Raw genomic sequence first — 144179 nt, forward strand, 5'->3', positions numbered from 1 at the left:
CCCTCCCCTTGTATTACAGCCCGGTGGAGCATACGTTTCAGTCCATCACAGTGTTTATATCCCCTCCCCTTGTATTACAGCCCGGTGGAGCATACGTTTCAGTCCATCACAGTGTTTATATCCCCTCCCCTTGTATTACAGCCCGGTGGAGCATACGTTTCAGTCCATCACAGTGTTTATATCCCCTCCCCTTGTATTACAGCCCGGTGGAGCATACGTTTCAGTCCATCACAGTGTTTATATCCCCTCCCCTTGTATTACAGCCCGGTGGAGCATACGTTTCAGTCCATCACAGTGTTTATATCCCCTCCCCTTGTATTACAGCCCGGTGGAGCATACGTTTCAGTCCATCACAGTGTTTATATCCCCTCCCCTTGTATTACAGCCCGGTGGAGCATACGTTTCAGTCCATCACAGTGTTTATATCCCCTCCCCTTGTATTACAGCCCGGTGGAGCATACGTTTCAGTCCATCACAGTGTTTATATCCCCTCCCCTTGTATTACAGCCCGGTGGAGCATACGTTTCAGTCCATCACAGTGTTTATATCCCCTCCCCTTGTATTACAGCCCGGTGGAGCATACGTTTCAGTCCATCACAGTGTTTATATCCCCTCCCCTTGTATTACAGCCCGGTGGAGCAAACGTTTCAGTCCATCACAGTGTTTATAACCCCTCCCCTTGTATTACAGCCCGGTGGAGCATACGTTTCAGTCCATCACAGTGTTTATATCCCCTCCCCTTGTATTACAGCCCGGTGGAGCATACGTTTCAGTCCATCACAGTGTTTATATCCCCTCCCCTTGTATTACAGCCCGGTGGAGCATACGTTTCAGTCCATCACAGTGTTTATAACCCCTCCCCTTGTATTACAGCCCGGTGGAGCATACGTTTCAGTCCATCACAGTGTTTATATCCCCTCCCCTTGTATTACAGCCCGGTGGAGCATACGTTTCAGTCCATCACAGTGTTTATATCCCCTCCCCTTGTATTACAGCCCGGTGGAGCATACGTTTCAGTCCATCACAGTGTTTATAACCCCTCCCCTTGTATTACAGCCCGGTGGAGCATACGTTTCAGTCCATCACAGTGTTTATATCCCCTCCCCTTGTATTACAGCCCGGTGGAGCATACGTTTCAGTCCATCACAGTGTTTATTTCCCCTCCCCTTGTATTACAGCCCGGTGGAGCATACGTTTCAGTCCATCACAGTGTTTATATCCCCTCCCCTTGTATTACAGCCCGGTGGAGCATACGTTTCAGTCCATCACAGTGTTTATATCCCCTCCCCTTGTATTACAGCCCGGTGGAGCATACGTTTCAGTCCATCACAGTGTTTATATCCCCTCCCCTTGTATTACAGCCCGGTGGAGCATACGTTTCAGTCCATCACAGTGTTTATAACCCCTCCCCTTGTATTACAGCCCGGTGGAGCATACGTTTCAGTCCATCACAGTGTTTATATCCCCTCCCCTTGTATTACAGCCCGGTGGAGCATACGTTTCAGTCCATCACAGTGTTTATATCCCCTCCCCTTGTATTACAGCCCGGTGGAGCATACGTTTCAGCCCATCACAGTGTTTATATCCCCTCCCCTTGTATTACAGCCCGGTGGAGCATACGTTTCAGTCCATCACAGTGTTTATATCCCCTCCCCTTGTATTACAGCCCGGTGGAGCATACGTTTCAGTCCATCACAGTGTTTATAACCCCTCCCCTTGTATTACAGCCCGGTGGAGCATACGTTTCAGTCCATCACAGTGTTTATATCCCCTCCCCTTGTATTACAGCCCGGTGGAGCATACGTTTCAGTCCATCACAGTGTTTATATCCCCTCCCCTTGTATTACAGCCCGGTGGAGCATACGTTTCAGTCCATCACAGTGTATATATCCCCTCCCCTTGTATTACAGCCCGGTGGAGCATACGTTTCAGTCCATCACAGTGTTTATATCCCCTCCCCTTGTATTACAGCCCGGTGGAGCATACGTTTCAGTCCATCACAGTGTTTATATCCCCTCCCCTTGTATTACAGCCCGGTGGAGCATACGTTTCAGTCCATCACAGATGGAGTGTGTGTCCTAGTCGCGTGTGCGTGAGACTGCGTGCGTGGTTCTACAAGTGTGTTTTTAATCTCCTCCGTGCCAGTGGGCTCGGTGAGGCGTGTCCTTTGGCCCACATCCAGAACCCATTCCTTAATCCCGTTGGACAGGCTTTAGTCGCTGGGCCAATTAACATGTCCATCTGGGGGGTCACGCTGGACCACAGAGACATACTGGTCTTGGGAGGAGAGGAGTAGAAGAACAGAGTACTATGATACTTCTGTAGGCTACATTGTGAAAGAGAAGAGATTGAGAATAGGCTATATTTAACACCAGACGGTGTAGAGCCTGACATAAGGTGACAGGGGCCAGGACCCAAACCAGAGCGTTCATTTGATGGAGCCCAGGGCCCAAACATAAACCACAGAGGGTTAATCTGATGGAGCCCAGAGCCCAAACATAAACCACAGAGGGTTAATCTGATGTAGCCCAGGGCCCAAACATAAACCAGAGGGTTAGTCTGATGGAGTCCAGGGCCCAAACATAAACCACAGAGGGTTAATCTGATGGAGTCCAGGGCCCAAACATAAACCACAGGGTTAATCTGATGCAGCACAGGGTTCAGGGACCCAGACATAAACCAGAGCGTTAATCTGATGGAGCCCAGGGCCCAAACATAAACCACAGAGGGTTAATCTGATGTAGCCCAGGGCCCAAACATAAACCACAGAGGGTTAATCTGATGGAGTCCAGGGCCCAAACATAAACCACAGAGGGTTAATCTGATGGAGCCCAGGGCCCAAACATAAACCACAGAGGGTTAATCTGATGGAGTCCAGGGCCCAAACATAAACCACAGAGGGTTAATCTGATGTAGCCCAGGGCCCAAACATAAACCACAGAGGGTTAATCTGATGTAGCCCAGGGCCCAAACATAAACCACAGAGGGTTAATCTGATGGAGCCCAGGGCCCAAACATAAACCACAGAGGGTTAATCTGATGCAGCACAGGGTTCAGGGACCCAGACATAAACCAGAGCGTTAATCTGATGGAGCCCAGGGCCCAAAAATAAACCAGAGGGTTAATCTGATGTAGCCCAGGGCCCAAACATAAACCACAGAGGGTTAATCTGATGGAGTCCAGGGCCCAAACATAAACCACAGAGGGTTAATCTGATGGAGCCCAGGGCCCAAACATAAACCACAGAGGGTTAATCTGATGGAGTCCAGGGCCCAAACATAAACCACAGAGGGTTAATCTGATGTAGCCCAGGGCCCAAACATAAACCACAGAGGGTTAATCTGATGTAGCCCAGGGCCCAAACATAAACCACAGAGGGTTAATCTGATGGAGCCCAGGGCCCAAACATAAACCACAGAGGGTTAATCTGATGGAGCCCAGAGCCCAAACATAAACCACAGAGGGTTAATCTGATGGAGCCCAGAGCCCAAACATAAACCACAGAGGGTTAATCTGATGGTGCCCAGAGCCCAAACATAAACCACAGAGGGTTAATCTGATGGAGCCCAGAGCCCAAACATAAACCACAGAGGGTTAATCTGATGGAGCCCAGAGCCCAAACATAAACCACAGAGGGTTAATCTGATGGTGCCCAGAGCCCAAACATAAACCACAGAGGGTTAATCTGATGGAGCCCAGGGCCCAAACATAAACCACAGATGGTTAATCTGATGGAGCCCAGAGCCCAAACATAAACCACAGAGGGTTAATCTGATGGAGCCCAGGGCCCAAACATAAACCACAGAGGGTTAATCTGATGGAGCCCAGGGCCCAAACATAAACCACAGAGGGTTAATCTGATGGAGCGATATCTTCAAAGTGAAGTTGCCCCTAGACCAGGGTTCCCCAACTGCCGGCATCATTTGGCCCCCCAAATTTCCGGACAAAAAACCCTGAAAAAACATTTTGGGGAATTTTCATTGTTGGACATAAAAGACTAAAAATACCAGGAAATCAGCTCCAAGTGATTTTAATTTTGGAAATCTGCTCCCAGGTATCCAATCCAAAAGGCACCCTATTCCCTATATAGTGCACTACTTTTGACCAGGGCCCTACGGGGCACTATATAGGGAATAGGGTACCTTTTGGGATGCACTCCTCCCCATTCCACCCTCTGCTGGCTGGGCTAATTGATTACACACTTCCATAGAACTGCCAGGTGGCAGCTGATCTGCAAGAGCATGTCTATTGGAAATACAGGCTGCCTACTGTAATCATACCCTATCACCTGTGTTGTGTGGAGTCTTGTCGTGTTGAGTCTTGTTGTGTGGAGTCTTGTCGTGTTGAGTCGTGTTGTGTGGAGTCATGTCGTGTTGAGTCTTGTTGTGTTGAGTCTTGTCGTGTTGAGTCGTGTTGTGTGGAGTCATGTCGTGTCGAGTTGTGTGGAGTCATGTCGTGTGGAGTTGTGTGGAGTCTTGCTGTGTTGTGTGGAGTCTTGCTGTGTTGTGTGCAGTCTTGCTGTGTTGTGTGGAGTCTTGTCGTGTTGTGTGGAGTCGTGTCGTGTTGTGTGGAGTCATGTCGTGTCGAGATGTGTGGAGTCATGTCGTGTGGAGTTGTGTGGAGTCTTGCTGTGTTGTGTGGAGTCTTGCTGTGTTGTGTGGAGTCTTGCTGTGTTGTGTGGAGTCGTGTCGTGTTGTGTGGAGTCATGTCGTGCCGAGTTGTGTGGAGTCATGTCGTGTCGAGTTGTGTGGAGTCATGTCGTGTGGAGTTGTGTGGAGTCTTGCTGTGTTGTGTGGAGTCTTGTCTTGTCGTGTTGTGTGGAGTCATGTCGTGTGGAGTTGTGTGGAGTCTTGCTGTGTTGTGTGGAGTCTTTCAGTGTTGTGTGGAGTCTTTCTGTGTTGTGTGGAGTCTTTCTGTGTTGTGTGGAGTCTTTCTGTGTTGTGTGGAGTCATGTTGTGTCTTGTTGTGTGGAGTCATGTCTTGTGTTGTGTGGAGTCTTGTCTTGTCGTGTTGTGTGGAGTCATGTCGTGTCGTGTTGTGTGGAGTCATGTCTTGTCGTGTTGTGTCTTTCTGTGTTGTGTGGAGTCTTTCTGTGTTGTGTGGAGTCTTTCTGTGTTGTGTGGAGTCTTTCTGTGTTGTGTGGAGTCATGTCTTGTCGTGTTGTGTGGAGTCTTGCTGTGTTGTGTGGAGTCTTGCTGTGTTGTGTGGAGTCTTGCTGTGTTGTGTGGAGTCTTGCTGTGTTGTGTGGAGTCTTGCTGTGTTGTGTGGAGTCTTGCTGTGTTGTGTGGAGTCTTGCTGTGTTGTGTGGAGTCATGTTCACAGTATGTGTGTTCATTTAGGCTATAGCATGTTGACATAAAGGAATGGATCGAACCAAAACGACAGCTTCTCTACTCCCTTGTGTGTGTGTGTGTGTGTGTGTGTGTGTGTGTGTGTGTGTGTGTGTGTGTGTATGTGTGTGTGTGTGAGAACAGCACAGTTCCACAGGCCAGACTAACCTAGTTATTGGTGTTAGCCCACAAGGTGAGCGGAGGCAGCTCTTGCTCTCAGACGGTAAATAATAAGCACATTGGCCTACAAAGGCCCGTTACTATCAGCCAGACATTAAGTGGAATATTCCCACCTCCTTTTCATTGGACGTTTCAATGTTGCTATGGTAGTCATAAAGCAACAGCTATAACCTGGGGGAAGGGAAACGCACTTCCACACTGACACCATGCAGAAGCTGTTGGTTCCAGAGAACTGCACCAGTACAGACCTGACTGCCTACACAAACCCTCCACAAACCCTCCACTGAGACCTGAGTGGCACAAATTCATTAAACACTAAATTCATCAATTAATACAGTTTTGTTCTTTGGAATCTTCTTCATATTTATATTATTTACACTTTTCAAAAGCAAAAAAAACCCAGTAAATTGTAAAACTCCTAAGAACACGCGCTGAGGCAGAAGTCCTGTACAGCCTCCACCAACACAAATGTAATCCACAGGGGTAGTTGTCTGGAGGATGCCATTGGGACTGAGGTTTACCTTCAGGTCTTCAGGTTACCTAGACCTCTCCTCTTACCAGCTCAGTCTCCCTTCTCTTTCTCCAAACGATGTCCTCATGCTGGGGAGACTGGTGGGTGCTGCTGTAGCTAGTAGAGGTAGGAGCAGAGTTGAGTCTGAGTCTCGTGGTTAGTCCGGCAAGCATTGGCGACTTGGGCGTGACTGAAACAATAGAGAACGGTCGGTCAGGTGACATAAGAGTTCCGGGGTACGTCACAGCGTCACTCTCACTATGTTCCCAGGGACGGTCCAGGGCTTAGCCCTAGACGGATTAGCCTAACAGGGGTTCCAAACCGTTCCCGCGGAGATGCCCCAACGCCCACGGACACTTTCCATGAGGCAACTCTAACTGTCCAGGGACCAAGCGGTGCTGTTTTCAGCATTGTTGTTGGTTGGTATCAACATGTAATCAATCACCTGCCCAGGGCTAAAAGGAAGTGGTGGCGGCCCTGGAGAAGTTAAAGAACTCATTTGGTTTCAGACTGTTTCACACGGTGTCCAACAATGGGAGGAACAACGTGTTTCACAAGAGCAGACAACAGATGAAGAGAGGGTAACTGTAATGAAGGCACAGTCAGTGCAAATCCCATTTAGTTTTTGCTGGGCTTTTTAAATAGGTTTACTGTGGTAAATACATTACCATCTGATCAGTCTCCCGGCAACAGAGCCACTTCGGCCACTTTCACCTTAAGCTTTTTCTAGAAAACGTGATAACAGCTTATGTCAGACAACCAAAGGCCAGATAAACGATGAAGCAACGGTGGAACTTCTTGATGGGTTTTTTTCCACTGTGAGGAAATCACAGCTTCAAATGGGGCGACGCCCATAGATTTCTACTCAGTGATTCAAGAGCAACAAAGCTTGACTTAATTTAATAAAACAGCTAAGTAATTAAATGAGGGTCAATCGAGAGAGTAGTGGGCACGAACGCCAGTCCCCACTGGTCTCTGAGCTGAGCTTCCTGAGCCAGGTGCAAATGAAGCTTTAGATTGCCGAGGATAATTTGCGGATCATTTATTTTCTTATCAGTCGGTTTAAGAGCAACAAGACACTCCTTCTACATTCACTGCAGGGAAATTCCAAGGTAACAGAATTATGCTGAAAGTGATTTGTCACTTTAAAATGTATGCAAAACAACTGACTTCAAAGTCTAACAAACCATAGAACACTACTCTATAGATCATGACAAACTTTGTTTTTACATTTACTGTAAGAACTGTGCAGACGGTAAAATCCCCCTCTTCTGTTAACACACTTTGCATCTGCACAGTTTGCTGTAAATGTGTGTTTAGAATGTTCTGTGGGAAGTCCTTGTGCATATGGTTTGTTCAACTTTGAAATCAATGGTTTTTGTTTGGTATACATTTTAAAGTCACAGTGTAATTCCATTAGCATGGAATAGCCCTGCAGCAAACTCATTCTCTCTCTGATTCCTAAAGCTGAGACTTGGCTGGGTTTCCAATTAGAGGGGGGCTTTTAAGAACCTGCCGAAGTCAGAGAAGAAGTGAAATCCTACAAAGGAGAATCATATCAGCCCGCTGGGCCTTTGTGTTCACTCCATTCACAAAGCCTGGCGCAGAAAAAACGGATTTGCTTCACTAGCGTAGCAGTCAAAGCAGTGAAACCATAGTTACAGAAAACATAAGTAGCCTAGTTGTCCCGCCCAGTGACAAATCCTTTATAGTGAGGTAAACCCACAATTATCTCTCCCAGGCTTTTAGGGTTGGTCTGATGTTGCTGCTGCAGCAGTGCTGTCAGTCAAACATCTAGCTAACCTATAGAATATATTATCTTCGTACTCCTCATTCCTTTTTCCTGTACTGCATTGCTCCAGTGATTAAAACTGTATACAGTCCATGTTGGCAGAGTTCACTGGGGCACACCTCTGAGGCCACGTCCGGTGTGTAGGCCCTAAAGCAGGGATATATTTAGTACTGTAATCCTGTCTGTGCAACACGGAGGCCAGACGTAATAACGGTTTAGGGTGGACGAGGGAACCCTGCCTTGGAGCGGTATTTCAGGCAGGTGAGAATCCCAGCTATGCAGGGGAGTCAAACTCCTGGGTCACTGCGCTGCATTGACGCCCTGCCCCATAGGCCTCGTCATGATCCCATCCTTCTGGAGCTCTGGGGAAGACCGTCCTGAAATGTCTTCTTCATCCAAGACAATGGCCTTCAAAATGTGCTTCAACTAGATTCACTTCTACCTGTATATAAACAAACACAGTCTACAATCCGTTTCAGTGGGTTTCTTCCTTGGTCTTGGTAGGATCTGAGCTAATGGGATGGAAATTTTTATGAGAGGGGAGTGGGTTTTTATGAGAGGGGAGCGGGTTTTTATGAGAGGGGAGTGGGTTTTTATGAGAGGGGAGTGGGTTTTTATGAGAGGGGAGTGGGTTTTTATGAGAGGGGAGCGGGTTTTTATGAGAGGGGAGTGGGTTTTTATGAGAGGGGAGTGGGTTTTTATGAGAGGGGAGCGGGTTTTTATGAGATAGGAGCGGGTTTTTATGAGATAGGAGCGGGTTATGAACGTCACAGCTAATCCGGGGGATTTATGCAACAAATCAGCTCATTTCAAAGACGTGTAAAATGCATGAGAAACCAGTTCAACACTGTAAAACACTACGGCTCAGCCCGCCCTAACACACAGACTATGAATGACACTATCCAATCAATCTAGTGAGGCGTAGCATTTAGCAGTGTTGGAACACAAAGACTTACAGCACAATTCACACATATCTTGGGATAAAGGAAACTTGCTAACAACACATTTTGACTGTAAAGGGAGAAAACTAGAATTGCTTTAGTCATTAGTGTCATGACGTTGGCCTCTTTGAGTACAGGGAGGACAGTTGACCCCCTCCCCCCTTTGCACCATCCCCCAACCTACCTTCCCCCACCCTACCTTCCCCCACCCAGGCCCTGTGTGAAAGGGTTGTAAAAACTCTAAGAGAAGAATCTCTGGCCACATGGCCCATAGAGAGACACAGGAAATTCTTCCAACTCACAGAATTGGGGAACCGAGTGACATTTGTGTTCTGGAGAAGGTATGGAAGATTGGTGAAGAATCCAGCTACGAACTGGTCCGCTTGGTACAATTTTGTGATACTCAGAAGAGACAATATAGCCATATTACCATAAAACTGTTTATATAATAGCCTCAGCGATGAGACTTGCATCCACATGGTTGTATAAAATGTATTAATAAGGATAAAGCTATTTGTAATACATTGAGATGCTATGTACTGATGTTAATGTGATAGAATTGTATTTCTGTACCAAGCTTAACTCAGTCATCGGCACACCCCCCAGGGACAGAGACAGGACCAGGCGTCATGTGACATGTTCACTATAAAACTATACCCTGAGCTACTTTCTTCAGACCAGGCCTCCACTCCATGGCGAGTGGGCCAGTAGGTTTGACCATCCAATTCCTATACTGAAAGTGAACTACATCACGTGGTTAACTTTTAGACTATCGAGACCGACAGAATAAGAACAAGTCTTTGATATTAATTAATAGTCTGCAGCTAGAAATTATATCATTGAACGCGAAGACCGACGAAACATCCATTCTATGACGACATTAATGAATGTCGCTCTGAAAGATCCATTCTAACCGAGAGAGAGAGAGAGAGAGAGAGAGAGAGAGAGAGAGAGAGAGAGAGAGAGGAAGAGAACGCGGACAAAACTCTCCAACAGAACAGAACTCTCCAACAAGGATCCCGAGGACACCCTGAGCGTAAATATATATTGATTGAAATTGTTCCTGAATGAGTGAGCGTTCATGTGCAAAGGATTAGCATATCAATTGTTAATATTAATCAACTCTGTGTGCCACAGCTGACCTTTTATGATCCACTGTTCAACAGGCTGACCTGCCTGTTTAGCCCACAAGGGCACATTCCTCTACCAATTCTTTGTGACGATAATTACTGTTTGTATGTTTTCTGTTAATTACTTAGTGTAGTAAATAAATGATTTTAAGACAATTGATGTATGGATGATTTTAGTAAAGACTGGGTTCGTGCAGATACAACAATTTACGACGTTTGGAATGAGACTGGACGCGAGGTAAAATACACCATTTAAACCAGAAGATAATCGGCCTATACTATAATATTATAATATAGGAAAGTTATATTAGGAAAATTATAACTTTGTAATCTGAATATTTTCCTTGGTGCCCCGATCTCCTAGTTAATTACAATTAAACGATTAATCAGTTTAATCGCGTGATAATAATTACAGGGAGTTAATTGATAAACATGTCTTCAGTTTAATGGTACCCCAAAGACACGACATTAGTCTCTCTTAATGTCAACATCAGCATCAGCTGTCAAGGCGAAGAAGAGGGAAAGAACAGACTGATAGTCTCTGTGTTCTCACATGCTTTATAAGCCTCTAGCTAATAGGCAACTGTGCTAGCTGTCATTGACGTGTAGTGAAGGTAGTTAGAAAGGGAAGGGAAAGGGGGATACCTAGTCAGCTGTACAACTGAAGGCCTTCAACTGAAATGTGTCTTCCGCATTTAACCCAGAAGGTGTAGTATTTCATTCAGCATCTCTAATGGTCTATGGCGTAACGTGAGAAAGGATGACATGCTGAGAGTGTGTTATTACTTTATGAATCATCAGGCGCTAGACGTCATGAGGCCTCCCCACTAGGCCTCTCCGCTAGGCCCCTACACGGGCCTCGACACAGGACTCTCCACTAGTCCTCGACACAGGACTCTCCACTAGGCCTCGACACAGGACTCTCCACTAGGCCTCGACACAGGACTCTCCACTAGGCCTCGACACAGGACTCTCCACTAGGCCTCTCCGCTAGGCCCCTACATGGGCCTCGACACAGGACTCTCCACTAGGCCTCGACACAGGACTCTCCACTAGGCCTCGACACAGGACTCTCCACTAGGCCTCGACACAGGACTCTCCACTAGGCCTCGACACAGGACTCTCCACTAGGCCCCTGCACAGGCCTCTCCACTAGGCCTCGACACAGGACTCTCCACTAGGCCCCGACACAGGACTCTCCACTAGGCCCCGACACAGGACTCTCCACTAGGCCCCGACACAGGACTCTCCACTAGGCCCCGACACAGGACTCTCCACTAGGCCCCGACACAGGACTCTCCACTAGGCCCCGACACAGGACTCTCCACTAGGCCCCGACACAGGACTCTCCACTAGGCCCCGACACAGGACTCTCCACTAGGCCCCGACACAGGACTCTCCACTAGGCCCCGACACAGGACTCTCCACTGGGTTTCACACAGCAGGGTACAGTAACCAAGAGCCGCTCCATGTTCCCAAGTATAGTTAAAGGAACCATCTGTGGTGGCAGCACTGTCCCCCCGGGGAACAGTCACTTGGGTGCACAATCGTAATGAGGTTTTCCTTCATATCTCAGAATGTGCTCTGGAGGAGTGACCAGGTCGAGCCCTGAGGATGACTAGCTGGGCCAATGATCTCCAAGGGCCAGGCGTAGCCCTTGTCTATAGTGAATCCTCAACCTGTGTGTGTGTGTGTGTGTGTGTGTGTGTGTGTGTGTGCGTGCATACCTACACTTAATTAAACTTCTGTACTTTGGGTTTGTTTGAACTCCAGGTGCAAATTGCAATTCGTTCAGGTAAGAAAGCAGATGGGTTGAACGATTTTTCAAAGCCAGTCACACAATATTACGATATTCCTACTAAAGTAAGACTTGTACATTCCATCAGTGATGATTTGAATTGAAGTCCATTTTGACTTCAGTGCAACATCAGCCTCCAGCAGTGACAAGGCTACTGGTGGCTGTGGCTATTGAAAGCCCTTCAGATCCCAGGCACAGGAGAAAGCCTGAGACAACCATTACACTGAACCAGCTATTTGTCTACATTGCACTCAGTCACCCAAATCACAGGCCAGACTCGACCCAGTCCATCCATTACACTCTGCAGTGGTGTCGTTTCCATGGCCATCAGCCTCCAGGGTGTGTGACTCAGCATTAGAGCTCTGTTACCAAGGCTGGGCTTCAACCCTGGCAGGAAGCAATATCAACACAGTGTACAGACACTGAGCGTGGACGTTTTAAATGGCCTCTGCATTTAGGCCTAGTGTCTTAATATTACAATGAACAGAAGGTCATTACAAGCAACGTGGATTCATGTGGACAGACTAGAAGAGACATTACTTCATATGGAATTATTGGAAAAGTTAAACATTGGTACTGTATCCCCTCTAATTTTTGTTAAAACTGCATTGTTGGTTAAGGGCTTGTAAGTAAGTATTTCACTTTAAGGTCTACACCTGTTATATTCGGCGCATGTGACAAATACAATTGTATTTGATTATGTCTTTAGCAGGATGCTGTACTGTATGTCATATCAGTGGGTGCCTGTCACATAGGAAATAGCCCAATGACTGCTAGCAAGGATGTTTTTTAAACCAAAATGATTTGTCTATTCACTCATTTCTATGGCCTTTTGAATCCAGCGAACTCCAGAAAGCCATGTGATTTGACAGTCGTAAAGGTGCAATATGCAGAAGAAACAACTCTGCCATTTCATGGTTCTTAAAATGTGAATAGTTCGCCTAATTTCAGCAGCTTTAAAGGGATACTTTGGAATTGTGGCAATGCCTTTATCTATTTCACCAGAGTAAGATGAACTTGTGGATACCATTTTTATGTCTCTGCGTCCATAATGAAGGAAGTTAGAGGTAGTCGAGAGCCAATGCTAACTTGCGTTAGCGTAATGACAAAGTCTATCAGACACGTTAGACTTCCAGTCATTGCGTTAGCACTAGTTAGCAACTGCCTTCAAACTGCACGCAGAAACATAAAAACGGTATCCAACAAAATCCTGAAGTATCCCTTTCAAGAGATAAGTCATGACTGGTTGCAAGCAGGCAATCTCCTCCACCAGTAATGTGAAGGACATCCATCTGACTCAGAAAGCATTAGGCAGCTTTTCCAGTCATCCTCAGAAAGAAAAACACATTGTTTATCATTGGCTGAGAGCGGTCCTCGGTTATAAGTCAATGATACAAGCAGTGAGGTTACGCCCAGGGCATCCATCCATCACCGTGGAGACCAGTGAGGAGATCAGTAACAGTGACTCAGTGACTGGGGAGAGGAGACCTCCCTCTGTGTGTGGTGTGGCCAGCAGTCTCACACAGTGAGAGTAAACACAAGGCCACCTGAGCTACCAACCTCCAAGGTGGTGTCTGACTGCCTGTTCCCAACCTGTATAGATTCTCCCCCCTTGAGGAAGACAACATCCGTCCTCTGTCTCACTTCACAGCCCAGGCTGGTGTAGATATCTCAGCCATAAAGCCTTTTGGCATTCCAATAGGTGATAGCAGCACCACGGTAAACAATGTGAACATTGCTCCCTGACAAGGCCAGCTACTGTTTAGGTCATAGTGCACTTCATCTCCAAAACCCAGAACTAAAATCTGGCGTAATTGTGTCAGATACCATTTATGTTACGTATTGTGTCCAGGAGAGATTATAGCGCACTAGGCAAACAAGGTTGAATTACTATAGAAACATCTCTAAAACATATTCTGACCAAGATACTTCTCAATAGCAATTAGCCTACAGTAGCCTAGTTGAACTAACCTTTACCTTGTCAACTAATACGACTCTGTAGAAATACATAGTAGAAAACAGACTGATATCATTCACATGTAATCAAACAGACTCTGTTCAATGTTAAAAAGAAATGTTATTAATGTGTAATTGCACCGTTACCAGATCATTGGATTTTAAAGCCTGTGTAAACTGTCTGTCCTTCTGGTTTGTTCTCTGATTTGATTCCATTCGACTACACTGTTGTGTGGCGCTATGTGTTGGTGTTAAGGATTTATTTCATTAACATGGCTAACACCCTCATTTTGTCTGAGCATGAATAATCTTGCTCCCGAATGTAATTGTGATGTCTGGAGGCCTGCCTTCTACTGCTATAAATAAACCAAGAAAAAAAGCTATGCATTCAAATGACCGAGAGCATTAAATGACCCAGCACACAATGGCATTAGTCTCATGGTAGGAAATCTCTCTGAGCAACAACACAGCTTCACACCACAACCAGTAAACCTGATCATGTGCAGTATACTGAAACGAGAGTGGGAATAAAGCACAGCAAGCTCCACAGCATGTCAGCATCCTATCTTAAAAGGGATATAAAAAGGCCTACGTTCAAATGGATCAACACACGCCACAGATATCCCAGAGTTGAGCAACAGTACACTGGCCACGAGCTGCAGGCCTAGTTTGAGGGGCGAATGGAAACTATATTTGGCAGGCAAATGACCTGCAAGGCCCTGGAGGCCTGAGCCTGTGACCGAGGGTGTAGTCTACACCTCATCACTCACATGACGAATGTTTCCTCTCTGGGTGAGATGATGATTACCATGCATTGACATGCAAATCTGTCAAGAATGGAAATATGTGGTCCCCAATTTAGGCTAGGCTAGGCTACCAGTCCACTCAGCCTGAATCCTTAGGGAGTCCCAGTCTAGGCTAGGCTACCAGTCCACTCAGCCTGAATCCTTAGGGAGTCCCAGTCTAGGATACCAGTCCACTTAGGCTGAATCCTTAGGGAGTCCCAGTCTAGACTAGGCTACCAGTCCACTTAGCCTGAATCCTTAGGGAGTCCCAGTCTAGACTAGGCTACCAGTCCACTCAGCCTGAATCCTTAGGGAGTCCCAGTCTAGGATACCAGTCCACTTAGGCTGAATCCTTAGGGAGTCCCAGTCTAGACTAGGCTACCAGTCCACTTAGCCTGAATCCTTAGGGAGTCCCAGTCTAGGCTAGGATACCAGTCCACTTAGGCTGAATCCTTAGGGAGTCCCAGTCTAGGCTACCAGTCCACTCAGCCTGAATCCTTAGGGAGTCCCAGTCTAGGCTACCAGTCCACTCAGCCTGAATCCTTAGGGAGTCCCAGTCTAGGCTAGGCTACCAGTCCACTTAGGCTGAATCCTTAGGGAGTCCCAGTCTAGGCTACCAGTCCACTCAGCCTGAATCCTTAGGGAGTCCCAGTCTAGGCTAGGCTACCAGTCCACTTAGCCTGAATCCTTAGGGAGTCCCAGTCTAGACTACCAGTCCACTTAGCCTGAATCCTTAGGGAGTCCCAGTCTAGACTAGGCTACCAGTCCACTTAGCCTGAATCCTTAGGGAGTCCCAGTCTAGACTAGGCTACCAGTCCACTTAGCCTGAATCCTTAGGGAGTCCCAGTCTAGGCTACCAGTCCACTTAGCCTGAATCCTTAGGAGTAGTCTAGTATTAGCCTCAAATTTTTAGGAGGTGATAGTACTTTGATAGAGCGCTTTATAATAGTACAGTTGAACCTCAATATATCCTCTAACAAAGGTATATTTCTTATTGGTTGATTTTCAAGGAAGGGCTAGATCATCTTTGACAACTAGACTAATGGGAAATCATTTCAACCGCTTTTCTGAACCAGTGTTAGACTTGGGCCGGAGCACTGACACCTCCATTTTTCTACTGCTGGAGTTCCTGTTCCTCTTATAGAATATTCACTCAAAAGTATCGTGGAGCTCCTGCACCTAAATATAAACAGTATTGGCAACCAAAATAAATACCGGCACCTATTTCAGTCCAAGTCAACCATTGAGTATAACCCTGGTTTTAGTAGGCCAACTATACTGTAGCTTCAATTGTCTACACAATTTGTCTGGTGATGTATGTCTATATGCCTTATTTCAGTGTCCCGTTATGAAAAGAGGGTGCAGAGCATGTTATTGTAGAGCTGTGTCTCATGGTGGGGTGTCATGTTACTGAGCCCTTCACTCATATCAAGTGAGAGTTGTAACCTAATATCTGATCAAGCCTGGGCCTGCTGACATAACCCCACCGCCTCAGTGTGAAGTGAAGTCAGCTCAGGGTTGATGTTTTGGACGGCTTTCACAGCACAACATTGGCTAACAAACAAGAACCAAGCTCTGTGACTTGTATTTCAATACCTGATCATGTTTTAACTGAAGACGCAAAATATAATTGCAGACATATTGTAAAATGTTTCCGTGTTTGTTTCCCATTCAGGGTGTACATTTGCATCTAAATGGAGATGCATTCAGTTGTACAACTGACAAGGTATCCCCCTTTCCTTTAATGGAGAGCAATTCTATAATTTCCCTCCCAATGCTTCAGTCACTTCATTCAAAAGATAAAAAAAGTTACAAAATATTTAGCTGTTAAGACAAAGTGAAGAGTATCAACTTATATTTTACTGTTATATTTTAGTCTGACAATTCATCACAGTTGCAATGTAGGCCTTGTCACACAACTAGGCTCTACCTACTGTAGTCATGCTGATCATGCACGGCTGCCTTCTGACTGCTCTGTCATCTAGCTAATACACATGTATGATGCCTTGACAGAGCCACCTAGCCTGCGATTGAAATACTCGGAGAGCATCATCGATTCCGTTGCCATTTACATGTAACGTTATCAGATGAAAAACAAGCGAGCTGGTTGGATCCTGTTCATTGCCCTACCATCTCTTACATAACCCCCACCAGGCTAGCTAAATAATGAAGTCAGTTAGCATACTAGCTAGCTAGCCAGGATCATTCCTAGTTAGTAACATTGACGTTGATAAGCATGCAGTTAACAACTCCATAGCCAACATTGATGTCAACGACTATATCTAACTTGCTAACTAACTATCTGGCTGGTGTGGGTTAGCACCCAAGCGGAACAGAGCGGAACCATTCAATTTTGTCGCATTCAGAATTGTCACCCTCCGATCCGTGTCTCTTTTCACACTCGCATAATGAACATCCATAGAAAGGTAACGTTAGCTCTCCAGTCCTTACCTTGTTTGGTTCAAATGGCTTATCTGGTACCATCCACTGTTAGTTTGACTGTTGCAACTTGCTTATGATGTAATTCTTTTTTTTCGTTCGCCAGCTAGGAAGAGGTGCAGAAATAGCTAACGTTAGCTTACACACTCCATCATTCCACACTCGATAAGGAGTCCGGACAGCTGCCTGCTATCACAGGTTTGCAACATATGCATATGGTTTTCTAGAAAACTGCTTAATTAGTTGATGGAACGGATCGGTTTCTAAAACTGATTTTTGACATGTATTTTAAAGTCTATATAAAAGCTCTGAAATCCTGTTCGTAGCCTTCCTTCTTGTGAGTGCGAATGTTCACTCAGTGATTAACTGAGACGCCTGTAATCCGGTGATTATCGTTCGACTACTTTTGCTTGATGCTCCGGCAGTCTGCACAACTAGCAATGTCATGTTTTAAAGGAGAAATAAATTGTCCATAAACAAATAACGAATATGTTGTGGGCCACATATAATAGTAGAAATAAGCTAGCTACATTTGAAGCGTGTATGTTGCTGTCTATGAAGCCGTAGAATAATGTATTTGTGTCACCAGTGAATATGAGATGGGTAGAGTCCGACATCTAGTGTCAGAAAGATGTAGCACTAGCCTGGGTACCAGTCTCTTCAGTTTACGTTCCACTCCTTGCCACTAGATTCGATAACCTTCACCGCTATCATCCAATCACAATGTTAATGCAAACTTGACTGATGGGAAAACGTTCTAATTTAATTCATGCATTTGATTGGAAACATTCTAACATTGGGCATTCTGACGTAATACATTTAATTGTAAACATAAACATTGGGCGCAGAACGCTGGATTCCCGTTTATTGATATTTTTACCAGCAGCCAACGGATCACGTCACACCAGAGAAGCTCTCGCCATTCAAACGTGCTACTTCTAGGACACGCATTGGGCTATAGGGTACTGGTTTAAGAGCTATAAGAGGAATACAGTAGGATTGGAGAGAGAGAGGCCAGTGGAGATGTCAGCGGAGATGCATGAATTGCACAAGAAAGGAACATTGAAGACAGAGATGTGTAAATTAGAAGTTAATTCATAGGCTGGGCAGCCTGGGCTATTAATCCACCATTCGAATGCTAGCCTATATACATTACCTCGATTACCCCGCACATTGACTCTGTACCGGTACCCCCGTATGTAGCCTCGTTATTGTTATGTCATTTTAATGTGTTACTTTTGATGTGATTTTTAAAAAACTTTATTTAATAAATATTTTCTGAACTCTATTTCTTGAACGGCATTGTTGGTTAAGGCCTTGTAAGAAAGCATTTCACGGTAAGGTCTACACTTGTTGTATTCCGCGCATGTGACAAATAACATTTTATTTGATTTGATACTAAGCCTACTACAGTGAATTAAGGCGAACAAACAAGAGACAAGCAAGAGACAAAAACTATATTTTGTCTGACGCATGTTTTGTGCCAACAAATTGAAGTTGAACATCGCCACATACGACAATTTAATTAAATGTGCAATAAAAAAAAGTATAGTGCCTAGGCCTGTTTAATGAAACCCTGGCTGCTGACGTAGATCCCCATTCCCTACTGAGGTCATTTTTGGAAATGGCACTTTCACATAAGTAAACACATATCAAGTGCAAGTGCGCTGCCCAGCAGCTCACATCAGCAGAATGGGGGGATAATTCTTTACGAGGGACGTCTAACGTGGATCGCTAAAATAATGATTATCATCACCTTTCCTCAATTGAAATATTAGACCTATGGGGACACCTATTCATTTGGCAGCCAAGCACGAGTGATCATTGTAGCCTTTTATAGTCTAGACATGATGTTGGAATATCTTCACGCCTAGAATAAAAACCCCAAGGCTTCCGTCAGACTCAATTGAATGAAAAAAATAAAGAATTATAGGGGACAGTTTAGAAAAAATCCTCTGGATAAGGCACATGCTTGGATAATAATTATAGAACCAACGTCTCTAGTAATAGTATAGCTGTCTCTACTTGTCAATTCATTTGAAATACATTATTTTAACATTATGCTATAATGTAGCCTAGGCCTACTTTCTGATGGACTACAGCCAACATTTGAAGGTGAGCATACGTTTTGAATACGTTTTTAGGAAAGGAGAAATGTGATTTGTGTGTCTTGGTGTCTTTGATTGATGGGTCCTTTTAGTGTGTGTGTGAGAGAGAGATGGAGAGATTTCACTAATTCTCTCTATGCTCATTTAGAAAATAGTAGCCTGTCTGGACTCCATCTCTCAATAAGAGAGGAGTGACAAATAATACAACTGAAATTAACATAACAAATGGTAAAACAATTATTAGGTCATGATGATCAGCATATGTGCGAGGAATGATGACAGGTGCCAGTTTTGCGCTTCATTCCTCTAATTAATAGGATGCAACTGAAGCAAACCTAGCTGATTGAATCTTGTAGGCTAATATTTTCCGTATCATTATTTCTCTCTCATTACAGAGTCCAGTCTAGCCACTTTGAACAACATGATATTGCATTGACACTGCCTTCTCACAAGGGAATTACCTCAGCAGGTCGTAATGGTATTGTTTGTTGTTGTTATTCTTAAAATTAGAATTCTATATTGCTCCAAATTTGCGCACACATGTTTCATATTGTTGTCATGGAAACTATTAATGTTGTTTCCAACTATCAATCAACAACTAACTACTCCGTAAATCCGGCTGCATATTGAACGTTGAGATTGTCGAAAGACCAGTCAAGCAGTGGCAAGGAGTGGAATAGCTAGACTGGCATCAGGCTAATGTGGCACGGCCCCTTTGAAAAATACAAATATTTCGTACACATTGCACCACTGAGGTGTATATTGCACAGAAACGTTATGGAAGCAAACACACCATTGCATAGATTTACGTAGGGTTAATTTTGGTATGGATTGTTTGGGGGGTAGGGATTTATTTTTTTATTTTTTTACATCTTGGAAGTAGCCTAACTAACTAACGGTTATACAGTACATTAACTGCTTTTCCAAACCTATTTTAAAATATGTATAGCCATAACAGTGTTAGTGATGATGTTAATACTACTCAAGATGACGGTAAAATACATCAATATTTATTGAGTAAATAGGAATGTTTAAAAAAAATGTGACGCAATTTCTCTTGCGGATCATACAGCTGCAACAAGGTGGGGAATATTAGCGTTCAAGGTCATCCATGCACGCGCATATCTAAATCATAACGTTGTTTTGTGTCAGGCATAGAATTTGTTATAATAACAGTAGGCTATAACAATTACACATCAAATGGCTTTACATGTGGGTACCGACCTCCTTTCATGACTTAACCTAGAGGTATTGATATGCATGACCCGATACAGAATTATCCCAAAACGATGATGTGACACAATGACGTAATGCAACATCAATGTACCACCAGAAAATCGCAGGACGGTTTGTGAGCCTCGAGCATCGCTCTGACCGAACATCCCATCCTCCTGTTTGTTTCTACAGAGCATTGTGTCCCATAATGCTTGGCGAGATTGACCACCAAGATGGCTGACGTTATGGATGAATATGAGAAAGAAGCTGGCTGTGTTCCTATTCTCCATCCAGAGGTAAGCTGCTTGGCCCTGCATCTTTGCACGGGGTAATAACGAGGGTGGATCTTGTACATGTCGGAATCTACTAAACAGTATAAATGCGCCGTGTTTTGGGAGAACCACAATGCCACCCTCATCGGGAGGGCAGCCACCACCAAATACATGTCAGCTTTTCCCCTGCTGCGTAATAGCATGTTAGCTAGCCAGCTAATTGTTCTGAAGGTGTTTCTGAACCTAGTAAATCAGACGACATTCTTGGGTTGTTTATTGTGCCCAACAGATAAGCTACCTTGAAAATAACAGAATTACCGAACAAGAGATCGTAGGTAGTTATGCTGAACTGGTTTATTGTCGTCAAAAAAGCAGGGCTTTGCTGCAGCCCGAAAAATGACTTGTGCTGAAATGTCATGTTGCTTGGTCGGTGATGGCAACGTTAGCATGCAAACAGATGGGCGCGGGCCTAGCAATGTAGCTAGCGAGGCTAGCCATGTCAGTGACAATATTTGTCAAGCAACGTCAGTTGCATTAAACTTCTCTGTCCTTAGCCAACATTCAGCCTATTTACATTTAGCCATATAATGGTATTAATGGTTTAGTTGCTAGCTAGGTTAGCAAGTTAAGGCTAACAAACTAGCTAGCTAAAGATTGTTCTAGCTAGTAGCTAGTCAGCCCTAGAGCTAGATATGTTTAGCCCATAGCACAGGAATAAACACTTGAATATCATGTTGTGAATGTGATACAATAATTACATTCATGTTGTAGCTTTATTCCAAATAAATTCAGATCTGCCGATAATATTTAGTCCTTATCTGTGTGCAGATCGGCTTTGGGGCCGAAATGCATCCATTGTGACTGCTGAGAATAATACAGTGAACTAGCATCTAACGTTACTCTTTGTGTGCTGGCCGTTGGATTACTGTTGGGCTAATTTATACAGCACCCAAGATTTATGCACAGAACTTAGTAAGAGTTGAGCATGTCATATTTGGCATTTTAGTCTATATAGTCTATTAAATGTGGTCTGGCAAATTGCCTTTTGGCTCAGTCTTCAAAATTAGCTGCCTTATTTATTTGTTGTCGAAATGCATTTTACTATTTGGAGTGCAAGGATAGAACATGGAATTCAAAATTGAACTTGTTTCAGGCCACTGTCACTTGATTAACAAACATTAGATGTGTTTTTTAAGAATGGGCCAGTACAGAGGACCTGTCACTGTAAATTATTCATGGTTTACTAACTCACTTGTGTTGGCCAACCTGTTACGCCACATGGTGTAGAAGACTTATTTCCCCCTCTAGTCTTGGTGCAAAAAGTACTACGTTTTCAGTCTGGGGCTTGCAGCAAGCCACAGAAACTGCCATTTATTTGAAAAAGCCAATATTTGAAAGACAACCAATGGACATTAAATAGTGTCGTCTTGCCTTTCGTAAATCATTTGGCAAACCCACACACACTAAAACACACTGACTGAAAATTCTCTTTTTAAAGAAAATACAATTTTCCTGATATTAGACTCACACCAAGTTGCTGCCAATTGGTGTTAAGTTTGGCAGATGCTTTCTCTTTTTGTTACTCTTGTGGTTAATGCGTTTTTGATATGTCAAGCCTCATTCCTCACCATTTATTGGTTATGCAGGCTCTTTTGACATGTCACAATTACTGATTTCTAAACGTAGTGTGGCACTGCATGGCTTAGATTTAGCCTGTGGTCCGGCATAGGGCCGTTGGGCCTGAGGGGAGAAGGAGGGTAACCGAAACAATGTCTCCGTGCATTAAAATCCCATCAGACGCTCAACCGCTGTTACGGCCAACTCTGCTGCAGAATTAAACAACAGCATGTCAGTTAGGAGAGGGTGAGATCTGAAACCATAAGGCACGTTTAACCTGCGGAGGGTTGGGTGTTGCTGTAGTGGTAGACTACCTAAACTCAGGATTATGTAGTGTTCTGCTCATTGGCTATTATCTATGTGATTCTAGTATGTAGCCTAATAATACATATTAATATATTGCTTTTAGTAGACACTTTTTGTTTATCCCAGCGGGAATCAAACCCCCGATCCTAGGTGTTGCAAGCGCCATGCTCTACCAACTGAGCCACAAAGGACTTGTGATCTTTCTGAGGCTTCATGGGACTCGTACTGCTCTTCTATGTGGACTAATTACTTTCTTTCAGTAAGACTGCAGCTAGGCTCATCACAAATCCAAGCCTTCTGTTGAAGATGGACAACCTCATGTTGACATCTTGACTTCATGATGATGGTGGGACATTGACTGCTTGGAAAACTGCCATATGTCCCATGTTCCCTTGGTACAAAGCTTGTCTCATCATTAACTTATCTCTTGTATGACTCGTCTATCTATCGATGCAGTATTCCACTCTTGATCATGTGTGATTGGAATGAGCAGTGTTAGGCCTATGGCAGGCTGTCTGTGACCGAGCCTGTTCCAGAGCCCTCAGGCCGTAACTGTCTCTTGTCACAGTAGAGGAAGCATTACGCCTCGATGACACCGACAGCGTCATTGCATAATGTCACAGCAGAAGTACATTTATTTCCAATGGAATTCTGCATTTGCGTTGCAGAGGCAGTAGTAGTGCGTACTGTGTGGTGCGTACGCTGGATTTATCCAACCTATACGTCAAACTGTATGTGTAGAGACGGCTTGACAGAAATGGTAGCAGAAGGTGAATGTTGAACTTTTGTTGCACACATATCCATATGATGCAGTGTACCATAAATACACAGCCACCTGCAATCACACGGGTTAATCCCTGGATAGAGGTTACACTTTCTCGGATTGTGAAGAATAGTGTTTGGCTATGCCTGTTGCCTCGACCTTGTTGCTGCTGTTAAAGAGCCTTCAGGCTTAGTGCCCTGGTCTGAATTCCAGCAGGTTGACTAAATGCTTTTTCAGATTCCTCCAAAGCTTAGCTGTCGTGGCTTTTGAGTCACAGAGCTTTGTGGAAAAGCCATCTCCACTAATGCAGCATAGCCTAGGCCTAAATGTTTTGCATCTCTGATGTAGGCTGTACATTTATGGCCTGTCTCCCTGATTTCTTTATTTGAATGAGCCTTTACTGTTCTCTGGTTGATCTCTAAAAGAGAGAAGTGTGAAATTCAAGTGCCACATGACACCACCACCATCCACCTGCTCAGTTTTGTGGTGAACATCTGGTGTACTCTAGGGAGCCCCAGAGAGATCCACATCAATAAGCTACCCTTGGATACGACTGTTTGATACGAACGTTCACTTATTCTCTCTGTCTAGGCCTGTGTTTTCCCCTCTGAATCTCATTAAACATGTCTTCTCATGAATTTTAGCCTCTTTTGCAATCTTTCCTATTGTTGATTTTGTTTGTCTGACTGTCAGCCACAGATATAGTCTGCGTCCCAAAGGGCTCCCTACTTTGGACCAGAGCCTTACGGGCCCTGGTCAAAGGTAGTGCACTAGGCTATATAGGGAGCCTTTTGGGATGCTACCTTAGCCTAACACCTAGGCTCCTGACCCAGTTTAAAATGCAAATTATTTTTTTTGAATAGAACAACTACAGAATCTTGCTCCATTGCTGGATTCATAACGTCAATGGAGGCAATAGACGGCACAGAGCATGTAGAATAACAGAGATAATGAAGAAAACGGAGTCTGTTTCTCTTTGGGATCCTTAAAGTTGCTTCTTTAACATAGAAGTTCTCCAGTCCAGGTAGCATCCTCTCTCACTCAGCCATTGTCCTCTCATTAAATGAAACTGTGTGACTATTGAAGTAGTCCTACAAAATAAATGACCTTTATTTCAGATTGTTTAGATTGGGCCCGTCCACTGTGGTTGGTTAAGCCTTATCCTCTCTGTGCTTCCGGACCTCATCTGGTGGCAACCCCTAGCTACTGAATGGCTGTAGTAGCAGCTTCAATAGATAATGAGCGGGTCACGTGTGCTCTACGATGGGCAAGGAAGCATGTCCTCTGCCCTGAACAAGCTTCAGTCAATGGGTCAGATGCAACAAATGGTGGGATGTATTGAAAGTGTTGGCGATGAAGACTGGATCCAGAGATTGTATTTACAAACTACTGGCTACAGATGATGGAAAATACCCTAGTTGACTAAATGATTTGAGCTAACTTGTAAAGATAGGAATACAGGCACATCGTCACAGACCTATACTTTACTGTCAGATTTTAGGCTAGGAGAAAAAAGCTAAATTACATAAGTATCATTCAAACTGAAGAGGAGCACATTAGCTCATTATGGGGATACTGCAGCTAGTACAATGCCACGCCATTCCATAGTCTACATTTAGGGTTTTTTGTAGCTTATTTTTAGATCTGGGTGCATGACACCGTCCCCTGGGATGAGCCTGCCATATGTCCTGACTGAGAACTTCCTAGATCACTGCTTCCTCAAACAGACAAGATTCAAATGGTGAGTCGACTGGATGGTGTAAAAACACCTAGATAACGTTCTCTCCACTTCTGCCGCGCGTTGCCTCGTCCAGTGGATTAACAACTAGCAGGCATCCAATTATAGGGCTGAAAATTGCACATGCTGCAATGATCTGTTCCACTGTGGCCTGTAGTTACAATGACCATCAGTTTGATGGTAATGAAGGTAGGCATTAACCCAGTGGTGTGTTCACTAGGAACCAACCGGAAGCAAACAGACCGAAACTGGGAGGGACTGCCTGAACGTGTCCAAAAAGAAATGAGTTTTTTGTGTTCCGTTGGGTTTGCTACTGCAGTAATGTGAACCCAGGGTGACCCTGTTATCCTTTGACCTCCAGGTTAAACAGATTCTCTAGGGTTCAAGGACAGGGTGCCTACATTCTGAGCAGCCTAGAGTTTGGAAATGTTCCTCCTGCTCAAGACACAGGATAGTGTATCCTGTTCCTCACTGCTAAAGACCTGTGAAAACATTCCCTGGCAGCATATATGAATATAGATGAGCTAAGGGGCCTTGAATGCTGAAATTGACGAGACACACACACACACTGGTTAAGGGTGTTTTATTCAGGTATGAAGTGCATGTTAATTATGTCACACTAATGCAGGGTTTCTCTAAGTCTGTCCTCAGGACCCCAAGGGGTGAACTTTTAGTTTTTAGCACAACACAGGTGGTTTAAGTCATTAAATAATCATCAAGCTTTGATCATTGAGTCAGCTGTGTAGTGTTAGGGCAAAACCAAAACATGCACCCCTTGGGGTCTGGAGGATCATCGCCAAGTTTAGGAGCCGTATGTTCCTTTCCTCGTAACAAAAAAAAACTGGCAGATTAATGTCATGGCCTGTTCTCGTATGTTACCCCCTGGCAGAGTAATGTCATGGTCTGTTCTCGTATGTTACCCCCTGGCAGACTAATGCCATGGCCTGTTCTCGTATGTTACCCCCTGGCAGAGTAATGTCATGGTCTGTTCTCGTATGTTACCCCCTGGCAGAGTAATGCCATGGCCTGTTCTCGTATGTTACCCCCTGGCAGAGTAATGCCATAACCTGTTCTCGTATGTTACCCCCTGGCAGAGTAATGCCGTGGCCTGTGCTCATATGTTAATACCAGCAATCTGAACACATTGTTTACGTTCAATGACATCTCTTTTCTGTTTAGTCAATGTTTACCTCGTTAGGGCACACCGTAGAAAAACGTTTTTCCATAGAAAATAGTTTTGCAGTGAAAAGCAGTGTTTTCAAATCTAATTATTAGGTTCTAATTGTTCAGAGAAATTACTCACAGACACTAGAGAAGCTTAACCAAGTTTAATTCTTCCCAAATGGTCGTTACAGCTGTAATTCAGACAAAAACAAACATTTCACGCAAGCACTGATATTTAACTCTTTCTCCTAGGCTGAGTCTCCTCCACAACCAAACAGCCAATGCATCTATCTCTGTTGCTAGACAGAACCTTAGTGATATCTGTTCTTCATCACTACATCTGACCTGACCTCTACCCCAAAGTGCTCACTCCTCCCCAACTCAAGGCTGTCATGGTGATTGGTACAAGACTGTGTCTCTTCTCCTCCCAGAGGATCCCTGATGGCGAACAATAACATATCCTGACATCATGTAAACGTTATACATCACCCTCTCTCCCTCAGTGACATATCCTGACATAATGTAAACGTTATACATCACCCTCTCTCCCTCAGTGACATATCCTGACATAATGTAAACGTTATACATTACCCTCTCTCCCTCAGTGACATATCCTGACATAATGTAAACGTTATACATTACCCTCTCTCCCTCAGTGACATATCCTGACATAATGTAAACGTTATACATTACCCTCTCTCCCTCAGTGACATATCCTGACATAATGTAAACGTTATACATTACCCTCTCTCCCTCAGTGACATTGTTAGTTTCTAAGCTCTCTCCCCTTATCAATGCCTGCCACATGTAATCGCATCCCTGCACTCAACACATTCCAAGCTTAGTTGCACACACTATATACCTTCCTCCTATAACCCTTAACTTCTGGTGTAGACCCTCAGCACTCCATCAGTGACATGATGTAACATTTCATATTCTCAGAACCCAACAAAATCAACGTTTATTTGTCACGTGTGCCGAATACAACAGATGTTGCCCTTACATTGAAATGCTTGCTTACAAGCCCTAACCAACAGTGACATTTTTTAAAGTAAAAAATAGGTATTAGGTAAACAATAGATGATAAGTAAAATAAATGTTATAAAAACATAAAATGACAGTGAAAATAACAGTAGCAAGGCTATATACAGGTGGTACCGGTACAGAGTCAATGTGCGGGGGCACCGGTTAGTCGGGCTAATTGAGGTAATATATACATGCAGGTATAGTTAAAGTGACTATGCATAGATGATAAATGGAGAGTAGCAGCAGCATAAAAGAGGGGTTGGTAGGGCGGGGGTTGGTGAGTGGTGGGACACAATGCAAATAGTCCGGGTAGCCATTTGATTACCTGTTCAGGAGTCTTATGGCTTGGGGGTAAAAGCTGTTGAGAAGCCTTTTGGACAAATTCAGCTAGGTCTGTCTGCGTTTCATCCTGTTTGCTTCCATTTGGTTGCTAGTGAATACACCCCTGGCCTACTGACTGTCCACCTTGTGTTTCTCTCACTGCCATGTAGGGAGAGCTGGTTCAGCACTTCACACTACTCCAGTGTAACTCCAGTGACATGCTGCAGGGCTGATTGAGCATGGGTGGCTTCAGGCACCCTTCGTGCCTCTCACTGCTCACGCCTGGCTGTCTGAGGCCCTTAGTCAAGCCCCCGTGTCCCTTAGCTAACACCCATGGCTGGAGGCTGACATGCTGATCTGATCATATCATTGGCTACTGGTCTAAAATAGCCCTAACATTTTTGCTCTGTCTTTAGGGGTTTGTTGTATTGCCAAACCATCCTCCACCTCGTCAGATAATGTAGTTACTGCTAGATTGGAGAGACAGGCCGTTATGGCATCACCAGCAAAATAACGTCTCTGTTCCTGGAAGAAGTTGCTTGGACCTGTTTCTCAGCATTTTTTCAAATCATCAGATCATGTTACTTACCGCTCTCAACGACATAACAGTGCATGAAATGGCCCCAATCCGAACCTTGCCGAAAGCAAATTGGTGGTTCAAAAAATTCCTCTCCTGAGTGGGATGCTGGCGTACTCACCAGAATTCCACTCTCTGTGGCTGTAGCTATTCTGATGAAGACTTACTATAAGCTAGTGTTTCCCATACCTAGCTCTGTTCTCCCTCAGGCCAGCGTTTGGCTTCCATTGTTTTCAATTGACAAGCTTGATACCTTATGGTCATGTGTAGCTCCGTTGGTAGAGTGTGGCTCTTGCAACGCCAGGGTCGTGCGTTCGATACCCACTGGGGCCGCCCATAAGAAAATGAAGGCTATGCACGCACTACTGTAAGTTGCTTTGGTCAGATAACAACAACAACAACAACAACAACAACAACAATAATAATAATATGCCATTTATATCAGAGGTAGAGTTGCACAGTTTGGAGAATATTCAGAGGTGGAAACTATCCATGGGAATTAACAGGAATGTATGGGAGTTAAAGGAAATATATGCAAATTAATATTAATACCATTTTAAATGTAATGTTTTTTTGTATTGAATATATTTACCATATCATATGGAGACAAACATAAACATTTTACCTTATCATAAGTAGACATAATTACAAATGTTTAAATCCTTACAATAGAAATAATTTTAAAAAACAATTTAGTTACGAATTGAACTTTAATTAAATGTTGACTCTTCACATGGGATGATTTCACTGAACAACAAAAGAAAAAGGAATATCGAATGATGCCCAATGATCCATCACATCTCCCAAAAACGTTTTCAACATACATCTGTAAAATGATAGTGTAGAAACTAAAGCTTTGGTTGTCTTCCTCTCAGGCTTCCATGTCTTCTCCCTGGACCTCCTTAATGTCCATCTCTTGAACATCAGACTCTGAGGCCTCATCTTCACTGTCACTTTCCAACCTTGTTGAGGATGGCTCGTTGTCAGGCTCAAAAAGACTCAAATTTGCCCGGATTTTTCAACTCTGGTACTGGTCAGCCGGTTGAGTGCTTTGGTGTGTGTGTGATTCCCAAACAAGGACCAGTTGCGCTCTGAGGCGGCTGATGTTGGTGGGATTTGGAGGATGATGGAGGCAACAGGGGAAAGAGTCTCAGATCCACCAAGTGTCTTCCACCAGGTGGCTGATGAGATATGTTGGCACGACTGCCATATAGCATCTCCATCCCAAAGCCCTTGCTTGGAAGTGTACTTCGCCAGACTGCCAAGAACCTTGCCCTCATCCAGGCCAAGGTGGCGAGACATGGTAGTGATGACACCATAGGCCTTGTTGATCTCTGCACAACATTCAGAAATATCTTCCAATACACATTGCCTGTGAGCATCAGAGGTGAACCAGTTGCATACACAGCTCGAGTAAGACATTCATCAGCATTTCTCTGACTACAGTCCTCCATTGAGTAAAAAACTACTTCTGACTCCGGAGGACCATGAGCTGTTGCTGTTGATAAGGTGTCTGATTCATCATTTTCACCTCGAATAGAAGTGGAGGGACTTCTGTCAGAGGTTGCTTGTTGTGAGCGCTGAGGGAACTTTATGCACTCGGCCAGATGATTCTGCATCTTTGTTGCATTCCTCACATATGACTGGCACAGTATTTGCAAATGTACACCATTTTTCCTTCTACATTAGCTGCAGTGAAATGTCTCTACACATCAGATAGTGCCCGTGGCATTTTCCTGTAAAGATTAGAAAAAACTTGTAATAAAAAAATTCCATGTACAGATTAATAATTAAGCAGTTAGATTAAACAACTCCTTTCTAAGATAAATGTTTTAAAATGAAACATGTATGGAAACAGGTGCATTAACACTCCTCAGTTAGCAGGCTACTGGAGGTCTATATGAATCATCATTAACCCAGTATCCTTATAGCCTACTGGAGCTCTATATGATTAACCCAGTATCCTTATAGTCTGCTGTAGGTCTATATGATTCATCATCAACCCAGTATCCTTATAGCCTACTGGAGGTCTATATGATTCATCATTAACCCAGTATCCTTATAGTCTACTGGAGGTCTATATGATTTATAATTAACCCAGTATCCTTATAGTCTACTGGAGGTCTATATGATTCATCATTAACCCAGTATCCTTATAGTCTACTGGAGGTCTATATGATTTATAATTAACCCAGTATCCTTATAGCCTACTGGAGGTCTATATGATTCATCATTAACCCAGTATCCTTATAGTCTACTGGAGGTCTATATCATTAACCCAGTATCCTTATAGTCTACTGGAGGTCTATATGATTAACCCAGTATCCTTATAGCCTACTGGAGGTCTCTATGATTAATAATTAACTTCTTATGGGCACCCATCCCACCTGGCCAACATCCGGTGAAATTGCAGAGCGCGAAATTCAAACTACAGAATTATAAATATTTAACTTTCATAAAATCACAAGTGTAATACATCAAAATAAAGCTTAACTTCTTGTTAATCCAGCCGCTGTGTCAGATTTCAAAAAGGCTTTACGGCGAAAGCACACCATGCGATTATCTACGGACAGTGCCCCGCATACAAAAGCATGAAAAACATATTTCAACCAGGCAGGTGCGACACGAAAGTCAGAAATAGCGATATAATAAATGCCTTACCTTTGATCTTCTTCTGTTGGTACTCCAAAAGGTCCCAGTTACATCACAAATGGTCCTTTTGTTCGATAATGTCCTTCTTTATATCCATAAAAACTCAGTTTAGCTGGCGCGCTTCAGTCAATAATCCACCCAGTTTCCCTCCATCAAAATGCATACAAAATGAATCTCAAATGTTACTAATAAACTTTTCCAAACAAGTCAAACAACGTTTATAATCAAACCTTACGTATTATGGTACCTAAGTAAAAGATACAATTTAAGACGGAGAATCGTTATTGTCTTTACCGGAGAAAAATACCAAAGAACGCGCTCTCTTCCACACGCTTGGAAACAGTACAGCCAAAATGGGAGCCACCTTGAAAAACTACAATTTCTGGCTCATTTTTCCAAAAACCAGCCTGAAACTCTTTCTAACGACTGTTGACATCTAGTGGAAGCCCTAGGAACTGCAATCTGGGAGGATTTCGCCTTATAATAAAAGTGACAGCCATTGAAAACAGTGGTAGGCTGAATTTTTTTATTTTGGGGGGGTGTTTGTCCTCAGGGTTTCGCCTGCCATATCAGTTCTGTTATACTCACAGACATAATTTTAACCGTTTTAGAAACTTTAGAGTGTTTTCTATCCAAATCTACCAATTATATGCATATCCTAGCTTCTGGGCCAAAGTAACAGGCAGTTTACTTTGGGCACGCTTTTCATCCGGATGTGAAAATATTGCCTCCTACCCAAGAGATGTTAACCAAGTATTTTGTACGTTAGTATTGAAGGAATATGTAGGTCCTATGGCTGTTAGATATGGAATGGCTGTCGGGCTGTAAAATTATACCTCACATTCTGTAGGAAGTGAGCCTTGGACAAGTGAGCCTTGGACAAGTGAGCCTTGGACAAGTGAGCCTTGGACAAGTGAGCCTTGGACAATCCATAGTGGCCAATAGGGCAGGAGCCCATATCCTGAGTCTGTAGCGTGGGGCAGCTTGACGTACAAGCACACCCCCTGGACAGGATGCTAGTCTGTCACAGGGCCTTTCATAGGAAAATAGATTTAGTAGGAATCTAGACTATATATAGGCCTGTTATGGTTGTTTTACAGTCTGTACTGTACACGTGAACCAAGTTTTATAATTTTCTGAAAACCCAAACTGCATTCTCCTGGACCAATAGTGTTGTTCAGTAAAGGTTATAGAGACTGAGTGAGAACTGGGGTGTGATGTGTATTTACCAGTCACCAAGGCAGCAGTACAGCAGTCCTCCCGGGGTGAGGTTAAATGACGTTGCCATGGCGTTGCCGTGGAGGCTAATAGAATGTGAAGGGCCTATGTGGGCGGCCCCGGCTCACTGTTGCCCACCATCAGAACACGACACAGCCTCCTCCAACTCTCTCTGTCGCTCATTCAATTGCTCTCGTGAGACGACGCTGTGCCGTCTGGGTAGGCCCACTGGGTCCAGGCAAGGAATGGATTAATGAAACTCATGGCTGTTTTTTTTTCTCTCCCAACAGGAACTCAAGCCCCAGAGTCACTATAACCATGGCTACAGTGAGAATGTGGGGCGCAAGAGCCACGTGGATGACTACAGTACCTGGGACATCGTCAAAGCCACGCAGTGAGTACCCACGCACCACCAGGCTCACGTGTGTGCGCGCAAAGCTTGGCCAGTGTGGTTAAAGGTATACAAGCAATGTGGGCTGGTATACAAGCAATGTAACTGGTTTTAAAAACACTTCCTGTTGCGGTATAGTTATCTTGTGTAGCAGAGGAAACATTATTTGCAGGCTCCACGTTGTGCTCCAGCACATAGGCCTAACTGCTTTTTTTCTCTTTCCTTTATTGAACTCAGCAAGTCAGTTAAGAACAAATTCTTATTTCCAATGACGGCTTAGGAACAGTGGGTTAACTGCCTTGTTCAGGGGCAGAACAACAGATTTGATCTTACAACCTTTTGGTTACTAGGCCAACGCTCTAACCACTAGGCTACCTGCCGCCCCATGCTGCAGTACTTTTTCAAAGTACTGCAGCATCCAAGCAGCTCCCCAGACATGTGGCTAAGAGAAGCTGGCATTTCATCAATCTACACACAATACCCCATAATAAAGCAAAAACAGCTTTTTAGAAATGTTTGCACATTTATAAAAAACAGAACTTATTTATTCAGACCCTTTGCCATGAGTCTCGAAATTGAGCTCAGGTGAATCCTGTTTCCATTGATCATCCTTGATGTTTCTACAACTTGATTGGAGTCCACCTTTGGTAAATTCAATTGATTGGACATAATTTGGAAAGGCACACACCTATCTATATAAGGTCCCACAGATGACAGTGCATATCAGAGCAAAAACCAAGCCATGAGGTCGAAGGAATTGTCCGTAGATCTCCGAGACAGGATTATGTCGAGGTACAGATCTGGAAAAGGGTACCAAAAATGATCTGCAGAATTGAAGGTCCCCAAGAACACAATGGTCTCCATCATTCTTAAATGGAAGAAGTTTGGAACCACCAAGACTCTTCCTAGAGCTGGCTGCCTGCCTAACGGAGCAATCGGGGAGAAGGGTTTTGGTCAGGGAGGTGTCCAAGAACCTCATGGTCACTCTGACAGAGCTCCAGAGTTTCTCTGTGGAGATGGGAGAACCTGTAGACTAGTGTCTATCGATCCCTGCTCCAGGTCATATCACTGCTCCCGACTAGTGGCTAACGATCCCTGCTACGGGGGGAATCTGTACCCCTAGGTACAGATCTAGGATCAGTTACCCCTCCCCCAGTCCTAACCTTAACCATTAGTGGGGAAAATGCAAAACTGACTCAAGATCAGTGTCTAGGAGCAACTTCACACTACACCGCTATCGATACCCCCTCTTGTTCGTTTGCATATAGGGTAACAGCTAGCGTCCCTAGTATGGACGCTAGCAGGAAACCACTAACATAATATTTATTACTACTAGCCTCCCTGGACTTGTTTCCTTGTTCTGGCATCGTCAGGACCAGATATGCATCAGCTAGTCTGCACTACCTGTGATTTCCCTTCTCCCATGAATGTGTTCACATGGTATTATGAAACGTTCCTTCCCCTATGATCCAGACCAATGGTGTATGACCATAGTGCCTTCAAAGTATTCACACCGCTTGACTTTTTACACGTTACAGCCTGAATTTAAAATGGATTAAATTGAGTTTTGTCACACACAATACCCCATAATGTCAAAGTGTAATTTTGTTATCAGACATTTTACAACTTAATAAAAAATGAAAATCTGAATTGTCTTGAACCAATTTGTTATGGCAAGCCTAAATAAGTTCAGGAGTCAACATGTGCTCAACAAGTTCCATAATAAGTTGCATGGACTCACTCTGGGGACAATAATAGTGTTTAACCTACTTTTTAAATGACTACCTCCTCACTGTACCCCACACACAATTATCTATAAGGTCCCTCAGTCGAGCAGTGAATATCAAAAATCGATTCAAACACAAAGACCAGGGAGGTTTTACAATACTTGGCAAAGAAGGGCACCTAAAACGCAGACATTGAATATCCCTTTGAGCATGGTGAAGTTATTACACTTTGGATGGGGTATCTACACCCAGTCACCTCAAAGGTACAGGCGTCCTTCCTAACTCAGTTGCCGGAGAAGAAAACCGCTCAGGGATTTCACCATGACACCGTACCCAAACCGGCCATCGTGCGCCAATTGATTTTGTCCCCCCACACCAAACGCGATCACGGCACGCAGGTTAAAATATCAAAACAAACTCTGAACCAATTATATTCATTCTGGAACAGGTCGAAAAGCATTAAACATGTATGGCAATTTAGCTAGCTAGCTTGCATTTGCTAGCTAATTTGTCCTATTTAGCTAGCATGCTGTTGCTAGCTAGTTTGTCCTGGGATATAAACGTTGACTTGTTATTTTACCTAAAATGCACAAGGTCCTCTACTCAGACAATTAATCCACACATAAAAGGGTAAACCGAATCGTTTCTAGTCATCTCTCCTCCTTCCAGGCTTTAAATGGCGATTGGCATCTAAACTTTCATAGTATTACCACGATGACCGACGAACTCAGTTGTCTTTCAATTGCCCACGTGGGTATAACCAATGAGGAGATGGCACGTGGGTATTTGCTTCTATAAACCAATGAGGAGATGAGGCAGGACTTGCACCGCGATCAGCGAAACAAATAGAACTGACTTCTATTTTAGCGCTTGGCAACGCAGATGCTCATTTGCGCGCGTGAGCAGTGTGGGTGCAATAATTGAATAACATGTATGTTTAAATTTATTTTGCAACACGAGCGGTGTAGTCAGCATGTGAGGCCAATGGTGACTTTAAAACAGTTAGAGTTTAATGGCTGTGATAAGAGAACTGAGGATGGATCAACATTGTAGTTACTCCATAATACTAACCTAATTGACAGAGTAAAAAGAAGGAAGCCTGTAGAGAATAAAAATATTCCAAAACATGCGTCCTGTTTTGCCACAAGGCACTAAAGTAATACTGCAACAAAGGAATTAACTTTTTGGCCTGAAATATAAAGTGTTGTGTTTGGGGCAAATCCAATACAACACATTACTGAGTACAACTCTCCATATTTTCAAGCATAGCGGAGGCTGCATTATGTTATGGGTATGCTTGTAATCGTTAAGGACTGGGGATTTTTTTCAGAATAAAAAATAAACGGAATGGAGCTAAGCACAGGAAAAATCCTGGAGGAAAACCTGGCCTGCTTTCACACCAGACACTGAGAGATGAATTCACCTTTCAGCAGGACAATAACCTAGAACATAAGGAACATAAGGCCAAATCTACACTGGAGTTGCTTACCAAGAAGACCGTGGATGTTCCTGAGTGGCCGAGTTACAGTTTTGACTTAAATTTACTTGAAAATCTATGGCAAGACCTGAAGATCGTTGTCTCGCAATGATCAACAACCAATTTGGCAGAGCTTGAAGATTTAATTTTTTAAAGATTAATGGGTAATTGTTGCAAAATGTAGGTGTGGAAAGCTCTTAGAGACTTACCCAGAAGACTCACCGCTGTAATTGCTGTCAAATGTGATTCTAACATGTAGTCAAGGAATATGAATACTTTCTGAAGGCACTGTATAAATATGTTGTCATGAATGTGAATATAGTGCAAGGTGCAGACATAGGTCTAGGTTTCCCTCTGGAGTAGAATAGTCTGACAAAGGCCTTGTGTTTCTTTTATTGAAGAAGAACCTAAATCCAGATGCTTCATCCTCCTGATATGAGTGTTCATTTATGTGCTCTGTTAAGGACAGAAAAGGCTGTTATGGCAAGGGATACTGTTGTGGGTGGGTGTAGGGTGTGTGTTCACCCTATTCTAACCTTGTCTACCTACATTCTCCAGGTATGGGATCTTTGAGCGCTGCAGAGAGCTGGTGGAGGCAGGCTATGACGTTCAGCAGCCGGACAAAGAGAACGTCACACTCCTGCACTGGGCCGCCATCAACAATAGAATAGACTTGGTCAAGTGAGTGACACACACAGACCTCACATACACACACCTCACTCACATACACACACCTCACTCACATACGCCACACACTCACACCAAATAACCCAATGCCCTTGACCTCCTCTCGCTATTCAGCTGTCTCACTGTCTTACATGTGATTTGTGAGTTGCAGTAAACCTACATGTACACGTGAAATGCTACTCCCAACACCCTCCTGTGGAATGTTTCTTATCAGAGGGATTTCCCAGTCAGACTGGATCTCATGCAAGCATCCTGCCCTAGAACCCTAAACTCACATACTCACACAGGACGTAGTCCTGGAACCCTAAACTCACATACTCACACAGGACGTAGTCCCGGAACCCTAAACTCACATACTCACACAGGACGTAGTCCCGGAACCCTAAACTCACATACTCACACAGGACGTAGTCCCGGAACCCTAAACTCACATACTCACACAGGACGTAGTCCCGGAACCCTAAACTCACATGCTCACACAGGACGTAGTGCCGGAACCCTAAACTCACATGCTCACACAGGACGTAGTCCCGGAACCCTAAACTCACATGCTCACACACAACGTAGTCCCGGAACCCTAAACTCTCACATGCTCACACAGGACGTAGTCCCGGAACCCTAAACTCTCACAGGACGTAGTCCCGGAACCCTAAACTCTCATAGGACGTAGTCCTGGAACCCTAAACTCACATGCTTACACCAACAGCGTCATTGTGTTTGGTACACCCAAAAGTACATACATTTTCAATAGAACGCTGCGTTTGCCTTGCAGCATTGCATTGCGGAGGCAGTTACAGTGTGTTCTGTGTGGTGCTTACGTTGTATTTATCACGGTACGCATCACATTATATGTGTAGAGACTGCGTGACAGAAACGGTAGCAGAAGGTGAATGTTGAACTTTGGTTGCACACATATCCAGATGATGCTGTGTACCATTTTGCGCCATGATGCTGTCGGTGTGATGGAGACTCATACTCACACAGGACAAAGGCTGGCATTGGTCCTATACATTAGTGCAAACATTTTGTATCAGAAAACAAGTTTCTTATTGGATTAGTTCAGTTAGTCCCTCCCTGTTAGCTTCTGTTTGGACCCTAGTGAAGAGAACCCAGCCATCCTACTGTGCTGTCTTTACCATTGTGGTGCAGAAGGATGTTCTGCTGCAGACTGATGTCCTGCAGTACACACACTGTACAGTACAGAAACACTGCCAGAACCTTGGTCCCTCTGGTTTGAGATTCTATTCTTATACATTCTAATACAACATAGCAGGAAGGGAGAGGACAAGTTCCTGGATGTCTACTAAGGTCTGAGCCATCGGTTCCATTGGAAGGGCAGACACCCTCTTAATACATCATATTCCTGGACATCCGGAGGCAATAAAACTGAATTAGTTCATCTGTTTTATCTCACTGCATTAACAATCTAATCTTTTCACCACCTGTAGTTGAGTGAGTGCTAAATGTATTTCTGACTCTGTCGCTGTGTGTAGGTACTACATATCAAAGGGGGCGATGGTGGACCAGTTGGGAGGTGACCTCAACTCCACACCACTGCATTGGGCCACAAGGTAAGAGTGACAACTATATAGATGAGGCATTAACAGACTCTGGTTCAGTCTGCTTTCCAGGACCAAGCTTGTCCAGCAGTCCCAAAATATTAGGTCCTGTTGGATATGTTTATCTGTGGACATGACCATCTAGAGAGAGAGGTGAAAGGTTATATACTGTATGAAGTGGAGGTATTGTTTCCAGTGGACTCTCCTTTCCTCTGTGTGGGTGTCACAGGGCGTGTTTCTGCTAAAGTCCTTTTCCCCCGAGTCACACGAAACCTTCAGGGTTGTATGAAAACCCAGTACTGCCTGTCCTCCTCACCCCTGTCAGAGAGCTCTCTACTGCATTATTCATATGATCAGCAGGGGGCCGCCTTTCCTAGCCGGGGGCCCCATACCTAGCCAGGCCTCACGGCTTTGTCAGCAGCCCTCCCCTCCCTGCTAGTAACCTTTCACAGTAGATAGGAGTGTAGCCCATCTGTCTCATCACTGACACTTTCTATATGCGGTTTATGTGTAGTATTATGAATATAAGGACTTAATTACAATGTTGAGGATTGTGTTTGGTTAAGTATCTAGTGCATCAATATTCTTATTAAACCATCTCTCAATTGGATGTGGTGTCTACGTTTCATTTATATTATGTCATTTAACAGACACTCTTATCCAGAGCGACTTACAGGCGCATTTAGGGTTAAGTGCCTTGCTCAAGGGCACATCGACAGACTTCACCTAGTCATCTCGGGGATTCAAACCATTTCCTATCTACAAAACCCCCAGAGACTTTACATTTAGTTATTATTGGTGCAATCTGTCATGTCCGTTCCTGCTGTTAATAATGGGGTGTTATTAAGGGGGTTGGCTAGTTTCTTCTGTGCTGCAGATGAATGTTACAGATTGATCCTTTAAACAAAACAAAACCCAGAAACATGTCTAAATGCTAATATCACGTAATACCAGTTAGTTCTTGTGCTCATCAACATAATCATGTTGTGTGTGTCCACAGACAGGGCCACCTCACCATGGTGGTGCAGCTGCTGAAATATGGGTCCGACCCCTCGCTCATCGACGGAGAGGGCTGCAGCTGTGTCCACCTGGCTGCCCAGTTCGGACACACCTCCATCGTGGCCTACCTCATCGCCAAGGGACAGGTACGTCCCAATTGCAAATTAGCCGCTAACCCCTACTTCCTGTGTATTTGTGTAGATCTGAGAGGCTTGATAGGTGTAAGCAATATTGTGAAAATTCTGCTTAGCCTATTAGGGGCATTGTGGAGTTATTACCATATTTCTTAAACCTATGAAATCCTCGCTGATCTCCACAAGTGGTTAGGGGTTATGCAGAATGCGTCCATTAGATTTACTGTGACGTCACCCCTGTGTTAAATTTATTCTGATCGCAGCAGAACTGAACGTTTTTTATTTTAAAGCTTCTCTCGCTTATTCAAATCACAGGAGTTGTTGTTGTCGGCCACCAGGGGGCGATGTTTCATTAGTTTTCCACCACCAGGGGGGCGTTGTTTCATTAGTTTTCCACCACCAGGGGGGCGTTGTTTCATTAGTTTTCCACCACCAGGGGGCGTTTTTTCATTAGTTTTCCACCGCCTGCATTCCGCATTGGGAGCCCTGCAAGGTTTTTCCTGGATCTGTTCAGTAGCTCAAACATCTTCAAAGAAGCACAGTGTCGGTTTTCTCTGTCTTTATTGGGGGTTTGTGACCATGTGCTCTTTCTCCCTCTCCTATAGGATGTGGACATGATGGATCAGAATGGAATGACTCCCTTGATGTGGGCAGCGTACAGGACACACAGGTGTGTGTGTGTGTGTGTGTGTGTGTGTGTGTGTGTGTGTGTGTGTGTGTGTGTGTGTGTGTGTGTGTGTGTGCCATGCGTTCACCCATATCCTACTTACGTCCTAGCCTTGCCGCATCTAGCAGTAATACTGAAATCCATGCCCATTTAGAAATGGAATGCCAATCTAGATACGCAACATTTAGAAATGCAATGCCCATCTAGATACGCAACATTTAGAAATGCAATGCCCATCTAGATACGCAACATTTAGAAATGCAATGCCCATCTAGATACGCAACATTTAGAAATGCAATGCCCATCTAGATACGCAACATTTAGAAATGCAATGCCCATCTAGATACGCAACATTTAGAAATGCAATGCCCATCTAGATACGCAACATTTAGAAATGCAATGCCCATCTAGATACGCAACATTTAGAAATGCAATGCCCATCTAGATACGCAACATTTAGAAATGCAATGCCCATCTAGATATACGCAACATTTAGAAATGCAATGCCCATCTAGATATACGCAACATTTAGAAATGCAATGCCCATCTAGATATACGCAACATTTAGAAATGCAATGCCCATCTAGATATACGCAACATTTAGAAATGCAATGCCCATCTAGATATACGCAACATTTAGAAATGCAATGCCCATCTAGATATACGCAACATTTAGAAATGCAATGCCCATCTAGATATACGCAACATTTAGAAATGCAATGCCCATCTAGATATACGCAACATTTAGAAATGCAATGCCCATCTAGATACGCAACATTTAGAAATGCAATGCCCATCTAGATACGCAACATTTAGAAATGCAATGCCCATCTAGATACGCAACATTTAGAAATGCAATGCCCATCTAGATACGCAACATTTAGAAATGCAATGCCCATCTATATACGCAACATTTAGAAATGCAATGCCCATCTAGATACGCAACATTTAGAAATGCAATGCCCATCTAGATACGCAACATTTAGAAATGCAATGCCCATCTAGATATACGCAACATTTAGAAATGCAATGCCCATCTAGATATACGCAACATTTAGAAATGCAATGCCCATCTAGATATACGCAACATTTAGAAATGCAATGCCCATCTAGATATACGCAACATTTAGAAATGCAATGCCCATCTAGATATACGCAACATTTAGAAATGCAATGCCCATCTAGATATACGCAACATTTAGAAATGCAATGCCCATCTAGATATACGCAACATTTAGAAATGCAATGCCCATCTAGATATACGCAACATTTAGAAATGCAATGCCCATCTAGATATACGCAACATTTAGAAATGCAATGCCCATCTAGATATACGCAACATTTAGAAATGCAATGCCCATCTAGATACGCAACATTTAGAAATGCAATGCCCATCTAGATACGCAACATTTAGAAATGCAATGCCCATCTAGATACGCAACATTTAGAAATGCAATGCCCATCTAGATACGCAACATTTAGAAATGCAATGCCCATCTAGATACGCAACATTTAGAAATGCAATGCCCATCTAGATACGCAACATTTAGAAATGCAATGCCCATCTAGATACGCAACATTTAGAAATGCAATGCCCATCTAGATATACGCAACATTTAGAAATGCAATGCCCATCTAGATATACGCAACATTTAGAAATGCAATGCCCATCTAGATATACGCAACATTTAGAAATGCAATGCCCATCTAGATATACGCAACATTTAGAAATGCAATGCCCATCTAGATATACGCAACATTTAGAAATGCAATGCCCATCTAGATATACGCAACATTTAGAAATGCAATGCCCATCTAGATATACGCAACATTTAGAAATGCAATGCCCATCTAGATATACGCAACATTTAGAAATGCAATGCCCATCTAGATATACGCAACATTTAGAAATGCAATGCCCATCTAGATATACGCAACATTTAGAAATGCAATGCCCATCTAGATATACGCAACATTTAGAAATGCAATGCCCATCTAGATATACGCAACATTTAGAAATGCAATGCCCATCTAGATACGCAACATTTAGAAATGCAATGCCCATCTAGATACGCAACATTTAGAAATGCAATGCCCATCTAGATACGCAACATTTAGAAATGCAATGCCCATCTAGATACGCAACATTTAGAAATGCAATGCCCATCTAGATACGCAACATTTAGAAATGCAATGCCCATCTAGATACGCAACATTTAGAAATGCAATGCCCATCTAGATACGCAACATTTAGAAATGCAATGCCCATCTAGATACGCAACATTTAGAAATGCAATGCCCATCTAGATATACGCAACATTTAGAAATGCAATGCCCATCTAGATATACGCAACATTTAGAAATGCAATGCCCATCTAGATATACGCAACATTTAGAAATGCAATGCCCATCTAGATATACGCAACATTTAGAAATGCAATGCCCATCTAGATATACGCAACATTTAGAAATGCAATGCCCATCTAGATATACGCAACATTTAGAAATGCAATGCCCATCTAGATATACGCAACATTTAGAAATGCAATGCCCATCTAGTCTAGATATACGCAACATTTAGAAATGCAATGCCCATCTAGATACGCAACATTTAGAAATGCAATGCCCATCTAGATACGCAACATTTAGAAATGCAATGCCCATCTAGATACGCAACATTTAGAAATGCAATGCCCATCTAGATACGCAACATTTAGAAATGCAATGCCCATCTAGATACGCAACATTTAGAAATGCAATGCCCATCTAGATACGCAACATTTAGAAATGCAATGCCCATCTAGATACGCAACATTTAGAAATGCAATGCCCATCTAGATTCGCAACATTTAGAAATGCAATGCCCATCTAGATACGCAACATTTAGAAATGCAATGCCCATCTAGATACGCAACATTTAGAAATGCAATGCCCATCTAGATACGCAACATTTAGAAATGCAATGCCCATCTAGATACGCAACATTTAGAAATGCAATGCCCATCTAGATACGCAACATTTAGAAATGCAATGCCCATCTAGATACGCAACATTTAGAAATGCAATGCCCATCTAGATACGCAACATTTAGAAATGCAATGCCCATCTAGATATACGCAACATTTAGAAATGCAATGCCCATCTAGATATACGCAACATTTAGAAATGCAATGCCCATCTAGATATACGCAACATTTAGAAATGCAATGCCCATCTAGATACGCAACATTTAGAAATGCAATGCCCATCTAGATACGCAACATTTAGAAATGCAATGCCCATCTAGATACGCAACATTTAGAAATGCAATGCCCATCTAGATACGCAACATTTAGAAATGCAATGCCCATCTAGATACGCAACATTTAGAAATGCAATGCCCATCTAGATACGCAACATTTAGAAATGCAATGCCCATCTAGATACGCAACATTTAGAAATGCAATGCCCATCTAGATACGCAACATTTAGAAATGCAATGCCCATCTAGATACGCAACATTTAGAAATGCAATGCCCATCTAGATACGCAACATTTAGAAATGCAATGCCCATCTAGATATACGCAACATTTAGAAATGCAATGCCCATCTAGATATACGCAACATTTAGAAATGCAATGCCCATCTAGATATACGCAACATTTAGAAATGCAATGCCCATCTAGATATACGCAACATTTAGAAATGCAATGCCCATCTAGATACGCAACATTTAGAAATGCAATGCCCATCTAGATATACGCAACATTTAGAAATGGAATGCCCATCTAGATGCTCAACATTTAGAAATGCAATGCCCATCTAGATATACGCAACATTTAGAAATGCAATGCCCATCTAGATATACGCAACATTTAGAAATGCAATGCCCATCTAGATGCTCAACATTTAGAAATGGATAAAAGACATAAGAGACTGAAACTAAAAGCACAAAGAAGAATATTACTTAAATAGCCACTAAACTTCAACTGTGTCGTTAATCAGAGCACATTAAACTATGACCTGGTGACTCTCATAAATAGACCATAAAGGCTTTGCACATGAACTTTGAACTTTGTCCCGTCCTGGAGTGTGGACCCCACCCGGCTACTGCTGACCTTCAACGTGTCCGTCAACCTGGGTGACAAGTACCACAAAAACACGGCTCTGCACTGGGCCGTGCTGGCCGGCAACACCACAGTCATCACCCTGCTGCTGGACTCCAACTCCAATGTGGATGCACAGAACATCAAGGTGAGGGGGCTGTGCAGCTGATCTTGGGACTGCTTTCTTGTGCCAGCATCTCCCCCGCTAATGGTTAAGGTTAGGATTTAGGGAGGAGAAGCTGATCCTAGATCTGTACCTACTAGGAAATATCCCTCTCGAGCCAGGCTATGTTACGGAAGGCCCAAATGTCTCCTACTAACCTCTGACCTGTAGCGCATGCTTGTATCTGGTTTCCTTTTAATAGCTGTCCTGTATCTGGTTAGCTTTTTTAATAGCTGTCCTGTATCTGGTTACCCTTTTAATGGCTGTCCTGTATCTGGTTAGCCTTTTAATAGCTGTCCTGTAACTGGTTACCCTTTTAATAGCTGTCCTGTATCTGGTTACCCTTTTAATAGCTGTCCTGTATCTGGTTACCCTTTTAATAGCTGTCCTGTATCTGGTTACCCTTTTAATAGCTGTCCTGTATCTGGTTACCCTTTTAATAGCTGTCCTGTATCTGGTTAGCCTTTTAATAGCTGTCCTGTATCTGGTTACCCTTTTTAATAGCTGTCCTGTATCTGGTTACCCTTTTAATAGCTGTCCTGTATCTGGTTAGCCTTTTTAATAGCTGTCCTGTATCTGGTTACCCTTTTAATAGCTGTCCTGTATCTGGTTAGCCTTTTTAATAGCTGTCCTGTATCTGGTTAGCCTTTTAATAGCTGTCCTGTATCTGGTTACCCTTTTAATAGCTGTCCTGTATCTGGTTAGCCTTTTAATAGCTGTCCTGTATCTGGTTAGCCTTTTAATAGCTGTCCTGTATCTGGTTAGCCTTTTAATAGCTGTCCTGTATCTGGTTAGCCTTTTAATAGCTGTCCTGTATCTGGGTAGCCTTTTAACAGCTGTCCTGTATCTGGGTAGCCTTTTAACAGCTGTCCTGTATCTGGGTAGCCTTTTAACAGCTGTCCTGTATCTGGGTAGCCTTTTAACAGCTGTCCTGTATCTGGGTAGCCTTTTAATAGCTGTCCTGTATCTGGTTAGCTTTTTAACAGCTGTTAGGTAGCTGTCCTGTATCTGGGTAGCCTTTTTAACAGCTGTCCTGTATCTGGGTAGCCTTTTTAACAGCTGTCCTGTATCTGGGTAGCCTTTTTAACAGCTGTCCTGTATCTGGGTAGATGTTTTAATCGCTGTCCTGACAGCTACCTAGCTGTCTGTGAATCAGGCTCTCTCTGTGTTGGATTGTTACCGTGGTGATTAGCTGGTTGTTACCGTGGTGATCCTCTGGCTGTATTCCTCTGTATTCCTCCAGGGTGAGACGCCGCTGGACCTGGCCAAGCAGAGGAAAAACGTCTGGATGGTCAACCATTTACAGGAGGCTCGGCAGGCCAAGGGTTACGACAGTCCTGGCTACCTGAAGAAGCTGAAGATGGACAAGGTAGAGACCAGGGAGGAGTCTGAGTGGACATACACAAGCATGCAGGCTCACGCACACACTCAGACACACACATACACTTATTCGCGTAAACATGCAAGGCTATGTGTAACGCCAGCATTGTCCCTCTGTGTCTAAAAAGACTTCCGCCACCTGTCTTTCTGGCCAGCAATCCCAGACCCTAAGAAGAGCACCTTCAGGCCTAGTTGCTGCCCTCTTGTTGACGTGAGACAGACAGACCAAAGCTAACACTCTATTCAGACCTTCCCTGGCCTCTCTGTCTTGAAGTAATTGCCCATCCAAGGTTGGGATTTCTTGGAGTCTGAGGAATCCAGCTGTTTGTCTGCACGGACAGACCTGAGGATTGTGTCAAGGCCCTAATCAGGGTGGAAGGTGAATTTGCCCCTAGACGTTGATCTTGGGTCAGATCAGTTTTTTCTCCACTAATAGTTAAGGTTGGGTTTGGGGGAATGGAAGCTGATCCTAGATCTGTACTTCACCTCAGAGCCCTAATCAGTCTCTCCAAGTCAAGTGATCCAACCACCCCTGCTCGTTGGGACAGGAAATGCACCAATTAGTTACGCTTGGATCTTGTCTTTTTCAAAGTTTTGCTTCTTGACTTTGCATTTCTGTTGTCTTTCAAATTCATACGCTGTCGCACTGGATGATGTAGGTTGTCAAGGTCCATCTTTAGATAGCACTCCATAGGGAGGTCCCATTAGCTACTGTCACGCTGTGACACTAGTCACCCAGTCACGCTGTGACACTAGTCACCCAGTCACGCCGTGACGCTAGTCAGCCAGCCACGCTATGACGCTAGTCAGCCAGTCACGCTATGACGCTAGTCACCAAGCCACGCTATGACGCTAGTCACCAAGCCACGCTGTGACGCTAGTCACCCAGTCACGCTGTGACGCTAGTCACCCAGTCACGCTGTGACGCTAGTCACCCAGTCACGCTGTGACGCTAGTCACCCAGTCACGCTGTGACGCTAGTCACCCAGTCACGCTGTGACACTAGTCACCCAGTCACGCTGTGACGCTAGTCACCCAGTCACGCCGTGACGCTAGTCACCCAGCCACGCTGTGACACTAGTCACCCAGTCACGCTATGACGCTAGTCACCAAGCCACGCTATGAATCTAGTCACCCAGTCACGCCGTGACGCTAGTCACCAAGCCACGCTGTGACGCTAGTCAGCCAGCCACGCTATGACGCTAGTCAGCAAGTCACGCTATGACGCTAGTCACCAAGCCACGCTATGACGCTAGTCACCAAGCCACGCTGTGACGCTAGTCACCCAGTCACGCCGTGACGCTAGTCACCCAGTCACGCCGTGACGCTAGTCACCCAGTCACGCCGTGACGCTAGTCACACAGTCACGCCGTGACGCTAGTCACCCAGTCACGCCGTGACGCTAGTCACCCAGCCACGCCGTGACGCTAGTCAGCCAGCCACGCCGTGACGCTAGTCAGCCAGCCACGCCGTGACGCTAGTCAGCCAGCCACGCCGTGACGCTAGTCAGCCAGCCACGCCGTGACGCTAGTCAGCCAGCCACGCCGTGACGCTAGTCAGCCAGCCACGCCGTGACGCTAGTCAGCCAGCCACGCCGTGACGCTAGTCAGCCAGCCACGCCGTGACGCTAGTCAGCCAGCCACGCCGTGACGCTAGTCAGCCAGCCACGCCGTGACGCTAGTCAGCCAGCCACGCTACGTGTGGCGCTAGTCAGCCAGCCACGCTACGTGTGGCGCTAGTCAGCCAGCCACGCTACGTGTGGCGCTAGTCAGCCAGCCACGCTACGTGTGGCGCTAGTCACCCAGCCACGCTACGTGTGGCGCTAGTCACCCAGCCACGCTACGTGTGGCGCTAGTCAGCCAGCCACGCTACGTGTGGCGCTAGTCAGCCAGCCACGCTACGTGTGGCGCTAGTCAGCCAGCCACGCTACGTGTGGCGCTAGTCACCCAGCCACGCTACGTGTGGCGCTAGTCAGCCAGCCACGCTACGTGTGGCGCTAGTCAGCCAGCCACGCTACGTGTGGCGCTAGTCACCCAGCCACGCTACGTGTGGCGCTAGTCACCCAGCCACGCTACGTGGGGCGCTAGTCACCCAGCCACGCTACGTGGGGCGCTAGTCACCCAGCCACGCTACGTGTGGCGCTAGTCACCCAGCCACGCTACGTGGGGCGCTAGTCACCCAGCCACGCTACGTGTGACGCTAGTCAGCCAGCCACGCCGTGACGCTAGTCAGCCAGCCACGCCGTGACGCTAGTCAGCCAGCCACGCTACGTGTGGCGCTAGTCAGCCAGCCACGCTACGTGTGGCGCTAGTCACCCAGCCACGCTACGTGTGGCGCTAGTCACCCAGCCACGCTACGTGTGGCGCTAGTCACCCAGCCACGCTACGTGGGGCGCTAGTCACCCAGCCACGCTACGTGGGGCGCTAGTCACCCAGCCACGCTACGTGTGGCGCTAGTCACCCAGCCACGCTACGTGGGGCGCTAGTCACCCAGCCACGCTACGTGTGACGCTAGTCAGCCAGCCACGCCGTGACGCTAGTCAGCCAGCCACGCCGTGACGCTAGTCAGCCAGCCACGCTACGTGTGGCGCTAGTCAGCCAGCCACGCTACGTGTGGCGCTAGTCACCCAGCCACGCTACGTGTGGCGCTAGTCACCCAGCCACGCTACGTGTGGCGCTAGTCACCCAGCCACGCTACGTGGGGCGCTAGTCACCAAGCCACGCTACGTGTGGCGCTAGTCACCAAGCCACGCTACGTGTGGCGCTAGTCACCAAGCCACGCTACGTGTGGCGCTAGTCAGCCAGCCACGCCGTGACGCTAGTCAGCCAGCCACGCCGTGACGCTAGTCAGCCAGCCACGCCGTGACGCTAGTCAGCCAGCCACGCCGTGACGCTAGTCAGCCAGCCACGCCGTGACGCTAGTCAGCCAGCCACGCCGTGGCGCTAGTCAGCCAGCCACGCTACGTGTGGCGCTAGTCACCCAGCCACGCTACGTGTGGCGCTAGTCACCCAGCCACGCTATGTATTACCTGTTGTATTCGGCACATGTGACAAATAAAATGTGATTTGATTTGACACTATCATTTATGTAATAAGGTTGTGTGACCTTATAGACTGTGTAGTCTACAGAGTATCCCTGCCTTCCTGTTTAACCTCTCCTCCTTATCCTCTTCCTCTCCTCCTTCCCTCCCTCTATCTCTGGTTCTCTCCCAGGAGTTCAGACAGAAGATCATGTTGGGGACCCCCTTCTTGGTGATCTGGCTGGTGGGCTTCATCGCTGACCTGGACATCGACTCCTGGCTCCTCAAGGGCCTCATGTACTGTGGCGTGTGGGTCACTGTGCAGTTCCTCTCCAAGTACGTCACACACACACCTTTGACAGTATCTGTTGCTGTCAATGTAGCCCTGTTGAGCTGTCAGCCGGTTAGAGCTGGGTTTATTTCTCTCTAAACCTGAGACATGTCAGCAGGTTAGAGCTGGGTTTATTTCTCTCTAAACCTGAGACATCCCAGCCGGTTAGAGCTGGGTTTATTTCTCTATAAACCTGAGACATCCCAGCAGGTTAGGGCTGGGTTTATTTCTCTATAAACCTGAGACACGTCAGCAGGTTAGGGCTGGGTTTATTTCTCTATAAACCTGAGACATCCCAGCAGGTTAGGGCTGGGTTTATTTCTCTCTAAACCTGAGACATCACAGCAGGCTAGGGCTGGGTTTATTTATCTCTAAACCTGAGACATCCCAGCAGGTTAGGGCTGGGTTTATTTCTCTATAAACCTGAGACACGTCAGCAGGTTAGGGCTGGGTTTATTTCTCTATAAACCTGAGACATCCCAGCAGGTTAGGGCTGGGTTTATTTCTCTATAAACCTGAGACATCCCAGCAGGTTAGGGCTGGGTTTATTTCTCTCTAAACCTGAGACATCCCAGCAGGTTAGGGCTGGGTTTATTTCTCTCTAAACCTGAGACACGTCAGCAGGTTAGGGCTGGGTTTATTTCTCTATAAACCTGAGACATCCCAGCAGGTTAGGGCTGGGTTTATTTATCTCTAAACCTGAGACATCCCAGCAGGTTAGAGCTGGGTTTATTTCTCTATAAACCTGAGACATCCCAGCAGGTTAGAGCTGGGTTTATTTCTCTATAAACCTGAGACATCCCAGCAGGTTAGAGCTGGGTTTATTTCTCTATAAACCTGAGACACGTCAGCAGGTTAGGGCTGGGTTTATTTCTCTATAAACCTGAGACATCCCAGCCGGTTAGAGCTGGGTTTATTTCTCTATAAACCTGAGACATCCCAGCAGGTTAGGGCTGGGTTTATTTCTCTATAAACCTGAGACATCCCAGCAGGTTAGGGCTGGGTTTATTTCTCTATAAACCTGAGACATCCCAGCAGGTTAGGGCTGGGTTTATTTCTCTCTAAACCTGAGACATCACAGCAGGTTAGAGCTGGGTTTATTTCTCTATAAACCTGAGACATCCCAGCAGGTTAGGGCTGGGTTTATTTCTCTATAAACCTGAGACATCCCAGCAGGTTAGGGCTGGGTTTATTTATCTCTAAACCTGAGACATCACAGCAGGGTAGGGCTGGGTTTATCTCTCTATGTGGTTGACTTTGATATGTAGTTCTAAGTGTTTTGTGGACTGTGAGATTTGAGTTTTTTTACCGCTGAGTTCTAACAGTGATTGCCCCTCCCTCTTTCTTTCTCCCCTCCCTCCCTCCCTCCTTTCTTCTCCCTCCTCAGGTCTTTCTTTGACCACTCCATGCACAGCGCCCTGCCCCTGGGAATCTACCTGGCAACCAAGTTTTGGATGTACGTGACCTGGTTCTACTGGTTCTGGATTGATATCCTTTACAATAAGAGTCTCCTGGTTACCTCTGCCTTTTCTCCTTCCAACCATGATACATCAGTAAGCTGCTGTGCTGTACAAGGGCCTTTCGTCCACAGCGCCACCTGGCAAGACAGCTGTGTGTGTGTCAATATTCACCTCCTAACAATCAATTCTTTCATCAAGGAGGGAGGTGACTTCTGGGAATTGATGGGTCTTGACTGAGAGCAAAAGTGTATGAATATCTCCCCTGCGGCTATTGGTCCATTAGATTGTCAGTCAAACTGCAGCCTATTCCAAACAGACAGATGGGCTTTCCCTTCTTCCATCTGGAACCCCTCTCGTCATGATTACCCACAGTGCACTGGAGTGTGAGTCCAGCATTGGCCTGCTCTCAGTCTACAGTGCAGAGAGCATCATAACACCCTCAAGGGCTCTTTACTATTGTGTAAACATTTGGGCCACAAGACAATGCAAATGTTTCAGTTGGCGACAGACTCATTATTTCTATATGCTACCCACCATTGCATTTGCGTCACAGTTTACATCAGAGGCACTTGTGATGCAACCAAAGTTTGTTGATAATGACAAGAGGCCGGACAATTTCTGTAGTAACTAATATAATGGCCCCCCTGGATCCTTTTCAGAGGCTTGTGAAGTAACATTGCGGTCTAATTTCTCAGACAAGACACGAGCTCCTCTAGAACTATTCCCATATAGTTCACTTTCCCTGAAAACCGCACTGGACGGACGGACGGACGGTGAGAGGCGAGGGAAACTATTGTCCTAGGTGCTCTGGGTTGCTGTAGTTTCAAGCATCCTGTATAAAGCCAGGCAAATAGTCCCGTGTCCAGATAAGAGGCTGAATCACTGAACTCGGTGTGCTTTCAGCTCTGTGTGGAGACAGTCTTTAATGAATACTGTGTGTTAAGATGTGCTAAACACTGTGTTGAGTGTGCAACACAGCTGACTGGGTCAGACCCGATGAAGCGACTCGTGGGCTCAATGTGTTTCTGTAGCTCCAAGATGGCTCCTCCAGTTGCTTTTTGGTAATGGAAAATTTCCTTACCGGGTCTGAAACTGCTAAATGCCCAATTGAAAGTCAGGAGGGTTTGTCTCTTATCTGCCTCATTTGACTGCTGATGGGAGAGGAGTGTTTCTTCAATCCAATCCATTTCATCTGCATGATGTTGCTTGTTTCCTTGTATCTGCTGCTCTGCTCCCCGTCTACCGTAGCTTGGATCTGCTGCTCTGCTCCCCGTCTACCGTAGCTTGGATCTGCTGCTCTGCTCCCCGTCTACCGTAGCTTGGATCTGCTGCTCTGCTCCCCGTCTACCGTAGCTTGGATCTGCTGCTCTGCTCCCCGTCTACCGTAGCTTGGATCTGCTGCTCTGCTCCCCGTCTACCGTAGCTTGGATCTGCTGCTCTGCTCCCCGTCTACCGTAGCTTGGATCTGCTGCTCTGCTTCCCATCTACCTCTGTCAATCGGTTGTAACCGCTCCTGCTTTTTGAACAGGGGCTGTCTTGTTACTAGTTTCCCTCTGGTTAGAATTTTTTGTCCTTCATGGGAACATTGACCTGTGAGTTCCCATAAAAGCCACCACTATGAGAGTAAGTGAAGTTCACACCTATACACAGGTCCTCTCTTGTGTGATGCTGCTTTGAGATTTAATAGTCAGGCAGGTTTTTCCAGTCTCACCTCTTGCTTAACAGCCCATCTCCCATTGAGATGTCCTCTTCAATGCCTCTTATCTCTTTGTTGTAGGGCTGTTCTATCCAAAGAATATCTACGTCCACATAGTCACTGTTAACAGTAGCCTGTACCTCATCGTGTAGTGAAAACTGGCAGTTCAGAACAGTAGACGGCTACAGCAAGGGATGACTGGATTCCTAAACGGAGTAGGGTGAAGTTGACGCTAGACGCTGATCTTGGGTCAGTTTAGCATTTTCCCCACTAATGGTTAAGGTTGGGGGAGGGGGAGCTGATCCTACCTAGTTGATCATCTGTACCTAGGGGAAACTACACCCTGGAGCGTTCACAAACTCCAGCAGTCCCTCCTCACTCCATTCCAACTGTGCCTCTTTGGGAAGTGGATGTTATGTAACTGAGGGTGTAACCTTGCCTGAGACCTGAAGACTCGCGTTAGCTCCCCGAGTTAATGCCTTGGCTGTAGCTCAGCGGGCTAACACAGTCTTGGCTCGCGCAGTAGACCGAGACCAACTGGGTATGGACCACATGTAGTCTAAATGATTGTTGTGATCTGGTTTGAATCTGATACAGCCGCGGTTGTACGGTAGTTTGTGTGGTGGTTGTACGTGGTGGTTGTACGGTGGTGGTTGTACGGTGGTGGTTGTACGGTGGTGGTTGTACGGTGGTGGTTGTACGGAGGTGGTTGTACGGTGGTGGTTGTACGGTGGTTTTTGTGGTTGTACGGTGGTGGTTGTACGGTGGTTGTGCGGTGATTTTTGTGTTGGTTGTACGGTGGTGGTTGTACGGTGGTGGTTGTACGGTGGTGGTTTTTGCGGTGGTTGTGCGGTGGTTGTGCGGTGGTTGTGCGGTGGTGGTTGTACGGTGGTTGTGCGGTGGTGGTTGTGCGGTGGTTCTGCCGCGGTGGTTTTTCTGTGGTGGTTGTGCCGCGGTGGTTGTGAGGCAGCCATGTGATGTCTCTGCCATTGTAATCAGTGGAGGCGGCTTGGCCTTTGTCTGGGCTTTGTGTCTGCATTGACTTCCAGGTGTGGGCTTGGTATCTCTGTCTCTGCCTGGTTTTCAAAGTCTGCTACTGCAGACTGGTTATCCTTTAAAGCCTGCAGTTGAAATCAGATCAAGTGTCATTGGCGGAGCCCCAAGCGGTTGCCTTTTCATCCCCAGCAAGCATTTTATTCTACATGGGACTCAAAGGAGAAAAGCTTTTCTCCTTAAAGTAGTTACAAGTACTGGGTCACCTCCACAGTTTTATTGTTACTGAAATGGTAGGAGACTGGGGGAGGAGGAGAGAGTAGAAGTCTCTATTAGTAGGAGACTAGAAGTCTCTATTAGTAGGAGACTGGAAGTCTCTATTAGTAGGAGACTGGAAGTCTCTATTAGTAGGAGACTGGAAGTCTCTATTAGTAGGAGACTGGAAGTCTCTATTAGTAGGAGACTGGAAGTCTCTATTAGTAGGAGACTGGAAGTCTCCTATTAGTAGGAGACTGGAAGTCTCCTATTAGTAGGAGACTGGAAGTCTCCTATTAGTAGGAGACTGGAAGTCTCCTATTAGTAGGAGACTGGAAGTCTCCTATTAGTAGGAGACTGGAAGTCTCCTATTAGTAGGAGACTGGAAGTCTCCTGTTAGTAGGAGACTGGAAGTCTCCTGTTAGTAGGAGACTGGAAGTCTCCTGTTAGTAGGAGACTGGAGGAAGTCTCCTGTTAGTAGGAGACTGGAGGAAGTCTCCTGTTAGTAGGAGACTGGAGGAAGTCTCCTGTTAGTAGGAGACTGGAGGAAGTCTCCTGTTAGTAGGAGACTGGAGGAAGTCTCCTGTTAGTAGGAGACTGGAGGAAGTCTCCTGTTAGTAGGAGACTGGAGGAAGTCTCCTGTTAGTAGGAGACTGGAGGAAGTCTCCTGTTAGTAGGAGACTGGAGGAAGTCTCCTGTTAGTAGGAGACTGGAGGAAGTCTCCTGTTAGTAGGAGACTGGAGGAAGTCTCCTGTTAGTAGGAGACTGGAGGAAGTCTCCTGTTAGTAGGAGACTGGAGGAAGTCTCCTGTTAGTAGGAGACTGGAGGAAGTCTCCTGTTAGTAGGAGACTGGAGGAAGTCTCCTGTTAGTAGGAGACTGGGGGAGGGGGAGAGAGTAGAAGTCAAGCATGAATCTAGTCATTGTTGTCTCTAGTGGCCTGACAAGATGGATTCCTCCACTGAGCTGGTCCTGTAATGTGCTCTTTTAGGAGGACGTTCAGTCTTCAGCCAGACCATGATGACTTGGAGTCAGAGGAGAGGCGGTGAGGAAAAACAGACATTTCGGTGACTACCCCACCCTGCACCACACTGTATAGAGGTGTAGGGGGAAGTTGCCCCGAGATGCTGATTTCGAGTCAGTTTGGAATTTTCCCTATTAATGGTTAAGGTTAGGATTGTGGGAGGGACAGCTGATCCTAGATCTGTACCTAGGAGAAATTTCACCCCGGAGCTGTATGGACACTGTCAACACCATTAGTCTCCTTAAATCAGCATGCTTCATAAATGCTTGGCCCTTTTGTTTGACCCATCTTGTGTAATACCCCTTCTCCTAAGCCATTCCAAAGACTAATAGCTGCTACGGGGAGGGCCTACACAGCAAGGCCTCAAGGGAAACATTGAAGCGTCGTCCATATGAGAATCTCCATCGATCACTGTAAGAATTACCGGCTCTGTGCCAACAGTATCACGGCCCATTGATTTAGTGAGACGATAAGGACTTCCATGCATGGATCCCAAGTGTCACCCTGGTCCCTTTGTCGTGCACTACTTTATATGGAAATTCACTATGTTCCTCTACACTATATGGGGAATAATAGGGTTCCATTTGGGATGCAGCCCCACGTAGTTAATTTGGAGTGTTTATCTTATGAAGTAGCTAGATAGACCTACAGAGGAAGAGGTAATTAAAGCGCCCAGACTTCTTTTGGTGATAATTATACAGATTTATGACCTCATTCAGCCTTTAGAGACTGAAAGCGCTGTAGAGTATGACTGAGAACCAAATGGCACCCTATTTCCTATGTAGGGCTCTGGGGGGGCCATATGGCTCCGAGTTTCCTTCCTGGAATCTAGTTGTTTGTCATGCCGTGATTTCACTCCACTCCCACTATAATTGAGGAAATCCTTCTTTACGTTACCAGCCCACAGATGTCCTTGTGACCCACTAACTCCCGTCGACCCCCCCCCCCCCCACACACACACACACACACACACACACACCCTTATCACTAGATGGCCATGCAGACTTGAAACAGCTCTTGTGGACACAATAATTAATGACGTCAAGCCAACTCCATAATCTAAAGTTTATTTAGTCAGTCAATCAGATATGTTTCTCTCATGTATGGAATCAACATTCTAACTCCACACTGTGGGAGTTGTGTTAATGTGTGGTTAAAATGCACAAAGAAATGCCAGTATACCTTGGGTGTAGGCATTTCCTAAATACAGGAATACATTCTATGCAATTACAATTCTGAAGCTGGTATTCCTAAGTAGGTTTTTTTTTTTTTTCATTTGTAGCTCCTAATTAATTGACTACAGGCCCTGTGAAAACTAAACTTGGGTTCTAGATACAAGAGATTGTATGGATCAACATTGGCATTTTCTGGCATTTTAGGGTTAAGCCTAACCACTCCCTTTGGTTAGACTCACTCCGTTGCTTCTGTTGTATTTCCTGTGCAAATGATGACGAGTGTGTGAGAGACTCGGGACTCTGGTTGGGTGAGAGTATGAGTCAAGCTTCCACTGAGCTGCTTTCCTCATAGGCTGGAGTGGGCGGAGGGCGAGTCTTTTGCGTCCCTAATGGCACCCTATTACCTTTATAGTGCACTACTTTAGACCAGGGCCCATAGGACTCCTATAGGACTCTGGTTGAAGTAGTGCACTACATAGAGAATAGGATGCCATTTGTGACACGCCCTCTGTCTGGATGATGTCACTATGGCTAGTCAGAGCCGGCACAGCCGTCTAGGTCCAATGCAGCTGTTTTTAACTTTGAATCAAATCATTTCTGTGTAACAATTAAGTACCTTTCTGTGATTGTTTTTCCCAAAAAATTTTAAAAAGAATAGAGTCATAACAAATAGTAATTTCTCAAGCAAGAATTTTGTTAGGACTGTCTGGGAGCAATCTGAGTAGGGAAAACTGAATACTAGCTGTTATTGGCAGAGAGGTGTGGAACTCTTTTTCTTATTGGTCTATTGCCCAAGTTACCACCTTTTGATGTTACCAGGCAGGCCAAAACGCCATCCCACCAAAGCAGGCTGAAGTTTCAGGCGGTCTTTTCAAACAGCCCTTACACTATAAGGGCATTATCATAATTTTCACAGTATTATTCAACCTCAGAGTGTGGAAGTATATAAAAAGCATTTTCTGTCTGACCTTGTCCAGACTCCTGACAGGATGTGAAACCAATATATCATTGTGTTATTTGGGTGAACTATCCCTTTTAAGAGCTGTAGTCACCTTTCAGCCAATCAGCTGTCCTCCTTAACTCCTCTGTACATCTCCCGTTTGCCACCGTCCACCTGCCTTTCCTCCTGAACAGTGTCTGTCTGTTCTACAACTTCGGCAAGTCCTGGAAATCAGACCCCGGGATCATCAAAGCCTCAGAGGAGCAGAAGAAAAAGGTAAACGCTGGCACTACCCATGACGCTGGCACTACCCATGATGCTGGCACTACCCATGACGCTGGCACTACCCATCATGCCGATACAACTACCCAACACACCACCATTTTGTTTTGAAATGGCAAGTAGAGTAGGGTGAGGTGTTGCCCGTAGACACTGATCTTGGGTCAGTTTAACCTTTTTCCAACTGATGGTTAATGTGAGGGTTGGGGAAGCTGATCCTAGATCTGTACCTAAGGGAAACTTCACCCCCGGAGCATGGAAAGTGCATGAATTTGATTAGAGAGCTAGGCACATTGCACAATTTTTCTTTACGAATCAAAAGTAGTACACTATATAGGGAATAGGATGCAATTTGTGACAATGTTCAGCTAGAGGCATCCACTCTCTCTCCCCACAGCTCTGGGAGTTGTGTCTCATTAGCACACACTAATGGAGTATAGTAGGGTCTCCAGCTCTTTTCTGACCCCAGCTCAATCCTCATTGTGTGGGATTGATGAGAGGGCTAAAAATAGCCCCCATCGTTAGTGCCCCAGAGAGCTAACCATGACATGGTCCACTGGTCTGGGCATTGCCCCCATCGTTAGTGCTCTGTAGTGTTAACCAGAGCCTGGTCCACTGGTCTGGGCATTGACCCCATCGTTAGTGCTCTGTAGTGTTAACCAGAGCCTGGTCCACTGGACTGGGCATTGACCCCATCGTTAGTGCTCTGTAGTGTTAACCAGAGCCTGGTCCACTGGTCTGGGCATTGCCCCCATCGTTAGTGCTCTGTAGTGTTAACCAGAGCCTGGTCCACTGGACTGGGCATTGACCCCATCGTTAGTGCTCTGTAGTGTTAACCAGAGCCTGGTCCACTGGTCTGGGCATTGCCCCCATCGTTAGTGCTCTGTAGTGTTAACCAGAGCCTGGTCCACTGGGCTGGGCATTGACCCCATCGTTAGTGCTCTGTAGTGTTAACCAGAGCCTGGTCCACTGGGCTGGGCATTGACCCCATCATTAGTGCTCTGTAGTGTTAACCAGAGCCTGGTCCACTGGTCTGGGCATTGACCCCATCGTTAGTGCTCTGTAGTGTTAACCAGAGCCTGGTCCACTGGGCTGGGCATTGACCCCATCGTTAGTGCTCTGTAGTGTTAACCAGAGCCTGGTCCACTGGGCTGGGCATTGACCCCATCGTTAGTGCTCTGTAGTGTTAACCAGCGCCTGGTCCACTGGTCTGGGCATTGACCCCATCGTTAGTGCTCTGTAGTGTTAACCAGAGCCTGGTCCACTGGGCTGGGCATTGACCCCATCGTTAGTGCTCTGTAGTGTTAACCAGAGCCTGGTCCACTGGTCTGGGCTGGGCTGCCGCCTCAGAAGCCTGCTGGTTCATTCGTAGTTCATACAGCCAGCTCTCCTTCCTTGCTCTCAAGAGGGTAGCTAGCTAGTCGTGTTCCCTCTGCAGTCTTCTCATTCCCTCTGCATCCATGGCTCAGCAAGGTTCCTTCTGCTCCCATGACCCCACTCTATCAGATACACATTTCAAAGTTAAACGTTTTTTTGCCAATTTCAATTTCGCTCACAGATAGCATTCGCCTGGTTCCAGATCCGTTTGTTCTCTTGCCAATTCCATTGCTGTCCTTGTTTGGCATGACAATGAATGACAGGGAGTTATAGCACAACAGAGACTGGCACTCGGGCTAAGATGCTCTTGTTCTTTAACTGGCCCTTGCGCTGCAGCTGCCATACAAATAGAATTTGATTTGATATATTGCAAATCCAATTCTTTCTTTCCACGTCTCTCTCACCTCTCTCTCTCACGTCTCATCTCTCTCACCTCTCTCTCTCACGTCTCTCACCTCTCTCTCTCACGTCTCTCACCTCTCTCTCTCACGTCTCTCACCTCTCTCTCTCACGTCTCTCACCTCTCTCTCTCTCGTCTCTCACCTCTCTCACCTCTCTCTCTCACGTCTCTCACCTCTCTCTCTCACGTCTCTCACCTCTCTCTCTCTCGTCTCTCATCTCTCTCATCTCTCTCACCTCTCTCTCTCACGTCTCTCACCTCTCTCTCTCACGTCTCTCACCTCTCTCTCACGTCTCTCACCTCTCTCTCTCACGTCTCTCACGTTTCTCTCACGTCTCTCACCTCTCTCCCTCACCTCTCTCTCTCACCTCTCTCTCTCTCACGTCTCTCTCACGTCTCTCTCTCACGTCTCCAGACTATTGTTGAACTGGCGGAGACGGGCAGCCTGGATCTCAGCATATTCTGCAGTACTTGTTTGGTAAAGAAATTACTTAATTTTATTATGTCCTGAAGTGTTTTGCATGATTTGGGTTTAACTTTGTCATTCTGTCAAGCCTCAATACATTTGTATTCGTCCACACAGATACGGAAGCCCATCCGGTCCAAACACTGTGCCGTGTGCAACCGCTGTATCGCCAAGTTCGACCACCACTGCCCTTGGGTGGGCAACTGTGTCGGTATGTGTAACACCAGCGGCAGTATTTAGCTTAGCAACAACCCATTGCCCAGCAACCGGAGTTAGTGCAGCTGATTGTCATTTATGTCCACAGAATTCCAGCCTAAGAAGCAGCACATGGTTCTGTAAGAAAAATAAACAAGCTGACACCCATATGAATTCATTAGCTGTTCTGGCAGAGTATAGAAAGGCTGGAGGTGTGTGTGTGTGTGTGTGTGTGTGTGTGTGTGTGCACGCGCACGCTGCCCAGCTCTGTTAGCCGTGAAGCAGCAGCTGCCTGTTTTTCCCTCGACTGTTTGAACTTCCAGACAGATGGGCTCATGAACAGCTGACACGTGTCCAGACATGTCTGCCTGTAAACTTTGAGATGGAAGGAAGGGGGGGTAGGAGGAAAGGAAGGGGGTCCTAAAGCATCCATGCTGTCCCCTAAGAGCCAGACAGGATGGAGCTTGCTTTTTAGACAGGCAGCGACGTAGACGCGCTACAAGTTACTCCCTAGAGGTCCTCAGTGTGTTGGCCAGGTCCCCCCCCCCCTTCACATCCTTTAGTCCAAACAGTGACTGGCAGCAGCCCCACACACCTGCTCATGTATCTGAGTATGACCCAACGAGCCGACTGACAGATCTGACAACTACTTGGCCTCCTTCAATCCTACTGTACTCTTTCTGTCTTTCTCCTTCTCTCTCTCTACGTCTCTCATTTGTCTTGACCTGGAGAGGAGCCAGGAGGACAGTTGAGGAGCCAGGAGGACAGTTGGGGAGCCAGGAGGACAGTTGAGGAGCCAGTAGGACAGTTGGGGAGCAAGGAGGACAGTTGGGGAGCCAGGAGGACAGTTGGGGGGAGCCAGGAGGACAGTTGGGGGGAGCCAGGAGGACAGTTGGGGGGGAGCCAGGAGGACAGTTGGGGGGGAGCCAGGAGGACAGTTGGGGGGGAGCCAGGAGGACAGTTGGGGGGGAGCCGGGAGGACAGTTGGGGGGGAGCCAGGAGGACAGTTGGGGGGGAGCCAGGAGGACAGTTGGGGGGGAGCCAGGAGGACAGTTGGGGGGGAGCCAGGAGGACAGTTGGGGGGGAGCCAGGAGGACAGTTGGGGGGGAGCCAGGAGGACAGGACAGTTGGGGGGGAGCCAGGAGGACAGGACAGTTGGGGGGGAGCCAGGAGGACGGTTGGGGGGGGAGCCAGGAGGACGGTTGGGGGGGGGAGCCAGGAGGACGGTTGGGGGGAGCCAGGAGGGATGAGGACAGGGAGGGAGGGAGGGATGGAGGAGGGGAGGGAGGGAGGGATGGAGGAGGACAGGGAGGGAGGGAGGGATGGATGAGGACAGGGAGGGAGGGATGAGGACAGGGAGGGAGGGATGAGGACAGGGAGGGAGGGAGGGAGGGAGGGATGAGGACAGTGAGGGAGGGAGGGAGGGATGAGGACAGTAATTAAGGGAGGGAGGGAGGGAGGGATGAGGACAGTGAGGGAGGGAGGGATGGAGGAGGGGAGGGAGGGAGGGATGGAGGAGGACAGGGAGGGAGGGAGGGAGGGATGGAGGAGGGGAGGGATGGAGGAGGACAGGGAGGGAGGGAGGGATGGATGAGGACAGGGAGGGAGGGATGAGGACAGGGAGGGAGGGAGGGAGGGATGAGGACAGTGAGGGAGGGAGGGAGGGAGGGAGGGATGAGGACAGTAATTAAGGGAGGGAGGGAGGGAGGGAGGGATGAGGACAGTGAGGGAGGGAGGGATGAGGACAGTAATTAAGGGAGGGAGGGAGGGAGGGAGGGAGGGAGGGAGGGAGGGAGGGAGGGAGGGAGGGAGGGAGGGATGGATGGATGAGGACAGTGAGGGAGGGATGAGGACAGTGAGGGAGGGATGAGGACAGTGAGGGAGGGAGGGAGGGAGGGAAGGAGGGATGAGAATAATGAGGGACCAGACAGATGAGGCTTAACTCCCCCTCTCACTTCTCTGTGTGCTGTCAACAGGAAGTGGGAATCACCGCTACTTCATGGGTTACCTGTTCTTCCTGCTCTGCATGATCAGCTGGATGATCTACGGCTGTATCTGCTGTGAGTGGAACACCCCACCCCACCACACCTCATTCTATTACCCCACCCCACCACACCTCGTTCTATTACCCCAACCCACCACACCTCGTTCTATTAAATAAATTTGATTTGATTTGATATTACACCACCCCACCACACCTCGTTCTATTACACCACCCCACCACACCTCGTTCTATTACACCACCCCACCACACCTCGTTCTATTACACCACCCCACCACACCTCGTTCTATTACACCACCCCACCCACACCTCGTTCTATTACACCACGCCACCACACCTCGTTCTATTACCACCACCCCACCACACCTCGTTCTATTACACCACCCCACCACACCTCGTTCTATTACACCACCCCACCACACCTCGTTCTATTACACCACCCCACCACGCCTCGTTCTATTACACCACCCCACCACGCCACTCGTTCTAGTTACACCACCCCACCACACCTCGTTCTATTACACCACCCCACCACACCTCGTTCTATTACACCACCCCCACCACACCTCGTTCTATTACACCACCCCACCACACCTCGTTCTATTACACCACCCCACCACGCCACTCGTTCTATTACACCACCCCACCACGCCACTCGTTCTAGTTACACCACCCCACCACGCCACTCGTTCGAGTTACACCACCCCACCACGCCACTCGTTCGAGTTACACCACCCCACCACGCCTCTCGTTCTAGTTACACCACCCCACCACGCCTCTCGTTCTAGTTACACCACCCCACCACGCCTCTCGTTCTAGTTACACCACCCCACCACGCCTCTCGTTCTAGTTACACCACCCCACCACGCCTCTCGTTCTAGTTACACCACCCCCACCACGCCACTCGTTCTAGTTACACCACCCCACCACGCCACTCGTTCTAGTTACACCACCCCACCACGCCACTCGTTCTAGTTACACCACCTCACCACAGCTCTCGTTCTAGTTACACCACCCCACCACGCCTCTCGTTCTAGTTACACCACCCCACCACAGCTCTCGTTCTAGTTACACCACCCCACCACACCTCGTTCTAGTTACACCACCCCACCACGCCACTCGTTCTAGTTACACCACCTCACCACGCCACTCGTTCTAGTTACACCACCTCACCACGCCACTCGTTCTAGTTACACCACCTCACCACGCCACTCGTTCTAGTTACACCACCTCACCACGCCACTCGTTCTAGTTACACCACCCCACCACGCCACTCGTTCTAGTTACACCACCTCACCACAGCTCGCGTTCTAGTTACACCACCCCACCACGCCTCTCGTTCTAGTTACACCACCCCACCACGCCTCTCGTTCTAGTTACACCACCCCACCACGCCTCTCGTTCTAGTTACACCACCCCACCACGCCACTCGTTCTAGTTACACCACCCCACCACGCCACTCGTTCTAGTTACACCACCTCACCACAGCTCTCGTTCTAGTTACACCACCCCACCACGCCACTCGTTCTAGTTACACCACCCCACCACGCCACTCGTTCTAGTTACACCACCTCACCACAGCTCGCGTTCTAGTTACACCACCCCACCACGCCTCTCGTTCTAGTTACACCACCCCACCACGCCTCTCGTTCTAGTTACACCACCCCACCACGCCTCTCGTTCTAGTTACACCACCCCACCACGCCACTCGTTCTAGTTACACCACCCCACCACGCCACTCGTTCTAGTTACACCACCTCACCACAGCTCTCGTTCTAGTTACACCACCCCACCACGCGTTCTAGTTACACCACCTCACCACAGCTCTCGTTCTAGTTACACCACCCCACCACGCCACTCGTTCTAGTTACACCACCTCACCACAGCTCTCGTTCTATTACACCACCCCACCACACCTCGTTCTATTACACCACCCCACCACGCCTCGTTCTATTACACCACCCCACCACGCCACTCGTTCTAGTTACACCACCCCACCACACCTCGTTCTATTACACCACCCCACCACACCTCGTTCTATTACACCACCCCACCACACCTCGTTCTATTACACCACCCCACCACACCTCGTTCTATTACACCACCCCACCACGCCACTCGTTCTATTACACCACCCCACCACGCCACTCGTTCTAGTTACACCACCCCACCACGCCACTCGTTCGAGTTACACCACCCCACCACGCCACTCGTTCGAGTTACACCACCCCACCACGCCTCTCGTTTCTAGTTACACCACCCCACCACGCCTCTCGTTCTAGTTACACCACCCCACCACGCCTCTCGTTCTAGTTACACCACCCCACCACGCCTCTCGTTCTAGTTACACCACCCCACCACGCCTCTCGTTCTAGTTACACCACCCCACCACGCCACTCGTTCTAGTTACACCACCCCACCACGCCACTCGTTCTAGTTACACCACCCCACCACGCCACTCGTTCTAGTTACACCACCTCACCACAGCTCTCGTTCTAGTTACACCACCCCACCACGCCTCTCGTTCTAGTTACACCACCCCACCACAGCTCTCGTTCTAGTTACACCACCCCACCACACCTCGTTCTAGTTACACCACCCCACCACGCCACTCGTTCTAGTTACACCACCTCACCACGCCACTCGTTCTAGTTACACCACCTCACCACGCCACTCGTTCTAGTTACACCACCTCACCACGCCACTCGTTCTAGTTACACCACCTCACCACGCCACTCGTTCTAGTTACACCACCCCACCACGCCACTCGTTCTAGTTACACCACCTCACCACAGCTCGCGTTCTAGTTACACCACCCCACCACGCCTCTCGTTCTAGTTACACCACCCCACCACGCCTCTCGTTCTAGTTACACCACCCCACCACGCCTCTCGTTCTAGTTACACCACCCCACCACGCCACTCGTTCTAGTTACACCACCCCACCACGCCACTCGTTCTAGTTACACCACCTCACCACAGCTCTCGTTCTAGTTACACCACCCCACCACGCCACTCGTTCTAGTTACACCACCCCACCACGCCACTCGTTCTAGTTACACCACCTCACCACAGCTCGCGTTCTAGTTACACCACCCCACCACGCCTCTCGTTCTAGTTACACCACCCCACCACGCCTCTCGTTCTAGTTACACCACCCCACCACGCCTCTCGTTCTAGTTACACCACCCCACCACGCCACTCGTTCTAGTTACACCACCCCACCACGCCACTCGTTCTAGTTACACCACCTCACCACAGCTCTCGTTCTAGTTACACCACCCCACCACGCGTTCTAGTTACACCACCTCACCACAGCTCTCGTTCTAGTTACACCACCCCACCACGCCACTCGTTCTAGTTACACCACCTCACCACAGCTCTCGTTCTAGTTACACCACCCCACCACGCCACTCGTTCTAGTTACACCACCTCACCACACCTCGTTCTAGTTACACCACCCCACCACGCCACTCGTTCTAGTTACACCACCCCACCACGCCTCTCGTTCTAGTTACACCACCCCACCACGCCACTCGTTCTAGTTACACCACCCCACCACGCCACTCGTTCTAGTTACACCACCTCACCACGCCACTCGTTCTAGTTACACCACCTCACCACGCCACTCGTTCTAGTTACACCACCTCACCACGCCACTCGTTCTAGTTACACCACCCCACCACGCCTCTCGTTCTAGTTACACCACCCCACCACGCCACTCGTTCTAGTTACACCACCTCACCACGCCACTCGTTCTAGTTACACCACCCCACCACGCCACTCGTTCTAGTTACACCACCTCACCACAGCTCTCGTTCTAGTTACACCACCCCACCACGCCACTCGTTCTAGTTACACCACCCCACCACGCCACTCGTTCTAGTTACACCACCCCACCACGCCACTCGTTCTAGTTACACCACCCCACCACGCCACTCGTTCTAGTTACACCACCCCACCACGCCACTCGTTCTAGTTACACCACCTCACCACAGCTCTCGTTCTAGTTACACCACCCCACTCGTTCTAGTTACACCACCCCACCACGCCTCTCGTTCTAGTTACACCACCCCACCACGCCTCTCGTTCTAGTTACACCACCCCACCACGCCACTCGTTCTAGTTACACCACCCCACCACGCCACTCGTTCTAGTTACACCACCTCACCACAGCTCTCGTTCTAGTTACACCACCCCACCACGCCTCTCGTTCTAGTTACACCACCACACCTCGTTCTAGTTACACCACCCCACCACGCCACCCGTTCTAGTTACACCACCCCACCACGCCACTCGTTCTAGTTACACCACCCCACCACGCCACTCGTTCTAGTTACACCACCCCACCACGCCACTCGTTCTAGTTACACCACCCCACCACGCCACTCGTTCTAGTTACACCACCTCACCACGCCACTCGTTCTAGTTACACCACCTCACCACAGCTCTCGTTCTAGTTACACCACCCCACCACGCCACTCGTTCTAGTTACACCACCTCACCACACCTCGTTCTAGTTACACCACCCCACCTTATTCTAGTTACACACCATGATTTCTTTATGCAATTCTACAGCTGTAAACAACCTAGCTTTATACAGGATGTTTGGCTGCACCCCTGCCCAGTCATGTGAAATCCATAGATTAGGGCCTAATGAAATTATTTCAATTGACTGATTCCTTTCTATGAACTATAACTCAGTAAAATCTTTGAAATTGTTAGATGTTATTTTGCTATCTCTCTATTGGTTATGGTGCACCACATTTTGGTTACTACTTTAATTTGTCCATGAATCCAATTATTAGTGCTGTTATTTCATTTCTATAAACTTGTAACACAACCCTTTCAATCATAGGTTGTCTATGTAATCACTCATACACTTAGCAATCATAGACTGCAGGATCAGGTTTAGCTAGATGGTTTAATCGTCAGCCCTACTCGATCACCCTAGGGTTGTTCCCTAACCTCTCTGCCCCTCTACCCAGACTGGAGGATCCACTGCGCCACCAACTACACCAAGGATGGTTTCTGGCTGTACCTGACGCAGATCGCCTCCTGCTCTCCCTGGATGTTCTGGATGTTCCTCAACAGTGTGTTCCACTTCATGTGGGTGGCTGTGCTGATCATGTGCCAGCTCTACCAGGTTAGAGACCATTGGTTGGTTGGTTGTATGTTTAACCTGCATTTAGCCAGGTGAGATAAGTAAAGTAAGCCTGGTCCCAGCTAGAACCACCCATAGGACAGGAGCCTATATCCTGTTTAGAATCATTTTTGTCCATGGGATGCATTTACATCCTTGACCCTCATCTTGACCCTTCGTTGTGATGCCATAGATGGGTCCATTTTTATTTAATTTATTTTGTACAACTATTTGTGACATTGTGTTCTACGTGTGTCCGCCCCTCTTCCAGATTGCTGGTCTGGGAATCACCACAAACGAGAGGATGAACGCCAGGAGATACAAGCACTTTAAAGTAACGGCCACTTCCATCGAGAGCCCCTTCAAGTGAGTACCAGCCCTCCCTTCAGGAGCCTCTGCCAATCTGTGTCCTCCTACCCAGAAATACTGACCTGATCCTGGGTCAGTACGGGACAATGTTGCCTTTTAATGTTGGTTTTTTTCCCTCACTATTGACTGTTCCAGTTATGGTTATAATGGGTACATTCTGGTGCTTACTTAAAGGGATGGTTCATCCAATCTACGGGCCCATTTCCCAGGCACAGATGAAGCCTAGTCCAGGACTAAAAAGCATTCTCAATGGAGATCTGTTGAAAGTGCTTTATAGTCCAGCACTAGGCCTAATCTGGGAAACGGGCCCTATATGTTTGGGTGAAATGAATGTTACCTTGAGTTGTCTATGCAGGCCAGTACTGACATAATCCACGATAATCCGTTGTTTACTTTTGCTACAGGCGGTAGCTAGCATGATTTAGCATCGTCCCCCGAATTCCCGTTTGTTAATATTCCCCTGATATTAGCAAAGCTGCACTACCTACCAAAAATTCACCTGATACACATGGTGTTGTACTTGTATCAATGGATCCCTAACACATGTAGAAGTAGTTATTAGGTCAAGATGTCAACATTTTAATTTCTCTCCCTCTCCGCAGTCACGGGTGTGTACGGAACCTCATAGACTTCTTTGAGATTCGCTGCTGTGGCCTGATCCGGCCCAAGGCGATAGACTGGACCACACAGTACACAATCGAGTACGACCAGACGTCCGGGTCGGGCTACCAGCTGGTGTAGAGGAGAGGTGGAGCGACGGTGTCTAGAGGGGGAGGGGGTTCCCCAGGGTTCAATATCGGAGCCAGGCTGTTCTCTGGAGCACTCCCCTCAGACCTCCTTCCTCACCGATTCAGACTGAGAAAACCAGCCAGGAACTAGCATGCTGTTATGGGACACCACCATAAGACCAACACCTACTACTAGTCTATATGAAACCACCTCCATTACTGTACCCACCACGACCTCCGAGCCCCTCCTGGGGGGGCCTTCTCCTCTGCTGGTCCCCTCGTCTCTCCTGCCCATGGACGGTGCACCGCTGCCAGACGCGGCAGGGAGAGAGGCAGAGGGAGGATGAGGAGGAGAAAAGAGAATATAAAAAAAAAAAAAAATAAGGAATATTTGTTTGCTGTACTAGAGTCATTAAGCTGTGGTGAAGGCAGTACGGTTGACGGCAGTATACTTTTTTTCCCTTTTTGGTTTATTTTCCCATTTTATTTTTTAGATACATTTTTCACATCGACCATCTCATTGCCCTGCAGATTTTTATTTAGAATTTCAGTTTTTTAACGCTATTGTTCCTTTTAGAGCTGTGGTGGCTAGGGAGACTGAGGAAGGAAGGCCTTTTAAGGAAGAAGTTGGTTCTTAAGCAGGATTTGATAAGGGATGGTTACTATTGCATGGTCATGTACTGGTTCAAGTCTTTGTGCAAGTTACCCTAAGGATTGCTTAGAATTGCCAAAGTTGTTAAACTTGTCAGTATGTCATAAAATGGCATTTGCAATCATTGGGGGGGTCTATTCCCAGTGGTCTCTTTCACAAGGTATTGAAGATGCAGATAGGAGCAACATCCTACTTATAATGTGATGCAAGCATATTTATTTTAACTCTATTTATAGATCAAATTATGTTATAGTACCATCTTACTTTAAATTCGTTTTTATATCAAGAAAACATTAGCTACAAATCGTATATGGATGTCTGACATGGTGCCCTGAGACCTTCACTAGAAAAGTAGGCACACACACACACACACACACTAATATAAGAGTAGTGTTAATGAGAGATCAACTAGAGTCAGGGGAAGATGAGGCCATTCCATCCCAGACTGAATGGATGGTTCTGGGAGTTTACAACAAAGGTTCATTCCATGTGTGTATTTTTTTTGTTGTTTGGGGGGGGGGGGGTCCTTTTGTTTGTTTGTCTGCCTATGACAATGCACTGATCACCTTTTTTGTTTCCGGTCTCGTTGTTACTGAAGAAATACAGGCGTACTCCCGCCGCTTCCGACAAACACTTCAATGTTTTCCTGATTTGAAGGAGCTCGGGCCCAATGAGAAAAAGGTATATATAGCCCGAGACCTGCCCCTTCCTCTGGGTTCTCATCTGTTATTGGTCATTACATTTCCCGCTAGTTGTCTCTACGCAGCACAAGGACGGACTGAAATGTAAAATATGTCCATCTGTACATAAACCATGTAGTTTTCTTGGTGAGTGATTTTATTTTGTCAGTTGAAGCTGCTCCTTTTAAAACGTTGATTTCATCCAACCAGATGGAAGAGAGAACTCCCCGATCATAATCCAATTGTATGACTGTAGCTTTTAGTGATGTCCGACACTGCTGTCTAAAGGCATTTTAACCCTGCAAACTACACTGCATGTGTGATGCTTGGACATTGGGATGTCGCCATACTGTTGCCTCACCCCCCCTCGCCATCCAAGCTGCCCAGTGATAGCCATGTGTCTGTATATAGTGAATGTTCAGTATTTACAAGTACTTTCTTCGGTATGTTCGCTTTTGTTTTTTAAATCCAGTGTGTTTATCTTTAGTGCAAGTCCTCTTTCTCGGTCTGCAGGCACCAGATATCAAGTCTGGTCCAGCCTGCTGAAGTGTAATATTTTAATGTTCCATGCTGGCGGTTGGATTATACTCGAAGTAAAGGTTTTTTCTATGTCATAATGCTGGGTTTGTTACACCACTAGATGTACAAGTTGTAAAGCAAGAGAAATAATGACAGTATTTTTTTCTAAACTGAAATCATGCGTGTCATCGTACGCTGTAATCCAGGATAACATTGAGAGGTATGAAGCATGGATTTAGACATCACATCGTTGTTTGTATCCCCTTATGACGTCAGAGCACGGGACACACCATTGAGGCAATCTCCATTTTTGAAGTACATTTTTACTTATAAGTTGGCAAACAAACTGAAAGGGTGCTGGAGTGTGTTGTTTGAACAGGTACAGTATAAAAGCCACAGTTGGTGATTTACCACCGAGTATAATTCATTGGTGGTGACCTGGATGGAATTATGCGACCCTTCCTTAACCTATAGGAAGTCCCACCCAGTTGACTACTTCAAAATGGTGAAAGTCCTCAATGGCGCTGCCTGTGCTTAAACAGGCTTTTGGGCACTAGAGTCCTCTATGGTATTAAAAGGTCTACCATCTTGTGGGGTCATGTCAACATCAGTGAGGGACACAGTGGGTCATTTTGCAGGCTCACCTACTGCTGCGTATATCTAAAAGGAGCTCAGCGATCATCATAAAAAACCTACAGGTGTAGAGCTCATCCAGGTTCTGTTCCAGAGAAATATTCACACCAGCCTGAGTGCCACTGTTTGTACACATGCCAATTCCTTGTCACTCATTGTCATGCCAAACATGTTTGACTTGACAATGAGGAATGGAGTTGTCAAGAGCACAAATGGATCTGGGATCAGGCTTTTCACACCGGCTCTTCCAACAAATGTCATTTTCCCCCAGCTGCCACCATGTGAAAAGCACATGATCATCTACAGTGCCTCTCCGCCTTCTTCAGGACATCACCGTAACCCTGCTTCAGATGTTAATATATTGGGCATGGTTCAATTTTAATGGCTTTAATAATAAAATACATTCAAATGTGAAAATACACATTTGTGTTGCTCTCCTGTATTTTCTTCTAAGGCTAAATGTGTTCTGATTATAGCTATCAAAACATTTGTTTTGAAGTTCAGCTCTTCCCCCATGTATCTGCAAGGAATATTTCACACTTCAGTTTTTTGGAATAGCTTTTTATTTATTGTATAATGTATATTTGTAAATCCTCCCTATTATGGCCCTCCCCCCAGCCTTTAAACAACGAAGCATAGGCACAGCGGTTTTCACTGTCAGAAATGCATCGTCTTGAGGGTGGTCATCATTGGGCATGCACCAGAGCTCCAGCTCCCTGGCCATAACCAAATCCTTTGGGACCAAAGTTCTTTGCGTAACATGCTGGGGACAAAGAAAACAATGAGTATGGAAATGCTGATGCATCCTAAAACATGTCACTTTACGTCGGTCAAAGGGTGATTGCAATAGAGAAAGCTGTGTTAAATACAACACTGGTGAAGAAAAGTAACCTTACGATGGACTGTTTCCCTGTGAGCTCTTTCTGTGTGCTTGCTGATCCAATGAGGAGTGAATACTTTAGTTATCAAACGGCACAAAACGAGCCTGATCTCAATGCTGCGTGGGCGCTACATTAAAAGCCAACTGATCAATCCGCCAGTTGGCTCTGGGTCCCTGTACATACTCAAGTTGTACAACACAACCAAGAGTTGATCTGCACTCATGATTGCACAGCTGTTGTGGATACAACGGCTCAATGGTTTTGTGCAAACAAACTGTTGTATGACAGTTCTTACATGGTATTACAACTGAGTCAGATTCGCTGGACAAGTTGGGTGTTTACGGGGTCTAAGATTCCCCCTTTAAGCTTCAATAAAATAAACCCTAAGTGCTGTGTGCGTGCGCACGTACGTGGACAGCGCTTAATCTATTGTTTAGCCAAAACATTCCAATGCCATCTGGTGTGCATGATCTGGAAAGAGGAGCCATTGTGGAAGATGGATTTGGAATGTTTAGGGCATCGTGACTTGAATTCTAGCGGTTAGATTTCCAGGTGACATGGAAAGGGTAATAAACACTTAAACAGGCTTAAAGTCCGGAGCCTTCTATCCTAACCCCAGGCACACAAACACAGCTAGAATACATGGCCTCCAATACCCTCTGCTAATAGTATAGTGCTCCTGTTTTTGTTTTGCAGTGCTTTTATGTAACATCTAGTTCTTGTGCCTCAGGTATAATCATGTAATCTGCCTATGGTGGGTGGGGTTGGGTTGAGTTCCTTCGCTCTGGTGACTGCCCCGGGGTGAAGTGTCCTAGGTACAGATCTACGATCAGCTTTCCCTCCCCCAATCCTAAACCTGAACCAAGATCAGCTTCACCCTACAACGGTTCCCTCACACTGGTGACCATGCAGGCCCAAGCCTGAAAGGGAATCTAGAAACCCGATGTCTCACCTTTGCAGTAGATCTCTCCATCTTTCTCTGTCTGGGTGGTAGACTCCAGGCTCTTCCCACACTTGGCACACCGAAAGCAGTTCTTATGCCATGGCTGTTAAGATGAGATACTACTTTATTCATTACTGGGGAATGATATCATTGACAGGAATGTATCAACTAGTGTGCATTGAGGACAGATTCCAAAGCTTTTCAAACTCCAGCAGTATACTACACATGTACAAATCATACAATCATTGTTCTAACATCTGGACACCAGATCTGATTATCAAAGGATACCTATTGTGTTGCCATAATCCTTCACATACTTTACATTTCCTCTCATTGTGAGCCGCAGAATGCAGCGTAACACTAGTTAAAGTCAAGCTAAAATTACATCAGCCTGCCATGACGTGATGGCCTACATCTGCCTGAATCCCCCCAGCCAGTCAGTCAGCACTGCAGACTTCTACACCAGCTGCCTGGAAACCAGCCCTCCAAATCCAGTTTATGAAAAAGCTTAAGCCAGAAAAATTTGATTTCTGTCTTATGAATTTCCTGCAGTGAATCCATCCAATTGGCCCCTTGCAATAGTAAACCCACCTGTTTTCAATCAATGGTGGTCACAACAGTTAGCTCAAAACCTTAATTCCCTGCCCCATTTACTCTACGTCCCCCCCGCTCACCTTGCCTGCCCCCACGATCTTCTCCGCAGCGTACACTGACTCCCCACACCGGCCACACTTATCCGAGCCCCCGAACTTCTGGGCGAATTTGGAGGGGTTGGGGTTGGTGGTGGGTTTGTGACACTGGGTCCTGAAGATGTACACAAACAAACAGCATTAGAGAAGTTAGGGGAACAGATCCCCTCTGGTTCTTTGGGGAACGCACCAGGCCCCTCTCGTCCCCAGGACCAAGGAGTCAGGCTTGGGTAGGCGCTGGGTAAACTCTGGGACCCTGGAGCGCTCCCTAACGAAGGGGAACCGCCTGCCCCAAAGTCCCTGAATAGGAGGCTTTGTGCCAGGGACAGTGTGGAGAGAAGAGGGTCAGCAGGGCTGCCCAGGAGCCGGTGGTTAGGTTACATAATGGGGCCCTTTCATAACAACAACCACCTGACGCCAGACTGGGTACACAGCCCTGTGTGTACAGTAGATGAGTTTACTGGCCATTACCACGGCTCTGACTGACTGACTGACTGGGAGGTTACTGGCCATTACCACGGCTCTGAATGACTGACTGGGAGGTTACTGGCCATTACCACGGCTCTGACTGACTGACTGGGAGGTTACTGGCCATTACCACGGCTCTGACTGACTGACTGGGAGGTTACTGGCCATTACCACGGCTCTGACTGACTGACTGGGAGGTTACTGGCCATTACCACGGCTCTGACTGACTGACTGGGAGGTTACTGGCCATTACCACGGCTCTGACTGACTGGGAGGTTACTGGCCATTACCACGGCACTGACTGACTGGGAGGTTACTGGCCATTACCACGGCTCTGACTGACTGACTGGGAGGTTACTGGCCATTACCACGGCTCTGACTGACTGGGAGGTTACTGGCCATTACCACGGCTCTGACTGACTGGGAGGTTACTGGCCATTACCACGGCTCTGACTGACTGGGAGGTTACTGGCCATTACCACGGCTCTGACTGACTGACTGGTAGGTTACTGGCCATTACCACGGCTCTGACTGACTGACTGGGAGGTTACTGGCCATTACCACGGCTCTGACTGACTGGGAGGTTACTGGCCATTACCACGGCTCTGACTGACTGACTGGTAGGTTACTGGCCGTTACCACGGCTCTGACTGACTGACTGGGAGGTTACTGGCCGTTACCACGGCTCTGACTGACTGACTGGGAGGTTACTGGCCGTTACCACGGCTCTGACTGACTGACTGGGAGGTTACTGGCCGTTACCACGGCTCTGACTGACTGGGAGGTTACTGGCCATTACCACGGCTCTGACTGACTGACTGGGAGGTTACTGGCCATTACCACGCTCTGACTGACTGACTGGGAGGTTACTGGCCATTACCACGCTCTGACTGACTGACTGGGAGGTTACTGGCCATTACCACGGCTCTGACTGACTGACTGGGAGGTTACTGGCCATTACCACGGCTCTGACTGACTGACTGGGAGGTTACTGGCCATTACCACGGCTCTGACTGACTTACTGACTGGGAGGTTACTGGCCATTACCACGGCTCTGACTGACTGGGAGGTTACTGGCCATTACCACGGCTCTGACTGACTGGGAGGTTACTGGCCATTACCACGGCTCTGACTGACTGGGAGGTTACTGGCCATTACCACGGCTCTGACTGACTGACTGGTAGGTTACTGGCCATTACCACAGCTCTGACTGACTGACTGGGAGGTTACTGGCCATTACCACAGCTCTGACTGACTGACTGGGAGGTTACTGGCCATTACCACGGCTCTGACTGACTGACTGAGAGGTTACTGGCCATTACCACGGCTCTGACTGACTGACTGGGAGGTTACTGGCCATTACCACGGCTCTGACTGACTGACTGGTAGGTTACTGGCCATTACCACGGCTCTGACTGACTGACTGGGAGGTTACTGGCCATTACCACGGCTCTGACTGACTGACTGGGAGGTTACTGGCCGTTACCACGGCTCTGACTGACTGGGAGGTTACTGGCCATTACCACGGCTCTGACTGACTGACTGGGAGTTTACTGGCCATTACCACGGCTCTGACTGACTTACTGACTGGGAGGTTACTGGCCATTACCACGGCTCTGACTGACTTAATGACTGGGAGGTTACTGGCCAATACCACGGCTCTGACTGACTGGGAGGTTACTGGCCATTACCACGGCTCTGACTGACTGGGAGGTTACTGGCCATTACCACGGCTCTGAATGACTGACTGGGAGGTTACTGGCCATTACCACGGCTCTGAATGACTGACTGGGAGGTTACTGGCCATTACCACGGCTCTGAATGACTGACTGGGAGGTTACTGGCCATTACCACGGCTCTGAATGACTGACTGGGAGGTTACTGGCCATTACCACGGCTCTGACTGACTGACTGGGAGGTTACTGGCCATTACCACGGCTCTGACTGACTGACTGGGAGATTACTGGCCATTACCACGGCTCTGACTGACTGACTGGGAGGTTACTGGCCATTACCACGGCTCTGACTGACTGACTGACTGGTAGGTTACTGGCCATTAACACGGCTCTGACTATCAGGTTATTCCCAGGTCTCTTAGAAAAACAACCATGTGGAAAGAGTGTCATGCTGCAATGAGTCTGGGCCCATATTCAAAAATCACTTCGGATTAGGAGTGCTGATCTAGGATCATGTCCTCTCTGTCCATGTCATCTTGTTCATTATGATCTAAAAGGGAAATCTGATCCTAGCTCAGTACACCTATGTTGATGTGTTCTAAATACAAACCCTGATTACAGTACTCTAAGTGTCTATATACGTTTATAGTTGTTTGTTTATAGTTTATTTTGACAGATGTGTATGCGCTCTAGTCTAATGTATCCTAGGCTGAACTCTGGAAGTTTACACAGTATTCCTCAGATGATCAGGGAACAATTTGGATAAATGTTGAGCAATTGTGTGTCAGTGAAAATGCACATCAGAACCAATGGTTAATAATAAAAGAACAATCGCATCAGGTCTAATCCGACGGCTGGGTTTCCCTTTGTAGTCATTTAACAGATGCTCTTAGCCAGAGCGACTTACAGGAGCAATTAGGGTTAAGTGCCTTGCTCAAACCAGCAACCTTTAACCAGCAATCTTAACCACTAGGCTTTTGCAGCCCACATAATCCGTGATGGAATACAATTTCATTTGATTTCATTGTAACTTGATTTACCATACAACCACACAGTAACCAATAAACAGAGGAGAGGAATATGATATAGGGCGAAGTTGCCCCTAGATGCTGATCTTGGGTCAGTTTTGCATTTCCCCCACTAATGGTTAAGGTTAGGATTGGGGGAGGGGAAGCTGATCCTAGATCTGTACCAAGGGGAAACTCCACCCCCAGAGCTTTGTATATACTACACACGTACTCCTCTGGTTTGATCCCCAGTCTCTCTCCACGGTCCATGCTGAGTGTCCCAGCTCCCTGACCGTAGCCGTAGCCCTTGGGGCCGTACTTCTTGCCATAGCAGGACTTGCAGTAGATCTCAGTGTCGTGGATGGCCACATTGTTGCTGTCTAAACCCTTTCTGCAGACCACTGGATAGGAAGGAAAAATAAAACTTTCTGAATGACACAGGATTGTTTGTCTGAACAACACATTGCATTGTAACTGGAGGGATAATGAATTGTCACAAGTTTCCCTAAAAAGATCTTAATTCCTCAATGGTGGATTTAGTTTCTAAATGGGATATTATCCCTCATTCCAGGAAGGAGGAGGGGGGAGAAAAGAGAGAGCGCCAGTGTGCATCACAGCAGCAAGATCAGTGACCTGTTGCCACAACAAAATGCAACCAGTGAAGAACAAACACCATTGTAAATACAACCCATATTTGTTTATTTTGCACTTTGTGCAAATAGTTCTAGTTACAACACTACATAGACATCATATGACATCTGAAATGTCTATTCATATGGCACTTTGAGTAATGTTTACTTTTTGATTATTTCACTTTTGTTTATCTAACTTGGTTTAGTAATGTAAACATGTTTCATCCCAATAAAGCCTGTTGAATTGAAATGAAATAAGAGAGAGTGAGAAAGGGACAGAGAGCATTTTAACTAAGAGCATTCTTTCAGATTATGTGTCCTACTTTAATCCAATTAACTGCATCAGGTGCAATCTGAATCAACACAGTCCTTTTGTCCCCACTACCATCCCCCTCAGGCCAGGGTCAGGGTTCTAAAAGCATCCTGTATGAATTGACTACAGGTGAAATAGTATGGGGGCTTCTGGTTTGAGTATGTAGGAGAAAGGTGTTCCCGCACACATTTACCTGAAACTACAATTCACCTTTAACTCCAGATTAAATCATTTACAATGTTTAAGAGAGTATATTATTATTTTATCTCTCACAACTTAGTCTTCCTGTACAAGAAAGAGCACTGTATAACTACCATTGCTACCTAAACTACCACTGTATAACTACCATTGCTACCTAAACTACCACTGTATAACTACCATTGCTACCTAAACTACCACTGTATAACTACCATTGCTACCTAAACTACCACTGTATAACTACCATTACTACCTAAACTACCACTGTATAACTACCATTGCTACCTAAACTACCACTGTATAACTACCATTACTACCTAAACTACCACTGTATAACTACCATTTTATAAATGGCATCTAAATAGTGTGGCTTCATTTACTATGATGAGGAGTTCAGCAAAACTGGAGGTAGGTGCATTATTAATGCATATATAGTGCACTACCCTATGACCCCTGGTCAGAAGTAATGCACTATGTAGGGAATATGGTGCCATTTGGGACACACATATTGGCTCCCACTGCTCATTAACTCATCTATAGGCCTGCCTGCTCTAAACAAAGCCAGTTTTGTAAGGACCCCACAAAAATACTTCATTTCTGGGACAGATTGTTTTTGCGCTTGCTTTGATGGCAGAGTGCTCATCCACAGCATGCACTCTGTGTCTACACTCCAGTTAAGGTCCCCAAAACGTCTTCTTCACTGAGAAGGAGGGGCACACACACCATCTCATACGGCTAGCAGGACCATGTCCACTTACTATTTACTGAGCTATGGGATGAGATGAGAAACACAATGCATTGTGCATGATACATTGCATAGATTGGTGAACTTCAGTTTGACCCCTATCATATAACTTCCTCAAAGTATAGTTCCTTTCTCATGGTTCCCATTCCTATTAAAGTGACAGAAAAGACCATTCAAGATGGAGGTTGACTCCGTGGGTTCACATGCCCTGTCCAGACACCATCTAGTCCCTTCAAATTCTAATCTGGACCTCGAAGCCAGTTCCACTACTTTTGTTCATTATTTCCTCTAATCAAGGACGGATTTAGACCTGTGAAAGCAGGGCTTTGTTCACACAGGCATTCCAATTCTATTATTTTTTTACCAATCAGATCAGCTCGGAAAAATAACTGATGTGAAAAGATCTCATGTGATTGGTCAAAAGACCAATTAGTGGAAAAAAACAGAATTGAGCTGCCTGTGTAAACGCAGCCCATGTGGGCGCAATTCATTGTCAGGTAGAACAGAAAAGCAGCAGTAGTCTGGACTTCGTTGGGTCAGATTTTAATACCCCTGCTCTAGTCTAACCACTACACACTTGTAGATCTGATCTGAAATGATTGATTGGGATAGGTTTAGGCCAGGTGAAAGTTTCACCTTATTGCTTATCGGGAAGAAAGGTAGAATGACAACCATATTTCTGCGGCTCCTTACACCTGTTCAATCCTTTCAGAGCTCCACAATTGTCTGGGGCTTGTTTCTTGACACAGACAAAGTGGACTAACAGGGCCACCACGTTCAGTAGCCAAACATTGTCGAATATTTCAGATAGAACGTTCCAAAATGTTGCGTCCTACTGAACGCACCCCAGTTAGGCTGATCCAACACTGAGGAGAGAAAATGAGGTCGCACTCACTGCACAGGAAGCAGCATTTGTGGAAGCTCTTCCCATCACACTGCACCTCCTCGGCATGGTACACCGTCCCCTGGCACGCACCACACTTGTTACCTCCTCCCCAGTTTGGCATGTTGGTGCTGTTGGAGAGAAACATGTGCAGAGGGGATGAGAGACATGATGTGAGACTTAAAAGAAGTTTCCCCTTGGTACAGATCTAGGATCAGCTTCCCCTCCCCCAATCCTAACCTTAACAATTAGTGGGGGAAATTGACCCAAGATCACGGTCTAGGGGCAACTTCAGCCTACTCCAAAAGGAGAAACACAGAGGAAGTTAAGGGTTAGTCCTTCCTGTCCTGTTTGACACAAAACATCAGTGAAACACCTTCCTGGACCAATGAGATACAGGCACAAGACAACAACCCCTTCTGTGCTCAGGAAGTCCAAACTGAACAACAGGCCACTGAGTCTAAGTGAGGACAAAACAATAGGGCAGCTTAATACATTATGGAGGTTTCATTGGTTCTACAACACCTCAGAACAATGTTTTTCTAGGAGTTATAAAATATTAATTCAAATGGCTTGTACAAAACAAGTGTGACCTGTAAACACTGATGTGGTGGCCACACAGAATCTACATGACAAACCGATGCAGAGAGCCACATCATGTAATCACTTTAAAGACCAGCCGTACACTGGTATTTGATTAGAGACACAAACACATAATTTAAAATGTTACACTTCCATCTGCATTCCATGACAAGCAGAGTCCACAAACAACCAGAACGTCCACTCTATTACTATGTAGTGCACTACTTTTGATATGGGCCTTGGTCAAAAGAAGTGCACTACATAGTGAATAGGATGCCTTTCGGGACACAACCATGATGTTACCATCAAGAAAATAAAGAGTGCTCTTATTTTTTGATGAAGGAAACCACAGAGCAGTGCAGTCATTGATCAAGCACGAGGACGGCTACTTTGTGGAGTTCCCACCCTCCCAACGTTATTACAGACTGCGTGACATGCCCAAACATGAGAGAGAATCAAACGTTCGCTCAGGGCGTATAATGTCTGTTCTTTCAAAAGAGTTTCAATGCCCTGCATCCAATATTTAAATCAGGTTTGTGGTAGCTACTTCTTTTTGAGACATGGGAGAGCAGATTAGCTTCTTCTTTTTGAGACATGGGAGAGCAGATTAGCTTCTTCTTTTTGAGACATGGGAGAGCAGATTAGCTTCTTCTTTTTGAGACATGGGAGAGCAGATTAGCTTCTTCTTTTTGAGACATGGGAGAGCAGATTAGCTTCTTCTTTTTGAGACATGGGAGAGCAGATTAGCTTCTTCTTTTTGAGACATGGGAGAGCAGATTAGCTTCTTCTTTTTGAGACATGGGAGAGCAGATTAGCTACTTCTTTTTGAGACATGGGAGAGCAGATTAGCTACTTCTTTTTGAGACATGGGAGAGCAGATTAGCTTCTTCTTTTTGAGACATGGGAGAGCAGATTTGGGGTGAGGTTTAACCAACTGAAAAACGAGCAATGAAGCCTATTCAATTAAAAACCAAAGAGTTATTGAATAGGTATAACCTTTACAAGTATGGGGAATCACATACAACCATATATACAGGATATTTGCAGACGACACGACGGTGGTAGGCCTGATCACCGACGACGATGAGACGGTTTACAGCAGGGTTCCCCAACTAGCGGCCTGCGGGATGATTTAGGGCCCGCGGATGATTTTATTCCCCCCCCAAAAAAATGTTTTCCCTAAATAAATACATTTCAATTGTTGGACATAAGGCTAAAAACAACAGTAAATCAACTCCGAGTGATTTTAATTTTGAAAATCTGGTCCAAAGCAATCCCACACATAGATATATGTGATCGTAAACAAACGTAAGCAAGGTTTCAAATTATGTTTTAGTCGAATGTTATCCGTTTGGGCTTCTTGCGGTCAATTTGCTGTCTACAAATGATTTGTAATTATGTTCCGGCTCCCTAACCATCTGCTCAAGAAAATAAATTGGACCGCGACTGAATTTAGTTGAATATCCCTGGCCTACAGGGAGAAGGTCTGTGACCTGGCAGTGTGGTACCAGGACAACAACCTCTCCCTCAATGTCAGCAAGACAAAGGAGCTGATCGTGGACTACAGGAAATGGAGGGCGAGCACGCCCCCATCCACAGGGCTGTAGTGGAGCGGGTCGACACAGCACAACACACCTCTTCACCCCAGGAGACTGAAAAGATTCGGCATGGGCCCTCAGATACTCAAAAGGTTCTACAGCTGCACCATTTAGAGCATCTTGACTGGCTGCATCACCGCTCCGTATGGCAACGGCTTAGCATCCGACTGCAAGGCGCTACAGAGGGTAGTGCGTACGGGCTGCCTGCCACACAGGACATCTATACCAGGCGGTGTCAGTGGAAGGCCCTAAAGATTGTCAAAGAGTCCAGCCACCCCAGTCATAGAATGTTCTCTTTTCTACCGCACAGCAAGCGGTACCAATGCACCAATTCTGGAACCAACAGGACACTGAACAGCTTCTACCCCCAAGCCATAGAACTGCTATATAGTGAGTTAAATAGTTAACTAATACCTACCCGGACTAGCTGCACTGAACTTTTTTGCACCAACTGTTTTGACTAATCACATACGCTGCTGTTACTGTTTTATCTATCCTATTGTCACTTTATCTCTACATATGAACATATCTACCTCAATTACCTCATACCCCAGCACATCGACTCGGTACTGGTACCGCGTGTAACGTTATATAGCCAAGTTATCGTTACTCATTGTATTTATTCCTTATTATTTAGTTATTAAATTTTTTTCTCTCTCTGCATTGTTGGGGAAGGCCCGTAAGTAAACATTTCACTGTTAGTCTACACATGTTTACGAAGCATGTGGCAAATACTATTTCATTTGATTTAACCATTCTGTTGATAAATCTCATCAGATGTTGCCTAACCCAAGAACCTGGAAAGACGGACAGTACAGGAAACTGCTACAGTATAGATCATTTACCAGGCTAAACAGCTGTGCTGTGTCAATTTATTTGGAAAAGTTTAATCTACGGTCCAACTGAAATATGCACCAGCCACTTGCCTGAGCCAAGACTATAGTAAAACTCTATGCAACAAACTAGTTATTTCACCTGAGCGACTTGTCGTCGACCCAATCTATCTGGAGAATCCAACTGTTTCACCTAAATAAATTCCCCTCGTGCCACCAATATGGATTCAGCTCTGCTGTATAGATAAACAATGTACCGACCTGTATTTGTTTTTGTAGAATCCTTCAATTTTATCCCAAGCGTATCGACGTCGTGTCCTTTGCGGACTCACCAAACTACTCTGTTCAGTTGTTTTAGAGAGGGGAGTGGTTTAGCCAGGCCGTGGAGGAGAGTTTTACTGTTTTCCTCATTCATTGCTTTTAACCCAACATGTCAGAAATATAGCATATAAAGAATACCAGTCATTAGACCTGTCTGAGTTAAGCCAGATATCTGTTTTAATTGGAATGCATGCAGGAAACCATAAGGGTTAGAGGTGGTGTGTTGCAGTGTCCTAGTCATAGCCTGCAGAAATTACAGCTCTAATTAAGTATACCACGGGTGTGAAAAAATATGTATTTTTACTGCAATAATCACCTTGCTAACCAGTTTATAACAGCAATAAGGCACCTCGAGGTTTTGTGGTTTATCCAGGCACTCAGCGTTGTCCTTAAGAACATCCCTTAACCGTGGTATATTGGCCATATATCACACCCTGTCGGGTCTTATTGCTATTATAAACTGGTTAGCAACGTAATTATTGCAGTAAAAATGAATGTTTTGTCATACCAGTGGTATTCAGCCAGCATGCATTACCTTAACTCTCTCACATAAAAAAACACCATATTCAGTGACATAGCCTTATCAGTTTTATTTGGAAATGGTGTCCTATGATTGGTTGAAAATGTCATCCAATAGAATAGTAAGTCACATGAGTAGATCATGCATTGTAAAGATGTGATCATCTGCATAGACCTGTGCAGAATGTATGTATCTGCAATATACCACTACACTGTTGTGTACTGTAGCTGAGTTTGAATGGAGGGAAACTGTCAGAAGGCTGAATGTCGGAATGTTAGAAGCCACCGATGTTCAAATATCAAGTTTCCCACATCATTATGGAAGCTTCGTCATGGGAACAGAAAAGTGACAGGCACAGAGGCATCTCACAGGGAGTCTGCTCTTCAGATAAGGAGGATCCTACAGACAGCCTAGATAGAAACACACAGGCCTTTCAAACAGATACCAGTCTGCACACACTCACAGGCAGACAGTCCCTCCCTCTCTGCACCCACAACAAGGCTATAACTCAACTTTTGTTTTAGGGACTCTGTACTTTAAATGTTCCTGCAGCAACCAAGTAGTACTGGGTCGTGCCTCTGTGGATGAGTTCACATGGTATTGGGTGAAGTTGCCTGTAGACACTGATCTTTGTTCAGTGTGTAATTTCCCATAAACTTCACCCTACTCCATTAGTTAACACTGTTGTGTAAAAATTAACCATAATGCTGAGCAAAGCCTTTTCTGAGATTTTCCACTTCATCAAGATGTGGGTTGGCTTGGTGTGGGTGATATTTAACTTGTCTCAGGGGTTACGTCCATTATGTAATCCCCCGCTCGGTGATTAATGCGACACACACACATACGCTGCTAATACACTCATCCAACCTCGCTCTGCTCACATATGTGAATCATATTAGCAGGACATGGCAGTATGTTTACAGTAAAATGTATTCATCAGTGGTAAAAGATGACTGTAGTCAGCCTCCCCACTTATATCATAGCATCAGTGGTCCATATCTGTTGTCAGCCTCCCCTCTCATACCATAGTATCAGTGGTCCATGATGATAAATGCATCCCAGGGTCCGTATTCATAAAGCGTCTAAGAGTGCTGATCTAGGATCAGGTCTCTTCCTGTCTATGTAATCGTATTCATTATGATCTAAAAGGATAAACTGATCCTAGATGAGCACTCCTACTCTAAGACGCTTGATGAATACTGGCACTGGTTACTGTTTCAGAGAGAGATCTGGAGGAGTCTAGTCATCAACCAGTGATGAATCCTCCCTTTCTCTGAGGTCAGGGTTACAACATACCCAGAGATCCTCCCTTCTCTGAGGTCAGGGTTACAACATACCCAGAGATCCTCCCTTCTCTGAGGTCAGGGTTACAACATACCCAGAGATCCTCCCTTCTCTGAGGTCAGGGTTACAACAGTACCCAGAGATCCTCCCTTTCTCTGAGGTCAGGGTTACAACAGTACCCATAGGCACCCTATCGTCAAGTCTAACGTCAACAGGATTTTCTCTGTGTGGATCAAAGACGACGCACAATGCCTTGTAGTCAAATCCAACCTCTCAGGACTAAGGTTAGAGTCCCAAATGGCACCCTATTCCCTATAAAGTGCACTACTTTTTACTAGGGCTGATAGGGCTTTGGTCAAAAGTAGTGCACTATATAGGGAATAGGGTACCATTTGAGACGTAATCTACCAGATAATTAGCTTGGCCATTTTTCAGGGCAGAGTCTAGCCCTCAGACAGAGGTGGGAGTGTTGGACATTGTTATGGTGTTCACTCACATATAACAAAAATATTTACCCCTCTGTCTCAGTTGTCCCAAACCTCAGTGTCCTGGATGATAGAATCTGCTTCCTAAATTTGCACCCTATCCCCAATATAGTGCACTACTTTTGACCAGTGCCCATAGGGAAAAAGTAGTGGACTATGTAAGAAATAGGGTGCCATTTGGAGCAGAAACCATTATGTTATGGTTGGAATGTGCCACGTATCTGAGGTAGCGCCCAAGGTCTGTCATGTTGCTGTGTGAAGACCACAGCTGGCTGGGATTTGCATGGGTTGTGCACTTCGTTTTCTCAGCTGGCACTGAGACTATGCTAGACAGCGTATGGAAAAAGGAGTGCAGTATAGAAAGGACTAGAGGAAATGAGTTTAGGAAACACACAAGTCAAGGCTGTTTGATGGCAGATATATGGAGATTGGGAGCCATATGAGTTAGTGCAACCTGCGTTCTTGTTTTTCTTCAGTCCAACCATCTGGCTCAGACTCTGTCGTGCCGTACTTGGTCAATGTATTATCAGAGATGGAAAACTTTGAATTCAAAGGCAAACCAAATCTACAGAAAGATAAGACGTTTAGTCAGAGGGACAGTTCACGTCAAGGGTTTTCTTGGAATTATTTATATATATATACACTACAGGCCAAAACTTTTAGAAGACCTACTCATGAAAGGTTTTTTTTTTTCTTTTTACTATTTTCTACATTGTAGAATGTATGAAATAACACATATGGAATCATGTAGTAACCAAAAAAGTGTTAAAAAAATCTAAATAAATTTTATATTTTAGATTCTTCAAATAGCCACCCTTTGCCTTGATGACAGATTTGCACACTTTTGGTATTCTCTCAACCATCTTCACCTAGAATGCTTTTCCAACAGTCTTGAAGGAGTTCCCACATATGCTGAGTACTTGTTGGCTGCTTTTCCTTCACTCTGCGGTCTGACTCATCCCAAACCATCTCAATTTGGTTGAGGTCGGGAGATTGTGGAGGGCAGGTCATCTGATGCAGCACTCAATCACTCTCCTTCTTTGTAAAATAGCGTTTACACCACCTGATTATTATTATTTGACCCTGGTGGTCATCTATGAACATTTTAACATCAGGGCTTTATAAATACATTTGATTTGATTGATTGGAGGTATGTTGGGTCATTGTTCTGTTGAAAAACAAATGATAGTCCCACTTAGCCCAAACCAGATGGGATGGCGTATCGCTGCAGAATGCTGTGGTAGCCATGCCTTTTAAGTGTGCCTTGAATTCTAAATAAGTCACAGATAGTGTCACCAGCAAAGCACCCCCACACCATAACACCTCCTCCTCCATGCTTCACGGTGGGAAATACACATGCAGAGATCATCCGTTCACCCACACCGCGTCTCACAAAGACATGGCGGTTGGAACCAAAAATCTCAAATTTGGACCTCAGACCAAAGGACAGATTTCCACCGGTCTAATGTCCATTGCTCGTGTTTCTTGGCCCAAGCAAGTCTCTTCTTCTTATTGGTGTGCTTCAGTAGTGGTTTCTTTGCAGCAATACAACCATGAAGGCCTGATATACAGTCTCCTCTGACCAGTTGATGTTGAGATGTGTCTGTTACTTATTTATTTCGGCTGAAATTTCTGAGGCTGGTGGTCATAATGAACTTACCAACTGCAGCAGAGGTAACAGAGGTAACTCTGGGTCCTCCATTCCTGTGGCGGTCCTCATGGGAGCCAGTTTCACCATAGCTCTTGACGGTTTTTGAGACTGAACTTGAAGAAACTGCACTTTAAGTTCCTGAAATGTTCTGTATTGACTGACCTTCATGTCTTAAAGTAATGATGGACTGTATTTTCTCTTTGCTTATTTGAGCTGTTCTTGCCATAATATGGACTTGGTCTTTTACCAAATAGGGCTATCTTCTGTAACCCCCCTACCTTGTCACAACACAACTGATTGGCTCAAACGCATGAAGATGGAAAGAAATTCCACAAATTAACTTTTAAGAAGGCACACCTGTTTATTTCAATGCATTCCAGGTAACTACCTCATGAAGCTGGTTGAGAGAATGCCAAGAGTGTGCAAAGCTGTCATCAAGGCAAAGGGTGGCTACTTTGAAAAAACTCAAATCTAAAATATGTTTTGATTTGTTGAACACTTTTTTGGTTACTAGTGGATTCCATATATGTTATTTCATAGTTATGATGTCTTCACTATTATTCTACAATTAAGAAAATAGTACAAATTAAGAAAAAACGTTGAATGAGTAGGTGTTCTAAAACTTTTGACCGGTTGTGTATATATTTTACAAAATGTTTTTTTTAAATGTATTTCTCTCTCTCCTCTCTGCTGACTGAGAAAGGACATCAGAGTTCTGAACGGCTCTCCATGAAAGTCGTCACTGAACGCCAAGGACACCAACTGGTAACACGATTCTGTAATGAACAGGTGAAAACCTCACAGACGATAACGTTGAATGGGTCTGTTACCATAGTGAAGCACAAGCTAGGAATGGTCCAGGGCAATGCTTGGCGAATGGTCCCGTTCACTGCTATGGTTGAACTGCAATGAATTCTCAACTGAAGGGTAGAACCAATGAAGATACATGTGTTGTTGCGGGTGTAAGTAAGCTTGAGGAATAGGAGATCAAAGCCTCTGAGAAGCAGTAATGTGTTTCCATTGAAAACACCTCTGAGAAGCAGTAATGTGTTTCCATTGAATACACCTCTGAGAAGCAGTAATGTGTTTCCATTGAATACACCTCTGAGAAGCAGTAACGTGTTTCCATTGAATACACCTCTGAGAAGCAGTAACGTGTTTCCATTGAATACACCTCTGAGAAGCAGTAACGTGTTTCCATTGAATACACCTCTGAGAAGCAGTAATGTGTTTCCATTGAATACACCTCTGAGAAGCAGTAATGTGTTTCCATTGAAAACACCTCTGAGAAGCAGTAACGTGTTTCCATTGAATACACCTCTGAGAAGCAGTAATGTGTTTCCATTGAAAACACCTCTGAGAAGCAGTAACGTGTTTCCATTGAATACACCTCTGAGAAGCAGTAATGTGTTTCCATTGAAAACACCTCTGAGAAGCAGTAACGTGTTTCCATTGAAAACACCTCTGAGAAGCAGTAACGTGTTTCCATTGAAAACACCTCTGAGAAGCAGTAACGTGTTTCCATTGAATACACCTCTGAGAAGCAGTAATGTGTTTCCATTGAATACACCTCTGAGAAGCAGTAATGTGTTTCCATTGAATACACCTCTGAGAAGCAGTAACGTGTTTCCATTGAAAACACCTCTGACAGCTATAGATCATATCTTAAACTTTCTTTATTCTATGTATTGAATGTTTACATCCTCTGTTCACTTTAAATACAATTAATGAATAAATGAAATGTGAGGTACTGTATGAAGAGATGTCCCAAAAACACACACTTATTATAGCTCACCTGAAATTCAAGTGCAGTATCATGCCCAGCCTGAACCAGATGTAATGTTCAGTATCATGCCCAGCCCGAACCAGATGTAATGTCCAGTATCATGCCCAGCATGAACCAGATGTAATGTTCAGTATCATGCCCGAACCAGATGTAATGTTCAGTATCATGCCCAGCCTGAACCAGATGTAATGTTCAGTATCATGCCCAGCCTGAACCAGATGTAATGTCCAGTATCATGCCCGAACCAGTTGTAATGTCCAGTATCATGCCCGAACCAGATGTAATGTTCAGTATCATGCCCAGCCCGAACCAGATGTAATGTCCAGTATCATGCCCAGCCTGAACCAGATGTAATGTTCAGTATCATGCCCAGCCTGAACCAGATGTAATGTCCAGTATCATGCCCGAACCAGTTGTAATGTCCAGTATCATGCCCGAACCAGATGTAATGTTCAGTATCATGCCCAGCCCGAACCAGATGTAATGTCCAGTATCATGCCCAGCCCGAACCAGATGTAATGTCCAGTATCATGCCCAGCCCGAACCAGATGTAATGTCCAGTATCATGCCCAGCCTGAACCAGATGTAATGTCCAGTATCATGCCCGAACCAGATGTAATGTCCAGTATCATGCCCGAACCAGATGTAATGTCCAGTATCATGCCCGAACCAGATGTAATGTCTATGGCACACCATTTGGTAAGCCCTCTGGTGGTGCTTTCTAAAGAATTAATAGAAGAGTTTCACAAATCATTATGTGTAATGTGTATCATGTTAACCTATTGAATGGAACATAATGGAGCCTACAGTCACATCACATCTGGGGCCATATGCATCAAACGTAGGAGTGCTGATTTAGGATCAGTTTTGCCTTTTAGATCATAATATTTCAAAAAATATCCTAGATCAGCACTCCTACCCTGTCCTTCAGCTTAACCTCTTCATACTGACCTACTTTTACTTCCTTTTTCTAGTCTCTGCCAAAGGATTAGATTTGGAACTATGTTTGGGGGCAAACAATCGGCTTCAAATGTAGAAATCCTGGAAGGAGTGGGCAGAGAGTGGGCTCATGGGCCTAACCTGTTATGCCTACATTGGCACTGCTCAGGCCAAGGCTTTTCAGCTGGAATGCAAGTACTACGAAATGTAATTCAGAAATCACGCTCTAGTGATTTATTGTGGCGGGCCGGGCACATGCACACTGACTTCGGTGGCTAGCTGGACAGTGTTTCCTCCAACACATTGGTGCGGCTGGCTTCCGGGTTAAGCAAGCATTGTGTCAAGAAGCAGTGCAGCTTGGCGGGGTCGCGTTTTGGAGGATGCATGGTTCTCGACCTTCACCTTAGACCGCTGCGCCACTCGGGAGTCCTGTCTGTAGATGTTTTTGACCTCTCCCAAGGTAACCGTTGAGAAAAACAACACAATCACATGATAGGCATTAGTGTGCAATTACAATGACCCCCTGAGCTCTACTCATGTTTCTTACTGTCCACAGGGAGTCCTGCTTGTTTAACGTCTATGATGTTAACAACAGGTGATGTTGGGGAGCCTAAGTGGTGTTCAGCTGCAGCAGCTGCTTTGATGAGGAAACACCTGTTATCACCAGTAACACCTGCAGCCACTAGCAGCCCACACCATAGAACTAGAATCCCATTACATCACCATAGAACTAGAATCCCATTACATCACCATAGAACTAGAATCCCATTACATCACCATGGAACTATAATCACATTACATCACCATAGAACTAGAATCACATTACATCACCATAGAACTATAATCACATTACATCACCATAGAACTATAATCACATTACATCACCATAGAACTAGAATCCCATTACATCACCATAGAACTAGAATCCCATTACATCACCATAGAACTAGAATCCCATTACATCACCATAGAACTAGAATCCCATTACATCACCATAGAACTAGAATCCCATTACATCACCATAGAACTAGAATCCCATTACATCACCATAGAACTAGAATCCCATTACATCACCATAGAACTAGAATCCCATTACATCACCATAGAACTAGAATCCCATTACATCACCATAGAACTAGAATCCCATTACATCACCATAGAACTAGAATCACATTACATCACCATAGAACTAGAATCCCATTACATCACCATAGAACTAGAATCCCATTACATCACCATAGAACTAGAATCCCATTACATCACCATAGAACTAGAATCCCATTACATCACCATAGAACTAGAATCCCATTACATCACCATAGAACTAGAATCCCATTACATCACCATAGAACTAGAATCACATTACATCACCATAGAACTAGAATCACATTACATCACCATAGAACTAGAATCCCATTACATCACCATAGAACTAGAATCCCATTACATCACCATAGAACTAGAATCACATTACATCACCATAGAACTAGAATCCCATTACATCACCATAGAACTAGAATCCCATTACATCACCATAGAACTAGAATCACATTACATCACCATAGAACTAGAATCCCATTACATCAAACTAGAATCCCATTACATCACCATAGAACTGGAATCCCATTGCATCACCATAGAACTAGAATCACATTACATCACCATAGAACTAGAATCCCATTACATCACCATGGAACTATAATCACATTACATCACCATAGAACTAGAATCCCATTACATCACCATGGAACTATAATCACATTGCATCACCATAGAACTAGAATCACATTACATCACCATAGAACTAGAATCCCATTACATCACCATAGAACTAGAATCACATCACCATAGAACTAGAATCACATTACATCACCATAGAACTAGAATCCCATTACATCACCATAGAACTAGAATCACATTACATCACCATAGAACTAGAATCCCATTACATCACCATAGAACTAGAATCCCATTACATCACCATAGAACTAGAATCACATTACATCACCATAGAACTAGAATCCCATTACATCACCATAGAACTAGAATCACATTACATCACCATGGAACTATAATCACATTACATCACCATAGAACTAGAATCCCATTACATCACCATGGAACTATAATCACATTACATCACCATAGAACTAGAATCACATTACATCACCATAGAACTATAATCACATTACATCACCATAGAACTAGAATCACATTACATCACCATAGAACTGGAATCCCATTGCATCACCATAGAACTAGAATCACATTACATCACCATAGAACTAGAATCCCATTACATCACCATAGAACTAGAATCCCATTACATCACCATAGAACTAGAATCCCATTACATCACCATAGAACTAGAATCCCATTACATCACCATAGAACTAGAATCACATCACCATAGAACTAGAATCACATTACATCACCATAGAACTAGAATCCCATTACATCACCATAGAACTAGAATCACATTACATCACCATAGAACTAGAATCCCATTACATCACCATAGAACTAGAATCCCATTACATCACCATAGAACTAGAATCACATTACATCACCATAGAACTAGAATCCCATTACATCACCATAGAACTAGAATCACATTACATCACCATGGAACTATAATCACATTACATCACCATAGAACTAGAATCCCATTACATCACCATGGAACTATAATCACATTACATCACCATAGAACTAGAATCACATTACATCACCATAGAACTAGAATCACATTACATCACCATAGAACTATAATCACATTACATCACCATAGAACTAGAATCACATTACATCACCATAGAACTAGAATCACATTACATCACCATAGAACTAGAATCACATTACATCACCATAGAACTAGAATCACATTACATCACCATAGAACTAGAATCACATTACATCACCATAGAACTAGAATCACATTACATCACCATAGAACTAGAATCACATTACATCACCATAGAACTAGAATCACATTACATCACCATAGAACTAGAATCACATTACATCACCATAGAACTAGAATCACATTACATCACCATAGAACTAGAATCACATTACATCACCATAGAACTAGAATCACTGATTCTTGTTCTTGTTCTTTGTTTCTTGTACAAGTTAACAAAATCAAAGAAAACAAAATCAATAGTGATCTTCCTTTTATATATCAAAATCACCATTGTACCGTTTCTATTTTTACATTGCAAACAAAACAGAGAAAAATAATAATTTTCTCTCCACAATCGCTAGAACAAATTCATTCTTCTTGTCTTCCAAAGAACTGCATAATTGTTGGCCATGTAGTTGAAAATGTCCCAGTATGACTAAATAAAGTGTTAGCTGAGGCCCGTGTAACTTGGCTAGAAGTCATGTATGTTGCTTGTTTCCTCCAGACAGATGCTGGCCTGCTACTCTTTTGCAGCTATTCCAACTATAGCAGAACACGTCATTGTGACGCAACCATGATGTTCTTGGATGGAGAAAGATGACTTCAGGACTGATATTGTAATACATTTTTCATATCAAACACCACAGATATCAATATGGTTATCTGAAGTCTAAACAGAGACTTTTGTTTCATGTTTGTCTAAGGCTGAGCAATTCACTCAGCATTCTCTAATATCAATTCTGAATGAAATAAGAGGCCAGACATGACAGTCTACTCTGTTCTCTTAGTTGAAGAATTGTGTATTTGTGTATGGTTTAGTACCTTCAGGGGGAGAATACCAGTACGTTATACTTAACTGGACGTCATTGGCTGTTAAATATTTATTTTTGAATGCCTGGCCATTACCTGCTTATGCCGTTGATTCATCTACAGATGTTTATGATGTCGTAAATACGTACAACGCCTAAGCCCGAACCGAGCCCATGGGCAGCAACCCACCAGGTTCATTACACCTGTAATAAAATACCGGATTGGTCTGCAGTCACACTGACAGCATGTGTTTGCCTGACCTCTGACCTCTGACCTCTATTATTAGGACAGCTTTGATTGGATTTAGAGATGTCGTTGGCCCTGTTTGAATACTGTTAGAATAATTAACGTGATCTGATAGATGACCAGTCCAGGCATGTCCATGTCAGACTAGTGAATACTTCAGAGAAAGGAAGAATGCAAGTGTTCATTCAGGGCCTTTATACACTGCTCAAAAAAATAAAGGGAACACTTAAACAACACAATGTAACTCCAAGTCAATCACACTTATGTGAAATCAAACTGTCCACTTAGGAAGCAACACTGATTGACAATACATTTCACATGCTGTTGTGCAAATGGAATAGACAACAGGTGGAAATTATAGGCAATTAGCAAGACACCCCCAATAAAGGAGTGGTTCAGCAGGTGGGGACCACAGACCACTTCTCAGTTCCTATGCTTCCTGGCTGATGTTTTGGTCACTTTTGAATGCTGGCGGTGCTTTCACTCTAGTGGTAGCATGAGACGGAGTCTACAACCCACACAAGTGGCGCAGGTAGTGCAGCTCATCCAGGATGGCACATCAATGCGAGCTGTGGCAAGAAGGTTTGCTGTGTCTGTCAGCGTAGTGTCCAGAGCATGGAGGCGCTACCAGGAGACAGGCCAGTACATCAGGAGACGTGGAGGAGGCCGTAGGAGGGCAACAACCCAGCAGCAGGACCGCTACCTCCGCCTTTGTGCAAGGAGGAGCAGGAGAAGCACTGCCAGAGCCCTGCAAAATGACCTCCAGCAGGCCACAAATGTGCATGTGTTTGCTCAAACAGTCAGAAACAGACTCCATGAGGGTGGTATGAGGGCCCGACGTCCACAGGTGGGGGTTGTGCTTACAGCCCAACACCGTGCAGGACGTTTGGCATTTGCCAGAGAACACCAAGATTGGCAAATTCGCCACTGGCGCCCTGTGCTCTTCACAGATGAAAGCAGGTTCACACTGAGCACATGTGACAGACGTGACAGTCTGGAGACGCAGTGGAGAACGTTCTGCTGCCTGCAACATCCTCCAGCATGACCGGTTTGGCGGTGGGTCAGTCATGGTGTGGGGTGGCATTTCTTTGGGGGGCCGCACAGCCCTCCATGTACTCGCCAGAGGTAGCCTGACTGCCATTAGGTACCGAGATGAGATCCTCAGACCCCTTGTGAGACCATATGCTGGTCCTGGGTTCCTCCTAATGCAAGACAATGCTAGACCTCATGTGGCTGGAGTGTGTCAGCAGTTCCTGCAAGAGGAAGGCATTGATGCTATGGACTGGCCTGCCCGTTCCCCAGACCTGAATCCAATTGAGCACATCTGGGACATCATGTCTCGCTCCATCCACCAACGCCACGTTGCACCACAGACTGTCCAGGAGTTGGCGGATGCTTTAGTCCAGGTCTGGGAGGAGATCCCTCAGGAGACCATCCGCCACCTCATCAGGAGCATGCCCAGGTCCTACAGGCACGTGGAGGCCACACACACTACTGAGCCTCATTTTGACTTGTTTTAAGGACATTACATCAAAGTTGGATCAGCCTGTAGTGTGGCTTTCCACTTTAATTTTGAGTGTGACTCCAAATCCAGACCTCCATGGGTTGATAAATTGGATTTCCATTGATTATTTTTGTGTAATTTTGTTGTCAGCACATTCAACTATGTAAAGAAAAAAGTATTTAATAAGATTATTTCTTTCATTCAGATCTAGGATGTGTTGTTTAAGAGTTCCCTTTTTTTTTTTAGCAGTATATATATATGGGAGCACACCGTTTCTTTATGAGTGATCTACTGCCATCTATTGGTCAGTTCCTTCAATGGCAGCCAAGTGCCAGTGCCTTATTCACTATATTGTGTAGTACAACAACCTGTGGCTAAATATGTTGTAATTTGACAAAACGAAGTGTCATTGCTCAGAGCTAGATGTACAACACTAGATTTACCTGTGAGAAATACGAGTTGCTCATATCACTTGCATTTCTATGAAGACAACACAAAACGCAGCTGGACATTTTCACTTTTTTATTACAAAGGTTGTGGATGTCTAGAGAAAGAAACTGTTTGTCCCATAACATACATACAGCTAGTAGTAAGCACCGTGAAAATAACAACGTGTTGTAATGTTACAAAAGGTTTCCTACAAAGCAGCGGACAGAACTACAGAAACTAGCAGTGCAATTATTATTTTATGATAAGAAGCAGCATTAAATTAAACATTTCAAGGTTTTGAAGTAATAATTAAAAACATATGAATACAATATACAAAAATAATTACTAGTTAAAAAAAGATTTCTGTACATGAACAACATCTACAGCAGTGGAGGCTGTTGAGGGGAGGACGGCTCATAATAATGGCAGGAACGGAGTAAAAGGAATGGCAACAAACACCTGGAAACCATGTGTGTGGAAACCATTTGATACTATTCCACTGATTCCGCTCCAGTCATTACCATGAGCCCGTCCTCCTTAATTAAGGTGCCACCAACCTCCGGTGTTCTACAGTTCAAGTAGATGATCAGCACCCTTTGGTGTAATGTAACTTTTCCTCAATTACTCCCCCAAATATTCCAGAGGCCAAACTCTAATGCACGTCATTTAATGCATTAAATACAGTACTTTGATATTTCACTCTAGTCTCCAGTATATACCGCTGGATAACTAAGTAATTCAAGTATCTCGTAACATCATCAAATCATTTCACATTTCGTTTTCACCTTGCATGCGGTGGCGTAAGCACATTGACAGAGAGCTATGCTGGTATTTGGTGTCATCCTTAAAGCCCAACAATTGTAAACCTGTAAACCATATTAGTGTTGTAAAAATACATAACCCTTTGGAGTGGCCAAGATGCCAGTCTTTGTACCAAAAACCCTGGCAGCCATTTTGTAGGCCTTAAGCTCACCAATGTGTTGCTGTGACTGCTTAAAGGAAAACTCCACCCAAAACATTTTTGGACTACATCAACAATGGACTAATGAAACACATAGCAAAAGATAGTTTTTGGGTGAAGTTTCCTTTAAGTTAAGACCTAATTTGCACAGTGAAAACCAGTGTTTTTAAACCTCTCAGAGCCAGGTCAGTTACACGCTAGAAGTGCAACCGAGAAGCCGTAAACATATCGATATCTCTTCCACATCGTGACTTATTACCAACACCAGTTTCTGAAATGTGTCATCATGGGAAACCTTTCCACAGATATCATTCACCTGATCAACTGCTTTCCCTTTCCTACGGATCCCTACGGAGCCAGCGAAACTCTCAAAAATCAGACGTATATCCTTAAATACTTAGTGCTAAAAGTGGAGTATCATCATCAGAATTGTTACTCAACAGTCCCAATACTCAACAGATATATTAGCTAATATATAAATAACGTTGGGATATGATAAAGTCATGGGTGGAGCGATTACCAAGTAGCTCAATCTTTCTATGGAAGATGGACTACAAAAATAAATATGAGTGGTACGTAACTCCCACCACAGGAGGGCACTAAAACAAAACACTGCTTCCCTGAGTCCTCTGATACTTATCGGTGTCCTACAGTCCAATCATTAGAAACTCGAGGGTGAAGTTTCCCCTACGATCAGCTTCCCCCAGTCCTAACCTTAACCATTAGTGGGGAAAATGCAAACTGGCCCAAAATCAGTCTAGGGGCAACTTCCCCCTACATGATGAGGCACTTAAAGGAGGTATCGTATAGACTAGCATTCATTCACTAGTAATAAGGCGAAGCACCAGTGGTATGAAAGCAACAGTTAGGTCATACAGAAAAGATACCCTGAGAGTCAGTGCGTGGGGAGTAAAGCCAAAGCTAGCGCAGTCAGAGCACGTTTAGCCGGAGAGCAACGTTTGTCCATTCCTCTCGGGCCACTAGGCAGCCTTTCAGGTTATAACTAACAGCCACGCCCACTCTAAAGGTCCCCAGACTTCTAATTGGTCAGTGGTTGGCCGATGTCCAGCCTCCTCTGGGCGGAGCCTCGTCGGCGGGCCACGGGGTTTGTGGTGGCCGTTCCCAGGGTCCCCGGCGTCTGGAAGAAGGCCTTGGAGCCACCGCCAGCTGTCGCCTCCTTGGGAGTCTGTGGTGTCTGTGGAGGAGAGACAAGAGTGAGGCCCTGAAACCACACAGTTTAAGGAACGCTGCATCTGCCGAGCATCTCACTCCAGATGAATAATCAACTCTGGCAGTAGAGTATCACTGTGACAGTATTCCATCTACCCCTCACCCCTCTTCCAAATACCAGCCTTATAAAATACCACTCAATTCAATTCTAAGAAACAACGTTTTCCAGCGAAGGATACATTTCAGCTTGAACGGGGCCACTGCGAAACACAGCTATGCATTTCTAAGCAGAGCAAGAGAACAACCTCAATTTGGAAACGGACCACTTGTATCAGTCTTCATTCCATCAATGTTAGGAGAGGGAGTGCATAGCAGGAATGGGAGACCGTGTACATGGCTGATTCCTTTGTTACGGATGTACACGTTGGCTCGTCCAATCATTAATAATGTCCCTTCGTTTGGCGCCGAAAGTCTAACGAGGGAGTCTGTGTCCCAAATGGTACCCTATTCCCTACAAAATGCACTACTTTAGACAAAAGTCCTATGGGCTCTGGTCAAAAGTAGTGAGTTATAGCTATAGGGAATCCAAGTTGGGATGCACCCGGAGTCTGAGAAGTGTCTATTCGAGGCACAGAGCGACGACGTCATCAGAGCGACGACGTCATCAGAGCTATGTTGGGGAGTTTAATTGTCTTTTAACGACCAAAAGATTCATGAACTCTACCGAGGTGGAAAAAGCTATATTTTCCTTTTCGGGGATAATCTTTTTAAAGCAAACAAAAACTGAACTACTGTGGAGTAGTTAAACAGGATAAACGTAGCTTGACGGTGGCATTTCCAGTGTTTGTCTGCTACACAAAAGTTCATACATCATGTGACTGGATTTAACTGCTTTCCAAATATAATCTGACCCATGTGAAGTGGTTAAGGCACTGTCTGTCTGTCGGTCTTCCTGCCTGCCTGTCTTCCTGCCTGCCTGCCTGTCTTCCTGCCTGCCTGCCTGTCTTCCTGCCTGTCTCACCTGTGTCTCTGTCTGGATGAAGGACTCTGGACTGGAGAACAGCCTGTGCTGCTCTGGACAGGAGAGGGCCGGCGCCACTGCCACCCCACTGAACTCCGGGGCCACGGCGTAGGGCCCGGCGGATCCCATCACGAAGCAGGCAGGGGACATCATGGCGGACATGTTGAAATTGAGATTGGCATCGCCCCTGTTGGCCATGCGCAGGTAGGGGGAGAGGGTGGAGGAGGACACGAGGACATAGGGCAGGGTGCCAGCAGGTAGAGTCAGGCCGCCTGTCGTCTGACCAGCAGAGAGGAGGAAGTTGAGACCTGGAGGGGAGAGGGGCGAGTGAGGATGAGTCATCTGTGAAAAATGGCACCCTATTCCCTATTTAGTGCACTAGGAGGGGGAGTGGACATCGCTTCAACCAACAGGAGACGAGGTGCAGCCAGAAATCAGAAGAACATCTAGAAAAATAGGTGTGATCATCACTCACAATGCTTTTATCCTCAAAAGACTAGAAATCCCTACATGTGACTGAGGTCACTACGTTAAGGACACTGCTCCTAAGTAGACCTTACAACAAGTCTATCAGCACTACCTGTACAGTCCAATATCCATCCTGGCACAGAGTCGAAGGTCATGTTTCAGACACGCATACAACAAAATGATGGTAGTGTGGATAATGAGAGACATTAACTGAGCAACACTGACTGACTGGCACCGAGTTGTTTTTAACATAGCATACCTGCAGAGTTAGGCACATAGAGGTAGTGTGAAGGCTGGACCAGGTTGTTGTGGGGGCTCGGTCTGCCCACCTCCCCGTCTCTGAGGACTCTCAATGGGGCCTCTTCCCTGGCTAGTCCCCCTGGGTGCCCTAGGGAGCTGGTCCTTAGGCTGGTGGTCATCTGCAAGCTGTTTCCCTCCACACTCCTTCCCTCCACACTCCTCTAGGAAAAGAAAAACAAGGGACATGTTGAGAGGAGTAGGGTGAAGTTTCCCCTAGACACTGATCTTGGGTCAGTTTTGTATTTTCCCCACTAATAATTAAGGTTAGAATTGAGGGAGGGGAAGCTGATCCTAGAAATGTACCTACACTCTTAGAAAAAAGGGTTACAAAAGGGTTCTTCAGCGGTCCCCATAGGAGAACCCTTTTTGGTTCCCGGTAGAACCCTTTTTTTGTTCTCGTTAGAACCCTTTTTGGTTCCCGGTAGAACTCTCTGTACGGGTATAGCCCGCAGAACCCTATAAGGTTCTAGATGGCACCTTTTTTCCAAAGAGTAGGGAAACTTCCCCCTGGAGCCTGATGCGTGTGAAAAGGAAGATCAAATCAAACTTTATTTGTCACATGCGTCGAGTACAACAAGTGTAGACCTTACTGTCAAATGCTTACTTACAAGCCCTTAACCAACAGTGCAGTTCAAGAAGAAGAATAAAATAACAATAACGAGGCTATATACAGGGGGTCCCGGTTCCCTAGTCAATGTCCGGGGGTACAGGTTAGTCCAGGTCATTTGTACATGTAGGTGGGGGTGAAGTGACTATGCATAGATAATAAACAGCAAGTAGCAGCAGCGTACAAAAGGGGGGGGGGTCAATGTAAATAGTCCTGTGGCCATTTGATTAATTGTTGAGCAGTCTTATGGCTTGGGGGTAGAAGCTGTTAAGAAGCCTTTTGGTCTTATACTTGGCGCTCCGGTACAGCTTGCTGTGCGGTAGCAGAGAAAACAGTCTATGACTTGGGTGACTGGAGTCTCTGACAATTTTTGGGGCTTTCCTCTGACACCGCCAAGTATATAGGTTCTGGATGGCAGGAAGCTTGGCCCCAGTGATATACTGGGCCGTACACACTACCCTCTGTAGCGCCTTACGGTCAGATGCCGAGCAGTTGCCATACCAGGCGGTGATGCAACCGGTCAGGATGCTCTCGATGGTGCAGCTGTAGAACTTTTTGAGGATCTGGGGACCCATGCCAAATCTTTTCAGTCTCCTGAGGAGGAAAAGGTGTTCACGACTGTCTTGGTGTGTTCGGACCATGATAGTTTGTTGGTGACGTGGACACCAAGGCACTTGAAGCTCTTGACCCACTACACTACAGTTAATGGGGGCCTGTTCGGCCCGCCTTTTCCTGTAGTCCACGATCAGCTCCTATTCTTCAGTTTTTAATATGACCCTCCCACAGCCCAATGCTGCAGCGCTCCCTGGTGCATCCCATAATTCATTTACGATGAGCTTTGATCATATTTCCTTCTCAAATAATGAGCCATGAAATTGCATGGCTCATCTACAAAAATAATATCTCTGTTTTGCTAATTTTTCAAGCATAAGTAATGTGAAATGCTATGCTTACTCTGCAGAGGATGTTGTGACTGCTTCAGGTGAATGTACTAGACTTACTGGTAGGTAAGAAATACTGTGTGGATTTGAGCACACCTACCATGACTTCTCTAGCTCCTCAATTTGAATAGAAGTGAGAGGCTGAGATTAATAGTCTGGGGTTTTGTACAAATATCCCATACATCACCAAAACGATAATGCCATTGTGTTTAATTACAACTTGGAATATTTTATCCTAGTCAGTGAGCATGCAGTGATTCAGATTTTAATTCAATGCTTCGCTTTCGGGAATCATTAACCAGATTTTCTGCATTTTCTGAATTAAATCACAGAATGTATGATGATGAAATATACTGAAATAATGTTGTCCTCTACTACTTCAATGTCTTCATACTGTCCTCTACTACTTCAATGTCTTCATACTGTCCTCTACTACTTCAATGTCTTCATACTGTCCTCTACTACTTCAATGTCTTCATATCATACTGTCCTCTACTACTTCAATGTCTTCATACTGTCCTCTACTACTTCAATGTCTTCATACTGTCCTCTACTACTTCAATGTCTTCATATCATACTGTCCTCTACTACTTCAATGTCTTCATATCATAATGTCCTCTACTACTTCAATGTCTTCATACTGTCCTCTACTACTTCAATGTCTTCATATCATACTGTCCTCTACTACTTCAATGTCTTCATATCATAATGTCCTCTACTACTTCAATGTCTTCATATCATAATGTCCTCTACTACTTCAATGTCTTCATATCATACTGTCCTCTACTACTTCAATGTCTTCATATCATAATGTCCTCTATTACTTCAATGTCTTCATATCATCATCAGAAGCTCTCGATTCTAATCAATCAGTATAATGTTGCTAAGCAACTTTGGAGGAAACATCTTTTCATTATGAAGAGATCTCTGAACATAAACAGCACATTCTTCTGAGTTATGTCTTTCACCTTCACATGTAATGAACCTCACAAAATCATGGGCTGCCTCTCAAATGGCACCCTATTCCCTATATAGTGCACTACTTTTGGTCAGGGCCCATAGGGAACAGGGTGTCATTTGGGACACAGCCGTGGAGGAAAATGAAACTCCCCTCCTTGGAGAAAACATTACCGAACGTAAACAAACAATTTGGTAATCCACCCCCTCACAAGATCAGGACTAAGTCCCAAGTGGCACCCTATTCCCTAAATGCCCTGGTCTAAAGTAGTGCACTATATAGCAAATAGGGTGCCATATAGGAAGCGACACAGATACTTCCAGTACACATGTTGAATGAAACCAACAGAGAACAAGGTTATGTACTGTGACTGTGATCGTTAGAGTGGGTCTAACTGGAGTGTCCAGGCAGACAGGCAGTTCTATGTGTGTGTGTGTGACTTCCCAGCAGTCGTATCAGTGTGTGAGTCACTCTTATAAATAACAAAAGGGCATCATTGGGAAGCTCATTATTAACAATGCATAAAGAGTGTACTGGTCACCTTGGAAACCAAGCAGCGTTATTAAGACTGAGGGTTCTATTCAATCAGATCTGCTTTATGTGACATTGGCATAGAGATTGTTTTGGTGGTGTCTGAGGTGGAACTGCGTTAGAGCTGTCAAATCCACAAGCAGCTCACGTCATTATACCTAAAGCGGACATTGCCATTGGCTGCACGGAGTCGCATTATGAGAATCCCATGCAGCCACGTTTACAAGATTGAACACTGATAGAACTCCTCATTATGTCTATGTAGCCTACACTTTCTCCTTCTGAACTTTAACGTGAGTGGGACGGTGTGGCGGCTCACCGATTTGCCAGCTCCAACGCAGTTCCACCTCCGACACCGCCAAAACATCAGCTATGAGGGTGTCCACTATCGCCGGTTAACGCTTGATCTGATTGAATCTGGGCCTGAGACGTTACAGTATGAAGCGTCACTCAAATCACCACGCTTCTAATTAAAAGGGGAAGTTTAGTTTTTCACAACTTTCAGGGTGATGAACCCTCTATCGTTATGTAGTAAAACACTGAACTTCCCCTTTAAATATGGATCATACATTACTGTGATTAGTCTAGCAGGAGGAGGATGATCTACAGTGATCTAAGGTCAGAGTTGATCCTAGGTACAGTGTGGAAATATGGACACCGACTACTTGAAGCGTGTCAGGCTTATGGTCAATCAGAGATCCACAGTACATCTGTGGATTTCACGTTTTCTCCACAAACTCACCTTTTCAGATAGCTCCGTCTCAGGCGACTCCCTCTTCTCTTCCACTCCTCCATCCTTCTTCCTCTTCCCCAGGATGCTCTCTCTGGACCCTGACCCCGGTGACCTTTGAACTTCCGGGGTCAAGCGGTCAAGCCCATCCTGCGCCGCCGGACCTCCGTACAGCATGACCACCGAGGCCTGGGACAGGCTGGGTAGATAGGCCATGTGGTGGGGACGGGGGGAGAATGCTGGGGGTTGTGGGGACAGGGGTCCCACGTATGAACCCTCTGGGTGGACGGGCACAGCCAGGGGGGCTAGGCCCGGGGAGCAGAACAGGGAGTTGCCGTCACTGTGGGTGGGGCTCTGAAGTCTGCCGCTGGGGTGGGAGACACTGCAAAGACAGAGAGGAACCAACTTAGACATATGTTTCTGTCATTCTCTCCAAGCAAATGCTCTGTAGCAGGGCTGTCAAATTCATTTCCTGGAGGGGCCGAGTATCTGCAGGTCTTCGCTCCAATGAATGATATGAATTAGTTAGGAACTCTCTAGGTCTTAATCGGACATGGTCCTCTAAGAACTGAGTTTCACACCCCTGCATTATACTGTTTATAAAAAAAGACGGGACATTAGAATGTAGAAACATATAGTAGTAAAATCCTTAAATTATATTTTTTGCCAGAAACACAAGACAGTGGTGACGGTGCATTAGCCAGACAAGATTTCAATTGTAAAAAATACAACAACAAAAAAACTCCCTTTCAGCAGTTTGGAACCAGCAACCTTTACTCGACTCCTCCCCTCCTCCCCCCCACTCCAAAAACAGTTAGAGCAGCAACAGCCTTGAGACGGCTGTGGCTTGGGCACCGGTGAAATAGCCACCACATCCCTAGTAGAAATGGTCAGAAACCGAGAGGACCAGGAGACACTGCAGCCAACTCATGTAAAACATGTCAAACCCAGCCTAAACAAACACCAGGGTAAGAGTAAAAACTCAAAGCCAACCATTACGAAAACCACCTTTTAGAAATGAAATGAACTGTGAGACGTGGACCAATAACAGTTTGCGGAGAGTTTCAGCCAGGCCTATTAACAACTCCAAGTCGGAGCCTCTGGGGCTGGTCATTTACACGCATCACTTCCTCTAAGGGCCCAGTTTCCTGTTCCTGAGCTCCAACTAAATCACCACATAGGACGTGTCTCAAATGGCCTCCTATTCACTATATAGTGCACTACTTTTGACCAGGGCACATAGGGCTCCCATAGGGCTCTGGTCAAAAGTATTTTATTCACATGGCAGCCCTGTAGTATTCCAGTGGACCTGATGTGTCATTACATTCAACCAACAAGCTAGTCCTTGGCAACCGGCTGGCCATCAGTGTAATAGATCATGAAATGCAACACAGAAGTTGAAGATTGTTTGCAGTAAATCTAAGGTTATTACCACTGGATGGCGTATGAAAAGTGATGGCGTGATTAGGAACAAGATTCGTAGCAGCCTGGGGGGGTTTGGTGTGTGTGTGTGTGAGTGTGAGTGAGCCTCCTTCCGTGTGTGTTCTACTTACCCTGTAACAGTGGTTCCAAACTGCAGCCGGCACACCGCGCTGTTGCTCACACACCTTCTGGAATAGTCCACTGACTGGGGAAGCAGACCTGGACAGAACCGAGGAAGACGTGAGTTAATTACATTTATAAGTATTACTTTATTTGAATGGTCCCAAATAGACGTTTGGTAGATGTTCAGCTAACTAGCTGCTTGCCCTAACCTAACCTAAGTCTGAACCCTACCTGTAACCCTAACCTAACCTAAGTCTGAACCCTACCTGTAACCCTAACCTAACCTAAGTCTGAACCCTACCTGTAACCCTAACCTAACCTAAGTCTGAACCCTACCTGTAACCCTAACCTAACCTAAGTCTGAACCCTACCTGTAACCCTAACCTAACCTAAGTCTGAACCCTACCTGTAACCCTAACCTAACCTAAGTCTGAACCCTACCTGTAACCCCAACCTAATCTAAGTCTGAACCCGACCTGTAACCCTAACCTAACCCTGAACCCGACCTGTAACCCTAACCTTATCCTAAGTCTGAACCCTACCTGTAACCCTAACCTAACCTAAGTCTGAACCCTACCTGTAACCCTAACCTAACCTAAGTCTGAACCCGACCTGTAACCCTAACCTAAGTCTGAACCCGACCTGTAACCCTAGCATATCAACAGATTAGTAGTTGGTTGACAGTTGACAGCTATGTGCTCTAACCCACTGAGTCATTGGGAACCAGTTGTGATGTGAGCCGTCTGTCCTGACTCCTTACCCGTGACCTCTCTGCGTGGGCTGCTGGGCGCCGAGTTGACGCGGCGTTGGTTGGCCACGGAGGTGGGCACCACACTGAAGGAGGCATGGCGTGCCAGCTTCTGTTTCCTGCCGCCCGGAAGAGCGATGGCCTCCGGAAGAGCGATGGCCGCCACAGCCTCAGAGTCCTCTGTTGAAAAACAGAATGGTCAGTGAGTTCTGTGTGTCAGTAGGAGTAGGGTGAAGTTTCCCCTAGACACTGATCTTGGGTCAGTTTAACATTTTCCACACTAATAGTTAAGGCTAGGATAGGATAGGAGGAGAGGAAGCTGATCCTAGATCTGTGCCTAGGAGAAATTCATCCCAGAGCGTGTTAGTCTTGGTCAGTAGACAGGTTAATGATTAGTTTTAGTAGTAGTGAAGAGTTCCATTATAAATGTATAATGAATCCATTTCCATTTACTGTAATATTGTTTAATAGATAGTCTCCCTATGAAGTACTGAGCTGATGCCCTTCTGAACCAATATGGGAGTGATGTTATTTGTTTTACCACCGAGGACCACTGTGAAAGGTGTTTTAATGAATGCTTTTAAGTGCTGTCCTCTGGGGATCCAAATCTGGCTGTATTATTCACTACCCAAATCATTTCAATTCAATCTTACCACGGCTGCTGTGGAAGTCTGCCGGGCCGATCCATTTGAACGCAGGCTTCCTCCCCCTCTCCTCCCGGACGTGGACCTTCTTGATCAATCCCAGACTCGTCAGGACGTTGGCGATGTCATACAGCCGCCGAACCTTAGCTGAAGACAGATTCTAATCAGATGAATCATTTTGATCTAACACCACAGTAAAAAGGCCAATGGGAGGGATGTCTGGGTGTATCTGTGGTGTACAGTGACGTTGCCCCTAGACGCTGATCTTGGGTCAGTTTTGCATCTTCCCCACTAATGTTTAAGGTTAGGATTATTAGAGGGGAAGTTGATCCTAGGCCTGTACTAGGGGAAACTCAACCTGCAGCTATTGGGTGGACAGGTTGTGATCATTACACTCAGTAAGATATTGGAGGGTATTGCGAGTAGACAAATATGGGAGAACATGGAAAATAATGATCTGATTACAGCCAATCAGCATGCTTATCGCAAAAACCATTCCACTACCACTGCATTGGTTGACATGACTGACCAGTGGCTCAATGCTATGGATAATGGCAAGTTTGTGGGTGTACTATTTTTAGATTTCAGTGCAGCATTTGATTTAGTGGATCATGAAATAAATTTACAAAATTAATGCATTATGGTTTTAAGGAGGTAGCATTGAATTGGGTACAGTCATATCTAACTGACAGGAAACAGTCCACCTATATCAATGGTTCATTTTCTTCCCCTCGTGTGTTAAACTGTGGAATACCTCAGGGCAGCTGCCTTGGGCCACTTCTTTATTTAATATATACCTTAACTGAACATCAAGCTACTATATTTGCAGATGATACTACAATTTATGCAGCAAGACAATCGGTTCAACAGGTACAGCAAGCTTTACAAGGAGATTTGGAGAATATCAGGGAGTGGGTTTGCCAGAACAAACTTGTTTTAAACACCAAGAAAACCAAAGTTATGTTGGTCTATTCCACTAGGAAAATGCCAAAACAGCATGGGATACAATTAAGTATGGGAGGAGTACAAATTGAAGAAGTGGCAGAAACCAAACTATTAGGAGTGCAGCTAGACAACTGCTTATCATGGTCATCTCAAATAACTCATCTATGTAAAAAAAAATATTAAAACAGCATGCATAATCAGAAGGATAGCTAAATATTTATCAGGAAAAATTCTTATGCAAATAACACAAGCTTTAATTGAGAGTCAGGTGAACTACTGTTCTGTGGTCTGGGGAAATGCATCATTAAGTGAAGTTAGGAGGCTGCAGATTGCACAGAATAAAGCAGCAAGGATTGTTTTACGGTGGAGGTATGGTTCTTCTGTTGCAGTCATGCCCAATGTTCTTGGTTGGTCATCAATCGACAAGATAATTGAAAAAAACATGCTTATTTTATTTCATAATATACATCATTTAAAACGGCCAAGTACAATTCACAACGGTAATCAGTTGGTAAGAGACAGACATTCAGTAAATACTAGGAATAGATTGTCCACCATCTATGCGTTATCCAGACAGAAAAGAGAAATAGGCAAAACAACATTTTGATTTAGAGCAATAAAGAAATGGAATAAATTAACTGAGTAAACTAGAAACCTTTCAATATATAAATTGAAACATTATTTTAAAACGATTTAAATATAATACACAGAAATGTTGTGGGATTACAGTAGATGAAGAATCAATATTTTTTAGATTGAGTATTTATTGGTTCATTATGTTAGTATATTATGTATGTTTGTAATAGTGTGTTATATGTGAAAATGTGTTCGTATACAAATTGTATTTTAATGTTCAAGGACTCTTGGAAGATTAGTCCAAATGGGGACTAAAAGAGATCCAAATAAAATCAAATCAAAGGGAAGAAATTGACAAACAGGTAGGGCCTACCTGGACTTGATGTTGTGTCAGAGGCTCTTTGACTGCACGGCAAAACCTTCAAGATCCCTATGAGCTCTGGTCAAAAGTCGTGCACTATGTAGGTAAATAGGCTGCTTACTTTTGTACTTGCTGTGGCTGGCGGGGTCCTGGCTTTCCTCGATGAGGATTTTGGCGGCCACGTCCAGAGTGACCGTCTGGGTCCTGGACACCAGGAAGAGCATGACAAACTTCTGACTCATGATGCGTAGGGACTTGTCTTTCCTCGTGCTGGCGGCCGCTGCAAACAGACAAGCAGAACAAAGCTAAAGGGAATACTGGGTCCTATTCACTAAGTGGCAAACGGAAGAAAATGGACAGAAACAGGGAGGGAACTACCTGAACTTGTTTTCGCTTTTCCGTTGCAAAACGTTTTTCGATGGTGTGCAGTAATGAATAGGATGTTGCAGTGGCTTGTATGGTCTAGTGCCTAGGGCTGCCGACAGCAGTTACATACCAGTGTCAGCATGGGTTTGAATCTGACCTACAGCATGTCACACGCTCCTCCTATAATAATAATAATAATACTTTATGGTCCATGTTACAGAGAACGATGGAAATTTGATTCAAGACCTGAGTTACCTGTCAAACAGGCGGTCTTGTCAAACAGAACCATAAAACGAACGACAACGTTCCTTATTCAGAGAGAGAAAGTGACTCTGCCCTCCTCTCCCTGGGGGTGACACCAAAGGGACACTTTATGACGGGAAGTGGCAGGCCTAGTGTTCTGCAGGAGGGGACGCCAGATCCCTGGCAACCACTGCCTCTCTAGGGAACAGTAGCTTTGGATTCTGTTAGCTAGCTACATGCAGCTACCTAATTAGCCACGTTGAAACACACAGCCCAGCGTCATCCGGGTTTGGCCGGGGTAGCCGTCATTGTAAATAATAATTTGTTCTTAACTAACTTGCCTAGTTAAATAAAGGTTAAATAAATGTTTTTAATAATTTGCCTTTAAGCCCAAGTCAGTGAAAGCATTCCTCATCGTCATGGAGACGAGGGTAGGGGGCAGGGCCTCACGGGTTTATCAAGGCTGATGGGATTCTTTGTGTTACTGTGTGTGATGACCAAGCGCTCCTCGTCAATGTGATGGATCACTAATACAACTGGGAGATGACAGCAGAGGAATGGCGACAGAAGCGAAGCTTGTCGGCTGAGCTTCTGATGTGGCACATATTAACTAGTAATCTCCAAACACCCGCTGAAGTTAATTAACCAGACTGTTTGACTAATAACGACACAGGGTAGAAGTGATCCGTTACCTGTTGTGAGAAGCCCCCCCAATCCTAACCTCAACCATTAACCATCCAAACAAATCCAAACTTAAGTTGCACACGGAGCATTGAAGGCACTCCAAATCTCCCATTGACATACATGCATAATTGACACCAAACTTCTAGCTTCAGTCACACATCCCAAATTATAATTCAACCCTGTGTCCATCAGCCGCCCCTGATGTAGCAATCGCAGATTGTCCCTTTAGGACAACGTAAAACTAACCCAAGGTCAGCGTCTAGGGGCAATTTCCCCCTACTCTGCTCTCACCACAGCTGGAGTCTCCTTCCCCTCCCTCCTCTGGGGTGTGTGTGGTGGCTCCCTCTCTGTGACCGCCCTCCCCGGCCTGCTCCATGTGCATGTGGTAGCGCTGCTGCCTGCCCATCCCCTGCAGCTCGGCCAGGGTGGACCCCAGGCGGCGCCGCCCGTACCACACGTACTGGTTCTTAGCCACGCGCCCCACGATCATCAGAGACTCCAGGACGTTTACGATGTCGTAGATCCGCCGCCGCTCCACCCCTAAAGACAGACAGACACCGGGGACAGGTCAGACAGGGGTCAGCAACATGATTTCAGTGTTCTGTTATGTGAGCTGATTATCGAACAAAGCTCTAACTAAGGTACCTCAACAGGATTTAATGATGCAGTAGATCATGTCTGGCTGCATCTTGACTTTCCTCATAGTCTCAGACATTACTTGGTTTATACTACAACCTGGTGCTATTCTGGAAGGTACAGTGGTTTATACTACAACCTGGTGCTATTCTGGAAGGTGCAGTGGTTTATACTACAACCTGGTGCTATTCTGGAAGGTGCAGTGGTTTATACTACAACCTGGTGCTATTCTGGAAGGTGCAGTGGTTTATACTACAACCTGGTGCTATTCTGGAAGGTACAGTGGTTTATACTACAACCTGGTGCTATTCTGGAAGGTACAGTGGTTTATACTACAACCTGGTGCTATTCTGGAAGGTACAGTGGTTTATACTACAACCTGGTGCTATTCTGGAAGGTACAGTGGTTTATACTACAACCTGGTGCTATTCTGGAAGGTACAGTGGTTTATACTACAACCTGGTGCTATTCTGGAAGGTACAGTGGTTTATACTACAACCTGGTGCTATTCTGGAAGGTACAGTGGTTTATACTACAACCTGGTGCTATTCTGGAAGGTACAGTGGTTTATACTACAACCTGGTGCTATTCTGGAAGGTGCAGTGGTTTATACTACAACCTGGTGCTATTCTGGAAGGTACAGTGGTTTATACTACAACCTGGTGCTATTCTGGAAGGTACAGTGGTTTATACTACAACCTGGTGCTATTCTGGAAGGTGCAGTGGTTTATACTACAACCTGGTGCTATTCTGGAAGGTACAGTGGGATACGAGGACTCTGCGTGAAGGTATCCATAGCAACCGTTTCCAAAATCCAATAGTGCGTGATATTTCACATAGCTAATGTAATATCCGTTTTATGAGCTATTTCCATTATTGTCTTCCTTTCTGTGCGGTTACCAATTATGGCAGCCTCCCTGAGCCGGGTCGTGTTCATTAGTCATAAAACGGAAGACAGCGGGTCATTTGTAGCTGAGTTGAGAGAGCATGATGCTTATAACACAAGGGTAGTGGGATCGATTCTCGGTACTGCCCATATGTATAATAATGTCAGCACGCATGACTAAGTTGCTTCAGATAAAAGCGTCTGCTAAATGGCATTTATTATTTAACGGACTGAAACAGGGAGGGACTGTTGAAACATTTGCAAAACATTTTACATCGCTTGCCCTGATGAACATGACCCAGGTGTAGCTGTAATCTCCCTCTCTGGATTCATTGGCTCTTACCCAGGCTTGTAGACACCTCATCCAATGAGATACTGATGGTGTCAGAGGTTGGATAGTCCGGATACAGGGCCAGGAACTTCTGGCACAGCAGGCCCAGGCTCTTCTGCTTCCTGCTGGGCTTCCTTTCCCCCTCTTCCTCCTCCTCGTCCACCACATCAAACTGATCAGAGAGACAAAGCATTGTCAAGAAAGTAATTGAGTCTAGAATTGTAAGAATTTACTACAGCATGATACTTTTAAGATTTCAGCATCTATAAATCCATTAGTTAGAGGATGATAATAAAATCCAACAGTAGGATGATAATGTCACTGTATATTCAAGATAACATATCAGCAGTTTCTGGCATAACCTTCGCTAACCTCAATCCATACAAATTACCCATAACACAATACTAAATGCTTGCCCAAAGGCGGCCATCACCATCAATTCAGTATAGGAGGTCAGTGACAGTGTCCCAAATGGCATCCTATTCCCTATACAGGTGACTAGTGTTGACCAGAGCCAGGGTGCCATTTGGGGTGCAGTTGGTGAGTGGTCAAAGGGTACCTGGCACGGGCCATCCACCTCCTCCACTGCTCTCTCATTCTCAATGGGCCTAAACAGCACCTTCTTCATTTCTCTGTCGCGGATGTCAGGGCTGGCAGCACTGATGAGCATCCTGAGGTTGGCAGTGGGGGTCCAGGGGTCCGCATGGGGAGGTGCCCCCCGCTCAGAAGGCTTAACAGGGGTGCTATGGAGGTGTTCCGGGGTGGGAGGCTTACTGCCATACAGCAGCATGGTGGCAGTGGTGTCCATCTTGTGAGGGATGGTTCTTCTTCGCTCTACACATCTGTTCTCCTGTGAAGGAGCACAATGTTATGAACTTTGATTAAGTGGGGCGGAGTGATATGAAATGTGGTGCATTTGTAGACGGATCTACTTATTATAAATAACGTAAGCATAACTATCGACGGTTTTTACTTTTTAATTACCGTTTATTACACACACACACACACACACTCCCCCCCTCGCTCAACTTTTTTCATTCAACTTTTTCCACCCCGGACGCTTTATCTGGACATGGTTCTACAGGACCTCCACCAGCCGAAGCTAAGTAGTAACATTAACATGATGCCCTCTAATTGCAGTCGATGTACTCATAATATACAGGACAACAATCGCCTTATGGTGATGATAGTCGTGCTGCAAGCCCAACTTCAGACGCAATCGTTGGGCAAGGGTAATGTCAGTGTAGGAAAGGATGAAACAGCGTCTGTGTCACCAATAAGTACAGATAGTAACGTTAGTATAAATCCCCTCGCACGGTCCCCGCAGCCGGACAATTTTCTCATGGCTTCTGGAAGGAAATGCTGTAGGAATGCTCAACCGGTGTCGCTCATTCAGCCAACAGAAACTTTCAACCAGTTCTCCCCAGGGCTCTAACTCCTGTAGCTCCACAATGAGATGGGGTGCAGGCCAGGCAGCAGGCTGTTAGCCAGCCTGCCAGCTTAGTGGAGTCTGCCACCAGCACAGTCAGTGTATTCAGCTCAGCTATCCCCATTGAGACTGTGTCTGTGCCTTGATCTAGGTTGGGCAAAACTAAACGTGGCGGTGTTCGCCTTAGCAATCTCACTGGAATAAAGACATCCTCCGTTCCTGTCATTATTGAAAAAGATTGTGATATCTCACATCTCAAAATAGGGTTACTTAATGTTAGATCCCTCACTTCCAAGGCAGTTATAATCAATGAACTAATCACTGATCATAATCTTGATGTGATTGGCCTGACTGAAACATGGCTTAAGCCTGATGAATTTACTGTGTTAAATGAGGCCTCTCCTCCTGGTTACACTAGTGACCATATCCCTGCGCATCCCGCAAAGGCGGAGGTTTTGCTAACATTTACGATAGCAAATTTCAATTTACAAAAAAAAACCTCAAAAAAATGAGTTTTCGTCCTTTGAGCTTCTAGTCATGAAATCTATGCAGCCTACTCAATCACTTTTTACAGCTACTGTTTATAGGCCTCCTGGGCCATATACAGCGTTCCTCACTGAGTTCCTATCGGACCTTGTAATCACGGCAGATAATATTAACATTTTTGGTGACTTTAATATTCGCATGGAAAAGCCCACAGACCCACTCCAAAAGGCTTTCGGAGCCATCATCGACTCAATGGGTTTTGTCCAACATGTCTCCGGACCTACTCACTGCCACATTCATACTCTGGACCTAGTGGAATAAATATTGTGGATCTTAATGTTTTTCCTCATAATCCTGGACTATCGGACCACCATTTTATTACGTTTGCAATCGTAACAAATAATATGCTCAGACCCCAACCAAGGATCATCAAAAGCCGTGCTATAAACTCTCAGACAACCAAAAGATTCCTAGATGCTCTTCCAGGCTCCCTCCACCTACCCAAGGACGTCAGAGTATAAAAATCGGTTAACCACCTAACTGAGGAACTAAATGTAATCTTGCGTAATACCCTAGATGCTGTCGCACCCCTAAAAACAAAAAACATGTCATAAGAAACTAGCTCCCTGGTATACTGAAAATACCTGAGCCCTGAAGCAAGCTTCCAGAAAATTGTAACCGAAATGGCGCTACACCAAACTGGAAGTCTTCCGAGTCTTCCTAGTCTTCCGACTCCCTCACTGCTGCTCGATCATCCTATTTTTACAACTTAATTGAGGAGAAGAACAATCCCACAAAAATATTTAATACTGTCGCAAAGCTAACTAAAAAGCAGCATTCCCCAAGAGAGGATGGCTTTCACTTCAGCAGTGATAATTTCATGAACTTCTTTGACAAAAAGATAATGATCATTAGAAAGCAAATTATGGACTTTAAATCTGTGTATTTCTCCAAAGCTCAGTTGTCCTGAGTCTGCACACCAAACTCACTAAAAGTGGCAGTAAGAAAGCCTCTCATGAAAAAGCCAAACCTTGACCCAGAAAATATAAAAAACTAAAATCGTCTTATATCGAATCTCCCATTCCTCTCTCAAATTTAAGAAAACGCTGTTGCACAGCGACTCACTGCCTTCCTGAAGACAGACAATGTATACGAAACACTTCAGTCTGGTTTCATACCCCCTCATAGCACTGAGACTGCACTCGTGAAGGTGGTAAATGACCTTTTAATGGCGTCAGACCAAGGCTCTGCATCTGTCCTCGTGCTCCTAGACCTTAGTGCTGCTTTTGATACCATCGATCACCATTCTTTTGGAGAGATTTGGAAACCAAATTGGTCTACAAGGACAAGTTCTGGCCTGGTTTAGATCTTATCTGTTGGAAAGATATCAGTTGGTCTATGTGGATGGTTTGTCTTCTGACAAATCAACTGTAAATTTCGGTGTTCCTCAAGGTTCTGTTTTAGGACCACTATTGTTTTCACTACATATTTTACCTCTTGGTGATGTAATTCGGAAACATAATGTTAACTTTCACTGCTATGCGGACGATACACAGCTGTACATTTTGATGAAACATGGTGAAGCCCCAAAATTGCCCTCTCTGGAAGCCTTTGTTTCAGACATAAAGAAGTGGATGGTGGCAAATGTTTTACTTTTAAACTCGGACAAAACAGAGATGCTAGTTCTAGGTCACAATTAACAAATAGATCTTCTGTTGGTTCTGACAATTAATCTTGATGGTTGTACAGTCATCTCAAATAAAACTGAAGGACCTCGGTGTTACTCTGGACCCTGATTTCTCTTTTGATGAACATATCAAGAATATTTCAAGGACAGCTTTCTTCCATCTACGTAACATTGCAAAAATCCGAAACTTTCAGTCCAGAAAGGATGCAGAAAAATGTATCCATGCTTTTGTCAGTTCTAGATTAAGACTACTGCAATGCTCTACTTTCCAGCTACCCGGATAAAGCACTACATAAACTTCAGTTAGTGCTAAGCACGGCTGCTAGAATCTTGACTAGAACCAATTTTTAAAAATCATATTACTCCAGTGCTAGCCTCTCTACACTGGCTTCCTTTTAAGGCTAGGGCTGATTTCAAGGTTTTACTGCTAACCTACAAAGCATTACATGGGCTTGCTCCTACCTATCTTTCCGACGTGGTCCTGCCGTACATACCTACACGTACGCTACAGTCACAAGACACAGGCCTCCTTACTGTCCCTAGAATTTCTAAGCAAACAGCTGGAGGCCGGGCTTTCTCCTATAGAGCAACATTTTTATGGAATGGTCTGCCTACCCATGTGAGAGACGCAGACTCGGTCTCGACCTTTAAGTCTTTATTGAAGACTCATCTGTTCAGTAGGTCCTATGATTGAGTGTAGTCTGGCCCAGGGGTGTGAAGGTGAACGGAAAGGCTGGAGCAACGAACCACCCTTGCTGTCTCTGCCTGGCCGGTTCCTCTCTCGCCACTAGGATTCTCTGCCTTTAACCCTATTACAGGGGCTGAGTCACTGGCTTACTGGTGCTCTTCCATGCCGTCCCTAGGAAGGGTGCGTCACTTGAGTCACTGACGTGATCTCCCTGTCCGGGTTGGAGATCTTCGTGGGCTATACTCTGCCTTGTCTCAGGGTAGTAGGTTGAAGACATCCCTCTAGTGGTGTGGGGGCTGTGCCTTGGCAAAGTGGGTGGGGTTATATCCTGTTATAGTCTGTTATCTGGAGTATTTCTCATGTCTTATCCAGTGCCCTATGTGAATTTAAGTATGCTCCCTCTAATTCTGCCTCTCTTTTTCTCTCTCTCTTCTCTCGGAGGACCTGAGCCCTAGAACCATGCCTCAGGACTACCTGGCCTGATGACTCCTTGCTGTCTCCAGTCCACCTGGTCATGCTGCTGCTCCACTTTCAACTGTTATTCCTGCGGCTATGGAACCCTGACCAGTTCACCGGACGTGCTACCTTGTCCCAGACCTGCTGTTTTGGACTCTCTCTCTACCGCACCTGCTGTCTCTAACTCTGAATGATTGGCTATGAAAAGCCAACTGACATTTACTCCTGAGGTGATGATCTGTTGCACCCTCGACAACCACTGATTATTATTATCTGACCCTGCTGGTCTTCTATGAACCTTTGAACATCTTGGCCATGTTCTGTTATAATCTCCACCCGGCACAGCCAGAAGAGGACTGGCCACCCCTCATAGCCTGGTTCCTCTCTAGGTTTCTTCCTAGGTTCTGGCCTAGGGAGTTTTTCCTAGCCACCGTGCTTCTACATCTACATTGCTTACTGTTTGGGGTTTTAGGCTGGGTTTCTGTACAGCACTTTGTGACATCGGCTGATGTAAAAAAGGGATTTATAAATCAATTTGATTGATCGATTTAGTTCATGTGAGAAAGAATCTTATTTCAAGACACTCCAGGCATGTCATATAACGGTGCCACAAATTCACAAAAGGAGGAATTGACTCTGAAGATTGTTTCTGAGTGTCTCTTCAATAAGGAATAATAAATAATAAGGAATTGAAGGGTTCATTTGACTTGGAATCAAAACATACCTTCTGATCATTTCTGCCTCCAACTTCCTCCATGTCTACTTTGCTCTTTTTTGGACTTGTGAGATCTCTCAAAGCTAGACATTCAACTTCCATCTGAAAAACAATTTGCCATAACATATTCATTTGTCTATGAACTGTGCAGAAAGGTCATTATTTAGTTTCATACAGTTATATTTCAGCCACTACTTTGCTATAGCCAAATGCAGCAAATAGATCGATCTATTACAGGGCCATAAGATACCAGTGGTCAGAAGATTTTGGCGCAAAGACCTTAGCCCACCTAACGTTAGCTGATGACTCCAGCTAGCTAACAATCTAGTATCACATATAATTCTGACACGTTCAATAGTGAATATTGCTACTGTAAAGTCCTGATGGCAAGACGAATACACAATAAATAGCTAAATTGTAGCTATAGTACACAATGGAAACACTTTGCAAAAAAGGATGCAATCTTGGGAAGTATTTTCTTGGGGAAAATTGAGTATTAATACTGATCCATTCAACGTGACACTTAGCTAGCTAAAAGCTAACAGGTTGCAAGACAAATAGTATATACATTGTTAATCAATAAACAAAACATATTTGTCTATTTACTTAATACATAAATACCTAACTACATTATTTACCTGCTGGCTGTCATCTAACTTACTGTAACTAGGCTAGCTAATGTTAGTGATTATTATTTACTCACCTTCTTCAGCGTTTCCTACGTAACGTAAGAATATAAAGTTGTCAATTCCAACGTACAGTATCTCCAATTGCACAGACTTACTGGTGGTACGTTGTTTAACTCAAATCAACATAACTTTCATTTCTTAAATAAGCGGGCTTTCTTCTAATATCCAGCTGTAAAGCTTCTCCTGTCCCGCTAAAGTTACTTGTGTTGGAATTGCATTACTGAACAGGAATAGCTCCAACCAAAAACACCCGCTAAAGCATTTTTTTCTGGCGCTCTCATGCGTTTCACTCAGTCGAGCCAATCAGCATCTAGATGTTGTGACGCGTACAATTGATTTATCCAATAGGCAAGGGGCAACAACCACGCCTCTAAAGATTTCTTGGCGGGGCAGTTCGCGCGGTCTTCACTGGGAGTCGTGCTGTTCAGCTTGACTGCTGCTGTTCATGGTGTTTGAGTGGCATAGCCGCACACTTAGAAACCCTATTAATAACCTTAATCACAGAGGCCTTGTTGTTGCATGTATTGACTATGGACCCACTGCGGTTCCCTCTAATTAGCTTGCATGGTTCAGGGAAACAGATGGGACAGAAGTGGGTGGCGCTCACTCTACCTGTGACACCGCGCGAAAAGTTGTAACGTGAGGAGCCCAATACCCAGGGTCCCGCCCTCAGGCTTTCCCTCTCCCTCAGCCGGTTATCACATCATCCCCGCCCAATATTTCAGGACGGTTTACTTTGAAAAATGTAGGTTTACAAAAATACAATATAATTCATATTCTTGATTTATTTGCAAAAAAAAAATGTTTTTCAGATACATGGGATTGGATATTTAATGTATTAGCAATTATTGAATTGTAAATGTAAACAGTGCAAAATTAGCAATGGAGAACAATTGGCTATTGATTGGTCCTGGTTGCCTATGCTATATCTCTGCTTTCAGAGAGATAGCATCTTCCCAGAGCACCTGAAACCCTGCCTCTTCAAAGAGTATTTTAAATAATCCCCCTCCTAAACCTCACCCCGTGCCCCACACATTTTTGTTCTGAAGCAACACTTGCTCTTGAACCCCCCCCCCACCTTCTAGCTCTGGCTTTGCTTATAGCTACTTTACTGAGGGAAAGTGTACTTACTATGGCTGTGATATGTGGTTGTCCCACCTAGCTATCTTAAGATGAATGCACTAACTGTAAGTCACTCTGGATAAGAGTGTCTGCTGAAGGACTAATATGTCAAATGTGCAGTGTTGCATTCTCTGCATGAACAGGATGGATGGCAATATACTTTCAACAACAATGTAGATTTGAAACCTGACTGTTGTTCTCTCTCTGTGAAGCTCTATTTGTCCCTCAAAGAGCTGATCGTAGGCTATGTCACTGGATCCATTACAGTAGATAGGCCATGCTTAGTAGTCACAAGTGTGTGTGTCTGTCTCACCAAGGCAGTGTTGTGACATTGCCTTTTGTTTAAAAGAAAAACCGTAGGATTACTTTGTGTGAAGCATCGTATTCAATGTCCTCTGTGAAGTCATCATTACTTTCATCTTATTATATGAAGCTTACTTATGGAGAAAGTTTGTTTACTGGCAACAAGAGTTATTTCCCACATCTTTGGGTATAGATCATTCAGAGGCTCATAAATGTTACCCATTAAATGTCACATCAGATTTCCCCTCTGCACCAATATTAGAAGCCACCAATTGTTCTAACATCTTTGATACATTCTAAAATAACATTCAGATTGAACTCCAAAGGCATTAACTATGGTCAGTCACATTATGTTTGACACGGTGGAATAGTGAGCAGTTGCACTTCCGGCTGCATCCAGCCTCCCACTCTAATTGCCTCAGAATGCCACCCTGACATTTCCTTAACAGGTCCCTGGGAATTGTGGAAAATCAATGTGTATTAGTCTGAGGAGCGTTAGCCAATATTTGCAGTCCTTTAAACGACTCAAAATGTCTTCCAACTGCTGACATTTTGGATGGGCTCCATTTAAAAAAAAAAGAAACTTTACTGTAGCGTTTCGTATCTGGACTGCTGTTACTATGCATCTCTGCTCGTCAGCTTTTTTTCGGTTATTCCAGTATCGGTGGGAAATATTCCTAATAAACCACAGCACAATGGGCATTGTGCTGCTATAATAGGATGCTACTATCCAGTTTGCATACAATTTGTATGGAAACCCAGTAGTAGCCTCCTATTATAGCAGCACAATGCCCATGATACAAATTAAGTCCTGAGCATAGAGGAGAAGCCTGGCAGAGTGGCAGAGTACCGTGGCAGTACTCCCAGCCCACTCTGCCGTGATGTAACTGTATGTGTCCCAAATTGCACCTTATGCCCTATATAGTGCACTACTTTTGACCAGGGGCCATGGGAATAGGGTGTCTTTTGGGCTGCAAGGGTGCCATTTGAGCTGCAGTATGTGTAATTTTCTCTGGGCACAGCACTAGGACTTGATAGGAATCAGAAAAGGTGATTTTATCTCCCTGCTAACTATCATTGTGGCAACGTTGTGGTGCACAGCTGGACATTCATTCAGCTTGCAGCTTCATCTGCCCTGTATGATAGCACTATAGGCCTTGTACAGGTGGGAGTTGTGTTCAGACACTTCCTCCAACACACAAAGACAGGAATATGAATGTCGTAGCACCTCTGGCTTGGGCCCTGTTGGAATACTCCAGAAATAATCCTTCCTGCCTCCTACCTTCACAGATGTAAATTGGTGGTTGGATTGGTGAAAGTAATTGAGTGGTAACCTTGCACACCAATCCAATCACTTATAGATCTGTGCTTCCCTCTCAAGGAAACAAGGAAGGGTGAATTTTTGATGTATTCCTGAGTGTTCTTAACTCTGGGTTGATGTTGACTGACATGACCAAGGCAACTTATCAAGGTCGTCAATCGGGACCATAATTAGCTGAATCAGGTGTTCTACTGCAGGGCTGGAAGGACAGCCTGCACACCCAGTAGCTCTCCAAGCCCAGAGTTGGAGTACCCTGGACTATGGCTTAGCTGTCCCCTGGTGACAGCGTTGGTTTTCATGTGTCCATGGCAACACAGATGGAACAAACATAGAGAAGGGGTTTCATGGACCACAACAGCTGTCTGCTAAACACAGCATGCTTGAGAGGCAAACAAGTGTTCCATCTGCCATTGGCTCTGTGAATGATTACCTCTTAACCACCAATATACAGTCGCATATGTCTTGTCCAACAGTCTTAAATATTATACCTTTGTGTGTGTGTGTGTGTGTGTGTGTATTATAAAATGCATTGGTTGAAATACATTTTGGCTTGGGGTTGATATTACAAACTGTATACTCCCTGAATAGCTGTTTAGTTGGTAAACACAAACCTTCACATGCATCAGGGTGATTCAGAAAAAGTACCTGTCTGATGTGAACAGGGAATAGATTCACCACATCTCATCACAGTAATTCATAATAAACAGCAAGCTTGAGTTTCCATCTCCATTTATAACATTGTTAGTGAACTGCTAGAAGCCCAGCGGCCTGGGACACAGCTCGATCTTAACTGAAGGGATGGCATTTCATGAGTGCGTGCATTAGCATGATGCTAAAAGTGTTTAGTCAGTGGGCTCTCTGGACAGCTTTCTAATGGGAGATCATCATAGGCCTGTTGAGAAACAGCATTATCAGCAGATTAGGATCAAACTGAAGGAAATGGACTGTCCAGTAAGAAAGGTTCATTTTTATTTTCCGTTGCAAAACGTTTTATAACGTTGCCTGCCCCAATGAACACAATCCTGTTGTTGTTCTGGTTCCACTTTCATCTATTACCTTTTGTCATGTGACAACCTCAGGTTTCTTGTACTCCTCCTAAGGCATCAAGGCATTTACAGGGTATGCTTCCCAAATAGCACCCTATTCCCTATATCAGGGAGGGCCACTCCAGTCCTTGGAATGGTGTCACACATTTTTCCCATCCCTAGCAAACACAACTGATTCAACTAATTGCATTCTAAACTGAAGTTCAAGATTAGTTGATTATTTGAGTCCGGTGTGTTGGCTGAGGATGGGGCAAAAGTGTAACACCAATCAGGCCATCGAGGACTGGAGTTGCCCATCCCTGATGTAGGGAATAACGTGGCTCCTCAGTCAGTCAAGCACAGTGGTTTGGGGAGCTGTCTATTGCCCTCACACATAACCCCCGAAAGTATCTTGTTGCCAGGGACAAGCTGAGACTTGCCCATCTTCCTGGATCTCTGTTGACTTCATTAAGGTTGACAGATGCTCCACTTGGCTTCTGTTTGGGTTTATAATCTACACGGTTGGCTGACTTCTCTGCATCTGTGGTTGAGGGAAGATCACCACCCACTGGCCAGCTAATAACATGGCAGTGTACATTACTCCCGACAGGTCAAAAGGTCATCCACAGATGGGCGCAAGGTAACATTCCTAGACACTGATTTTGGGTTAGTTTAGCATTTTCCTTACTAATGGTTAAGGTTAGGTTTGAGGGAAACAAACAGAGACAGTGGGAGGCTTGGTGGTGTTATGGTTAAACAAATCTCCCATGACGACAGATAAAACAATAGATGAGGTGAATCTGTACCTACAGGAAACTTCACCCCGGAGCAGACTTCACTCCCTGTTTCCTTATCTTGGTGTAGGGTACTGGGTGGGGTGACCCCAAGGCATGTGGTGAATAATCTCTCCTACCTCAGTCTGAGTCATGTTCTTTAGGCACCATGCATAAGAAAATGGACTGAAACAGGGAGGGACAACCTAGATTTAAGAAACGGTCATTTTCTTTTTCCATTGTGTGGCGTTATGAACACGATCCAGGTCACCTTCAACCTGCGAGTGGACAAACAACCTGACAGAGATGGAATGCTGGCTCAATGCATCCATCTGTTTCACTATATCAGTACCAGCCATTCGGTCCACCATTTGAACAACACAGATAAAAATCACCCTGTCAGCCTTTCTCTTACAAAGTCCAAGAACCACAACCAATGTGTTGTTGACTAGTTCGTTGGAAATGACCGACGTCTCTTTCTTATCATTATTTGAGGGGTTTTATGACACTCAGTTCATCATTAGAATTCTTAACCAAATCAAATCATTGATGTCTTTTCAATTTGTCCAATTGCAACAAAAATGCCAAGTTGATGAGCTAATGAAATCAACCACCTGTTTTTCCGAGCCTTTAATAGAAACCTGCATAAATCCATTTAGGCACTTCAGTCCCTATCAACGTTACTTGGACATTTTGGCGAAGCTCAGGTGAACGCTTCTCAGTCATAATCCAACAGATGCTATGCAGGCTGCACATTATATAGGCTGCGTCCCAAATGGCACCCTATTCTCTTTGTAGTGCACTACTTTTGACCAGGGCTCTGGCACACACACTGTAAAGGGGGACGTCTTTAATCACTGGGACTGGCGCTAGGACCCTATCCAGTCTATTTATGCAGCTGGCTTACGTAGAAAACCTGTCTCCCTCTAACACAGCTACTCTGTCAGAGCACAGATCGTTAGGGTTATACACCGCCGCAAATACTCCATTGATTTAATCATTGAGCTGAGGTGAGGAGCCAAGCCGTATTTCACAGTTCATACTATTGAGAGTTGGGCGAGTTGGTCCCATTTGTTTGAGGACACCTAGTGCGTGTCCCAAATGTAACTCTTTTCCCTACATAGTGCACTACTTTAGTCCTATGAGCCCTGGTCAAAAGTAGTTGCACTATATAAGGAATAGGGTACCATTTGGGTTTGCAGCCCTAGTGTGGGCAACAAAGTGCTCAGGTGAAGGAGTGCCCTTGGGCCCCCTTTTGATCAGAGTCTTGGTAGTCCCAGCCCACTGATGATGAATGGCACACTTAATTGTTTGCCTCTCTCACTAGCACTTTCTCACCACACAAGAGATCAATATGGCTCTTAAGGGCTGGTGTGATGGTGTTTTGATATCCTCTCAACTACATTCCATCACTTTCTCTCCCCCTCTCTTATTCACTCCTCTTCTCTTTCTCTCCCCATCTCTTACTCCCTCCTCCTCTCTTTCTTCCCCCCTCTCTTACTCGCTCCTCCTCTCTTCCTCTCTCTCTCTCACTCCCTCCCTCTCTTTCTCTCCCTCTCTCCTCCTCCTCTCTTTCTCTCCCCCTCTCTTACTCCCTCCTCCTCTCTTTCTCTCCCCCTCTCTTACTCCCTCCTCCTCACTTTCTCTCCCCATCTCTTACTCCCTCCTCCTCTCATTCTTCCCCCCTCTCTTACTCGCTCCTCCTCTCTTCCTCTCTCTCTCTCTCACTCCCTCCCTCTTTTTCTCTCCCTCTCTACTCCTCCTCTCTTTCTCTCCCCCTCTCTTACTCCCTCCTCCTCTCTTTCTTCCCCCCTCTCTTACTCACTCCTCCTCTCTTTCTCTCCCTCTCCCACTCCCTCCCTCTCTTTCTCTCCCTCTCTCCTCCTCCTCTCTTTCTCTCCCCCTCTCTTACTCCCTCCTCCTCACTTTCTCTCCCCCTCTCTTACTCCCTCCTCTCTTTCTCTCCTTCTCCCACACCCTCCCTCTCTTTCTCTCCCCCTCTCTTACCCACTCGCCCCTCTTCTCTCTCTCTCCCTCAATCAATCAACCAATGGTGACAATAGGATTTTGAAGTTATAACATTTGAGACCTAGATTTGGCCTGCAGAAAAGTATATAAAATCCAATCGAATTTCAATAAAAAGATGGTTGAATATGCTTCATATTCTGTAGAATATATTTGATAGATGTTGTCAGGCAGCTAACTCAATATTATTTTTTATTTTATTTTACTAGGCAAGTCAGTTAAGAATAAATTCTTATTTACAATGACAGCCTAGGAACAGTGGGTTAACTGCCTTGTTCAGGGGCAGAACAACAGATTTTAATCTTGTCAGCTCAGGGATTTGTTCTAGCAACCTTTCAGTTACTGGCCCAACACTCTAACCACTAGGCTACCTGCCACCTCGTGAAGTGTTACCAAATATGAGGTATGAATAATTTTTATGACCCCATAGGGAGCAGGATTTATTTTAAGGAGTTATCAGACTGTAAGCATAAAATGAAGTGTTACCATTTGTCCTTTTGAAATGAAAGAGGAATTGACTGCGATGTAGACCCTATCAAAGCTGTAGGACTGTATTAATTAAGCTTCTCAGAGAAGTAGTGCTGACCCAGGATCAGCCTCCCCCTGTTTATAATCTTATTAATTATGATCTCAAGGTAAAACTGATGATAGATCAGCACTCTTACTCCAAGACGTTTTATGAATAGTGGTTCATTGCAAAAATGAGGGCTTTTGACTTGAGATGAACCATCTCAAGTGGAGTAATAGATCTGTGTGTGGACTCCAACAAGTGTAGCAATATGTTGAGCTGTGTACACATTATGCTGTTGACTAACCTTAGCAAATAACTTGTGTAGCAGGTTGATGTAAAACATGTATCACTAGCCACTTTAAACAATGTCACAATGCCAAATAATGTTTTCATACCCTACATTACTCATCTCATATGTATATACTGTACACTATACCATCTACTGCATCTTGCCATCTTGATGTAATAAATGTATCACTAGCCCCTGTAAACAATGCCACTTTATATTATGTTTACTACCCTACATTACTCATCTCATATGTATATACTGTATATCACTCATTCATATATTTTTATGTACATATTCTTATTCATTCCTTTACACTGTGTGCATAAGGAAGTTGTTGTGAAATTGTTAGGTTAGATTACTTGTTAGATATTACTGCATAGTCGGAACTAGAAGCACAAGCATTTGGTTACACTCGCATTAACATCTGCTAACCATGTGTATGTCGCAAATAACATTTGATTTGATTTGAACATATTGCTACACTTGTTGGAGTCCACACACAGATCTGCTACTCCACTTGAGATTAAGTTGTGTAATGGACTAGTGTAATATGCTGTTGTGTGCGGTTGAAATAGCCATCATTATTTGTTATCTGAGATAGGATTAGTTAAACAATCTTTTTATTTCATTGATTAATACCAATGATTTCTATGTACACTAGATGAGTCCCAGGGGGTGCTGTTTTGAAGCCTCCATGCCTCCATCTTGGAACTCCCCCACCATTGGAAGCTATAGAAATGCATTTATTAATATCTACCTTTGTTTTTACCACTTTTATTATATTACAGACACCTTCATGCATTCTTTTAAATTATATTATGTGAGCTAAACATTCAAATAAACATTCAAACATTCGATCATGTACTTCCGGTCCGGAGCGAGCAGTCGCACTTCGCTTCGCTCCACAGGTAATATTACACTTCATTACATTACAACGGTTTGGTTTGTTTGATCTGAGCAATTTTTCTTAGCTATCAAAGATAATTGTGTAGTTTAGAGTAATTAGAGTAATTATAGAGGCTAGCTATTTTTTCGTCCTCCTAACGTAGTCAACACTGCTAGCTGCTAGCTAGTCAACACTGCTAGCTAGCCAACCTCTACCGACTAGCAGCACTGTAGAAACTATTACATTACAACGGAACGACTTGATTAGTGTAGTGTTAGTGTTAGTTAGCAAGCTACATAGTTGTCTTTGCTGTCTTTGTATCTAAGATAATTGTGTAGTTTAGAGTAATTATCGAGGTTAGCTAGCCAGCCGCGACGCGACGCCTTGTCCAGACTCCAGACTTAGTCAACACACCTAGTCATCAAACCCACTGCTAGCTAACCGTTACCGACTAGCAGCGCTGTAGATACTAATACATTACAACGGAACGATTTGACTAGTGCAGTGTTAGATAGCTAGCTACATAGTTGTCTTTGTCATAGCTTGATAATTGTGTAGTTTAGTAATTATCGAGGTTAGCTAGCCAGCTATTTCCGTCCCCCGCGACGCCATTGTTCCATCCCGAGCCAACTATTACCGACGAGCAGCATTGTAGAAACTAAATACATTACAAAGGAACGTCTTGATTAGTGTTATGTTAGCTAGCTACAAAGTTGCTTTTGTATCATGACAAGGTGTAGTACTGAAACTATCGAGGTTACCTAGCCAGCTACACGTTCAAACAAAGTCAACAACACAGCCACTGCTAGCTAGCCTACTCCACCAGCCAGCAGTACTGTATCATTTTCGTCATTTTAGTCAATAAGATTTTCGCAACGTAAGCTTAACTTTCTGAACATTCGAGACGTGTAGTCCACTTGTCATTCCAATCTCCTTTGCATTAGCGTAGCCTCTTCTGTAGCTTGTCAACTATGTGTCTGTCTATCCCTGTTCTCTCCCCTCTGCACAGGCCATACAAACGCTTCGCACCGCGTGGCCGCTGCCACTCTAACCTGGTGGTCCCAGCGCGCACGACCCACGTGGAGTTCCAGGTCTCCGGCAGCCTCTGGAACTGCCGGTCTGCGGCCAACAAGGCTGAGTTCATCTCAGCCTATGCTACCCTCCAGTCCCTAGACTTCCTGGCGCTGACGGAAACATGGATTACCACAGATAACACTGCTACTCCTACTGCTCTCTCATCGTCTGCTCACGTGTTCTCGCATACCCCTAGAGCATCGAGCCAGCGGGGTGGTGGCACTGGAATCCTCATCTCTCCCAAGTGGACATTCTCTCTTTCTCCCCTGACCCATCTGTCTATCTCCTCATTTGAATTCCATGCTGTCACAGTTACCAGCCCTTTCAAGCTTAACATCCTTATCATTTATCGCCCTCCAGGTTCCCTTGGAGAGTTCATCAATGAGCTTGACGCCTTGATAAGTTCCTTTCCTGAGGATGGCTCACCTCTCACAGTTCTGGGTGACTTTAACCTCCCCACGTCTACCTTTGACTCATTCCTCTCTGCCTCCTTCTTTCCACTCCTCTCCTCTTTTGACCTCACCCTCTCACCTTCCCCCCCTACTCACAAGGCAGGCAATACGCTTGACCTCATCTTTACTAGATGCTGTTCTTCCACTAATCTCATTGCAACTCCCCTCCAAGTCTCCGACCACTACCTTGTATCCTTTTCCCTCTCGCTCTCATCCAACACTTCTCACGCTGCCCCTACTCGGATGGTATTGCACCGTCCCAACCTTCGCTCTCTCTCTCCCGCTACTCTCTCCTCTTCCATCCTATCATCTCTTCCCTCTGCTCAAACCTTCTCCAACCTATCTCCTGATTCTGCCTCCTCAACCCTCCTCTCCTCCCTTTCTGCATCCTTTGATTTTCTCTGTCCCCTATCCTCCAGGCCGGCTCGGTCCTCCCCTCCTGCTCCGTGGCTCGACGACTCACTGCGAGCTCACAGAACAGGGCTCCGGGCAGCCGAGCGGAAATGGAGGAAAACTCGCCTCCCTGCGGACCTGGCATCCTTTCACTCCCTCCTCTCTACATTTTCCTCTTCTGTCTCTGCTGCTAAAGCCACTTTCTACCACTCTAAATTCCAAGCATCTGCCTCTAACCCTAGGAAGCTCTTTGCTACCTTCTCCTCCCTCCTGAATCCTCCTCCCCCCCTCCTCCCTCTCTGTGGATGACTTCGTCAACCATTTTGAAAAGAAGGTTGATGACATCCGATCCTCGTTTGCTAAGTCAAACGACACCGCTGGTCCTGCTCACACTGCCCTACCCTGTGCTTTGACCTCTTTCTCCCCTCTCTCTCCAGATGAAATCTCGCGTCTTGTGACGGCCGGCCGCCCAACAACCTGCCCACTTGACCCTATCCCCTCCTCTCTTCTCCAGACCCTTTCCAGAGACCTTCTCCCCTACCTCACCTCGCTCATCAACTCATCCTTGAACGCTGGCTACGTTCCTTCCGTCTTCAAGAGAGCGAGAGTTGCACCCCTTCTGAAAAAACCTACACTCGATCCCTCCGATGTCAACAACTACAGACCAGTATCCCTTCTTTCTTTTCTCTCCAAAACTCTTGAACGTGCCGTCCTTGGCCAGCTCTCCTGCTATCTCTCTCAGAATGACCTTCTTGATCCTAATCAGTCAGGTTTCAAGACTGGGCATTCAACTGAGACTGCTCTTCTCTGTGTCACGGAGGCTCTCCGCACTGCTAAAGCTAACTCTCTCTCCTTTGCTCTCATCCTTCTAGACCTATCTGCTGCCTTTGATACTGTGAACCATCAGATCCTCCTCTCCACCCTCTCCGAGCTGGGCATCTCCGGCGCGGCCCACGCTTGGATTGCGTCCTACCTGACAGGTTGCTCCTACCAGGTGGCGTGGCGAGAATCTGTCTCCGCACCACGTGCTCTCACCACTGGTGTCCCCCAGGGCTCTGTTCTAGGCCCTCTCCTATTCTCACTATACACCAAGTCACTTGGCTCTGTCATATCCTCACATGGTCTCTCCTATCATTGCTATGCAGACGACACACAATTAATCTTCTCCTTTCCCCCTTCTGATAACCAGGTGGCGAATCGCATCTCTGCATGTCTGGCAGACATATCAGTGTGGATGACGGATCACCACCTCAAGCTGAACCTCGGCAAGACGGAGCTGCTCTTCCTCCCGGGGAAGGACTGCTCGTTCCATGATCTCACCATCATGGTTGACAACTCCCTTGTGTCCTCCTCCCAGAGTGCTAAGAACCGTGGCGTGACCCTGGACAACACCCTGTCGTTCTCCACTAACATCAAGGCGGTGACCCGATCCTGTAGGTTCATGCTCTACAACATTCGCAGAGTACGACCCTGCCTCACACAGGAAGCGGCGCAGGTCCTAGTCCAGGCACTTGTCATCTCCCGTCTGGATTACTGCAACTCGCTGTTGGCTGGGCTCCCTGCCTGTGCCATTAAACCCCTACAACTCATCCAGAACGCCGCAGCCCGTCTGGTGTTCAACCTTCCCAAGTTCTCTCACGTCACCCCGCTCCTCCGCTCTCTCCACTGGCTTCCAGTTGAAGCTCGCATCCGCTACAAGTCCATGGTGCTTGCCTACGGAGCTGTGAGGGGAACGGCACCTCCGTACCTTCAGGCTCTGATCAGGCCCTACACCCAAACAAGGGCACTGCGTTCATGACCCTCTGGCCTGCTCGCCTCCCTACCTCTGAGGAAGCACAGTTCCCGCTCAGCCCAGTCAAAACTGTTCGCTGCTCTGGCACCCCAATGGTGGAACAAGCTCCCTCACGACGCCAGGACAGCGGAGTCAATCACCACCTTCCGGAGACACCTGAAACCCCACCTCTTTAAGGAATACCTGGGATAGGATAAAGTAATCCTTCTAACCCCCCCCCCAAAAGATTTAGATGGACTATTGTAAAGTGGTTGTTCCACTGGATATCATAAGGTGAATGCACCAATTTGTAAGTCGCTCTGGATAAGAGCGTCTGCTAAATGACTTAAATGTAAATGTAAATGTAAATATATACTGTCTATATGAACATTTTCCTTAAAGTAAATTTTTTTGAAAGTACTAATGTTACTATCCTCACTACAACAAAAAAATACTTAAATGCATGTAATTTTTTTCCTTTAAAAATTTAAATGAACAACTGTAGAATTCCATTAAGTCCTATGGTGGACTGCTTCTTCTGTACTCTTAGAAAAAAGGGTTCTAAAAGGGTTCTTCGGCTGTCCCCGTAGGATAACTAATTTTGGTTCCAGGTAGAACCCTTTTGGGTTCCATGTAGAGGGTTCTACATGGAACCCAAAAGGGTTCTACCTGCAACCGAAAAAGGTTATATAAAGGGTTCTCCTATGAGGACAGCCGAAGAACCCATTAAGGTTCTAGAGAGCACCTTTTTTCTAAGAGTGTGGGGAGTGCCAATATGGCGGACAGGTGGCTTCAAAGCCTCTCACTGGCCAGTACATAGCATCAACAATCCAGGGTTTATATACATAATTGATTATATACTTTTGTAAACTGTGCTTTGATAGAAATTACAAAACTTTAATAATTTATGACACAACCATGTCACCCTGTAGTCACAAAAATAATATTTTCCATGATCTCATTTAGTTGATGGAACAGTTTGAGAACCAGTACAATAACTGATCCATATCAACCACAATGGAAAACTAATGAGTATAGCTGAGTTGTTGTTATGGAGAGAATTAGTATTGATCCTATGGATTTCCTGCTACAGCGTACTCAAGGTTTTCATCTTACCCTGACTCCCATATGAAACATGTCCCCAGTTTCTATTAGTGCAGAAGAAAGGGAAAGGAAGTGGAGAGATGGATAGAAAAAGAACAACCTCCCCTCTTCATCTTCATCTACCTCATTACTTTACCTAGGTCTGTGATAAAACAGGGCTGTTATTTTCCCTGACCGAGCCTTGGTGATTTCATCCCTTACAGCCAAATGTTATTATCTACAGAACACTGCCCCCTGTCCAATCCTAAGGCTGGGAATTCCACTAAATATCCTAGCAACATCCTTTGTTTACAATATTGGACATTTTGTTCATTATTTATCAAGTGTCTATGTCCTGATGGTATTCGGACAGAGATGGACTGGGCCCACAAATCGCTTCGGGCATTTGTAACAGACAGGTAAAATAAAAAATTACGTTTTGTTTTTTCTTCATTATTAGCCAAATAATTATAATTATAATTCTGCACAAAACCCCCAATTTAGACAGGACTTTAGACAGGACTTTAGACAGGATTGCATTGGCTAAAGATGGAGCAGCTCATCTGGCATTAGTTCGGACTGCCCTATCCATTTCTGTTTGGTCACCAATCTCCAGGTGCACTGCTAGTGCAGTAGTGTGGTTGGGGCCTGCTTCATTCACTGCTGCACATTTCCATGGCCACATCACTTTCTTCCCTGACGTTCGTCGCTTCAGGCCATTCCTTCATACACTCAGGTACATATACACAATGTTTTTGTTTTCACATAACGCCAGGTGAAGCAAAAACAAGAATGATACAATTTGCTGGAATTTGCAGTCACCCTGTGTAGGCTGTTAAGGTAAACATTTGTATTATGTATCAGAGCTTGCCTGTGGCAGGGCCTCTACTACTCCCACAGTCAGGGCACTTTAAAGCCAGCGCTGCATGTAAGATAACACTACGATGTAATGGTCCATAAGGCCTGGGCTCCATTTCACCACGGATTTCCCCAACGCCAGACAGAGTTTCTGCACTGAATTCAAAATACTCTGAGAAGCTATCAGTTCGCTCCTACAGCATACATATGTGCTGGCACCACTTTATTTATATATATATATATAAAAATCTTATTAAATACTTTTTTCTTTATATATATATACTGCTCAAATCCATACATACATATATATATACTGCTCAAAAAAATAAAGGGAACAAATGTAGTGTGGTTTTCCACTTTAATTTTGAGTGTGACTCCAAATCCAGACATACATATATATATACTGCTCAAATCCATACATACATATATATATACTGCTCAAAAAAATAAAGGGAACACTTAAACAACACATCCTAGATCTGAATGAAAGAAAAAATCTTATTAAATACTTTTTTCTTTATATACACTGCTCAAAAAAATAAAGGGAACACTTAAACAACACAATGTAACTCCAAGTCAATCACACTTCTGTGAAATCAAACTGTCCACTTAGGAAGCAACACTGATTGACAATACATTTCACATGCTGTTGTGCAAATGGAATAGACAACAGGTAGAAATTATAGGCAATTAGCAAGACACCCCCAATAAAGGAGTGGTTCTGCAGGTGGTAACCACAGACTTCTTCTCAGTTCCTATGCTTCCTGGCTGATGTTTTGGTCACTTTTGAATGCTGGCGGTGCTTTCACTCTAGTGGTAACATGAGACGGAGTCTACAACCCACACAAGTGGCTCAGGTAGTGCAGCTCATCCAGGATGGCACATCAATGCGAGCTGTGGCAAGAAGGTTTGCTGTGTCTGTCAGCGTAGTGTCCAGAGCATGGAGGCGCTACCCGGAGACAGGCCAGTACATCAGGAGACGTGGAGGAGGCCGTAGGAGGGCAACAACCCAGCAGCAGGACCGCTACCTCCGCCTTTGTGCAAGGAGGAGCAGGAGAAGCACTGCCAGAGCCCTGCAAAATGACCTCCAGCAGGCCACAAATGTGCATGTGTCTGCTCAAACGGTCAGAAACAGACTCCACGAGGGTGGTATGAGGGCCCGACGTCCACAGGTGGGGGTTGTGCTTACAGCCCAACACCGTGCAGGACGTTTGGCATTTGCCAGAGAACACCAAGATTGGCAAATTCGCCACTGGCGCCCTGTGCTCTTCACAGATGAAAGCAGGTTCACACTGAGCACGTGACAGACGTGACAGAGTCTGGAGACGCCGTGGAGAACGTTCTGCTGCCTGCAACATCCTCCAGCATGACCGGTTTAGCGTTGGGTCAGTCATGGTGTAGTGTGGCATTTCTTTGGGGGGCCGCACAGCCCTCCATGTGCTCGCCAGAGGTAGCCTGACTGCCATTAGGTACCGAGATGAGATCCTCAGACCCCTTGTGAGACCATATGCTGGTGCGGTTGGCCCTGGGTTCCAACTAATGCAAGACAATGCTAGACCTCATGTGGCTGGAGTGTGTCAGCAGTTCCTGCAAGAGGAAGGCATTGATGCTATGGACTGGCCTGCCCGTTCCCCAGACCTGAATCCAATTGAGCACATCTGGGACATCATGTCTCGCTCCATCCACCAATGCCACGTTGCACCACAGACTGTCCAGGAGTTGGCGGATGCTTTAGTCCAGGTCTGGGAGGAGATCCCTCAGGAGACCATCCGCCACCTCATCAGGAGCATGCCCAGGCGTTGTAGGGTCATACAGGCACGTGGAGGCCACACACACTACTGAGCCTCATTTTGACTTGTTTTAAGGTCATTACATCAAAGTTGGATCAGCCTGTAGTGTGGTTTTCCACTTTAATTTTGAGTGTGACTCCAAATCCAGACCTCCATGGGTTGATAAATTGGATTTCCATTGATTATTTTTGTGTGATTTTGTTGTCAGCACATTCAACTATTCTGCTCAAAAAAATAAAGGGAACACTTAAACAACACATCCTAGATCTGAATGAAAGAAATAATCTTATTAAATACTTTTTTCTTTACATAGTTGAATGTGCTGACAACAGAATCACACAAAAATAATCAATGGAAATCCAATTTATCAACCCATGGAGGTCTGGATTTGGAGTCACACTCAAAATTAAAGTGGAAAACCACACTACAGGCTGATCCAACTTTGATGTAATGTCCTTAAAACAAGTCAAAATGAGGCTCAGTAGTGTGTGTGGCCTCCACGTGCCTGTATGACCTCCCTACAACGCCTGGGCATGCTCCTGATGAGGTGGCGGATGGTCTCCTGAGGGATCTCCTCCCAGACCTGGACTAAAGCATCCGCCAACTCCTGGACAGTCTGTGGTGCAACGTGGCGTTGGTAGATGGAGCGAGACATGATGTCCCAGATGTGCTCAATTGGATTCAGGTCTGGGGAACGGGCGGGCCAGTCCATAGCATCAATGCCTTCCTCTTGCAGGAACTGCTGACACACTCCAGCCACATGAGGTCTAGCATTGTCTTGCATTAGGAGGAACCCAGGGCCAACCGCACCAGCATATGGTCTCACAAGGGGTCTGAGGATCTCATCTCGGTACCTAATGGCAGTCAGGCTACCTCTGGCGAGCACATGGAGGGCTGTGCGGCCCCCCAAAGAAATGCCACCCTACACCATGACTGACCCACCGCCATGCTGGAGGATGTTGCAGGCAGCAGAACGTTCTCCATTGTAGGGAGGTCATACAGGCACGTGGAGGCCACACACACTACTGAGCCTCATTTTGACTTGTTTTAAGGACATTACATCAAAGTTGGATCAGCCTGTAGTGTGGTTTTCCACTTTAATTTTGAGTGTGACTCCAAATCCAGACCTCCATGGGTAGATAAATTGGATGTCCATTGATTATTTTTTGTGTGATTTTGTTGTCAGCACATTCAACTATGTAAATAAAAAAGTATTTAATAAGATTATTTCATTCATTCAGATCTAGGATGTGTTATTTTAGTGTTCCCTTTATTTTTTTGAGCAGTATATATATATATATATATATATATATATATATATATATATATAGATATCTCTCTCTCTCTCTCTCTCTCTCTCTCTCTCTCTTTCATCCACTGCCAGTGTCACAGCTAGGTCCCCTGCTAAGTTGACTGCAGTAATTTGTGAATCAACCAAAGATCTTTCGCAGGTTTGGAGTCTGCTGAGACCACAGAATTAAACAGAACACCAACTGTATAATTAAGCAATAAGGCCCGAGGAGGTGTGGTGTATGGCCAATATACCACGGCTAAAGGCTGTTCTTATGCACAATGCAACACAGAGCGCCTGGATACAGCCATTAGCTGGTAAATTGTGAATATTCCACAAACCCCCAAGGTGCTTTATTGCCGTTATAAACTGGTTACCAACATAATTAGAGCAGTGAAAAAGAAAGTGTTGTCATACCCATGGTATACGACATGATATACCACAGTTTCCAGCCAATCAGCATTCAGACCTCAAACTACCAAGTTTATAATTGTAAGATTATAGGATCTCCATGGTAGGTACACTGTCTGTCTTTGAGACTGCTCTGCTCCGGTCCATAGGGTTGTTGTTACTGTAGACTGCTCTGCTCCGGTCCATAGGGTTGTTGTTACTGTAGACTGCTCTGCTCCGGTCCATAGGGTTGTTGTTACTGTAGACTGCTCTGCTCCGGTCCATAGGGTTGTTGTTCCTGTAGACTGCTCTGCTCCGGTCCATAGGGTTGTTCTTACTGTAGACTGCTCTGCTCCGGTCCATAGGGTCGTTGTTACTGTAGACTGCTCTGCTCCGGTCCATAGGGTTGTTGTTACTGTAGACTGCTCTGCTCCGGTCCATAGGGTTGTTGTTACTGTAGACTGCTCTGCTCCGGTCCATAGGGTTGTTGTTACTGTAGACTGCTCTGCTCCGGTCCATAGGGTTGTTGTTACTGTAGACTGCTCTGCTCCGGTCCATAGGGTTGTTGTTCCTGTAGACTGCTCTGCTCCGGTCCATAGGGTTGTTCTTACTGTAGACTGCTCTGCTCCGGTCCATAGGGTTGTTGTTACTGTAGACTGCTCTGCTCCGGTCCATAGGGTTGTTGTTACTGTAGACTGCTCTGCTCCGGTGCATAGGGTTGTTGTTCCTGTAGACTGCTCTGCTCCGGTCCATAGGGTTGTTGTTCCTGTAGACTGCTCTGCTCCGGTCCATAGGGTTGTTGTTCCTGTAGACTGCTCTGCTCCGGTCCATAGGGTTGTTGTTACTGTAGACTGCTCTGCTCCGGTCCATAGGTTGTTGTTGTTGTGTTATGGATAAGAGAAGAACCCACAGAGCCCTGGTGCGTCATACAGCCAACATTCTAATGACCCTTCACACACAGCAAATGACAATAATAGCACCTCATCTTGTTCAGCAGCTATGGTGCAGGTTTGTAGTCTACCGTGTTGCGGGGAGGTTAATTAAAAAACAGTGACCCCTCTTTTGATATTTTGTGTGTATCCCAGTAAGAACAGGGGGACTCAGAATTCAACATACTGCAGAAGGTTGTTCTGATGGAATCTGAAGCAGAAAGGTGAAGGAAAAGGACATGGGTATATATAGTAAACTAATTTATTAAGCTAATAACCAGAATGCATTTGCTGAGTGGCCAGAACCACATTGACATAGATGGTACTTGCCACACTCTCCAGAATGACTTGCATAATTCATATTAATCATGCCAGTATATCAACGGGCTATGGACGTGACCTCCCATGATGAAGTGAGACTCTTCGCAGGGATCGGAAGCAGAGTGTAATGGCTGTGTAATATCTGCAAATGTGGACAAGTTAGGTCTCTGGTGGGGTCCTCACTCATGGACAATACTAGCTCCTTTAAGTTAAGTTTAGGCTTCAGTGATTTCCACACTGAGTACAGGCCTAGGGTTCAGAGAGTGGGACAGTTACTGGCATATGACATTTGATGGATGTGCTGAGAATGTTGACCACTAGGTGGCTCTCAGCCCTAATGCCTCTGCATATGCAGTGGTGTAAAGTACTTCAGTATATTTTAGCAATTACATTTACTTTTAATACTTAAGTATATTTAAAACCAAATACTTTTAGACTTTTACTCAAGTAGTATTTTACTGGGTTACTCACTTTAATAGAAAACAACTCAAGTAAAAGTATCTTTACTTTTACTCAAGTATGACAATTGGGTATGTTTCCACCACTGGGCATATAACATTTGATAGAGTTGCTGTACTGCAGCTGTATGTGCTGAGAGTGTTGACCACTAGGTGGCTCTCAGCCTTTATGCCTCTGCTGTCTGCTCCCTCAGTGTCTGTCTCAAACTGCACTGTACAACACAGCGATGCAATTATGTGCATGGTCAGTGGTGCAGTACTTTGATGCCATGGCACCAGGGACAACGGGTTTTTACCTCAGTCCTACCACAGTTGTCAGTCTCAATCATTTGCACTCTGAATGTATGTTGGCTATATTACATTTAGCGCTTCTACAGTCATGTATCTATAACATATCTACTTCACATCAATGCTCCCCCACACAAATTCATATACTGTATATCTCAGAATTATAGTTTTTTTCTCACAAGGTTATAGCAAGAGAAAACCTATTCTGTTCTGTCGCATCAATTGCCTTGAGATAGTTCAAACACAGAATAAAAAAAGGCTTTTCCTCTCAACTCTTCAGACTGTTACCGCCAGGGGAATTCTTTAAAAGGTCACCCCAAAACCCACAGATATAGTTTTTGCTCTGTTTTGGTAAGGCTTTTTCAGAGACGAATGTGTGCTGCCTCATCACCTCCCCTTCATGCTGTGAGGACCCCTCCCCTCCCCGAAGACCCCTCCCCTCCCTGTGATAACTAAGCAGCATCCTCCATCTCAGTTAACATCCTGTGTGAACGTGTCGCCAGCACAGGCAGGAAATAGTGTCGGCCTAAATTATCCAATGCTACACAATGGCTCTGTCTCAATTCATCTTTCCGTTATTCCTCGCCTCCTTCTCAACCATATTGGAGGAGAAGGTTCAAGGTCCCTCCTCTAAGCCCTTCTTCTCCAATGCGCTTTGAGGACGCGGTGAGGAAATGGATGCGAGGAACCGAGGAAAGATGAATTGAGAAAGAGCCGATGAGTAGCGTGGATGGGCCTCGTCTCGTGTGCTACTATCCCCTTCATGTTGTGTGTGAAACCGTATAATACATGGTGTCCCTGTATCGTTTATCCCACAAAACCAGACCTAAAGAGGGTTAACACGTTTAAATGTTTTACTCACGCGGCCACGGAGAAGGAGAGCCCACAGTCTTTGGTAGTGGGCCGCGTTGTTGCCACTGTATTATCCTCAAAGCACGCAAAGAAGTTGTTTAGTTTGTCTGGAAGCAAGACGTCTATGTCCGCGACGGGGCTGGTTCTCTTTTTGTAATCCGTGACTATCTGTAGACCCTGCCACATATGTCTCGTGTTTGAGCCGTTGAATTGCGACTCCACTTTGTCTCTATACTGACACTCTGCTTGTTTGATTGCCTTACGGAGGGAATAACTACACTGTTTGTATTCGGCCATATTCCCAGTTGCCTTGCCATGATAAAATGCGGTGGTACGTGCTTTCCGTTTTGTGCGAATGCTGCTATCAATCCACGGTTTCTGGTTAGGGAAGGTTTTAATAGTCACAGTGGGTACAACATCTTCTTTACACTTCCTTATAAACTCGCTCACCGAGTCAGTGTATACGTCAATGTTGTTCTCTCAGGCTACTCGGAACATATCTCTGTCCACGTGATCAAAGCAATCTACCTCTCCCAAAGAGTGCAGTGTATAAAGTCAAAACATCTGCTGTCTCAGCCACTGCCTGTCACCAAGGGTGTACCCCAAGGCTCGATCCTAGGCCCCATGCTCTTCTCAATTTTTATCAACAACATAGCTCAGGCAGTAGGAAGCTCTCTCATCCATTTATATGCAGATGATACAGTCTTATACTCAGCTGGCCCCTCCCCGGATTTTGTGTTAAAAGCTCTACAACAAAGCTTTCTTAGTGTCCAACAAGCTTTCTCTGCCCGTAACCTCCAAAACAAACGTCATGTGGTTTAGTAAGAAGAATGCCCCTCTCCCCACAGGTGTGATTACTACCTCTGAGGGTTTAGAGCTTGAGGTAGTCACCTAATACAAGTACTTGGGAGTATGGCTAGACGGTAGGCTGTACTTCTCTCAGCACATATCAAAGCTGCAGGCTTAAGTTAAATCTAGACTTGGTTTCCTCTATCGTAATCCTCTATTCCTCTATCATAATCTCCTCTTTCACTCCAGCTGCCAAACTAACCCTGATTCAGATGACTATCCTACCCATGCTAGATTATGGAGGCGTAATTTATAGATTGGCAAGTAAGGGTGCTCTCGAGTGGTTAGATGTTCTTTACCATTCGGCCATCAGATTTGCCACCAATGCTCCTTATAGGACACATCACTGCACTCTATACTACTCTGTAAACTGGTCATCTCTGTATACCCGTCGCAAGACCCACTGGTTGGTGCTTATTTATAAAACTCTCTTAGGTCTCACTCCCCCTTATCTGAGAAATATACTGCTGCCCTCATCCTCCACATACAACACCCGTTCTGCCAGTCACATTCTGTTAAAGGTCCCCAAAGCACACACATCCCTTGGTCACTCGTAATTTCAGTTTGCTGCAGCTAGCGACAGGAACGAGCTGCAACAAACACTCAAACTGGACAGTTTTATCTCAATCTCTTCATTCAAAGACTCAATCATGGACACTCTTACTGACAGATTGTGGCTGCTTTGCATGATGTATTGTTGTCTCTACCTTCTTGCCCTTTGTGCTGTTGTCTGTGCCCAATAATGTTTGTACCCTGTGCTGCTGTCATGTTGTGTTGCTACCATTCTGTGTTGTCATGTGTTGCTGCCATGCTATGTTGTCGTCTTAGGTCTCTCTTTATGTAGTGTTGTGTTGCCTCTCTTGTCGTGATGTGTGTTTTGTCCTATATTTTACATTTATTTATTTGTATTTTTAATCACCCGTCCCCGCAGGAGGCCTTTTGCCTTTTGGTAGGCCATCATTGTAAATAAGAATTTGTTCTTAAAGCTTGTGGAAGTGAGATCCAAGTGGGAAAATAAATACACTAGTACACCACAGAGTACATGTAATATCTGCATAAGTACAATGCAATTACTAGGTGTTACACAGGATTTGGCTAGTTATAATGAAATTGATCTTGAAGGGTACTTGTAATTATAGTGTACCGATAGTGGTGGAAAAAGTACCAATACGTGAGTAAAAGTAAACATACCTTAATAGAAAATTACTGAAGTAAAAGTGAAAGTCACCCAGAAAAAATGGTCCTTGAGTAATAGTCTAAACATACTTAAGTATCAAAATTAAAAGTATAACTAATTTTGCATTCCTTATATTAAGTAAAGCAGATGGCACAAAACAACATCTACACACACAGTACGCCATAACTACAAAGCAATCCTTTTTTTCCTCACATTTATTGAATATAAAAAATAGAAACACCTTATTTACACAAGTATTTAGACCCTTTGCTATGAGATTCGAAATTGAGCTCAGGTGCATCTTGTTTCCATTGATCATCCACCTGTGGAAAATTCAATTGATTGGACATGCTTTGGAAAGGCACACACCTGTCTATATAAGGTCCCACAGTTGACAATGCATGATGACACCTTTATCATTGGAGGGTCCTTACATTAAGACAGTCATGAAGACACCATTATAATTTGGAGGGTGCTTATATTAGTCTTGTCACACACAAGTGTGTAATGGAAGTTTTTTGCAGATCCCAACTCCCCCTGAGACACTCGTAGGGAGTGGGGTCACGGCACAGCGCCCTTGGAGCGATTATGGTTAAGTGCCTTGCTCAAGGGCACAGCGACAGACTATTATTATTATTCATTTTTTTACACTCGTCTGCTCCGGTATTCAAACCAGCAACTTTTCGGTTATTGGCCCAACACTCTAAACTCGAAGATACTTTCTGCCTATAGGTGGAAGAAGGAAACTAAATGGGGAAAACGCTCTTCACCACTTTTGTTTTTCATCACTATTAAGTTGACAGAGATATGAATCTACAAACACTAGGTTGGCAAAAAGACAAGAGACTGCGGTCAACTTTGCATGGATAAACAGTGTTTGTTTGTACTGTATGAATCTTTTGTCACAGTAACTAACCCCTGAGACACCAAACACACAACAGGCTGTTTATCATGACCCACAACCTTGAGACCACATCCTGAAACACACCACGTTCTTGGTCCGTTTCAGCGTGCATACAGGGCTAATTGCAGTCTAGCCATGATCCACAACACCTTTACATACACTACATGGCCTACCCACGAACCACAAAAAACAGGCCCAGACCATTATTCCTCCACCACCAAACTTTACAGTTGGCAGTATGCATTTGGGCAGGTAGCGTTCTCCTGGCATCCGCCAAACCCAGATGAATCCATCGGACTGCCAGATGGTGAAGAAGAACGCGTTTCCACTGCTCCAGAGTCCAATGGCGGCAAGCTTTACACCACTCCACCCGACGCTTGGCAATGTGCATGGTAATCTTAGGCATCTGAATGGCTGCTCGGCGATGGAAACTCATTACATGAATCTCCCAACGAACATTTATTGTGCTGATGTTGTTTACAGAGGCAGTTTGGAACTCGGTAGTGAGTGATGCAAACGAGGACAGACGATTTTTACGTGCTGCGCTCTTCAGCACTCGGCGGTCCAGTTCTGTGAGCTTGTTTCGCCTACCACTTCGCGGCTGAGTCGTTGTTGCTCCTAGATGTTTCCACTTCACAATAACAGCACTTACAGTTGACCGGGGCAGCTCTAGCAGGACAGAAATTTGACGAACTGACTTGTTGGAAAGGTGGCATCCTATGACTGTGCCACGTTGAAAGTCACTGAGCTCTTCAGTAAGGCCATTCTGCTGCCAATGTTTGTCTATGAAGATTTCATGGCTGTTTGCTCGATTTTATACACCTGTCAGCAACAGGTGTGGCTGAATTCACAAATTTGAAGAGATGTCCGCATGGATCATTTGTTAAAGAGAAATGAAATTTCTGACATTTATTCCGAGTAACAATTCCCTGTCTTAGGTCAGTTAGGATCACCACTTTATTTTAAGAATGTGAAATGTCAGAATAATAGTAGAGAGAATGATTTATTTCAGCTTTAATTTCTTTCATCACATTCCCAGTGGGTCAGAAGTTTACATACACTCAATTAGTATCTGGTAGCATTGCCTTTAAATTGTTTACCTTGGGTCAAACCTTTCGGGAAGCCTTCCACAAGCTCCCCACAATAAGTTGGGTGAATTTTGGCCCATTCCTCCTGACAGAGCTGGTGTAACTGAGTCAGGTTTGTAGGCCTCCTTGCTCGCACACGCTTTTTCAGTTCTGCCAACAAATCTTCTATTGGGATAGAGGTCAGGGCATTGAGATGGCCACTCCAATACCTTGACTTTGTTGTCCTTAAGTCATTTTGCCACAACCTTGGAAGTATGCTTGGGGTCATTGTCCATTTGGAAGACCCATTTGCCACCGAGCTTTAACTGCCTGACTGATGTCTTGAGATGTTGCGTCAATATATCCACATAATTTTCCTCCCTCATGATGCCATCTATTTTGTGAAGTGCACCAGTCCCTCCTGCAGAAAACCACCCCCACAACATGATGCTGCCACCCCCGTGCTTCACGGTTGGGATTGTGTTCTTCAGCTTGCAAGCCTCCCCGTTTTTCCTCCAAACATAATGATGGTCATTATGGCCAAACAGTTCTATTTTTGTTTCATCAGACCAGAAGACATTTCTCCAAAAAGTACAATCTTTGTCCCCATGTGCAGTTGCAAACCGTAGTCTGGCTTTTTTACGGCGGTTTTGGAGCAGTGGCTTCTTCCTTGCTGAGCGGCCTTTCAGGTTATGTCGATATAGGACTTGTTTGACTGTGGATATAGATACTTTTGTACCTGTTTCCTCCAGCATCTTCACAAGGTCCTTTGCTATTGTTCTGGGATTGATTTGCACTTTTTGCACCAAAGTACGTTCATCTCTAGGAGACAGAACGGGCCTCCTTCCTGAGTGGTAAGACGCTGCGTGGTCCCATGGTGTTTATACTTGCGTACTATTGTTTGTACAGATGAACGTGGTACCTTCAGGCGTTTGGAAATGTCTCCCAAGGATGAACAAGACTTGTGGAGGTATACAAATTTTTTCTGAGGTCTTGGCTGATTTCTTTTCACTTTCCCATGATGTCAAGCAAAGAGGCACTGCGTTTGAAGGTAGGCCTTGAAATACATCCACAGGTACACCTCCAGTTGACTCAAATGAGGTCAATTAGCCTATCAGAAGCTTCTAAAGCCATGACATCATTTTCTGGAATTTGTCCAAACTGTTTAAAGGCACAGTCAACTTAGCGTATGTAAACTTCTGCGAGCAGGCCTTTCTAATCGACCTGGCCCAGGTATCCTGGAAGGATATTGACCTCATCCCGTCAGTCGAGGATGCCTGGTCATTTTTAAAAGTAATTTCCTCACCATCTTAAATAAGCATGCCCCTTTCAAAAAATGTAGAACTAAGAACAGATATAGCCCTTGGTTCACTCCAGACCTGACTACCCTCGACCAGTACAAAAACATCCTGTGGCAGGATGTTTTTGTATAGCATCGAATAAGTCCACGCGATATGCAACTGTTCAGGGAAGTCAGAAACCAATACACGCAGTCAGTCAGGAAAGCAAAGGCTAGCTTTTTCAAACAGAAATTTGCATCCTGTAGCTCTAATTCCCAAAAGTTTTGGGACACTGTAAAGTCCATGGAGAACAACAGCACCTCCTCCCAGCTGCCCACTGCACTGAGGCTAGGTAACACGGTCACCACCAATAAATCCATGATACTACTAAATCCTACTTCTCCTTCACCCAAATCCAGATAGCAGATGTTCTGAAAGAGCTGCAAAACCTGGACCCGAACAAATCAGCTGGGCTAGACAATCTAGACCCTCTCTTTCTAAAACTATCCGCCGCCATTGTTGCAACCCCTATTACCAGTCTGTTCAACCTCTCTTTCGTGTCGTCCGAGATCCCTAAAGATTGGAAAGCTGCCGCGGTCATCCCCCTCTTCAAAGGGGGTGACACTCTAGACCCAAACTGTTATAGACCTATATCCATCCTGCCCTGCCTTTCTAAGGTCTTCAAAAGCCAAGTTAATAAACAGATCACTGACCATTTCGAATCCCACCGCACCTTCTCCGCTGTGCAATCCTGTTTCCGAGCTGGTCATGGCTGCACATCAGCCACACTCAAGGTACTAAACGATATCATAACCGCCATCGATAAAAGACAGTACTGTGCAGCCGTATTCATCGACCTGGCCAAGGCTTTCGACTCTGTCAATCACTGTATTCTTATCGGCAGACTCAATAGCCTTGGTTTCTCAAATGACTGCCTCGCCTGGTTCACCAACTACTTTGCAGACAGAGTTCAGTGTGTCAAATCGGAGGACCTGTTACCCAGACCTCTGGCAGTCTCTATGGGGGTACCACAGGGTTCAATTTTCAGGCCAACTCTTTTCTCTGTATACATCAATGATGTCGCTATTGCTGCGGATGATTCCCTGGTCCACCTCTACGCAGACGACACCATCCTGTATACATCTGGCCCTTCTTTGGACACTGTGTTAACTAACCTCCAAACGAGCTTCAATGCCATACAACACTCCGTCCGTAGCCTCCAACTGCTCTTAAACGCTAGTAAAACCAAATGCATGCTTTTCAACCGTTCACTGCCGGCACCCGCCCGCCCGACTAGCATCACTACCCTGGACGGTTCTGACCTAGAATATGTGGACAACTGCAAATACCTAGGTGTCTGGTTAGACTGTAAACTCTCCTTCCACACTCATATTAAACATCTCCAATCCAAAATCAAATCTAGAATCGGCTTTCTATTTCGTAACGAAGCATCCTTCACTCATGCCGCCAAACTTACCCTAGTTAAACTGACTATCCTACCGATCCTCGACTTCGTTGATGTCATCTACAAAATAGCTTCCAATTGTCTACTCAGCAAACTGGATGCAGTCTATCACAGTGCCATCAGTTTTGTTACCAAAGCCCCTTATACCACCCACCACTGCGACCTGTATGCTCTAGTCGGCTGGCCCTCGCTACATATTCGTTGCCAGACCCACTGGCTCCAGGTCATCTATAAATACGTGCTAGGTAAAGCTCTGCCTTATCTCAGCTCGCTGGTCACGACAACAACACCCACCCATAGCACGCGCTCCAGCAGGTATATCTCACTGGTCATCCCCAAAGCCAACACCTACTTTGGCCGCCTTTCCTTCCAGTTCTCTGCTGCCAGTGACTGGAACGAATTGCAAAAATCGCTGAAGCTGGAGACATATCTCCCTCACCAACTTTAAACATCAGCTATCTGAGCAGCTAACCGATCGCTGCAGCTGTACAGTATATAGTCCATCTGAAAATAGCCCACCCAATCTACCTACCTCATCCCCATATTGTTTTTATTTACTTTTCAATTGTTGGATAAATTACTTGTGTCATGTACAAAGTAGATGTCCTAACCGACTTGCGAAAACTATAGTTTGTTAACAAAAAATTTGTGCAGTGGTTGAAAAAATTGTTTTAATGACTCCAACGTAAGTGTATGTAAATTTAACACTTCAACTGTAGGTGTGCAAAGCTGTTATGAGACTTACCCAAGAAGACTCACCACTGTAATCGCTGCCAAAGGTGTTTCTACGTAAGTGAATACTTATCTAAGGGAGGTAAATTAGTGATATATTTTCCATTCATAAAAAAAAGTACGTAATTTTTCTTCCAATTTGACACTACAGAGTATTTTGTGTAGATTGTTGACAAAAATTACAATTAATCAATTTTAATCCTGCTTGGTAAGACAAAATGTGAAGAAATCCAAGGTGGGTGTAGACTTTCTACAGGCAATGCATTTCAAAATATAAACATGGCAAATGCATATTACAATGTAAACACAGCAAACATGAGAAGAACACATGAATGATCTTTGTCATCAGGTGACTTTAACACAACCCTTCTCTCTCCCGAACACCGGACACCATCAAGTCTTCATTAAACAGGTAGAACAGGAAGCCATCATTGGTGAAAGGTATGTGCAGGGCTATAAAAGCGCAAAGTCTTGCAAGGGGACAATTGAAGTCTGGTGTAAAACCAAACGTATACTGTAGATCTACAGAGACATCATGAGAGTCACTGCAGCCGTCCTATTGGTCCTCTGTCTCCTGACCATCAGTCATGGTAAGTTACCATCATTTACATTTACATTTTAGTCATTTAGCAGACGCTCTTATCCAGAGTGACTTACAGTAGTGAATTCATACATTTCATTTCATGCATTTAAAAAAAATAAAAATAATCGGACTGGCCCCCCGTGGGAATCGAACCCAAAACCCTGGCGTTGCAAACACTAAGCTGGCGTTGCAAACACCAGGCTCTACCAACTGAGCCACATGCTTGATCAACTTGGACTTGATCTTCAAGTTCGCTCCATAATTTCATCCTCCTTGTTGTCTGTGTACTCACATCTTTGTCTTCATAGCATGGGACTGTCAGGAGGTAGTGGACATCAACAATCT

At 45.2% G+C, this 144179-nt stretch overlaps 3 protein-coding genes and 1 pseudogene across 5 annotated transcripts; 2 read left to right on the plus strand and 2 right to left on the minus strand.

Moving 5' to 3' along the window:
* The first annotated feature begins 20295 nt into the window (after nucleotides 1-20295).
* On the plus strand, nucleotides 20296-69863 carry LOC115199157 (palmitoyltransferase ZDHHC17). Of its 2 annotated transcripts, none has more exons than XM_029761773.1 (17): nucleotides 20296-20481; nucleotides 32130-32233; nucleotides 35993-36115; nucleotides 37615-37692; nucleotides 38681-38825; nucleotides 39419-39483; nucleotides 43552-43714; nucleotides 44973-45098; nucleotides 48325-48464; nucleotides 49847-49947; nucleotides 56152-56276; nucleotides 58472-58534; nucleotides 58640-58733; nucleotides 60694-60777; nucleotides 65707-65864; nucleotides 66133-66227; nucleotides 66833-69863. In XM_029761773.1, exons 1-17 carry the CDS (start codon nucleotides 20419-20421, stop codon nucleotides 66969-66971), a joined length of 1866 nt encoding a protein of 621 aa, XP_029617633.1. In that variant the 5' UTR covers nucleotides 20296-20418; the 3' UTR covers nucleotides 66972-69863. The 2 variants fall into 2 exon arrangements, with proteins under 2 accessions (XP_029617633.1, XP_029617632.1); XM_029761772.1 differs by having other exon boundaries at nucleotides 20298-20481; nucleotides 48322-48464.
* Nucleotides 69864-69987: 124 nt separating this feature from the next.
* Nucleotides 69988-81274, minus strand: LOC115199158 (cysteine and glycine-rich protein 2). The gene is made up of 6 exons (XM_029761774.1): nucleotides 81152-81274; nucleotides 77890-78008; nucleotides 75339-75507; nucleotides 71941-72070; nucleotides 71276-71369; nucleotides 69988-70205 (listed from the first exon to the last, which is right to left on the minus strand). Exons 2-6 carry the CDS (start codon nucleotides 77999-78001, stop codon nucleotides 70129-70131), a joined length of 582 nt encoding a protein of 193 aa, XP_029617634.1. The 5' UTR covers nucleotides 78002-78008; nucleotides 81152-81274; the 3' UTR covers nucleotides 69988-70128.
* A 12572-nt stretch (nucleotides 81275-93846) lies between these two features.
* LOC115199159 (transcription factor E2F7) lies at nucleotides 93847-115856 on the minus strand. Of its 2 annotated transcripts, XM_029761775.1 has the most exons (13): nucleotides 115587-115856; nucleotides 114893-114985; nucleotides 109982-110272; nucleotides 109435-109594; nucleotides 107861-108109; nucleotides 106398-106556; nucleotides 104404-104541; nucleotides 103763-103930; nucleotides 103011-103098; nucleotides 101470-101839; nucleotides 97650-97851; nucleotides 96923-97230; nucleotides 93847-95926 (listed from the first exon to the last, which is right to left on the minus strand). In XM_029761775.1, the coding sequence occupies exons 2-13, from the start codon at nucleotides 114983-114985 to the stop codon at nucleotides 95771-95773; spliced, it is 2382 nt and encodes a 793-aa protein (XP_029617635.1). In that variant the 5' UTR covers nucleotides 115587-115856; the 3' UTR covers nucleotides 93847-95770. The 2 variants fall into 2 exon arrangements, with proteins under 2 accessions (XP_029617635.1, XP_029617636.1); XM_029761776.1 differs by lacking the exon at nucleotides 93847-95926 and having other exon boundaries at nucleotides 97145-97230; nucleotides 97650-97849.
* A 27899-nt stretch (nucleotides 115857-143755) lies between these two features.
* LOC115197997 (fish-egg lectin-like) overlaps nucleotides 143756-144179 on the plus strand; it is a 6753-nt pseudogene continuing 6329 nt past the window's right edge.

Source organism: Salmo trutta, chromosome 8 (assembly GCF_901001165.1).
Source record: "Salmo trutta chromosome 8, fSalTru1.1, whole genome shotgun sequence".
Lineage (NCBI taxonomy): Eukaryota > Metazoa > Chordata > Actinopteri > Salmoniformes > Salmonidae > Salmo > Salmo trutta.

Excerpts from the sequence above, each read along its gene's own strand:
- LOC115199159 (XM_029761775.1), bottom strand. The coding sequence starts at position 114,985 with ATGGAAGTTGAATGTCTAGCTTTGAGAGATCTCACAAGTCCAAAAAAG. Across the intron at positions 110,273-114,892 it reads GAGGCAGAAATGATCAGAAG|GAGAACAGATGTGTAGAGCG; the intron begins GTATGTTTTGAT and ends GCTCCTTCACAG. Across the intron at positions 101,840-103,010 it reads TTTGGAACCACTGTTACAGG|TGTCTCCCACCCCAGCGGCA; the intron begins GTAAGTAGAACA and ends CTGTCTTTGCAG.
- LOC115199157 (XM_029761772.1), top strand. The coding sequence starts at position 20,419 with ATGGCTGACGTTATGGATGAATATGAGAAAGAAGCTGGCTGTGTTCCT. Across the intron at positions 36,116-37,614 it reads AATAGAATAGACTTGGTCAA|GTACTACATATCAAAGGGGG; the intron begins GTGAGTGACACA and ends CGCTGTGTGTAG. Across the intron at positions 58,734-60,693 it reads TTGGGTGGGCAACTGTGTCG|GAAGTGGGAATCACCGCTAC; the intron begins GTATGTGTAACA and ends TGCTGTCAACAG.
- LOC115199158 (XM_029761774.1), bottom strand. The coding sequence starts at position 78,001 with ATGCCAAACTGGGGAGGAGGTAACAAGTGTGGTGCGTGCCAGGGGACG. Across the intron at positions 71,370-71,940 it reads AGATCGTGGGGGCAGGCAAG|CCATGGCATAAGAACTGCTT; the intron begins GTGAGCGGGGGG and ends TCATCTTAACAG. Across the intron at positions 70,206-71,275 it reads TGGAGAGATCTACTGCAAAG|CATGTTACGCAAAGAACTTT; the intron begins GTGAGACATCGG and ends CTTTGTCCCCAG.